The 134,993-nt window shown below is 39.3% G+C and overlaps 1 protein-coding gene across 2 annotated transcripts; it reads right to left on the minus strand.

Annotated features, from left to right (window-relative positions):
• Nucleotides 1–59,567: 59,567 nt before the first annotated feature.
• On the minus strand, nt 59,568–118,292 carry SLAIN1 (SLAIN motif family member 1). Of its 2 annotated transcripts, XM_084877122.1 has the most exons (8): nt 117,535–118,292; nt 103,085–103,224; nt 80,711–80,860; nt 79,575–79,724; nt 76,842–77,183; nt 67,735–67,890; nt 64,451–64,733; nt 59,568–60,651 (listed from the first exon to the last, which is right to left on the minus strand). In XM_084877122.1, the coding sequence occupies exons 1-8, from the start codon at nt 118,155–118,157 to the stop codon at nt 60,576–60,578; spliced, it is 1,920 nt and encodes a 639-aa protein (XP_084733248.1). In that variant the 5' UTR covers nt 118,158–118,292; the 3' UTR covers nt 59,568–60,575. The 2 variants fall into 2 exon arrangements, with proteins under 2 accessions (XP_084733248.1, XP_084733249.1); XM_084877123.1 differs by lacking the exon at nt 80,711–80,860.
• Nucleotides 118,293–134,993: the final 16,701 nt, after the last annotated feature.

The following is a 134,993-nucleotide window of genomic DNA, read 5'->3' on the forward strand; positions in this document are numbered from 1 at the left end:
TTAAATAAATACAAACAAATAGAGCAAGATTATAATAAAAAACCAACAGTATAGTGATCCCTGAGCTTAATATACATAAGATAAAAAGTCATAATTGACAAATCACAAACATAAGGCATACATATGATTTGAAATAACATGCTGCAAAAAAAGAGAAATATCTGACACATGTTTGGTTTTTCTTTTCTATTTTGTTTTCTCCTTAAAGAACATTCACATGGCTTGCTTAGTCATGTGATTTTCTGTCTTGAGATATCTGGCTGAATACATCATAATGTTGTAATGTATGTTGTGTCTCTCAAAGCAATGTTTTCCCAAAATTCAATCCCTGTTTAAACAAAAGTGACATTCTCTCTCCATATTAAAATTAAGATAGAAAGAAATAGCTATGTTGGCCACTAGCATTTTCCATTTTTCTATAAATAAGGGAATTTATCAAGATGTGATCCTTCTTTAAAAAATTCACAATATTCAAAGGAACTCTAATTTACATTAGATCACAGTAAAAGAACACGTGGTTGATTTGATTACCTTAGTAGATGGAAAAGTAATAATCAACCAGTCCTGTTCTACTCCACTCACTTCATACATGTAATGAATGGGGACTCACAGCAAAAGATTATTAATTCCTTGGCTCACAAAATCTGCCAGAAACCTTTTCTGCTATGAAATACTGGGGGAAAAATAGGGAATTTTGAATGACATTGGCTTTTCTCCATCCTTTAACAGTATTTCTGACAGCAATTTTCAATAAAGTTTTCAATAAAATTACCAAGTAATATTATTCTATTTGATCCCTAGAAATAGAATCCAATCTGATTTAGATATATGTGTTAATACTTAAAGAAATCATAAGTTTATTATGGAAAGTATTAAGAGTTCAACTATTAAATATAAAAGAATATATTCATAAAAACATAAACCTATTTCTCAAAAATATAAGTATACATTTCAACAAACCCCAGTGGATGTGTTTATATAAAAGACTGAATGTGTGTTATAAAAATAACATGATATAGACTATGCCTAAAGTTGTTTAGTCTTAAACTCTCAGAATCACAAATAAAAACCTCTAGTAGTCTAGCAACATAGTCTTGAAGAAAGAAAAAGAGGAAGCAAGCCAATTTAGGAACTGATTAAGTATTCAGCAGAGCATTTTCTGTGGCTCTGTCAAAAGGCTCTGTCAATGCATTTAACTATTCAGACAAAAGGTTGTTGAAGCCACACAAAGGATTTTCCCAATTCAAATGCTGCAGATGAAATGATGTTCACACAGAAGCACAGCAGATCTTCAAAGCTTAATAAAGGTCACATCTATTTGTTTCATGACTTTAACTTGCAAGTGGAGTCAGAAACTGAAATAAAACAACTATGAAGAAATTTCTTTAGGGAAGGAATTCCTATTTTTACTTTACATATTTACTTCAAAGTGCACATTCAGGAAAAGGGCAAGTGCTGGGTCAGACACAAAGAAAAGATGTGAGCAGGTTATTTCACCCCAATGTAAGAATAGCACCCATTTCTATCAGGCTTTAAAGAGCCTCATTATGTGACAAGTGGGCAAACACTTGTGTTACGACATTTTTAGTTTAGCATAACGGTCTGAAATTTTACATTTAAAGCAGCCAATTATTCAAATTTGGATAAGGCCTAAAAAATAAACAAAATGACTTCATGTATTTAATAGTTCTTTCGTGGGGCAATGGGTACAGTAGCTTAACTCAGTATTAACTCAACAAGAGAGAGGGGGAAGCAGCAAGTCAGATTACCTCCACTAGATGGGTGTGAATTCTGTAATCTTCTTCCTGTTAAGATTCTGTGCTCATCCTGTAGTTGAATCATATAAAATTCCAATCAGAAAGACCTTGGTAACATTTAAGAGAGAATTTCTCAAACTATGTTCCACAGACTCCTAGCTCCACACAAGGTAGCAAGGAAAAGAGTGAAGTAAGAGGGAAGCTATAACAGCAGGACCCCAGGCTGGCCTCTGGAGAACCAGGACAGTTCTTTTTTAAAAACCACTTTATTGAGATATAATTGACATATAAAAAACTGGACATATTTAAAGTATACAACCTGATGAGTTTGGAGATCAGTAAACACCATGAAACCATCACCACAATCAAGGCCATAAACTTATCCATGACTTCCAACAGTTTCCTTCTACCCTTTTATTTATTTGTTTCATTTTTTATTTTTAAAATTATTTTATTGACTGATTTTAAAAAAGAAAGAGAGCTAGAGAGAGATTTGTTGTTCCACTTATTTCACTTATTCATTGATTGATTCCAGTATGTGTCCTGGCCAGGGATCGAACCTGCACCTTCATGTATCAGGACAACACTCTAGTTGAGCTACTCTGCCAGGGCGTATTTGTTTAATTTTTTAAAAAATTATTGTATTAAGATCATTTAACATAAGGTTTACTCTCTCATGTACACAATACAGTATTGTTGACTAAAGACCAGTTCTACTCCACTTATTCAGAAAGTTGGTACCTTCTCATAGACACCTTCACATTCCTCCTCCCATTAATTTTTGGTAGCTGCCATGCTGTTCTCTGATTCTATGAGTTTGACAGATTTAGAGTCCTCATTAAAGTGGGATCTGACAATATTTGTCCTTCTACCTGGCTATTTCACTTAACAAAAAGGTCCATCCTTTTGTTACAAATAGCAGAATTTTCTTCTTTTTAAAGGCTGAATAATATTCATGAATGTATTACATTTTATTTATCCATTTATCCTTTTGATGGACATTTAGGTTGTGGCTATTGTAAAATTCTGCAGAGAACTTGAGAGGCATACAATATCTCTTTGAGATCTTAATTTCAAATACTTTGAATATATACCCACAAGTAGAATTGGTGGATCAAATGTTAATTCTATTTTTAACCTTCTGAGGAATCTCCATACTGTTCCAATAGTGACTGTACTAATTTAACTTACTTTCATACCAACAATGTACAGGAGTTTACTTTGTTTCACATCATGACCAATATCCTATATAATAAAGAGGTAATATGCAAATTGACCATCACTCCAACAACAAGATGGCCACCCTCATGTGGTCAGAGATGGCCACCCCCATGTGGACACAAGATGGCTGCCACAAGATGGCCAGTAGAGGAGGGCAGTTGTGGCCAGTTAGGGGTGACCAGGCCAGCAAAGGAGGGTAGTTGGGGGCAATCAGGCCTACAGGGGAAAGCAGTTAAGAGTGACCAGGCCAGCAGAGGAGGGTAATTGGGGGTGACCAGGCCTGCAGGGGAGGGCAGTTAGGAGCAATTGGGCTGGCAGTGGAGCAGTTAGTCATTGATCAGGCTGGCAGGGGAGTGGTTACGGGGTGATGAGGCTGGCGGTCAGAAGCAGTTAGGGGCAATCAGGCAGGCAGACAGGTGAGTGGTTGGGAGCCAAAAGTTCTGGATTGTGAGAGGGATGTCTAACTGCCCATTTAGGGCCAATCCCAGGGTGCAGGATGGGCTAGGGATACCTCCCCGTTGTGCACAAATTTCATGCACCAGGCCTCTAGTATATATATTAAATATCTATTCTAAAAGATGTGAGGTGATATCTCATGGTTTTTATTTGCATTTCTCTGGTAATTAGTGATGCTGTGCACCATTTCACATACCCTTTGGACATTTGCATGTCTTCTTGGAAAAACAGCTATTCAATTCCTCTGCCTACATTTAAATCAGATTGTGTTTTTGCTCTTGAATTGAATACATGTTTTTATATATTTTGGAATTTAACTCCCTATCAGATACATGATTTATAAATATTTTCTTCCATTTCATAGATTGCCTTTTAATTTTTTTGATGGTTTTCTTTGCTATGCAGAAACTTTTTAGTTTGACTTAGTCTATTTGTTTTTTGCTTGTTTATTTTTAAAAGACTATGCTTTTCCATATATATTTTTATATATTTTAAAAACAAACTCAATATATATATAATTGAGTTCAGAAAGGAAGGGAGAGGGAGAGAGAGATAGAAACATCAATGATAAGAGAGAATTGCTGATCGCTGTCTCCTATACTTACCCCCACTGGGGATAGAGGCTGCAACCCAGGCATGTAAATACCCTGACCAGGACTCAAACCATGACCTCCTGGTTCATAGGTTGACACTCAACCACTAAGCCATGCTGGCTGAGCTAGTCTACTTGTTAATATTTGCTTTGTTGCCTTCACTGTGGTGTCAAATTAAAAAATCATCACCAAGATCTATATCAAAGAACTTTCTTCCTGTTTTCTTCTAGAAATTTTATGGTTTCACATTTTACTTTCAAGTGTTTAATCCACTTTGAGTTGTTTTTGTGAATGGTATAAGATAGAGGTCCAGGTTCATTCTTTTACATGTGGCTATCCAGTTTTCCCACTACCATTTATTAGAGAAACTATCCTTTTCCATTTTATATTTTTTGCTCCTTTGTTGTAAATCTGTTGACCATATAGGCCTGGTTTTATTCCTGGGCTTTCTATTTTGTCCCATTGGTCTATGTGTCTAGTTTTCATACTGTTTTTATTACCTTTGTTTTATAATATATTTTGAAATCAGGAAATGAAATGCCTTCACCTTTGTTCTTCATTCTCAAGATTGCTTTGGCTATTTGGACTCTTTGTGGTTTCATACAAATTATAGGATCATTTTTTCTACTTCTGTGGAAAATACAATTGGAATTTTAGTAGGTATTACATTGAATCTGTAGATTACTTTGTATTGTATAGACACTTTAACAATATTAATTTTTTTCAATCTATGAGCACGGAATGTTTTGCCATTTATTTGTATCTTCAATTTCTTTCAACAATGTCTTATAGTTTTCAGTGCACAGAACTTATACCTTCTTGATGTAATTTATTACTAGGTATTTTATCCTTTTTTATACAATTGTAAATGGGATTTTTTTTCTTAATTTATCTTTCTCATAGTTTATTTTTTATTAATGTATTGAAATGCAACTGATTTTTATATAGTAATTTTATATCCTGCAATTTTACTAAATTTACTTATTACTTCTGACAGGTATTTGGAGGAGGCTTTAGGGTTTTCTATAGATAACATCATGTCATCTGAAAATAGTGGCAGTTTTCTTCTCCCTTTCCAATTTGAATGCACTATTTTTCCTTGCCTCATTGCTGTGGTTAACATTTTCTATAATATGTTGAATAAAAGTGGTGAATAAGCATCTTTGCCTTCTTCCTATTTTTAGAAAAGCTTTCAGCTTTTTACCTTTGAGTATGGTAGATGTGGGCTTGTCATATGTTGCTTTTCTCATGTTGAAGGGTGTTCTTCCTAAACCCAGTTTATTAAAAGTTTTTATTGTGAATGGGTGTTGAATTTTGTCAAATCTTTTTAAAATATATTCAGGTAATTATATGATTTTTATTCTTCATTTTGTTGACATGGGTTTGACTTATGGGTATTGCACTATCCTTGGATTCCTAAAATAAATCTTGCTTAATCGTGGTGTATGATCCCTTTTATGTATTATTTAATTCAGTTTGCTAATATTTATTGATGTTATTTATGTCTATGTTCAGGGATATTAGCCTGTAACTTTCTTTTCTTATAGTGTCCTTGTCTGATTAAAGCTACGAAGCACATATTTGGTTCACAGTCTGGCTGGTGGCAGGCAGGTGTATAATGCCCATTATTTGGAAGAAAAATAAAGAAGAAGATTTCATTCAGACTGGATCACTCTTACAAATAGGTTTTAGAGCAGTAAATTCACTGTTTACTAGAGGGATGGAATTTCTGGACCCCAAATCCCTAAATAAGATAAAATTTTAAATGAAATAATAATTAATAGGAATCAAAGTTATTTGCACAAAGGAGAGCTTAGTTCCAAAATTAAATGACTTTTTAGTATGAATCTAATATTTCAATAGTTAAAACATTAATCCAACAAGCATTTTTTCTTCAAATACTTTTTCTTTATAAGTAGAATAGCAATAGATGGCTACAAAATAGAGTGGAAAGATTCTTATAGAATTTAAGCCTGATGCAACAGCATATATTGTTGAACACAATAGGAGTTTGTAATGCCCAAAAGAGATTATCTCTTGTAAATTATTATCAGGACTGAAGTATCATAATTTTTACCAGTGACTCCTCAATTTAAGCTAATATTCTGTCTATGAAACTATATGTTGGCCTGTGGCTACACAGAAATATTTAGTCCACTTATTTTTAGAGTTATCATTTATCAAATATTGTCAGATCAGACAGGCTGTATAGGTTTCAGCTTTTAGTATACCTCACAGGAAACATAAATACGGAGCCATTTCCAGAATTCAGACTTAAAATTAAAATTATGCTAAACAAACTCTCAAATTTGGGAGGTTTCAGCTAATTATGCAACAAGAGTTTTTCTTACATTTGCACATGACAAACATCAGAAACAATTGTTCTATATTGTTAAAAACATCATTTTCTATCTTTTGGCACATTTAATTAAATTATCAAGGAGTATAAGTATAGCTAGAGCAAAGGCTCTTTTGAATTAAAAAAACTGCCACTTGCTTATGCATGTTCATTTGTACATCTTCACCTGATTCCTTTAAATATTTTATTTCTCTTTACCCACTTCCCCAAAGCAATGAGAGTTGGCTAGGTGACATTTTACTTTCAATAAAAAGAGAGTGGGCTTGCCACACATCTCCCCTTGTTTTCATTTGTGAGATGTGCTTGCTTAATAAAGTGGACATGCTAGGAAAGATGACATGTTCAAATTGTGTGGCAATTTGGCCAAATCTGAACTGCAGGGGGAAGATGTAAAAAGGTAGATGAATGAATAAACTGAATGGGCAATTTGGGGTGAGTACTGTGAAGACACCGCCTGCTAAACATGGAAACTTACAGAAATATTGCTCATGCGTAGAATGAAGAAGGGTAACTGTGGAGTAGAATTAAGAATTGTAGATGAGTCCACCGGATAGAGATGGTTAACAGAGGGAATACACTGGAGTTACCAAAGTGAGGACAACTGTCTTGTTAGCACTTAATTAGGATGATAGGTATATCCCTGGTACCCTATCAGCCCTCTTTTTTACTTTTAAATTGTAAGAGTTGGGTTATTAGGCATGGCCTCTTTAATTACCTTTATATTCACTTGTCCAATAAAACTGATAACAGTCATAGTGTCCTTCAGACTCAAAACATTAACTCTACCAGCAGTGCAAATGAGTAAGAAGGAGAGGACCCTGTTCACCTCTAATGGGGCTTTTCAACCAGCCCTCTCATCAGCTCTACAGCCTGCTTATTGCTGTGAGCCCTGAAGATCGGTAACAATTACATGAATACTGGAAGGGAGACTTTACTTTTTGCCTCTTGTGTCCATTTGAATGCCCAATCTCACCCAGTACAATGTGTAAACTTCTCAAGAGACATTTAGAAAAAAAAAATGCCTGGCTAGACCTGGATTTAGTATTTAACATTTACCTTACTCCATAATATATTACTTAAATTAAAGTTACCAGTTCCTTTGGCAATCAGCATGAAGAACTGGTAACTTGTGGGGCTTCACTAATTGCCACATAGTTCTGGAATCCAAGAACCAGAAGGAATCCTATTGCATAATCTAATTTAAAGTTCATTCCATAAGTACTATCCTCCTCAATCATATAAAATAGAAGTTGATTTGTGCTAAAAAAAAAAAATGAATATAGAAATTGGTAAATAAATAAGTATTTCATTTATTTTTATCAGCATTAGTGTTTATAATGTAGCCTGGACTTGATTATAAGTCAGTTAGAATAATATAAGCACCAAGCTCCTTATGAGATGCTGTAGGAAATTAAAATGAAGACATAATCCATGACCTCAAGAACTTTATTGTGGAGTAATACAGGCAGAGCAAATATAGGTACACCCTTTGTAAAAAGAACTGGCCATCCTCAGTGCTGAAGTCTTGATCTGGTAAACTAGTTTATCCTAAAGTGTTTAATCCCATGGCCAGGTAGGTGGTTAGATTCAGTGGTTAGATTTGGCCAACCCTATTAACTGATGCCTTAGTTGGATTATCTTTCCTGTTAGTCCCTCTTTATGAACCCTGCCCCACCCTACAGCTATGCCGGACTCAGAAGGGTTCTTAAAATAAAAAAAGATGCCTTGGATATGAGAAATTCAGGCCGAGGGATCAGAAAGGAGCTAAGACAGCAGAGGTTTTTCTTCCTGTTTTTTTCTCCAGTGAAAATGAATAAGCAGTACCTGTCACACACACCATAAAATATTTTATTAATTGATCTCTCAATCTTCTATTTTTATTTCACACTCTCCTAATTCTAAAAACCTTAGGAATTTCTCCTACTTGCAGTGTTTTAGTCACTTTCATAAATTTCTTTTAAACTTTAAAGTCTTTCATACAACTGTAAATGTATAACAACACATTTGATAGCATAAAAAAATAAAGTTCCAGCTTCTGTGTGCCACATAATAATATTTACAGTTATAATTATAATTGATTAATACATTGAGTTAGGTCATGTTTTGGTAAAGTCCAAGGAAGTGCCAATCTGGAAATTTATTCAGTTAGGCTTCTGTCTATAATCGTAAGGGGGAAATTCATTTTATTTGATCAAATAAGGTGAATAACTTATATTAAACACTATGCGAAGATACTGGATAAGCCTATGCCTGGTTGGAAATTTAAGACTTCAGTTTAAATAAAGTGTTAGTGCATCATTAAAATTAAATATTTTAGTAATTTTTCCATGTCTGGGTCTATAAAATATGTCACTAAAAGGATCTTTACAATTCTTAGCCATCCTATCTGATATCTATATAGTGGCTATAAACCTTAATGGTAATGACTATAAATAACATAATTAACATTTATTTTGGATATAATGTAATACTCAGGAATACTCTTACCCTACATATAAGAAATATAATCATAACTCTGGGTATTATGCTAAAAGTTCTCAGTTCTCACATTTTGGCACCTCTGATTTGGCACCAAAGGAGCCTAGGATTCTTTTCAAATCCTAGGTTCCTTTGGGCTGTGATACCTCACTTGGAACTAAGGGAGTACTGAGGCCAGTACCCATCTGTTCTCAGGACAATTGTAGTAGTCAAGGTCCCAGCAAGAAATAGAAGTCACTCCTCAGATTATTCAAACGAAGAGACTTTAATAAGGGGAATAATTACAGTGGTGAGCACGGGGTTAAGGGAAACAACAAGGGATGTTAAGACACTGAGATATTAGCAACAAAAGGAAGTTATTACTATCATATTGGTTAAAAGAAACAAGGGGAGGAAATAACATTATCAGAACATAATGAAGACTGAAGCAACAAGGGAGGATCCACCAGATAAGAGCTGTATTTTAGCTATTACTAAAGACAGGCCACCAAAGGGAAGAAATGGAGATGAAATATGCCAACTATCTCTCCTCCAACCCTTTCATCTTCTGCTAGTGTTTCCCATTGGCTGAACCCAACAAGAACCTAGAAAAGCAGCAGTTCCCTTTCGAGGCACAAAACAGGACAGAAGAGAGAATAGATTACAGGACAGAAAAGAGAATAGATTATAGGGAGAGAAAACAGAGAACTGGTATAACCACCAAAAACCTAGCAGAACCCAAGAGAAAGCAAAAAACTGTGGAAAGTCTCCCAGCCTCTTTTCCACACTTTTAGAAACTTCACCGTACATTATTAAGAAAACTATTATATAATCCCGCCGAAACCGGTTTGGCTCAATGGATAGAGCATCGGTCTGCGGACTGAGGGGTCCCAGGTTCAATTCCAGTCAAGGGCATGTACATTGGTTGCGGGCACATCCCCGGTGGGGTGTGTGTGGGAGGCAGCTGGTCAATGTATCTCTCTCATTAATGTTTCCAGCTCAAAAATCAATAAAAATATATATTTAAAAAAAGAAAACTATAATCCCTACAGTTTTCACTAGAAAATTCATGGAGCTAACTTAAATGGCTCTGGCTTGTACAGGAGAAAATAGCCACAAGCTGTGGGCAGAGAATACTTGCAGATGTTGACCAGAACTGTGAGAACAGAGACAGTGATCAACTACACTGAGTGGCTGGCCAGATTATTATGATCTCTGAATGCATAATAATATGGCAACTCAATGTATATCCTATGTAATATAAAAGGCTAATATGCAAATTGTCCCCTCAAACAGGAGTTTGACCAGCAGGCAGGCCAGCCAACCATCCACATTCCCTCCCCCTGGCCAGGCTGGCCTGACCCCACCTATGCATGAATTCATCCACTAGGGCATATATATACTGAGTGGCCAGATTATTATGTGTTCAGAGATCATAATAATCTGGCCACTCAGTGTATAATCCATTGGTGGCTGAACTTAGTGACCAGGCTCCTTGGAAACACTCATCAATCAAGGACCTGGATGAAGATACCTGCCACCATACTTCGGGAACTTACTGGAACTCAGAAGAACAATTCTATGTCTTTCTCTGCTTCGAAACACCTCCATAAAATGAACCATTGGCATTTCAAACTCAAGATGTACCAAAAACAAACTCATAATTTCCCCCTCTTCCTAAACTCTCCCATGTCATTCTCCACTTAAGCCCACTACCAAACTTATACACACATACCACCACCCAAAAACCTGTTCATCTTTCTGTATTCCTTATTTCTAATGATGGACTTTATAATACTGTAGTGTAAGAAATGTATTTTTTCCTCATCATCTTTGCTTCCTATCCCCTAAATATAGAACCCAGCACCTCTAAGAGATAACATGGCCTTACATGAGCACCCAACAAGAGTAAGCACCAAGCATTGTGCTTTGCTCACTCCATTGTCCTGAAAATTTTTTATTCTTTCCACTTAAAATGTTCCCTTACAATCTCTTCTGAGTCTCATTCATTAGTGTTATATCCATTAGTGCAAGGCCCTGTCCCACTGGCATGTACCGTTCCTTAAGCTTAAGTATACAATTTTACCTATATGTTCCCAAAAATTCTAGTTTATTACTTCTTAGTTGGGATTCAGGAATCTGTAGTTTAACAACTCCACCAGGTGATTCTCATCATGAGAGAAGTTTGGGAAACACTGCTGTATAGGAAACCCTACCCTTTGAAATGTATATCTCCATCTTGCCTTAGGACAATTTGTGTTGATAAAAAGTAAGGGGTCCTGAGACAAAGAGAACTTGGTTTCTTCAGCCAGGCTCCTCTGCCTCCCCCAGTATGCCTTTCAGAATTATGTTTCATCTCTGGACTCTTATTTAATCTACCAGTACACACAGCTCTTCTCCATATTATAGAATTCTTCTAGATGCTGGATTAAGGCCCACTGGCATTAAATGTTGCCCAACATCCAGCAGTTCTAGTCTCCACTTAACTTTCCAACTTTATTCTGCATAGCTTTCCTGTATTTTAATATTCCATCCAAACTTATTTATAGTTTACTTCTTACCTATACTTTGTATTGCTGCTTCTAAGACATTTTTTTCTATAATGAGTAATTTACCATTTTTATACAGTATATTCAAATAATTCTTTTTTATTATTCAAATCATTCATTACCTTGTTCAAATGCCACTTCCTTTTCAAAAATTTCCCTATTATCTTCCATTTTTAAGAAGTTATAAAGTCACTGGCACATAGTAAACCATAGGTAAGTGTCTCCTATCATCTACCACCTTCTCTTATTTGATAAGTCAAAGGACATTATATGTTACTCTTGTGGGATTCATTACTTTCTAGCTTTTATTATGGTTACTTATATTTTTTAAGTTCAATTTTTTCATCCGGATGTTAGGTTGGCCCTGAAATATTTATTTAAAAGATTATCCTTTACTCATTATATGGCAGTGTAACCTGTATCATAAATCAGGTGACCATATACAGGTAGGTTTTTCTGAACTCTATACCCAGTTCCATTGGTTCTGTAACACATTCTGTTACTTACCTTTAGAAAGTAAGATTATTTGAATCTGAGAAAACTTAAAATGCTTTTCTCTTAAACAGTACAAATAAGAAAAACATATGTGTATTTCCTCCCTTCCCCATAACTGTGAAGTCTATATTCCTCAATAAATTAGTGAAATCTGTGTTCAGGTATATTTAATTAAAGATTGGCATAGAAGCACCACTGTTAAAAATAGTCTTAGACTCGAAAGCTGATCTGGTTTTTCTTGGTCAGAGTGATATTGACATAGTACATCAACTTGTTTCTTTTTATTTTAATGAAGATTGTACATGAGTGTACACGAATTCATGCACCAGTGGGGTCCTGTGCTTCGCTAGCACAGCCAGGTTTGGTGAGCCTAAGAGGAGTGGTAAAGGATTAAGAAAAGACAGACAAGAAAAGAAAGCTGGGTCTGAGTAGGACACTGTCCTCTCTGATGGAGAGCTAAGGACAGCGCCACAGACTATAAGCCGAGTCTTTATTTTATAGCCAGTTTCCACAAGGCAAAGTAAGGGTATGGTCAAGATGTTTATAATATGCTTGTGGGTTTCAAACCTACTTGCTGCATCTTGTATCACTTGTATGAGCTTGTATCAATCAGCCACATGGGACCACAAATTTGGACCATAGGTTCAAGCTTACAACTATAGCCTTTAGCTATTGATATAATTGTGCTGGGACTTTCACATGGCTTTGCCACAAGAGGATTGTGCCCTCTCATTAGTCCCAGGCTTGAACCTGTCCAAACTCTGTAGCCGCTCTCCACTGGGTCCCTTAACCTGGCCTGCAGGATCGGGCTGAAACCAGCTCTCTGACATCCCATGAGGGGTCCTGAATTGCAAGAGGGCACAGGCCAAACTGAGGGACCCCGCTGGTGCACAATCAGGGCTGGGAAGGGACACAGGAGGTTGGCCAGCCAGTAAGGGACCATAGGAAGGCTCCAGAGCGGGTCTGGCCCATCTCGCTCAGTCCCGATCTGCCGGACCCCAGCAGCAAGCTAACCTACCAGTCAGAGCATCTGCTCCCTAGTAGTCAGTGCACATCATAGCGATCAGTTGATTTGCCTTAGCATATCATTAGAATACTATGCTTTGATTGGTTGAATGGCCAGATGACCAGACACATAGCATATTAGGCTTTTATTATATAGGATAGCCAATAAGCTAGAAACAATATAAATGTCTAGTAATAGATTCATTCATTTCTTTTTAATATTGATTTTTTTACAGAGAGGAATGGAGAGGGAGAGAATTAGAAACATCAATGAGAGAAAAACATCAATCAGCTGCCTCCTGCACAACCCCTACTGAGGATGTGCCCACAACCAAGGTACATGCACTTGACCAGAATCGAACCTGAGACCCTTCAGTCCACAGGCCGACACTCTATCCACTGAGCCAAACTGGTTAGGGCAGGTTCATTCATTTTGACAGGAACCTAGCAATTCATCCACACATAATTCTGAAGCACAGCCCTTCTAAAATTTCCAAGTTAAAGTACATTTAAGAGTGTCTTTTGTCTTATTTTAAAATATGAAAGGTATAATCTATACAAAGTTACCATTTAAATCAAACAAATGAGTTTACTCTCACACTTCCCTCTGGTATTGCATTGATATGAGACCTTTCTTTGGGTCAGTTGTTCTCAACCTGGGTCGCCCATTGGCACCACCTCTGGAACATTAAAAAAAAAAAAAAAAATACCTGGGCCAAAACCGGTCTGGCTCAGTGGTAGAGTGTTGGTCTGCGGACTGAAGGGTCCCAGGTTTGATTCCAGTCAAGGGCGCGTACATTGGTTGCAGGCACGTCCCCAGTAGGGGGTGTGCAGGAGGAGGCTGGTAGGTGTTTCTCTCTCATCGACGTTTCTAGCTCTCTATCTCTCTCCCGTCCTCTCTGTAAAAAATCAATAAAATATATTAAAAAAAAAAATACCTGGGTCCCACACCCACATATTCTGACCCCATTGTGCTGAGTACAGTCTAGGCTAGTGGTCGGCAAACTCATTAGTCAACAGAGCCAAATGTCAATAGAACAATGATTTAAATTTCTTTTGAGAGCCAAAAACCAACTTCTGCGCATAGACCACGAAGTTTCAATCGCACTGTACATGCACGCCCGCACATGATATTTTGTGGAAGAGCCACACTCAAGGGGCCAAAGAGCCGCATGTGGCTCGTGAGCTGCAATTTGCTGACCACTGTTCTAGGCAAAGGAATTTTAAAAACTCCTTCCACCTGCAAGTGATTCTAGTGTGCAGCCAAGCTTAAGAACTCTTGTTGTAGGCTCATCTCTATCTTCTACAGGTGGCATGATCAATTAGGGGGATGCATGGGATTGTTGTGACAATCAAATAAGATCACACATATAAAGTTTGCTAATTCAGCTCTGCCAATGTGGCTCAGAGGTTGAGCATCAATCTATGAACCAGGAGATCACAGTTCAATTCCAGGTCAGGGCATATGTCCAGTGTAGGGTGTGCATGAGGTGGCTGATCAATGATTCTCTCTCATCACTGATGTTTCTATCTCTCACTCCCTCTCCCTCCCTCTTTGGATTAATAAAATATATTTTAAAAAATAAAATTGGCCCTAACCTGTTTGGCTCAGTGGATAGAGCATCACCCTGTGGACTGACGGGTCCCAGGTTCAATTCCAGTCAAGGGCATGTACCTTGGTTGTGGACACATCCCCATAGGGGGTGTGCAGAAGGCAGCTGATCGGTGTTTCTCTCTCATCGATGTTTCTAATTTTCTATCCCTCTCCCTTCTTCTGTGTAAAAAATCAATAAAATATATTTTAAAAATAAAATAAAATAAAATTGACTGACTTAGTGAGTAGCACATGATAGTTACTCAACATAAATTTTACCTATGCCCCTACTTACTTCCAGTTTCCCCTCTAAAACTACCAGTCTGTCTGGGAGAGGCCATATTCTTTTTAGATGACGGTCTCATTATCAAATTATACTTAGGCAGAAAATCAACTACTAAAAACAAAAATCCTTTAGGAGTAAAAGGAAGAGTAACAGCAAAAATGAGAAGAGGCTTGTTCATAGAGACAATGGTACTTATCAAAACTTGGGTTTACCTAATACAGACTCCTAACAGTTTCATGTCAGTTTCTTCAAGGAAGCCAAAAGTGTGATACATAGAGATTCTTCCCTGGTAGTCAGCTTTTTCCCAAAGATTCTATCATCACATACTCAACATTGGCCATTAAGAGGCATTTTTGAACAGTCAGTAAGAAGCACCAGAAAACTCTTCTATAATCTTTTCTACCTGCCTGCTAAAGTCACCTTTCATCCATCAAGACCCAAGGCAAATCCCACATCTTCTAAGAAACCTTTCTAGATCTTCTGCAGCAGAATTATTCTCCATCTTTCCCTTGTAACCCTTTGCTTATGAACAGAGTATGAGTTATTATTAGAGATGTTTATATATGACAGTCTGACAGACCATGATCCTAGAAGGCAGGGACCAGAATTGGTCACCTTTGTAACATCCACCATGGCTGGTAACAGTGCCTGTCACATACCAAGTGCTAGATAACTGTGCAGTTTGAGTGTGATGATCTGTATGCCACATAAGGTTCTTCTGTGATGTGATATTTGCATTCCTAAAAATGATTGTGCTATGCAATATCTTCCTATAGAAACCATATGGCACATGAGAAACTATGAGATTAGTTTACCATATTCATTAGTGGCATACCAAAACAATAGTGCAGTTTTACACATGTTAAGTGGTTAAGAAATGTTATAATAAATATTGCACTGTACTTGAAAAAGACCTGAAGAGTGCTGGCAAAAGTAAAATCTGAAAGAACTGCAGCTTGTGAGTCATTGTGAAGTGGTAGAAGCAGGATTTTCTGAAATCAAAGGGAAAGTTGTAAAGGCAGCTGCGGATGGGACTGACTCATAATGTGTCCAGATAGACTGTAGACGTTTGATGTATGCAGGATTGAGTTTTATGCATCTCCATGCTGCTAGTGCCAGCCGAGTGTAATTCTCTGTGTTTACCTGTTGTTTCTGAGGACACAAATCCTTTCTTAATATATCAATCGCATGGGGGCACATTCACATTTTCAAAATGTGTAGGAAAAGACCTAATTTATAATATTACATATACAGTGTAAAATATTATTGATTTATATTTGAAAATGGGCAAAAAAAAAAAACCCTCTACATAAAGATGCATTTTTAATGCTTCCAAAGAATGCTCATGTATGAGGTTATGAGCTGAAAACATAGATTATGATCTTCTTTTAGGATGTTATGTAGGCAAATCAAGTAAGCTTAATATGCTTGTCTACATTTTCTAAAATTGGAATAACATGACATCTCCTTACCGGACAGGTGCAGTGTGATGACTGGGAAACGTTCCACAGACAGTGAAGATGAAAGTCATTCTGATAAACTCTAAGGTAAGAGCTTTTATAAACTTCATAACAAAATTCTCTCTCCCTCTCTCTCTCTCTCTCTCTCTCTCTCTCTCTCTCTCTTTTAAAACAATGTCGCTCTTCTTTTTAAAAAATATATTTTGTTGATTTTTTTACAGAGAGGAAGGGAGAGAGATAGAGTTAGAAACATTGATGAGAGAGAAACATCAATCAGCTGCCTCCTACACATCCCCCACTGGGGATGTGCCTGCAACCCAGGTTCATGCCCTTGACTGGAATTGAACACAGGACCCTTCAGTCCGCAGGCCTACGCTCTATCCACTGAACCAAACTGGTTAGGGCACAAAGTTCTCTTTTTTTGCATATCAAAGAATGAGCTTTGCCAACAGATAGGATCTGTACTTTCTAGAAGAAGTTCAGTAGTTGACTGACAGTCAACATTTCTACGTAAGATACACAGGTCCTGTGATGCACTGTTTAAAGCTGGTCCTTCAGGGTCAGTGTCTCTTATGTTACCTATATTGGCTTTAAGTGACCTGAAGCAGTTTGTTTCTCTAGTAGAAAAAAATAATTTACAGATTTGGACTATAGTTTACTATTAAATTTGCCTTTTAAGACCAATGTCAAAGATGCAATTTTTAAAATTTATTTTTATCTATTTATTTATTATTATTTTTTTTACAATACTGAGGAAATGAACTGATGCTCCTCAAAAATGACTTAAGGCAAGAAGGCATTATAAAGGCTCTTCTATAATCAGAATAGAATAAAGTAGAGACCACATGAATGCCACATGAAACCATCTAGTCATTTCCTGAGATACTGGTCTAGATTCCTAAGTAATAAAACAGGAAATAACTGTAGTTTTTTGTTTATTTGCTAGGATAAGGATATTCGTGTAATAAAATTTGTATATGTATTTATCATCTATCAGGAGGTTATTTTCTATTGAAAGATATGAAGATTTTAACTTTTCTGCATTCTACTCCTTAAAAATGGAATGTTCCCTTTGCTGTCTATTCATTCCATATACACTCTTTACTTCCTAAACAAAGTCGGAAATTTTATATTGGTTCTTAAAATCTTATATTGATATACCTTTCAGAAGTTATTAATTTTGGTACTTTAAACTATTACCTAGAATCAATATGTTTGCACTCTAGTATTCATAAGACTCCTTACTGATTCTATAGAGAGCTTATCATTAATAGCAAATATATAATATTCAATAGTGTTTTATTACCAGAGGCACAGTGCACAACATTTGTGCACTGGGGGTTGGGGTTCCCTCAGCCCAGCCTGCACCCTCTGGCAGTCCAGGTCATCTCCGGAGGGGTCCTTCATACTGTCTCAGAGGCGGGAGAGGCTCCTGCCACTGTGCTCACCAGCTGTGGGCCCGGCTTCTGGCTGAGCTGTGCTCCCCCTGTGGGAGGGCACTGACCACCGGGGGGCAGGTCCTGCTTTTAGAATCTGCTCCCTGGTAGTCAGTGCATATCATAGCAACTGGTTGTTCCACCATTCAGTTGATTAGCATATTAACCTTTTACTATATAAGACTGTACTTAACCTGCTCAATAGTCCCATGTGTTGGATAATTATTCCTATTTTACAGATGAAGTAACTGAGGCACAAAGTAGCTAAATAACTTGTTCAAGGCCCCAAAATTAGAAGTGTTACAAGGAATCTAGCTCCAAAATTTATATATTAAACTACTCTGCTATATTGCCTCCATATCCTATCAATAAAAGCCTAATATGCTAAGTGTCTGGGCATCCAGTCTGTCGTTCAACTAATCAAAGTGTTATATGCTAATGATATGCTAAGGCTGCACTACTGCTCGCTATGATGTGCACTGACCACCAGGGGGCAAATGCTCTGACTGGTAGGTAAGCTTGCTGCTGGAGTTCAGCCAATTGGGACTGAGTGAGATGGGCCAAACACGCCCTGGAGCCCTCCAGTGGTCCCTCCCCACTGGCCAACCTCCTCCATTCCTCCCCAGCCCTGATTGTGTACCAGCGGGGTCCCTCAGCCTGGCCTGCACTCTCTTGCAATCCAGGACCCCTCATGGGATGTCAGAGAGCCAGCTTTGGCCTGATCCCGCAGGCCAGGCTGAGGGACCCCACTGGTGCACTAATTTCATGCACCAGGCCTCTAGTACTATATTATAATGTACTAGAGGCCCAATACATGAATTCGTGCATGGAGGGGGGTCCCTCAGCCCAGACTGCACCCTCTCCAATCAGGACCCCTCTTGGGGGATGTCCAACTACTGGTTTAGGCCCTGTGGAATAGAGCCTAAACCAGCAGTCAGATATCCTTCATGCAATCTGAAACCACTGGCTCCTAACTCCACCTGCCTGCCTGCCTGATTGCCCCTAACCACTCTGCCTGTCTTCCTAATCACCCCTAACCACTGCCTGCCTGCCTGCTTGATCATCCCTAATCACCTTTACCTGCCTGCCTGATCGCCCCTAACCCCTCTGCCTGCTGGCCTGATCATCCCTAACTGCCCTCTCCTGCCAGCCTGATCGTCCCTAACTGCCTCTGCCTCAGCCCCTGCCACCATGGCTTTGTCTGGAAGGAGGAACAGATGACCTGAAGATGTCTGGTAGACCCAGTCTAATTAGTGTATTACCCTTTTATTAGTATAGAAATCTTATTTACCTTATTTTTAAAAAGAAGTTTAGCCCTAGACAGTTTGGCTCAGTGCATAGAGCATTGGCCTGAGAACTGAAAGGTCCCAAGTTGTATTCTGGTCAAGGGCCCATGCCTGGGTTGTGGGCTCGATCCCCAGTGGGGGACTTGCAGGAGGCAGCCAATCCATGATTCTCTCTCATCCTGGATGTTTCTATCTCTCTTTCCCTGTTCCTCCCTCATTGGAATCAATAGAAATGTATTTTAAAAAGAAGAAGTTTATAAAGTTCTTTGTTGCCAATTTGAGATCTCAAACATGGTTTCAAATCATCTCAAATTGCTTTTGTGTCAAAACTGACTTACCCTCACTCCTTCTTGCGTAGAAACTTAAATACCCTCATCCCTTCTCATTTTACGGCTCTTGTTTTCTCTGCATTTAGTTGATTTTGGTGATTAAAGAGAATTGTTCATCTGCAACAAAAGCAAAGACATTCCTGCCGATAGCAAAAAATGACAACTGAAACAGCATTTAAAGTACATCTTGAATAAATGTTCAAAAGCATGGCCTTAAGGCAATTTCCTGTTTTACTGGAAATTCTACTTTGCTGGTGTCTGATAAAATTGTATGAACAGTGGAAGCTTAACTCTCCAAGGCATGTTCTATGAAGCATTTGACAGCTTATCTGATGAAACCCACCCTACGACCAGTTCCGGGAGATCATGTGCCCCTCATGAAGTAAGCCTAGTCTGAATGGCTCTTAGAGCCTTGGGACTGATGTTATTAGTTCCTCAATGAACTGATTAGTGTTTTTGTTGACTTATTTCCTAGCAACTGTACACATGCTTAACACACCAAACATTTTCTATCTTGTATAAACAATCCACTGTTGAAAATGACTTGTTTGTGTGTGGAAATCTTATTAGAGCTTTTTAATATTTTGAGCCAGTCAGGTGATTCAATAAATCTAGACAAAATTAAATCATTACTTATATGAGATTGGATGAAGTATCAGTTCAAGCCCACAATTAAATGTTCCACTTTTGTAAACTATTGCAAAATAAAAAATCATTGTTAAATGGAGTGCCAAGTGGATGACCCCAGTAAAACTTGCTCTAAAATACTATCATTGCACAAGTTGATAATGCATTAACATTAATAACTCTTAAAATTCAAGTACAATTTCTTAAGGTTTTCTACCCAAGACCCAATGATATATGCCTATTCTGAGCTTCACTGAAGTGAGAATAAACAAGTAATTTTTTCTCTCAAAGAAGGGAGTTTAGGCAACTACCTAGGGGAGTTTGGCCCCGATGACTTGCAGCTCCCCTAGGGGCCACCATTTTGAAATGGCAAAGGTCAACCCCTTCCTTTAAATTAGCCAATCATGAAAGAGTCTGAGCGAAAGCTCTTCCAATCAAGAGTGAGGGAAAGATCACATGCATAAGGAATAAAAGCTCTAGCGGGACACTCCCTCAGGGTATATGCTGCCAGACTGTGTTGCTATGTATCCTTCTGCAGGAGTAAAGATATTTGCCTTGCTTAGCTGGCTCTTGAGTATGCTTTGTGTTTTACCAAAATAAGGGAAAACATGGAAATTTTGGCTGTACTTACTATACAAATGCTGTAGAAAATGTTACTTCTCACATCACACAGTTTTCTCATTTTGAGAAAACCCAAGGAATAGTACCCTGAGGTCTTAGAATTGTTCTGCTTTTGAATCACTGGTTACTTTTTGCCTAATGAACAATGTGAAGAATGTAATTGTTCTTTCTCTTCTGGACAATATAAAACCAAAGTTGCATACCACCATTGGAACATGCCCCAGAGATTCTGATGAGCATTTTACACACTGACCATCTCATCTATTCTTGAGATATTTTCCTCTTTTACTTATTTGACCATGAATGGTATCTATCTTCAGGGTGTGTGTTTCTGAGACACCTGAAATTTTGTAAGAGCATGTCAGGGTCTAAATATATGTTAAGATTAAGCACCTCAGTTGTTCAAATGACAAGGTGATTTTTGTCATAATATGACAAGGATGAAGATGAGAATGAAGACAGTTATTAATAATCATGAAAATCTGAGAAATTTAATGACATAGAAAACTTTATTTGTTGGCTTTGTATCACTAAGGAAATAATTTAACTTCACTGAGCCTCCATTTCTTTTTTTTTAATGAGAAAGATAATATTCCATACAGTTGTTATGAATATTTGATGAGATAATTCACTTATTTATTCAACCAGTACAATTGCTACTATACACTATATGGTGTGTATATATATATATATATATATATATATATATATATATATATCATATATGCATATACATAACAAACTGTTCTGCATGCCAGAACAGAACAGAAAATAAGATAGATAAGGTTCCTTCCCTTCAGAAGTATATATTCTCCCAACAGGAAGCAGAAAATAAATACATAAACTAATAAGCAAACAAAATAATTTCAGGTGGTAGAAAACGCTATGATAGAGAAGTTGGTAATACAAGTCTTCTTGAGAAGGTGGCATCGAGCTCAGATCTCAGACCTACCATTAATTTTATATAACAGAGAGAGAAGCATTTCAAAGTAGTTCAGGCAAAGGCATCAGCAAATTCAAAGGCTGTGAGATGGAAATCACAATTGTTCCCATCAAAGAACAGAAGGAAGGTCTCCATTCTGAGCATGGTGAGTGAGGACAGAAGAGTTGAAAAAGAAAGAGAATATAAATGGCACTTTCTCTGTGCTTGGCATTTCTTCTTAGATGGTAAAAATCAATTACTGTGAGGCAACATTTTTAAGCAAAGACTGAAAAACAGAGATCGCTTAAAGTCATTTGCCATTTTGGGGTGAAAAAAAAATACTCCATTTAGTTCTTCCATGAGCCAAGACATAAAGAAAGCTAAGGGATCAAGTGGGGCAACGTTAGCTCCTTAAAGAGACAGTCAGGGTTTGTTCCCTGAGCATGGGTGTAAAACAGGAACTGTGTAAAGGTGCCTACAGGTGTCACAGTATACATCCAGAGTCCACACAAAGTCCCGACTCTTGGTGAAGACACAAAACTAGGACTGAGGGCTAAGATGAGTTTGTCCTCAGCCCCACTTCTTCAATAACCAATTCTCTAGCCAACGAAGCTCCATTTTTCCCTTCTGGTAAAGGTAATTAAAGAGAATCATAACACAGCCTCTGCTTTTCAGATGCTTGATAACTATTAAGACAGGACTTGCACACAGGGGGGGAAATGAAAAATTACTACAATGCAATAGGAATGATGACTACTTTCTGCAAAAGGTGAATGATAGTTTGCAGTGTTTGCCAAGTTTTACTAACATGCTAACTTTGAGGTATACAGGGAAAAGTCTGTACTAAATAATCCTTTGAAAAGCAATAGCTATTTATTACAAATTAACACAATTGTAACGGAGCTTTGGGAGAGCATGAAGACTTTTGATTATTTTAAACCATTTAAACTATAGCTAGCATCTTGAATAGCTTCAAATTCTCAAGTGGCTTTTCTTTTGTTAAATGAGAAAAGTCTAGTAGTCAAACCTGTGTAGCTGCACTATTTATCAGAGGCATTCAGAATTAGGTCAACGTCTTTTTTTTTCAGCCTCAACAGGGTGGGCTTTACCAATGATGAATATGCTCTGTGTTAGAAAACTTCTGATCTCAACCCAGAGAAACAAAGCAACGATTAAAATGTCACTGCTCATATACATTTCTGCTTCAGGCTACAGAAGCTTGTGTCTTCCCTAGAGCCCTGGAACTTCACTGTAGAGAGCACTCCCACCCCTATTCCCTCAACAGTGTCTAAGGGGCCAGAGCAAGCATTTGTTGCTGGTCTTTAGTAGCGTCTGATGCCCTGCCACTGAGGGCTTTTCACCAGCCACTACAACTCATAATCTCATTAGAAAATATGGCAGAATTCCCCTCAAATTCCTAGGAGTAGATACAGATGTGGAAGGAAAAGACAGAATTCCCCTCAAATTCCTAGGAGTAGATACAGATGTGGAAGGAAGGAGGTTAATTATTTCTCACTGTAGAGAAAATTTAGCAAAGTTACAGAGACAGGACAAAAGACAAGATCCAACAGGCCTGTTTCCTGATGTGGTTTCTGGGTGACTATGTGTGCTTTAATAAGATAAGAACCATCTGGAATTTGTTGGACAGTTGACTTTGGGATTTTGGTCTTATTTCTCCGTTGTTACTGTTGTTGTTGTTGTTGTTGTTGTTGTTTTAATTTATTTTATGTAGAAAAGTAACAGCTAGAATGGTCCTTGAGATTTCTCTTTTAACATTCTCCTCTAAAATCTCAGAACTTTCACATGAGGCCATAAAGTTGATTTATCATGGGGTTCTGAAAACAGGCAAGCCTTTGTTGATTGGCATTCTGTAGAGAGTTAGAATTTGCTTTGGTTATTTAAAGCTACTAATATTACCTCAAAAAGAAGGCCAAATCTAGACTTAAAACTTCATGTAATCCAGTGATTCTCTTCAAACAACAAATACATTCATTTGGCTTTTTTACAGGGTGTGGCAAAAGTAGGTATATAGTTGTGAGTATGCAGAACACAGAGTATACTCTTGTATTATTATTTCTTAATTATTTTATTATTTTTAATATGAACAACTGTAAACCTACTTTTGCCCTACCCTGTACACAATGTTGAGAAGCTAACACCTGCAGGTTTATGTTTATAAAAGGCTGTAACTTTTTAAAATTTCAAAGTATTTTCTTTAGTTATAATTTGTTGTGAAGATAAAAATTAAGTGCGTTGTTTTTTTTTTTTAAACACAAAATTTACTTTGTAAAGATGAGTCTTCCTAGCAGGACTTTGAAATCCTGAGACACAGCATGAGCCACTTGGGATTTTCCATGCTACTCAACCTGATAGGAGCTTCAAGATCTAGTAATGTGGGTGAGTTTCCACCGTTTATGTGACAGATACTTCTTTTCAAAGCATAGATGAAAAATGAAATGCAGGTAGACAAGGCTTCAGAGTTCTTAGTTTCTCCCATCCCAATCTGATCCCTAGCCAAGAACTTCAACACTGGCACTGAGTCCATATTTCTCCAACTGCATATTTCCTGCATTTAAAAACAACTCAGAAGGAAAAAAAAAAACTCACAGCAATTGCACATCAACTTACATCATTTGGTTTTAAGTAGCCTTCTCAAGTAAGCTCAAAATCTCCCCTACAGACTAAACCAAAGCTCACTGCACAAACTTGGGCAAGATTCAAAATATAAATCACAAGTGCTTGTCAAATTCATATTAGCACTTGACAGATCCCCAGAAGCTCATGCACAGAAAACCTGTCCCGTTTCAAGAGGCAGAAAAAGCCCTACTCCTGTCAGTGTGTAGGTTCCATTGCCTTCTGCACCTCTCATCAGTCCTAACCAAGGCCTGTCTCCTGCCTCTTCAAAGCACGGTGGCTGAGTGTAACAAACTTAGGCAAAAACAAAGACTGTAACCTTGTTCCAGGGACATCTTGGAGAACATCTTATTTCTACAGATTTATCGACCTCCACGAAACAACAAGCAAAAGAGTAGCCCCACTCACAACTCTCTCACGGGAGCAATTGCTTCCTCAAGGGCTCTATCTAGGATTCCGCTGTCTGAAATATCACATTTGTCACCAGGCAGAGAAGTCTTCTACCTCCTGAAATATAACTGTGAAGTGACAGTGGTAGGTCAGAGAAAACATCTCAGAGTCAGGAAGGAGGAGTCTCAGGGCTAAGTGACACTCTAGTAAATCAGGAAGAAGGGTAGGAACTCAGCATCTCTACAAGTTGTTAACTACTCAAATCCCCCATCTAGAAAGATACTATGCAAAAAGAAAAAAAGTGGTGGGGAAGGGAAAGGAGATTGAAAGAGATCACAGAATTAAGATCCACAGGCGTTTCCACAGAAGTCTTTTATCATGTTTAATCACCATCTGCTGAATGAAAACCGGAATGAGTTCTCCCTGCATTCAACCATATGAAGCAAGAACAGCTAGAGAAGGGTCCAGAAGTCACCTGGTGGGAAATTCCTAGGAAAAATTACCTGACAAAAATTATCTTGGGTTGAACCATCTTTTTAAGAATTTTTTAAAATCTAATTTTCTTCCTGAAATCTACAGGTATTATTTGTAGGATAAGAAAATAAAAGGAAGTAGAAATCAGGAAGAAAAAAAATAGAGAGAGAGAAATGTACAGAAGAATTAAGATAAATGAGAAAGAGAGATATTCTTTAAAAAGAAAACACTAAGAAAAGAGTTCGCTACACAATTACTGTTAACTCACACTTGGATGAAGCTGAAGTTGACATTTTTAATTAAACTATTTTTATTTCTTCAGGTTAAAAAAATCTAAGGACACTTCAGTCTTTCTTTTTGGCATGAGCTTCAGCACAAATGACACAGTTATATCACTGGACTTTTCTGTAACTCTTTAGAGAAGAAAGCTAAGTGAATATGCCACTAGTCCCTTTGCTTATGTTAATCCAGTAAATAAATCTTAGCAGCAATTTATTGATATAGTCAACCTTATTCCTAATTTATGAAAAGAAACCAAAACTCAAGAAGCTGACTGAGTGAAGGTCACACAGCTGGAAGAGCAAAGATTTGAACTCAGACTGTGTGGTCATGGAAATTGTGTACACTTTCTTTACCCCCTACTTTTCATGAATCTAAACACCTGTATCTCAAGAACCCACTTCCTGTGTTTTATAAACTCAAGTTTCATGCAACCTAACAAAGACATTACTCTTGCAACCACAGCTATTTTAATCTTAACACTAGTATGTTGCTAAGCACAAAAATATTGTGTATGTATGCTTGTTTTTTTCATTCAAAATTGCTAACAACAACAATTTGTTCATTTCAATTCCACCACTATACTTGAGTTGCTCTTGTCAAGGTGACCAGTGGTTCCATATTGCCATATCCAGTTGTCAAGACAGTCCTCACTTCACTTGGTATAGTTGACAGTATTTGACAGTTAATTATTTCCTCCCTTTTGAAAGTCTATTCACTTGATTTTCAGAGCATTAAACTTCCAGTTTTCTTTCTGCCTCAGCTAATGATTCTCTGTAGTCTCCTTTATAAGCAATTTCTCCTCTTCTGCTCTCTCTTCTATCTATGTCAACTCCCTCATTGATTTCATCCAGTTTCCACTTCAAATACCCTCTAGATATCCCAGTAGTAGACTCTCCAATAAGCTCCAGATTTACATTTTGAATTGCTATTATATCAAATAGTTTTCTAATAGGCAGCTCAGACTCCACATATTCAAAACAAAACCCTTGTTTTCCCCTCAAATCATGATCTACTATCAATACTTCTAATTTTAGTAAATGTAAGCTCCATTTATCCAGCTGATCTGGCTAAAAATTTAATAGTCAGTTTTAGTCACCACCCCTCTGCCTCTTTCCTCCCACCCCCCCATTCCTCCCCCTCCGCTTAAACACTATATCAAATGCAAAAATGCAATAATAATACTTTTGGGTCAACCTTAAAGTATTTTTTATAAGCCCTAATCGGTTTGGCTCAGTGGCTAGAGCATCAGCCTGAGGACTGAAGGATCCCAGGTTTGATTTCAGGTCAAGGGCATGTACCTTGGTTGCCTGCACATCCCCAGTAGGAAGTGTGCATGAGGCAGCTGATTGATGCTTCTCTCTCATCAATGTTTCTAACTCTCTATCCCTCTCCCTTCCTCTCTATAAAAGATTAACAAAATCTATTTTTTAAAAATATTTTTATAATCCAAAAATTTCCCTAGAATCTAATGTATTTTTCCAGTTCCAGATACCATCATCTCTCACGTATACAACTACAACAATTCCCACATCCCCCCTCAGCTTCCTCTCTTACATTTTTAAAGTCTATTTCTAACATACACAGAATAAAATCCAGCTTCTTGCCTGCAAGTTCTCCCATGATCTTGTTCTGCCTACTTCTATAATCTAATCCCCAGTTCTCCCTCCCTCATCCTTTGCACTAACATTCCCCACTCCCATTCCTGTTGCCCCTCATCTTCACAAATTCATTTCTACTCCAAGGCCTTTGCATTTATTATTCCCTTTGCAAAGAATGCTCTTCCACTACATCTTATGCTTTATCCTAATTTTAATGGCCTTTTCTCTAAAATGTTATCTCCTTAAAGAAATCTCTCCTATCCACCCAAACCAAAGATAGCTTCCTCCATCTTTTCCCTGCAGTGCCTGTTTCATTTGATTTTACTGGATGCATTCTTAACATATTCCATATTGTTTTGTTTATTATCTATTTCCCATTAGGATACCAATTCCATATGGACAAAGACTTCACTGCACTTGTTCTCTGTGGTATTTACAGTGCATGGAACAATGCCTAATAAATATTAGGTCCTCTTTTTTGTCAAGTGAAAAAATGAATCAATAACTTAGAGTAAACAAAAGAAAATTGGGAGTGATAACACTGCAAAGGTAGGCTAGGATCAAATGACTGTGGGCCTTGAAGGTACAAGAAGTAGTTTATATTCTACTCTAAATGCAATAGAAAACCTTCATAAGATCTCAAGGAGAGAAAAGATATCATCCAATTAATATTTTAAAAGATGACTAACTTCTCTGTAGAGAATGAGATACACGATTTTATGAAATTTCTTAAAAAATCTGTGCATAAATAAGATTTTGACACATTGAATAATATTCTTAAGACATTATAATGATCCTCAATTTTATCAAATAAGGAATTCATGATTGGTGCTCTCCCTCCAGGAAGCATGTCCATGCCATTTCCTTCCTTCTCTCCTTCCTCAGCAGGTATGTATCTCCTAAAATCCAAGGGACCCCATCAGACTTATAACCAAGGGAGTAATAGTCAGTGGCAGCTAATCCTGGGCCCAGCCCCTGAACCTGTCTCCAAGGCCCCCTTCTCTGACTTCCTAGTGAGTCAAAGAGGCCCAGCCTAATCTCTTCAATGGTTTCTTCTAAGCCCTTCCTTGTTTCACTGTCCTAAGTATGTTTTTGCTGAAGTCAATAAATTCTTGCTTGCTTTTCTATAGTGTGTCTCTTGATTAAGACAAGAAGAAGAAAGAAGGAGAAGGAGAAGGAGAAGGAGAAGGAGAAGGAGAAGGAGAAGGAGAAGGAGAAGGAGAAGGAGAAGGAGGAGAAGGAGAAGGAGAAGGAGAAGGAGAAGGAGAAGGAGAAGGAGAAGGAGAAGGAGAAGGAGAAGGAGAAGGAGAAGGAGAAGGAGAAGGAGAAGGAGAAGGAGAAGGAGGAGAAGGAGAAGGAGAAGAAGGAGAAGGAGAAGAAGGAGGAGAAGGAAAAGTAGAGGAAGAAGAACCCATGGTCAATGACTGCTATTTTATGTAACAGACTTTCCTCTTAAAGTAGGGGTGGGGGGGGGGAAGGAAAAACAATTATAGCTCTGTACTGAGTAGATTCACAAGAAAAAAAAAATATTAATATAGAGGAAGAAGAGTTATCTCTTATTTTTATCCCCTGCAAATATCTATGGACCTAGATAATTTTTATTGTCTATATGAACAAGAAGAAAACAAATTACCTCACTGTCAAACTTATTAAAGTTATTTTTACCTCAAACAGGTGGAAAATAATATAAAAATATAGAAGCAAATCTAGTGTGAAAGGACCAAAACAGAAAACTAGAAACCAAGAAAGTTACCTCCACAAGCTGGACTCATTTATGTTTATTTTTCCTCATCCGAACAATAGAACTTCCCTCAGAATAACAATAAAGGCATGAAGCCAATTAAAAATTCAAAACAAACATTGAAGTACACAGAAGAAATATAACCCATGACATATTCTTGCTCTGCTTTATGGCAATGGGGAGACATATTTTGTGATGTCCCACAATCTTGAAAGTGGTTTAAACAGAAATGGCAACATTCCATGCCTTTTTATGTAGCTCCTTTCTTATCTCCAACAGCTGTGCAATAAAAGGAGCCATTATTCCAAAGGTAATTCTCAAGATTGGGAAACTGAGGCAAAAAGCATGCCTTAGTAGCATGGGAAACCCAGCCAGTTAATAATGAAAAAAGGCCTCAACCTCCAGGCCCTGGCCTTCCCTTGCACAATTCACATTTCCTTTAAAAATGTTTATATGTAGAAGATGGATTCAATTAAGATAATGGAAGAAACCAACTCAAACCTCATGAGTCTTGCAGAAATGTGAAACAGATGAGAAGTTCATTTACAGTCAGTTGTATGTCGAGAAAAAGGAAGAGTAGCACTCCCCACACATACACATACAGGAAAAGGATAGTTGGTTTGAGGAAGATTTCCTAATTAATGACTAACAAACCCAAATAATAGGTGACATATCCCTCTGTGAGGGGAAAAAAGGAGTTGAGCAAGTGTGAGTGGTATGTGCGTCTATGACAATGACAATGTTTCTGCACAGAAACAAAGTGAAGCAGAGAATGGAGAATACAATTTTAAATAAAGAGGAAAATGAAAATATGGGTTCTTAAAAAGTATTTTCTCCTCTTCTTAACTGAATAACAATCTCAAAGTTAAATGTTATATTGGCTGTAAGCTCCTTGAAGACAGGCAACTATGTCTTACTCCCTTTTTATCTCAAATATCATGAAACTTATGAATGTTAAATAATAATAATTGAAAAGAAAAAACAGGGAAGGAGGAAGAAGTAAAGAAAAGCAGTCAGTGTCATTTCCAGAGGCCTTATCACTATCTTGCAATGAGAAGTTATCAAGTAAATATAGACCCACCAAATATGAGGGCTTTCTGCATTTAAATACTTGACCTAAATTGCTAAATCAAAACCACTCTTTGTAGTGACAGTCATTGTCTAAATCAAAACAAATATTTTAAAGTATACATTCCAAGTGCAGCTTTGCAAATTGGCACAGGATCACAATTCTTTTCAGATCTCATCTAAATTGTGGTCTGAGCATGAACACCTACGTGAGGTAGGATGTGGAAAAATTGGCCCCATTCTACTGAGTCCTGTGAAACTTCCCCTGGTCCCTACTTTTCCTGGCCTGACCTTGGCTCCTCCTTTTCCTGGCCTTACCTCTCCACCATTTCTAAACAAGGGAGCTGTCCCCATCAACTGTGCAAGCATTTCACTCATTCCCAGGATGCCTTATACTAGTATACTGCTAAGAAAATTACCAGAAGGAATTATAGATCTGTATAAGAAAATGTCCCCTTTCACTGGGCCTGCAAATGTACCCAAATGAACGCCCTCAAGCTGTTTGTGTTGCTTAAACAGGATTTGGCTGTAACCCACCAGGTGGTAGAATTACTCTGGCTTCTGCTTTTAAATAATTTGGTAAAGCTAGAATAAAAGTTCTGTCCAATGTAGCATGACTTGTGCCAGGAGAGACAGGACTGATCAAAAGACTCAAAAATCTGATTCAGCAGGTGAGCCTGGCAGGTACTGCAAATCCAGGCAGGTATTGCTCAAGCTACACAGCCAGTTAACTTATGAGAAAGAAAGACACCTGAAATGAGTTATATGAAAACAAGGGAATAGAGTAATCTGGGCTGACATACTCAAGCAGGGATTTCCAGCTAAAGGGACTGGTTTAAATAAATGCGTTTATCTCTAACACCCACTAAGCCCCAAAATTTAGGGGGAAAAAGGATAAAAATAATACCAATTAATAAGAACAAAAAAGAACTGTAGATGAGATGATATGTCAACAACATTTTAGAAGATGGAAATTCCAAGTATTAGCTCCAACTGACTCAATGGAGTCCAAAAAGCAGAGTCCCATCTGCCTAAGTCAGTTCCCACCTCAAGCTCCAGCCAACCAGGTTGGGATGTGGGAGGGGGCTGGTAAAACCGGACTCATTTAAAGAAACAGGTGGAATTCCAAATCCATTCCTGACTCTTTTAGCTGGATGACTCTTCCCTCCAACTCAAACATGAGGTAGGAGGTTTATTCTCTGGTGAAGTTGGACCTAAAAGGCTCTCCTGGGGCAAGAGTGAAGCACCTCATTGAAAACAAGGATTGTATTACATTTTGCACGTTGAATGTTTTAATATTCTGCTGTGTGAGTGAACAAATGTTCCCAGGTCTGGGGCTGCAACCTGAGGAGGTGGGAGGAGAATAATTTATAGGGACCAGTCAATATAAATTATCATACGTGCAGAAGGCTCTGTCTTCCTGGGAATCTTACAATAAAATAATCACAACTCATATTTCTTGGTCAATTATTAAATAAAATGAGGGGGGAATGAAACAACCAAAACTTTTCATGCAATTTTTAAATAAACACTTCATAATATAGAATTCGAACATATACTAAAGTAAAAAGAATAGTGTAATGAACCCATTATCCACATTTAACAATTATGAAGTTAAGCAATTACTAACTTATGGCCTATTGTGTTTCACATTTACTATCTTCCCTTCCTGGCATTTGCTTTTGTCCCTCATTATGTTAAAGCAAGTCTCACTCATCATGCCATTTCTTCCACAAAGAGGACAGCGTGTTTCTCCAAAAAAGTACATGTTTTAAAATTTCACAGATTTAGAACTAGCATCTAGGTCTCTACACATTTATCATCAAAGAAATTGTTCATTGGTTGAATTTTCTAAACTCATTTCTTTTCAATTAAAAAAAAATAAGAAGGTGAATCCTAGAGTCAGATATCATGGTGTTAGAAAGCCATGTAGAGATATCCCCTAAATACTCTTAATTAACCAATACAGTATCTTATGGTCAAATGTTTAAGTGACCTCCTTGAGGTGAGTTGTTAGTTGGAGATAAAGTCCAGATTAAGCATGTCAAACTCATGGCCCACAGGCCACATGTCTCATTTATTTGGCTTGTGGTAGCCTTTGAGTTTGATATGCTTGGTCTAGACTGTCTGAAATCCCAGGCCTATCTGGAATCCATGAGCTTCAATTTAGGGACTGTGGAGCTTAGTAAAATCTGCTACCTACTATGCTGACTTGGCATTGTGTGAAATTACATAAGTGGGGACTATGATTCCTTTCATGGTTTGAGTTAGGATGGGCCAGAAGAGAAGTTAATTCAAGACTTACAAGGTGGAAGAAGAGCAGCAGCCTACACAGGGAAGATCCGGTGAAGTCAGGCGCTGTTGCAACTCATGTCATGCACATTGTCACAGACTCACTGGTCACCTTATTGGGACAGGGCAATATCCAAGCCTCAGTTCTTACAGCAACTCCAAGATCTCCTTCTTCAGTTCTCCATGGCAAAGTGCAGCAGCTCTTCTGCAGTCACCCTTATCATAAAGTAGGAAGCTTAGAAGCAAAGACCAATGTAAGTTCCAAGAGAAGACAGATACAAGTTCTGGGTCTCCTCATGGTCTACACTTCATCTTTGACCTCCCACCTTCATGCCATTTTTCCCTTTCTAACCTCATCCAGGTGACTTGGGCCCTGCTTTAGCCACTGGGTCAACATACTTCTAAACCAACTCCCATAACTGCACAAAGTCAAATTCTTATAATAAATTCCTTTTATTAATCAATGTGGTTCTGGTTGAATCCAACTACACTAAAATCCATTAGTAATGTATGGTTTAGACACATTTGAAAATTGTTATTGGCTACCATGTTTTATCACAATAGTGTCTTTTGATATAGTACATTTCTCAAAATCATAAAAGAAAATGTCTCTGAAATATATATATGTATATTTGTAAAAATATGTAGGTATTTTTCAGAGGAAGTTTTTGGGGCTTCTTGTTAACTTAATTTGTGAACAGTTTAATTAAATGGAAGCTAGAAAAACTAGAATTATAAGACTGTTCAGTTGAGTTTCCTATTTTTCTACAAAGACATGGCAGATCATTACTTCAAAATTAATGTAAAGGCTTTCTAGGTGGTATATATGAAATGTGAGGCCTGGTTGAGGGGATGTACCTAAAAATATCATGAAGATGAAATACTTCTTGGAAGATGAATAAGTGATAGAAGAAGTAGTGGCAAAACTCCTAGTCTAGACCAACCAAGTCATTGCCTCATTTATTTATTCAATCATTTGCCCACAAATATTTATTGAAAACATACTACTGTTCTCTGAATATAAAGTAGTAAACAAGACAAAGGAAATTTCTTCCTGCATGAAACTTATTCTTGTTGGAATGTGGACATGAATGAATAAATAAGTGAATAACAAATAAACAATCAAATGAAATGAGGTAAGTAGTATAAATAACATAAATATGAAGAGTAATAAGTGCTATGAAAACAATAAACTAGAGTCATGGCAGAAGAGAGAGAGAGAGAGTGGACTTTGAGGGGTATCTATTTTAGTGGGTGGTCAGAGAAGTCTTCTCTAAGGAGCTGACGTCTGTACTAAGACATGGGTGGTAAGACTGAGCCAGTCACACCAATGTCTTGCGGAAAAGCATATGTCCAGGAAGAGGAATCAGTAACTGCAAAGGTCTTGAGCTAGAAATGAACACGGAAGGTCAATATGCCCAAAGCATGGAGAAGGCAAAGAGTGTGAAGAGGCAGGTCCGGCCAGGCTGTGCAGAGCCGTAAGCGCCCTAATGATTACTATGAGAAACTATGAGAGATTTTAATCAGAAAAGAAATATAATCTGATTTATGGGCTGAAGCATCTGTCTGGCTAGAGAAACAAGAGCTGAAGGAGTAAGACCAGGTACAAAATCAGCCACGTTCTTGAAGGCATTTTCCATGATGTGATGAATCTTGACAGCAATTAGAAAGGACTAGATTCCAGAAGATAGTTAGTTTCCCTCAAAGTTATTCAAACAAAAAAACAAGGTAACAACCTCTGGGCATCCTATAACAACTGGGGTGGCTACGGGGCTAGCCCCACTGTCATATAACATCACGTAGCAATCAGGAACCAGTGCTGAGTTTCATTGAACTGTGGCCAGTGTACGTGGGCATTTCCTATTTGGAAACTGAGGATGCTGGTGAAAGCCTGTGAGTGGCATTGCAAGGTCATCAGTCCACTGTGTAGGAGGCACTGCTGGGGGAATGTTTAGTCTCTGATCTCTGTATGATAGGAGGGTTCAGACCTCCAAAGAGCTCCTCTGTCCTGAAGGGGGTTGAGAAATCTCTGAAGAACTCACATATGGAACTGAGCTTGCAGGTAAGATGCTTTATCATTTGATAAATTCCTTAGTTGTGACTGCTTTATCTCATAAGTAGCGTGTTTTGCTATCCTATCTGTTTCAAATGTTTGATGCTCAAGGTTTACTGCTTAGGAAGGCTTCAGACAAAACCCCTTTGGTTTTCCTTGCAAGTCTTTGTGGAGCCTCACAATGAGCTGTCAGAGGAAGGGGAGTGAGGGCACATCTGGAGAATGTGAGTCTAACCTAGCCATGGGATTAGGTCATTCTGGAATGGAGCAGCCCAAAGCACAATGTCTGAGAGCAAGTAGAAACGCAGTTGTACTCCATTCAGGCTGTTTAACTGCTAAGGTTTCTGAGCTGGTGGGTTAAGTAGGGCACTGTTTCAGATCCCCAAGTGGTGGGAATGAGGAGACAGAGGAAATCTAGGTAGACAGGGACCATGGGGGGTGGAGGGAAGTAAAACCTGAATCCAACTGGTCCAAGTTACTAAGGTGGGGAATGAAGGTCATGAGACATGAATTTTAAAATGTATGAACATTGCCAAGACAGGAAGCTTGCAGATAACCAATCACAAGGTAGCAAGGCATAAAAAACAAGCTGAAAGATGTTCCCAAGGCAAAATTTAGGAACTAACAGGGATACATACACAAAAGCCATTTCTCTCTCTCTCTCTCTCTTTATCTCTCTCTCTCCTCTCTCCCTCTCTCTCTCTCTCTCTCTCTCTCTCTCTCTCTCTCTCTCTCTCTCTCTCTCTCTCTCTCTCCCTCTCTCTCCCTACATACAATGGGTTTCTGTGGGGGAGCACATCCCTGTGTCCATGTGGCTTATGGCCATGTGGGCCTCTACACATGAACTATTAGACTTTAATGATCTTGGATACTAAACTACTCCCAACTGTAACATGGAAAGGAAGCTCTGGACACTGACCTGCTCCTGAAACCCCAGTTGCACCTTTCCCAGGATTGGCTTCTCCCAATAAACCATTTTTGTGGGTGGTTCCACTAATCATTTCAGTCTGAAACTTCATTCTTCAATTTCATGGGACAACTAACTCAGACTCAACATCCCCCATTTTGGTTTCAGAATCATGGTTCTAGAAGAAAGCTCTGAGTAAGGCGGGGGAGAAAACTACACAATCAGAACAGGGTATTTTCAGGTATAAGGGCAGGTAGATGTTAAAAACTTATCACAACCCACCCTGACTAGAGTGGCTCTGTGTTTAGAGAGTCGGCCTGCACACCAAAGGGTCATCAGTTCTATTTCCAGTCAAAGGCACATACTTGGGTTGCAGGTTGGATCCAGGCCCCGGTCAGAGAATTGGAGGTTTCAGGAGATAACCAACTCATGTGTCTCTCTCACAGTGCTGTTTATTTTCCCTCTTCCCTCCCTGACTCCCTTCTACTCCATCTAAAAGCAATGACAAATGTCCTTGGTGAGGATTATACAACAACAAAAGTTTTCACCACCCTAGCTGACTGACTACCACAACCCTAGCTGACTATATTGTGGTTAGAACTTTATCCCAAAGGGACAACAGAGGGCAAATCTAGATGCCAGGTAGACCAAATCCTAGAGTTACTCCAGAAACCACCTGCTGGTGGGGTTGAGGCTAAGCTGGTCTGGATTGACTAAGGCACCAAGCAAGACTGAGTTTACAGTTTAAATGTTGCAGTTTCTTCAGCTGAGTAAAATTAGAGGCAGCAAGCCTCAGAGCCACAGATAGTTATGGAAAGTGTCTGTGTGTGTATATATATATGTGTGTGTGTGTGTGTGTGTGTGTGTGTGTGTGTGTGTGTGTATATATATATATATATATATATATATAAATTGATTTTTTACAGAGAGGAAAGGAGAGGGAGAGAAACATCAATCTGCTGCCTCTTGCACACCCCCTCTGGGGATGTGCCCGCAACCAAGGTACAGTACATGCCCTTGACCGGAATTGAACCTGGGACCTTTTAGTCCGCAGGCTGACGCTCTATCCACTGAGTCAAACCGATCGGGTGAAAGTGCCTGTTTTTTAAAAAATAAATCATTATTGATTGGTTTTAGAGAGAGGAAGGGGGAGAGAGAGCAATTTGTTGTCTCACTTATTTATGCATTCATTGGTTGATTGTTGTATGTGCCCTGACTAGGAATTGAACCTGTAACCTTGTCATATCAGGATGGCACTATAACCAACTGAGCAGAAGTATCCTGTTTTTATTTGTTATTGCGTATTTTTCTTTAGTTTTTATCTGCTAACTCTTCTGCCTGCTCATTATGACCTATTTACACAGAATATGCTGATAAGATGCAGAATTTTAGGTAATGAGGTATTAAGCACTAAAGAGGTGATTTATGATTGTTGAGCTGAGATAGTGGGCTCTATCCACTTCTAGGCAGAACAGTGATTAAATATCAATTTGTATTTAAAGCAAAATATTTGGGAGGGGGCAATAAGGAAATAAGGACACATATGTAATACCATAATCAATAAAGAAAAATATTTTTAAAATAAATTTTAAAAATAATAATAAAAATAAATAAATAAAGTAAAATATTTTGCTTCAAAACTTATATTGTCTACTTCTATTGTACTTCATGGCTGAAGTCAGAGGGTAGCAAACTTCTCCTGTAAAAGGCCACATGGGAGACAGTTTGGTCTTTGTGGGCCATGCGGTCTCTGTCACAGCTTGACTCGGCTATAGAAAGTATGTAAACAAACGAGCATGGCTATGTTCCCATTAAAACTTTATTTACAAAATCAGGTTATGGCCCAGATTTGATCCATGGGCTGTTTATCTTGACCCCTGGTCTATATCAGCACACTCCAAACTTTCTGGTCACGTATCTTATGTATGCATACAAACATTACACACAAACACACACGTATACACTTACATGTATTATGTCTGATGTAAATAATGTATGTAATAGAGCATGTGTATATTTATTACAACGTGTACAAAAATAGTTTTTAAAAGCTGAGATGAAACTATAAATGAAAGTTCTCAATGGGTGAGTCTGTGTACACATTGGGGGACATGCACCCCCCCTGTGGAAACCTTTTTGTTAACATAATAAAAGCCTGTGAGTGAACGTGTCTGTGCTCATGGATGCTCCCATTTGCACTATAATCCACTTCATGGTCCAAATGTTGAATAGTAAAATAAAAATCGCCTTGAAGTCCAGTACAAACCTAGATTTAATTCCACCTCCTCCGTTTACTAGACCTGTGACCTTGGGGAAGTAAATCTCTCTAAGCTTGATTTTCTACTCTAGAAAATTAACATAATCATATATATCCACATGTTTGACAAGTGAATTTAAACTTATTTTTAAATGCTCAATGAAATGCTTGGGAAACCGGAAGAGCTCAAAAAATAAGTCTTTCCACCAAAATCAAAGGCAAGTCTAACTGAAGTATTATACCGGTAGCCATGAGCAACAGTAGGACTTTCTGATCCTCTTCCTGCAAATTGTCTCTCTTCTCCTTTCCCAGTCACTGCCCACCAGGCACCTGACCCCATCCCTTACACAGATGCCACATAGCAGAGCTTTCACTATTGGGCTCTGAGGTTCCACTCTTCATTTCTGCCTCTTTGGCTGACTCAGGGCACCACAGAGATGATTTCCTGCATCATAATTTGCTACCTAGTAAATGAAGAGATTGACTGTTGTCTTTAATTTCTCTGTATCTTTAGAATCATCTGGCTGAGGGAGGTAGCTGGCCTACAGTGGAACCCACTTTCACTTGAACACCACTCACCTGCCTAACGAAGCTGTAAAACCTGTATTATAACATCCAGAGTGTTTTATTTATCCTTTGGAAACAATCAAGCCATTGGCTGCGAGTCAAAGATACTTATCAGGAATTAGGATGGTAACGGTCAGAAAGATCTGTGCAGACCAAACAAAGCAAACAGTGTACTCTGTTCTCTGACTCTCCATGTTAATCACTAACCCGTGATATAAATAATGAAATCTGATAGGACAGGGCTATTTTCTTTTTTTTCTCTTGCCTAGAGAGAATGACTAACTTGGACCCAATATACATAGATCTTTAGTTTTCCTGAATCACCTTAAGGCAACTTTAACTACATCTTTCACACACGGAGAACCCTCAAAATGATGACTTATGGACAGAAACCATGAGAACCCTCGGGGATTCTGTGGCAGGCACTGAGAGAAAACACGCTAAGGCTCTGTCACCGTCAGAAGTATTGACTACAAGTTCCTTTCAATAAAATCCAAAGGAGGAACACATTGTCATTGTTCTCCACGTTTCTCTAGCCGGTAATGAGATGAGCCAAACACAATCCAGACTAACCTATGTTGGCAGGACTTCCCAGGTCATCTTTCCTGAAACAAAGCCCTCTGGCTCCGCATTGAACAGGACAGGCCATTGTGATGAGGCAGAGTGGTGCTGGTAATGTGATCTGAATCAGATTCCCAGGACCCCAGCGAGGGACAGGAGGGAATCCGTGTGAACCTGCTTTGAGCTGCTCAGAAGAACTGAAAGTTTTGTTATTGATATTTTCAGCTGCCTTTGTATTCCTCGCACTTGGCTGGATGTGCTGGATTGGTACAGGAAGATCAAAGACCTTCCTTCCCTTCAGAGTACCCATTTGGGAGGAAATAAAAACCTCCTAGTAGCCAAAGACTCCTATTGGTTTGCATTCCCACTCCCCCTGCAGCCTCTCCTTCCCATGGGGAGTTCACAGAGGCCACAGCATCGGGGAGGCACTATTTAATGAAGTGGGGCATCTGTTCAAAAGGCTGATAAACTGAGGCTTTTGATAATAGTTCTTCTCTGAGGCTAATTTTTAAAGGTTTACATCAATATGTCTCCTTAATTGTATTTTTACATTTCACAACTACTAAAAAGAACAAAATATCAGTGAATCCATCACAAAAAAAATAATAATAATAATAAATTTTAACATTTTACCACGTTGGCTTCAGAATTGTGTTTTTAAAAATATGATATGATAGTTTCAGCTACAACCTCCATCTCCCATCTCCCATCTCCTTCTCCTTCCATCTCTTAGAAATTCAATATCCTGATTTAGGGATTTATCCTTCCTTGCAAGTATTTTCAAGCTTTGTTATGAATTATACAATTTATCATTTTGTTTCAATATTACCATTTATAAAATGCTATCATTTTGTCACTTGCTTTCTTCATTCAAAATTGTTTTTTCATTATATATTTGTTATATCACACTGTTCCATGCTTTTTTCCCCATATTTCTACTGATGCTCTTCTATATTATTTCCTATTTTCACTGCTATAAAAATACCTCAGTGAATGTTCTTATACTTAGAGCTTTTCATTCTTCATACATATACTAGAGGCCTGGTGCACAAATTCCTGCATGGATGGGGTCCCTCGGCCTGGCCGGTGAGCAGGGCTGATCAGGACCATCTCACCCAGTCCCTATTGGGGCAATCGGGGTCCACCAGCCGGCTAGAGGGAGGGACCATAGGAGGTTGGCTGCCTAGGAGAAGGGACCGTGGAAAGTTGGCCCACCATAGGAGGTTGGCTGTGGGAGTGTAATGACCACCAGGGGACAGCTCCTGAGTTAAGCATCTGCCCTCTGATGGTAAGTGTATGTCATAGCAACTGGTCAACCAGTCGTTCAGTCATTTGGTTATAATGGTTGCTTAGGCTTTCATATATATAGATATGCCTTGCTCTTCACATATTTATCAGTCTTCTCCTTTTTTGGAATAGTGATAAAAAAAACGAAGTAAAAAAATAAATTTAAAGGAGAAATGTTCAGTTCGCCCCTCATCCTAATGTTCATGTATTCATCTATAACAAAAACTTTCCGTGCTTCCCAAACACTTATCTGAATTAAGAAAAACTTAGTCAATTTGTTTTCATCAACTTCAGTATCACCTGTAATGGCAGCAAAGCAACTTAGTATTCATCTATTAACTTTCTAAGGTTTTTTTGTTCGTTTGTTTTTCCTAAGAGTTTGCTATTACACTACCAACGGGAGAATGTCTGCATTCACATGAGAGAAACTATCCAATTTCCAGAATATGGCTCATTTCTGGGTTTCAGTAATAAGAGACTTTTTCCAAGGGATCTTCAAACTGTGGTTTAAAATGCTTGATTCTGAGGTCCCTAACTATGGGAACTTATGCCAGTCTATGTTCCTCTCCTGGCAGATCCTGAATTGCTCTCCTTCAAACGTAGACCATAGCTCCAGCAAACTGGTATGTTGGGTTTTTTCCACCAGTGTGTTACTCCTCCTCTCCTCCATGATATTGCTCCCCCTCTCCGCATTCTACTCAGGATCAGGTCAAGTTCTCATGGTCCAGAGCATGAGTCCTCTCTGCTCTTCCAGTACCCCCCTTCTAAGTTGACACCTCCTCCTTGCCCCAAGCATCTAGCAGGTCTCTTGTGCTTCCTAGAGGTCATGGCACCAGAATAAAGGATGCTAAGCTGAAGATGTGTTGCCTGTTCCTCCCAGAACCAAGGCATTCGGCTGTGTTTGCAACCCATACCTCCCAAAACCTTGTCAGACACTTGACATGTCCATCATCAGCTCATTTTTCATTCCCCACAATTTCTTGTTCTCATCTCACCTTATGTTGGACATTTCTCCCATCCATACACATTTAATTCCCTGACCCCTGCCATTCTGGCTTCTTCCTACCTATAAGACCTTGTCTACCAACTTGTCTATCAATTACTTTGTCTATGAGTTCAAGATCAACAACAGCATCCACAGTTATTCTGATTCTGTTTATACAAAGTGTTTTATGTCCCTACTAGGCACCATGCCATGTCTAGGATAAGAGCATAGTCCTTGTCTTAAAGAGGGTACAGTCTATTTAGAAAGACTAGCGAGTCAACATGGACCTACAATGCCAGATGATGAGTGGCTACAGGACACACCAGCTATGTATCAGACTTCCCGGAATTGGTTTCAGGGGACTCCTGAAGCAGGGTATGAAGACAAGGAAAGGGCTGTGGGAGCATCAGGAGAAAGCAGGTCAACTGCAAAACCTCTCTAAATGGCACATTGGTAAATAAAAAAAATATGAAATTCACATAGGTAGCTATGCTCAATGCACTTTAGGCCCTTTAAAAATGTGGAAATACAATCTGGTTAACTCAACCCCTCCCTGCAGGCCAAAGGAAAACAAAGGGCAGCGAATTCATTCCATATCGAACTACAACATTTGGGCACTCTTGCCCATTTCCTATTGATTGAATTACAGGGTGATATTAAATCAGACCATGACTTTAAGGTGAGATTGTAGTGGGTCCAGAGCAAGGTGAGGAGGATTCAAAATAGTACAGTCCCTTATATACTCATAATTAGATTTAAGCTTCAAAAGACCTAATAGTCTACGAATATACCATTAAGCATGTCCAGGCAGGCCTCCCCTCTCACACTGGTGAAGAGCATGGTATCAGTTCACAAAAGTGATACCACAGGAAACCCTAGTTAGCACAGGTAGCAAGGAGGTGGTGGTCAGTGAGGAAATTAAGAGAGTGACTTTACAGTGAAACAAATGTTTAGGAACCAAATGTTAATATCTGGGCCCATGGCATTTGACTTTACATGGACCTGTGGGAGAAGTAGGCCTGCAATGGACAGAGAGGACAAAAAAGAAAAGTAAAGGGAAAAGAAAATAGGGTGAACAAAATGCAAGAGGAGAGAAAGAAGGAAGGGATAAAAGAATAATTCCACAGATTCTTCTGGAGCAGACAGAAAAATCAATCGTAGCTCTTTTGGTTTTGACAAGAATGATTCACAATTATAAAGCAGAAACACCTTTTGCCTTTCTTAGTACACAATAAATAATTCATTTACCAGAATACCTACTCACTGGAAAACAGCACCTTTAAGTTAAGGCTATAAAGCATATCTAGAACCAATGCTGCCCTCCTGTGGATGATTACGATATTGTTAATTGACCTCTGATCATTTGAAGATTATACATTTGTGGATCTATCTCATATGCACCTATAATTTAGTTCATACCAATTTATTAAGAAATAATTACTTTTTATAAATATATTTGACTGATTTTTTTTCTATAAAGATAATTATTTTTAGATTACTCATTAAAATTAAATTTGTCCCTTAAGACCTTGTTTTTAAATCATGGATCATGAAATCCATTTTGTGAAATTCATTTTGGGAGACATGATCAGCTTTTTTTTTTTTAAGTTATAAAAAAGAACAGAAAATAATAAACAGAAAATATTAGAAAGGATTTCGCAGATTCTTAGCAAGACCCTTTCAAACTAAGAAATGGTCACTGGGAAGTATAAGTATAAAAAAGCTATCTCACAGGAATAAAGTGATAATTGCATGTCTTAACTAGGGAAGGTCATTTGACCTTTTTCTCACTAGTATCTCACTTGAGCTTCTGGCATGTGATGGTTAATTTGACTATCCACATAATGGACCAATGTGATAGGCAGAATTCTGAGGTGCCTCCCCCCAAGATTATTGCCTTTTAATGCACATACTATGTATGCTTCCCTCTTGAGTGCACTCAGAACACCAGTATAACATGGAGTATCCACTCCCCAGGTGCCTTCTGAGCTCATCAAAAGGAAGTGTAGCCAGGTGAGCCAAATCCAATGAAGGCAGCCCTTAAAAGCATCTGGGCCTCTCTGGAAAGAGAAATGAGGCATAAGGAGAAAGCCGCATCACAAAGTAGGACTTTTAGGAACTGAGATAGTCCCCAAACTGACAGTCTGTAGAATGGGGGCTCCAGTCCTACAACTGTAAGGAAGTGAATTCAGCCAGCAGCATGGATGTGCACAGAAGACCCCAAGTGTGAAAAAGGAAGGCTGACCACGGGATGTCTTGATTTCTGCCTTGAGAAACCCAGAGCAGAGAACCTGGGCTTCTGACCTAACAAATGGTGGGATAATAAACTTGTGTTGTTCTGAGCCCCTAAGCTTGTAGCAACTTGTTATGCAGCAATTGAAAACTAATGCAGGGAATGTTCCACAATCTGATTTTACATTTTACAATTAATTGTGAAGCAAAGAGCAGCATAACTTTATCCTTTGGCTTCAAAAAAAACGTCAGGAGTTTCTACAGAGTTTGGTTATGAATTTTCAGGCTGCTTATCACATGTCCTTAGTTCTTGACAATTGTTGAGTTCTTCATGAGAATAGTCAGATTGTCTTGCAAATTATAGCTTGTTATTAGAAGGTATGAAGAACAATGACATGCAAAATACAGAGATATGATCAAGTTCAGATTTAACTGCAGGATCTAAATGTATAAAATTTGTATTATAAGAAAAATGTTGACTCTAATCAGAAAACTTCAATGTTATTTGAGTTTCATTATAAAAAGGAAAAAAAAAAGGCAGGATTTTACAATCTCTCATATATGTTTTATTATATGTGTAATGAAAATAACAAACCGGGATGTGTAATCTTTAAAAGTCTTAAATGTGCAAGCTTACACTTTTCAAAATTAGCCAAACACCTGGAAACACAAAAATATAAATTTATCAATAAGTCCCTATGTATTATTTTTAAAAATAAAACTAACAAAGCTGTTGAAGTATTTTTAGCCATTCTACAAGTATTAGAAAGCTTCAAATTTATTGTATTTATAAGTATATTATGTAATAAAAGGACAAGCAGCCAGCAAAATAAAGTTCTTCTACTATATGTACATGATTTTTCATGCTAAATAAGCTAATATGTAAAAAACCACATCTCCTTATTTTATTTTATTTTATTTTATTTCATTTTATTTATTTTACTTATTTATTTTACCTTTTGGCCACCGTCACCCAATTCTCCAACCTCCCACTCCCAGTTTCTGGCAACCACCAATCTGTTCTCTGTATCTCTATGTAGAGCTTGCTTATTTTGTTTGTTTTTTGTTTAGATCAACTGAGAGAGAGGTAGATACAATTGTGGTGGGCAGATAGACAGCCTTGAACAGAGCAAGGGGGTAGGCCAGGTAGAGAAGGTCACCAGGGTGGAAAGCAAAGGACAATTATAGGGTAGGACCTTGCCCCGAGGGCGACTTTTCTTCCCCTGGTATATTGCTGGTCATGCAGTTTGGACTCTCTTTTTTCAAATATATTTATTATTGTTGATAGTATTATAGATATCTCCTATTCCCCCTACCCATCTCCCTCCCAACCCACCCTCTGTCTTTTTCTCCCTAGAGATAACATCTAGGCCTCAGTGATATTTCAGCTTCAGGCCCAGAAAAGCAGCTAAACCACACCAGCCAAGGCTGATTCAGTACCAGCTGCATTGAATGATGACCCCCTGCCCTTGCACTGACTAATCAATTAGTGGATACCCCAACCCTGGAAGGACACACCTGGAAAGCTGATAAATATCCTATTAAAATCTTCCCCTGAAACCACCCCTAAATTCTCCACCCTTAAAACCCTTAGGACAGAGGACACAGTTTACTCTCCCTCCTGGGAGCTTGTCCCTGCCTTTCCCTTCCCACTCCCTATCCCTATCCCCCCACTTCGAAGCTCCAAGGGCAGGCCCTTCCTTTGTCTCTATAACTTCTTTCCTAACCCCATTTCTTCTGTAAATTACTTATTCTACTTCTGTGATTTCCAAATAAATGCTCCATTATAGTTTGAGTCTGGCTTTCTTTCCTAGACAGAACTCTTAGTACCCAGGTTGCTGAACCTGGGTCTAGTCTGACCCCACCAGTCTAACACCTGGTGCCATTCACACTACAATCAGAAATAGCCCAGAAGTATTTAAAAATTTATTTTAAGCTGTTAATAAGAGTGTCTTTTGAAATCACACTGATAGCCTTTAGCATCTAAAGAAAGTATAATTGTGACAGTATATTAAAAGCCAGTAAAATTTGCTAATTTTATTAAAAGAGAATCACAAAATATCTTTGTTCCCTATTTTATTCAGAGATTGCAACTATTACATCGAAGTTTCTTTGGATGACATAGGATACAGCAGAACATATGGACTTGATATAGGATGCAATTAGGGTTTTTTTCATTGAAAAGTAAAATATTTGGATAACAAAATAGACATCTTTGGTGATATTTTCAACATTTTAAATGAATAAAATTTCAGATTACAAAAGAAAACATCTAATATATCCAGTGGTTCCTAAGGACTTTATTCTGTCAACCAAGACTTACAAAATAATTGCCTAAGTTACTACACTCCTCCACATTATTGCAACATACTTATGAGAATATTATTAGTGAAGACAAGATGACCAAACTATAAGGAGAAAATGTTATACTCATTTCTCAATCTCAAACTTTTAATCATTGCTTTCCAGAAATCTGAAAATAGAGTAATATTAAGATAAAAAATTCATTTTACTTTTTAAAATCTGAAATCAATTATTGAACTGAATTTTCCCAAAGATGAGACTAAACCATTGCAGCTTACTTTTTTTAATCCTTCTGTCTTCTTCCTGATTTCTATTTCCTTTTATTTTCTGATATACAAATAATACCTGTTGATTTTAAGGGGAAAAGGAGATATTTTTAATTCTTAAAGATATGATTCAAACCAAAAATAATAGTGTCAGATAATTTTTCCTAGGTTATTTATTTGCACTGTAACTAGTATATAATCATTATATAATATAGTAAGTTTATCATCATTTAAAGTTAATAAAGATGAAGTTTTATTGCTAAATTCAAAAAAGACTATTACCAACTATATTTTTAAAAGAAACACACTATACTATCAATGCCTGAGTAATAAAGACTAAAACACGCTTAGTATGAATCGATTTGAATGGCTTTTTGAACAGTCAGTACTTATCATTACATCAAAGATTTCCTAATTTAATCTTATATTGGCTAATTTATGCTTGTTTTTTTTATTGACGTATACTTGATATGTAACATCAAATCAGTTTTCAGCAAACAACATAATGATTTGATATATGAATATATTGTGAAATAATCTCCATAATAAAACTAGTTAACATCCATCATCACTAATGTTTTTTTGTGATGAGTTTTAAAATCTACTCTCTTAGCAGCATTCAGATATGCATTATAATATTAACAATAGCCATCATACTGTTAATTACATCCCTATGACATTTTTAATAACTGGAAGTTAAGTTTGTATCTTTCGACCCCTTTTACTCATTCCACGCCCAGCTCAACCCCCAGCCCCACCTCTGGCAACCATCAATCTATATTTTATCTATGAACTCAGTTTTTCATTTGTTACTAGAGACCCAATACACAAAATTCATGCAAGAGTAGGCCTTCCTTCCCCTGACTACTGGCACCAGCTTCCCTCTGGCACCCAGTATCTGGGCATCCCCGCCAGTCGCTGGTAGGTACCTGGGATCCAAGCTTCCCTCACAGCCCTGGCTTTGTCCAGAAGAATTTTCGGCAGGATGTCTGGTCTAATTAGCACATTATGCTTTTATTAGTATAGACTAGTGGCTTGGTGCACAAAATTCATGCACAGCAGTGGAGGAGTGTCCCTCAGCCCAGCCTGCACATTCTCCAATCTGGGACCCCTCAGGGGATGTCCCTCTCACAATCTGGGACTGCTGGCTCCTAACCACTCACCTGCCTGCTGGCCTGCTTGCCCCCAACTGTTTTTTCCCTCCACTACCCCTCACCCCCTGCACCAACCTATTCATCTCCAACTGCCCCTCCTGCCAGCCTGATCACCCCAACTGCCCCCCCCCCCAGCCTGATCACCCACAACTGCTCTCCCCTCTTGACCCCTAACCACCTCTACCTCAGCCCTGCCACCCTGGCTTTGTCCAGAAGAACATCCAGAAGGTCTCCTGGAAGGTCTCCCAGTCTAATTAGCATATTACTCTTTTATTAGTATAGATAGAAGCCTGGTGCGTGGATGGGGGCCAGCTGGTTTGCCCTGAAGAGTGTCCTAGATCTGGGTAGGAGTTCCCTTGGGGAGCAGGGCAGCCTGAGTGAGGGGCCTATGATGGTTTGCAGGCCAGCCACTCCCCCATTGGGGAGGGGGTCCCCACTGGAGATAGTGCCAGCCTGGGCAAGGAGCTGGGGCAGTTTGCAGGCCAACCATATCCCCATAGGGTGAGGGTCCCTGCTGGGGAGGAGTGGGGGGACATGGCCAGCCTGGGTGAGGGAGGGGCTATTTTCAGGCCCCTCCCTCAAAGGCCTGCCTGGGTGACCAAAGCCTCCCGCTTGCTCTGGCCTGCTCTGTGGCTGCCACTCACAGGCCCCTTCTTCAGCAGCTGACCCAGGCAGGTGGGAAGCTTGGCCCAAGCCTCCCACCTGCTCTGGCTGGCTTAATGGCCATGCCATATTTGTCCCGCTAATTTGCATATTTCCTTCATTGGCTGTGGGTGTTGTAGGGTGACGACCAATTACCATATTGCTTATTACTCTTTTATTATATAGGACTAGAAATCCAAAGTATAAAAATTCATGCAAGAATATGCCTTCTTTCCCCTGGCTGCCAGCACCGGCTTTCCTCCAGCACCTGGGACCTGGGCTGCCCCCTCCGCCACCTGGGACCCAGACTGCTTCCCTCCTTACCGCCCGGCCCGAGGGAACTCAGGACTCAAGCTGGCTTCCTTCAGGCCACTCACAGGCACCTGGGGAGCAGGATGGCTTCCCTTGCAGCACCAGCTTCATCTAGAAGGAAGTCCAGAATGACATCCGGTCTATTAGCATATCACACTTTTATTATTATAGACTACAGGCCTGATGCATGAAAATTTGTGCCAGAGGAGGCCTTTCTTCCCCCAGATGCCAGCACCAGCTTCCCTCTGGCACCTGGGACCCCAGCTACCCTCCTTCGACCACCAGCAGGCACCCAGGGCCCAGGCTGGCTTCCCTCTGGCCACCGCTTCATCAGGAAGGACATCCAGAATAATGTCCAGAAGACATCCTGTCTAATTTGCATATTACCTGTTGGAAGCTACCCATTGTCTTCACTATCAGAAAAGTGTAAACAAGGAACACAGAAGACTCATGAACCTTGAACTCTGCCAAGGCTCAGAGCTATGCATCGATTATATACTCGAGACAATGGTGGCTCAAGCAATTTCCTGACCAAATAGTCTCAAAGTAAATCTTTATTAATATTTACTGACCTTTAAGATAGTTTGTCTGTTATTGGAATTGCCTGCCTATGGGCTATATGTGTATCCAAAACTGAATAAAAGTTGACAATGCCTGGGCACCAGTGAAGTCCTTCCTCTTGCATTGTACTCTACGCCTGGAACCCAAATACCAAATTATTATGTCTTGTCTTACCTCATCATTTGTCTGTGGCCCTTCTCCAGATCCCAAACCCTAACCACACAAGACATGGCCTCTCACAATTACCCTTTTATTATTATAGATTGTTATGTTTGTTAGTTTGTTTTCAGTTTCCACATACTGGTATAAGGAAGAGCATATGATATTTGTCTTTTTCTGACTTAGTTCACTTAGTGTAATGCCCTCAAGGTCCATGTTGTTGCAAACAGCAAGATTTCATTATTTTTTTGTTACTGAATAAAATCCAATTATCTATACCTCTCTATATACATATATATCCCATTTTCCATATCCATTCATCAATTGATGAACACTTCGGTTATTTCTATATCTTGGCTATTTAAAATAGATCTGTAAAGAATATAGGTATGCATATTTTTTAATGAATGCTTTCATTTTCTTCAGATGAATACACTGAAGTTGAACTACTGGATTATATTGTAGTTCTATTTTTAATTTCTTGAAAAACTTCTCTACTGCTTTCCATAGTGGTTGCATCAATTTACATTCCCACCTGCACAAGGGTTACCTTTTTTCTACATTCTTTCCAGCACTTGTTATTTATTGTCTTTTTTAAAAAATCTTTATTGTTCAGATTATTACAGATGTTCCTCTCCCCCCCCCCCCACCCAACTCCCCTCCACCTGGTTCCCACCCCACTCCATGCCTTCCCCCCACCACTGATATCATCCATAGATGTAAGCTCTTTGACCAATCACTTCCTTCACCCCCCCTAATTCCCTTCCCCCTGAGAATTGTCAGTCTGCACCCTTTCCATGCCCCTGATTCTATTACATTCACAGGTATGTTCAGTTCACCAGGTTTTTTATTCATTTGATTTTTAGGTTCATTTGTTGATAGATATGTATTTGTTTTCACTTTGTTGTTCACAATTTTTTATCTTTACCTTTTTCTTCTTCTTCCTCTTCTTAGTGAATACCCTTCAGCATTTCATATAATCATGGTTTGGTGGTGATGAATTCATTTAGCTTTTTCTTGTCTGTATAGCTCTTTATCTGATCTTCATTTCTAAATGATAGTTTTGCTGGGTAGAGTAATCTTGGTTGTAAGTTCTTGCTATTCATCACTTTGAATATTTCTTGGCACGCTCGTCTGGCCTGCATAGTTTCTATTGAGAAATCATCTGACAATCATATGGGTGCTCCCTTATAGGTAACTAACTGTTTTTCTTTCTTTGTCTTTTGCTCTTGGAATTTTAATTATGATGTGTCTTGATGTGGTCCTCTTTGGATTCCTCTTGTTTGGGGTTCTCTGTGCTTTCTGTACTCCTAAGTCTATTTCTTTCACCAGGTGGGGAGAAGTTTTCAGTATTATTTCTTCAAATAGGTTTTCAGTATCTTGCTCTCTCTCTTCTGGCATCCCCATAATTCTGATGTTGGTACCCTTGAAGTTGTCCCAGAAGCTCTTTACATTATCTTCATATTTTGGGGTTCTTTTTTCTTTTTGCTTTTCCGGTTGAGTGTGGTTTTTTTTTGTTTGTTTGTTTTTTTTGTTTTTGTTTTTTTTGCTTCTTTGTATTTCAAATCTTTGGCTTGACTCTTGCATTCCTCTAGTCTGCTGTTAGATCTCTGTATAACATTTTTTATTTCAGTCAGTGTATGCTTAATTTCTACTTGGTCCTTTTTCATATCCTCAAGGGTTTCACTAAATTTATTGGCTTTTTCTAGAAAATTCTTGAAAAACCTTATAATCATGGTTTTGAACTCTATATCCAGTCTTTTATTTTCCTCCATTTCTTTCACTTGTGACATGTTTCTTTATTTCCACATTTTGGCTGCTTCCCTGGGTTGATAGAGTGGCTTTGTGTGCTAGGTGTCCGATAGGGCCCAGTGGCTCAGCCTCCTCAGTTACCTGAGCTGGACACTCTTGGTGCACCCCTTTATGAACTGTGTGCACAGTCTTGTTGTAGTTAAGCCTTGATTGTTGTTGGTGTCACTGGGAGGAATTGACCTCCAGGTCAACTGGCTGTGAGGATCAGCTGTGTCTACGCAAGGAGAATTTCTGTGCTGGAGATACCCTTATGAGATAAGACTTTCAAAAGTCTCTGTGCTAAGGTTGGCTGGGTGGAGTCTCAGGGAGGAGCAGACAGCATTGGTTTCCCATCCTCCCTGCCCTAATAGGCTTTGTGTCTCAGTGTCCCATGGTAATCACAGCAAGCACTCTGAGAGAAAGCCACCCTCGAGTTCCGCCCACTGCCAGTCAGTCCAGTTTCTCTCCGAATGAGTCTGGGTCCCCAGAGTCTTACCTGGAACTGGAGTTCAGTGCAGTTGGGAGCTTTTGTCTCCCTCCTGCTTAAGAAAGCCAACTACGCACTCAGTTGCCAGTCCTCTCCACATACGTATCTCAATACTTCTGCCTTCTGCAGCTTTTCTGAGTCTCAGTGTGCTTTTCTCTTTCCTTCTATTTGTAGAATTTCCCTCAGCCAGCCTTTTTGTGGTTCTGGATGTGGTTTTGTCTTTTAGTTGCAGTTTTGAAATTGTTGTACGAGGCAGCAGTTTAGGTGTTTACCTATGCCGCCATCTTGGTTTCTCCTAATCATTGACTTTTGACAGTTGTATTATAATGTGTCTTGGAGAAAATCTTTTTGCACTGAAATAATGTGTTTTATTAGCTTTGTATGTAAAGTTTAATTCCAAGGTTTCAGAAGGTCTCAGCTTTATATTTAAGAAAACTCTCTGCCCCCTTCTCCTTCTTTTCTCCTTTTGGTATTTTCATTATTATTCTGTTGGCTTTCCTAATGGAGTCTGATAACTCTTGTGGTTTCTTCACTTTAAAAAAAATCTTAATTCTTTCTCCTTGTCCACCTGAGTCACTTTTATATTTCTATCTTCCAGCTCATTTATTATCTCTTCTTCCTGATTCGCTCCATTTCCAATACTTTCTAATGCATTTTTCATCCCATTCATTAAATTCTTTAACTCCAGAATTTCTGTTTGGTTCTTCCTTATAATCTCAGTCTTTTTAGTAAAGTACTTTTTCTGTTCTTTCACTTTATTCCTGAGTTCATTGAATTGTCTTTCTGAGTTTCTTTTAGCTTACTGAATTTCTTTATATGGGTATTTTGAATTCTCTGTCAGTTAGATTGTAACATTTCATGTCTTTGAGTTCTGTTGCTGAAGATTTGTCCTTTTCTCTTTGAGGTATTTGGTACCCTGGTTTTTCATAGCGTTTGATGAAATGTGCTCTGCCATCACATTTAAAGCAGCAAACACCATTCTCATTTAGGGATGGTTTTGTATGATTCTAACATTTCATCAGGTTGGCAATTAGAAACTTTATTTTACTTTCCAGAAGGTGGCACTATAGAACAAGTTTTGGCTTGACAGGCTGAGAAAGTTGGGAGTGTGTGTGTTGGCATTAAAAAAAAAGAAAAGAAAACAAAAACAAAACAAAACAAAAAAAAACCTGGCAGCAGAGGGAGGTGTGTGAGCTTAGCACCTGAAGTTTAGGGTGGGCCCACAACTCAGTAGAGGAATTCTCAAGTGGAAGGAGTTCTAGAGGTTAGTTGGTAGATCTCTTATTGAAATTTCAGGGCAGGTGGCAGGAAGCATAGTCCTCAGTTTTCTTTGTCTGCCTTCTTCCCTTCCCTTTCCCTCCCACTAGTCAGGAAGGTCCCTACTCAGGAAGAGGAAAGAATTGCCCCCACCCCAGGTGCAGCCAGCACAGGCTGGTATATTTCCACTCACCACTTGCACTTTCCACCTCCTCTATTAGAGCTTGCTACAGCTATAGGCTGGCCACAGCTCCCTCGGCTCTGTAATTTCCTCCAAGACCCAATCAACCCACTTTTTGGATGCCCAAATGGATGGATCTCTTAGGTATTCTGGTGTGCTGTGCAGAGGCACTTTTAAAAATTATTATGGGTGTTTGATTATTTAAAAATTCAAGAAAAGAGGAAAAAAGGAAGAGACTTTTAAAAAGGAATATCTCATGACACCATGATGCTGGCATCACTAACAGTCTGTTTTAAAGTCTGTTGTGATTGATATGAGTATAGCCACCCCAGCTTCTTTTTGATTTCCATTTGCCTAGAATATCTTTTTCTAATCCTTTACTTTCAATATGTGTGTATCATCTGAAGTGAGTCTCTCTCATAGGCATCATATAGATGGATATTGTTGTTTTTAACCAACCTACTCTGTCTTTTGATTGGAGCATTTAGTTAATTTACATATAAAGTAAATCTTGGTAGCTATGTACTTATTGTCATTTTGTTCATTCTTTTCTGGCTCTTTTGTACTTTATCTCTTGTTTTTCTTTTTTTCTTGATCTCTTTGTGATTTGATGACATATTTTTTTGTGGTATGCTTAGATTGCTTTCTCTTCATCTTTTGCGTAGTTACTTATAGGTTTTTGTTTTGTGGTTATAATGATGCTTATATATAATAACACTAGAGGCCCAGTGCACAAAATTCGAGCACTGGGGAGGGTGTCCCTCAAACCATTCTGCACCCTCTCCAATCTAGTACCCTTTGGACATCCCTCTCATAATCTAGGACTGCTGGCTCCTAACCACTCGCCTACCTGCCTGATTGCCCTCTAACTGCTCCCTTGCCCACCTGATTGACACCTAACTGCTCCTCTGATGGCCTGATTGCCACCAACTACCTTCCCCTGCTGGCCAGATCACCCCCAAGGCTTTTATTGGTATAGATATGACCCTTCATAGAAAATTTTACTAACCCTGTTTCACAATAAGGGCTTGATAATTGAATCATTGGGACCAGACACCAAGATTTCCTTCCTTTGAATATTGGAGGGAATAATTATCTTGTCTTTAAGTTGCCTTGAAATGAAAATGAGATAATGACTTTGAAAAGTATAAAAGCACCATATAAAGACAACTGTCTTTTTCATGTATATGAAAAGATAATAAAGTGGTAAAATGAGAAACACTTCTTTTTATTCTTCCCCTTCCATCCTTTGCAGCCTTTATTTAAACTTTGAAATTTATAAAAATTTCACTCCAATTTTCATTTATTTAGAAAAAAATATTTTCAATTTTCATTTCTTACATTCAATATTATTTTGTATTGGTTTCAGGTTTTATATTAGTTACAGAATAGTGGTTAGACAATCATATACTTTAGAAAGTATTCCCCGATATTTCCAATACCCACCTGGCATCATACCATCATTACAACACTACTGACCATATTCCCTATTTAAGTGACAATGGGTTTACAGGTTCCTTCCAATCTTTCTTTTGTGCTGTTCACCCTTCCTTTTCTTTCTCACTTCTTCCCTCATTTTCCTTTGATAGTATGTCATTGGCATCAAAGCTCAATGAAGGCACTGGGACATGCTTAATCCATTTTACAGACCAGGAAACTGAGGCCAATTCCAGTTGGTTGTGGAACTCAACTCAGCACATAGGGAGCCCTCAGAGCCATGCTCTCTGCCCTTCCAAGGGACAGGTGCCTGGCAAACAGAACAAACCTTCCCATCAGGCTCCCGAGCCTCTTTCTCAAGCACCTCTTCATTGTGGACACTCCACATTCTTTCCTCTCCCTGGTCTCCTGCCCCCATTCTTTACTGCCCCTCTTTCTCTGGAGCAGGTGGAAGGCTTCGCACTCACCACCTAGGCATGATCTGCCATGGGGCAGGGCAGTGCAGGTTTGCTTTTGGGTCAAGGCGGGAGCACAAGTCGCTGCCTCTGAAGTGTGAAGGCCACCTGGGCAAGGCCGGTTAGCACTGGGAGCCTCTCTGAATCAAGTCAGTCAATGCGGTACCTTGCAGTGTGGCACCCCTCCACTGAGGTGGCACCACCCCTCAACCCCTGCCTCAGGGCTGTGGGTCCTTGCCCCTCTGCCTGGCATCTTTCTATGTCCCTTGATCCCTGGCCAGGCCCACTCACTTCGTGGGGCCACTGCAGAACCTCTCTCTCTGCAGGCGAGGCAGATCCCTGCCAGCTGGTCCCCTGTCCCAGCCCGAGCCCTCTCAGGTGCACTTCAACTCGCCAGGTTCTTGCCTTTCATCTATGGCATTGGTGACAGCACAATCCTAATAAGCCTGGTACCCAGAAGGGCACAGGGTCAGTTCTTTGCCCAGAATGTTAGAGGTTGCAGTAGCATTTGCAGAAATTGCCCAGAGCCTGCTGGCGAAGGCAGCGCCTGTGTGGGGTGTTCTCATGGAGGGATGGCAAGGCGCTGCTCTGGGCCCTTGGAAAGCCTGCCTCCTGGCCAGCCACTTTGCTAAAGCTGTGGCACTCGCCTTGGAGCCACCCCTCAGGTAGCCCGGCAGTGGGGCCTCACGCCTCTTCTTCCACATTCGGCTTTTATTCATCCCTCTCTCCTGCAGTGCTTGGGCTCCAGGCCAGAAATAAAAGAACCAAGATCAAGAAGGACAAAGCCCAAAGGAAGTGAGTCTTTTTTTTTTTTTTTTTGTCTTTTTTTAAAATATATTTTTATTGATTTTTTACAGAGAGGAAGAGAGAGGGATAGAAACATTAATGAGAGAGAAACATCGATGAGAGAGAATCACCTATCAGCTGCCTCTTGCACACCCCCCACTGGGGATGTGCCCGCAAACAATATACATGCCCTTCACCGGAATCGAACCCGGGACCTTTCAGTCCGCAGGCCGATGCTCTATCCACTGAGCCAAACCGGTTTCGGCAGGAAGTGAGTCTTGAGCCCCCCCCTTGACATCCCATTCTCTGTATTTTCTCCCACACTTCCTCTCTGTGTCACATCTTGAACGGGCATTCTGTGGCCTAGCCACATGACCTCCAGGTGGGCTGGTAAAGTTGGTGTCCACAAAACTGTGAATCTGTGGCCAGAGGCCCTGTCTGGATCTCAGCAACCCCATGCCTGCGATGTTCCCAGGGCCCCATGGGCGTGGCTAGGCAGCCTGCTGCCCCTCCCAGGGCCTGTAATAGACCCAACCCCACAGGTGGCATCTGGTGCTGCCCACCCAGCTTCCCCTGGCCCAGATGGACCCTGACCCCAGGGGCAGGCCATTGTGCTGCCCTCCCCACCTGCCATCTTTGATGGGTTAATTTGAATACTTGCTCTGATTGGCTGGTGGGCATAGTAGACTGGAGGTTAATTTACATGTTTCTCTTTTATTAGTGTAGATACTTATAGTAGTTTATTGTAAGTTGATAACAACTTAGGTTTGAATAATTATTAAAGCTCTACAATTTTAATCCCCTCCAACATTTTATAGTTTTAGCTGCCATTTCACAGCTGTTTTTATATTACGAAAATTACATTTGATATGAAATGTTTATTTTCTTTACTGTACACACCAATAGCTTTATTTCATATAAATATACTAATGGCCCAGTGCTCATTGAAAAGAAATTAAGAAGAAGAAATCTTTTAATATTGCTATTCACCCTTTCTCTATAATAGAAATGTCAAATTCATGATTTACAATGACAGATCGAAACACTTGCGTGCGATTGGTGCCAGTAAGAGTTTTATATGTATCACACATGCGAGAGTCAACTTAGCCTTTTATATATGTAGAATAAACTTGCTTGATTAGACCTGTTTTCTGATTTAGCTAAACTTTTCCAGCCCAGGAAGCACCCCAACTTCTCTTTCAGGTAATTGTTAGCAACAAAGCAGTAAATATCAACACGAATCAGATTATTATTGTAGATCACACAGGGAGAACAAATGGTAAAATATTTAACATATTTAACTGCAGCAGTGTTTGACTATATTCTGTGCAGTGAGAAAACCAGAAGTCGTTTTCAAGGTTCACCATTTCTTACTTCTTTTCAGTCAGGTCAAGTTTCTAAGCTTTCTAAATCTCTGTTTTCCAGCTAATGAAAAGAAAATAGGATTCCACCAAATCTCCTATCTACCTACCGCAGGACTTCTGTGAGGATCAAATGAGATAAGGCATGGGAAAATGCTTCACAGACATTTGATTAAAGTGTAAAATGTTTCCACCTGTGTTCCTGAAATTCCAAGGAGGTTAGTTGCTAGGGAGAGGGAGCCAGGCATTGCTATGTCATTACCCGGAATCCACAGTGACCATTTCTGGGCTGGGCTGGGCTATGGGCTGCATTTTGTACCATGGGGTCTCTGCAGCATCAGCCGTGATTTGGTGGACTGTTGCTCTGGGGTGGTGGCAGGGCCTGTATAGCACTTGGGGGAAGCCCAGTGTTGCTTTTTAAGCACCAGGTCTTCAGTGCCTTTTTTCTGAGTGCATCATGGCAGCTCCTGAATTGGGTGGGGCAGGGTTTCGGGGAATCACCAGGGCCTAGCAAACAGCAGTGGCTGCCAGTCAGCCATCTCTGTGTCTTTACGTTTCTGCATCCCCGTGTCCCATGCCCCAGCACAGTAAACGATTCCTGTGAGCACCTCTGAGAGAAAGCCACCCACATTTTCCAACCCAATGACAGACAGTCCAGTTTTTCCCCATAGAACTTTGGATCCCCAGAGTCTTGCTGGAAACTGGAGTTCAGAGCAGTTGGGAGCTTGATTCTCCCTTCCAATTGGAAAAACAAGCCCACCCAGTCACCAGCCCAATTCGCACACCTCCATACCTCTGCTTTTCTGCATCTCTGCACCTCCTGCCCAGACTCAATGTGCTTTTTTCTTTCCTTCTAGTTGAAGAACTTCTACTCAGCCAGCTTTACCATGGTTCTGGGTGATAGTTGTTTTGTCTTTTAGTTGTACTTTTGGTGTGGTGGTGAGAGGCAGCATGTACAGGTGTATACCTTATGTAGCCATCTTGGTTTTCTATGTTGGGAGTATTTTTTTGTTTTTTTAATATATTTTATTGATTTTTTACAGACAGGAAGGGAGAGGGATAGAGAGCTAGAAACATTGATGAGAAACATCGACCAGCTGTCTCCTGCATACGCCCTACAGGGGATGTGCCCAGAACCGATGTACATGCCCTTGACCAGAATCGAACCTGGGACCTTCAGTTCACAGGCCAACACTCTATACACTGAGCCAAACCAGTTTCAGCATAAGTTGGGAGTGTTTTGATTACTGATTCAAATTCTTTAGTAGTTATTAACTTGTTCAGATTTTGTTTCTTCCTCATTCAGACTTGGAAAATTGTATGGTTCTAGGAATTTATGTTTCAGGGGTTGTCCAATTTGTTGGTATGTTATTGTTCATAGTATATTCTTATAATCCTTTGTCTTTCTGTGGTTTCTGCTATCATTCCTTTTTAAAATTCATGGTTGAAAGTATTTGTTGTCCCCTTTTATCTCCAGTGAACCCCTCCACCCCATATTCGCCTCACCCTCAGACCCGGTTGTCTGTGTCTATGGGTTATGCATATAAGTTATTTGGTTAAGCCAAAACCGGTTTGGCTCAGTGGATAGAGCATCAGCCTGTGGACTGAAAGGTCCCGGGTTCGATTCCGGTCAAGGGCACGTACCTTGGTTGTGGGCACATCCTGGGGGGGAGGGGGGTGTGTGCAAGAGGCAGCTGGTCGATGTTTCTCTCTCATCGATGTTTCTAACTCTCTATCCCTCTCAATTCCTCTCTGTGTAAAATCAATAAAATATATATTTTTTAAAAATTTATTTGGTTAATCTCTTCCTGTCATCCCTCACTGCCCCCCTTCCCTCTTAGATTCACCTGTCTATTCCATGTCTCTGGACCTGTTTTGTTCATCACTATATTCATTAGATTCCATGTATACTGTAAGTGAGATCATGTGATACTTATCTTTCTCTAACTGGCTTATTCCGCTTAACATCTGCTATCATTTCATTTCTGATTTTATGTGGGCCCTCTTTTTTTTCTTGAAAAATCTGGATAAAGTTTTATCAATTTTGGTTATCTTATCAAAGAACCAGCTCTTGGTTCCATTGATTTTTTTCTATTGTTGGGTTGTTGCTTTTTAGACTCTATTTGTTCTGATCTTTATTATTTCCTTCTTTCTATCACTTTAGACTTTATTTTTATAGTTCCCTTAAGCATTAGATTATTCACTAGGTATTTTTCTTGTTTCTAGAAGAAGGCCTATATTGCTTCAAATTTCACCTAGAGGGCTGGTTTAGTAGGTCTGGGAGGGCTTGAAGATCTGCATTTCTAATAAATTCCCAGGAGAGGCTGATGCTGCTGATGTGGGGATCACACTCTGAGAACCACTACCCTAAGGCATGGTTGTATGAAACACTTTAAATTCTCTCCTATGCACCTAGAAATTAACTACCAACCTAGGGAGAATTGTGAAAATAGGTAAAAGAGGCCATGAAAGCTTCAGGACTCACTCTGTCTCTTTGGCTCCAAGACTTTGTTCAGGTGTCAACTCCTTAATGAGAGCTACCCCAATGACCCCACTTGTCATTGTAATCTGTCCCTATCTCCATCTTCCCAACTCCTCTTGCTTTGATCTCCTTTTCTCTCTCTCCCATAGCACTTAGGACCGAACATACTGTGATTTACTTGTTCATGGTTTACTGTTTCTCCCCCCTCCCCCCCAAATTAGACTGTAAAGTCTAAAATGCAGGGATTTTTGTTTTTTATTCCAAGGGCTGAACAGACTTTTTTTTTTTTTTTTTAATATAGTTTAGTTTCCTCAGCAGAATATAAACCCACTTAAAAAAATATACTAACTTAACTACACTTGTTCATAGGAAGAGAGCATAGTGGGAAAAACAGACTTTTCAGATCAGGAACACCTAGGTTCAGAAGTTAGCTTCACTATTTCCTGGCTGATTTGTACACAAGGTTCATGTCACATTTCTAGGGCTCAGTGTCTGTCTTTACTTTTAAACTTGTGATAACATTGATGATTGTTAGAATTAGACCAATGTATACAAAATATCTAGCGAAGTCTAGTCACTAAAGAAGTGCATATTGCATACCACTTCTCCTCTAGCTCACATTTCACTTAAAGTACAAACTACTTTAAAGCCAGTCTGTTAATTTTAGATAGAATCCTATCTAAAGGCACATTTTTTTAAAATAAAAATCTCCAAGGACTTTAGGCAGGACTCTATTCTTATACATTAAAACGTTTGCATAATCTTTCTATAACTGTTCCTTCAGATGAAAAGTCTTCCAACAATATTAAAAATAATGTGGAATAATGATAATATTTTGCTGATACTGAGAAAGTATTTCAAGTTCAATTCCCACAAAGTATTAAAATCTCCCCTGATCATGTTCAGCCATAAATGTGTTTCTGGACAACAGGCTACTTGAGTTTCCTAGTAGCCCTTCTAAATGGGACTAACAATAAACCTTACAAGTATTTTAGAGAAAGAAATAATTTTTATAAATGTGGATATCCTATCTACCTGCTTTAGCTATAAATGTCCTGCATGAGAAGGTAGCAACAATGACCACATTCACGACTATGATGAGATACATATATGGTAGTCATACATTTATGCTGCACATTCATACATGACCTGATATTGCTGAAATAGTCTTTATTTCTGAACATTCCAAAACAGCAGTGTACACAGTAACAAATATTAAGTCATATACCATAAGAAAAGCATTCATTAGTGCAAATGGGTTTTGTAAAAGGTCTATCAAAAAGATTTATTTGCTTTAAAATGCATTCATTTCCAGAAGCATTGTTAATAAAACATTACAGTTTCATCCTCTGTAATAAAGTATTGAAAATTGGTGGTGGTATAGTAGCAAACATTGCCGGTATTAAGTGCAATGAGCTTGTGATGCCTTTATAAATATGAAACCCATGTGTGACAATAAATTAACAATGAAAAAGACAAGACCATTTAACTTGCTGTCTGGCTACCTCCTTGCAATGCTTCAGATTACACAGTGCTCATTCAACACAAAATTATGTCTCTGAAATTGTTTGGTGGATTTTTGCTGATATATCCTCAGAGTTAAAAAAATAGTACCTTACCACAAAAATATTTTTATGGCACAAAATTTAAGTTGTTCCATAGTGGTTCACGTAGGTGTAAAAAGAAATAGGCACAAAAAATAAAATTCCTGTAAACTATAAAAAAGTAAATTTCAAAGGATACATTGATCGAACATATTTGTAAATATGTAATGTATTAAAACACAGAACATGTAATGGGAAGATGTTTAGAACACGTAAGTAAATTGAACAAGTTATTTTAAAAACTCATATGCAAAGAAAGAGTTAATGATACACCTCAATTCTCTCAAAAAGGTACGTAGCAGTTCTACAAAAACTTTCTAGATCTAAGTGTCGCAATACTGCAACCATGGATTTGAGAATGCTGCAGTATCTCAGGCAAATATTTAAGTGCAATAATTAGTCTCTGGTGATTGGTTCATTGAAAAACAATGCAGTAAGTATGTTAAGATGCAAAAGGGAAAGAATATCCTGACATCCACTGTTACCCAGCCAGCTAGGTAATACAACCCTCATTTCCACTTCTTCCCCAATTCTTCAAGGGCACATAAAACTGCGTCAGTAGCAACCATCTCTCCAGTTTCCGTCCCTCAGAGTGCTGAGTGAAGACAGAGGCTTTGGAGGCTGAAGGAAGCTATAAAGGTAAAAAAAAAAAAAAAAAAAAAAAAAAAAAAAAAAAAGGAAACAGAGTGTTAATAATCCTACGGGTCAATTAGCTTCCTTTCATCTGCTCTTCCAATAGTGACTACCTGTCAGCCCTTCCCCAAGTGAGCCTTGTGTTCCACACTGTGGAGCTTTGCAACATGCACATCTGCTAGGGACCCAGTGATCACCACTGTGCTACGTACTCTGTGTGGGCATGAGTGAAAACTGATCCATACCCTTAATGTATAAAACATACTTTAATCAGAAATAAAAAGGTAAACTCAATAGAAAAATGGCCCCAAAACAGTTACTTAATTGACTAAAACAGCAAATTAACAAAATTTTAAAAGTATGTTTTTATTGATTTTTAAAAAAATATATATTTTATTGACTTTTTACAGAGAAGAAGGAAGAGGGTTAGAGAGTTAGAAACATCAATCAGCTGTCTCTTGTACACTCCTCACTGGGGATGTGCCCACAACCAAGGTACATGCCCTTGACTGGAATCGAACCTGGGACCTTTCAATCTTCAGGTCGATGCTCTATCCACTGAGGCAAACCAGATGGGGCTTTTATGACTTTTTATAGAGGGAGAGGGAGAAAGAATCATAGATGGAGTACCTCCCATATGCACCCCAATCAGGGACCCACAATCTGGGAATCAAACCCAAGACCTTTTGGTGCATGAAATAACATTAAACCCAAGAGAGCCACATTGGCCAGAGCAAAACATGAAGAAATTTTAAACCTTATGGATAATCAAACATTTGCCTATTATGTAGATTGGCAAAGAATTCCCAGTGTTTTCCAGTTTTGGAAAACAGACCCTCACAAATAATCTGGTAGTGACATCCTTTCCAGGAGGTTAGGTTAGAGACAAACGGATGGTCCTATTTATCTAGACAGTATGTGTCAAATAACCTATGTACGTTCTACTCAGCCATAAGCACAACATAGCTCTGCACTTACTGGGGGAGAATATTTAACAAATATACACCAAAGTTATTTCTATCTGGGTAGTAGGATTCTAAATCAGCCTTTATTTTCTGTGTTTTTCAATAGTTTCTGAATTTGTTTCTGACCTGAGCACCTATTACTTCTAATCAGAAAATAAAAAAGCAAAACTATTTATACATACCAGTGCATAAAGAAAAATTACTTGTTTCCACATCCCTTTCAACCTCCTTCTTATATTCTTATAAGAGTTGTCTAGCCCTAACCAGTTTGGCTCAGTGGGTAGAGCTTCGGCCTGCAGACTCAAGGGTCCCAGGTTCAATTCCGGTGAAGGGCATGTACCTTGGTTGTGGGCACATCTCCAGTGGGGAATGTGCAGAGGCAGCTGATTTATGTTTTTCTCTCATCAATGTTTCTAGCTGTTTATCCCTTTCCCTTCCTCTCTGTAAAAAAATCAATAAAATAAAAAAATTTTAAAAAGAGTTGTCTACATTTACTGCCTCCATTGTTTCATTCCAAGCTCTCTTCAACCCACTTTTATAGAATTTAAAAAAAATATATATTTTATTGATTTTTTACAGAGAGGAAGAGAGAGGGATAGAGCGTTAGAAACATCGATGAGAGAATCATCGACCAGCTGCCTCTTGCACGCCCCCTACTGAGGATGTGCCCGCAACCAAGGTACATGCCCTTGACCGGAATCGAACCCCGGACCCTTCAGTCCGCAGGCCAACGCTCTATCTAGTGAGCCAAACCCGTTCGGCTATAGAATTTTTTTAACCGTAAAACATTCTAGGACAGTGGTTCTCAAACTTTCTAATGCCATGGCCCTTTAATACAGTTCCTCATGTTGTGGGTTCATGTTGTGGTTTCTATAGCAGCGGTTCTCAACCTGTGGGTCAAGACCCGCTAGCAGGTTGAGAACCGCTAGCAAGGGCAGCTAAGACCATCGGAAAACACAGATATTTACATTACAATTCATAACAGTAGCAAAATTACAGTTATGAAGTAGCAACAAAAATAATTTTATGGTAGGGGGTCACCACAACGTGAGGAATGTATTAAAGGGTCTCGGCATTAGAAAGTTTGAGCACCACTGATCTAGGATATCTAAGTTCAAGAAGGGTACCTCATGACTATGAGCTCATCTAAAATGTGTCCTGCAAGTAATCTAGAATTGTGGAGTGGGAACTTACACAAGCTAACAAAATCCACTAATTATCACTAAGATATTTTTTAAACCATGCATCTGATGGAAGGTATATATGTGCAAATGCATGTATGCCTTACACATTTGAGCTCATTTTGATATAAAAATGGATTCATAAAACATTTGCAATCCTTTTCTGTGCTGGACACAACCGCTTGGCATTAAGGACATATATTGTAGTAGTGAAGCAAAGATCAACTACTCCCTTTCAGGAAGCCTGCATTCTAGTGAGGAGAGTCAGACCACATTATAAACTAACTAGTGACCTGGTGCGCAAAATTCATGCACATTAAAAGGGGATTAATTAGAGGAAATAATTTAATATTGCTATTTGCCCTTTTTCTATTATAGAAATGTAAGAAAATTAGTAAAATGTATATATGAAAACCTTCCTTCTGTCAGAATCTGGGGCTCACTATGGAACCCAGAGTCAAGTCCCTGCCCACCCACACGCACCTCAAAATCGAGTGAGACCCAGATATGACTGGTCCCACACATTGGGCTAGACCCAGACCTAGCCAGAGCCAGTCCCACCCTTGTCAAGCCCTGCTGGGCAGGGGGTGCAGCCTCAGGTCCCCTGGCCCAGTGCTGGGGCAGGGGGCATGACATGAGGTCCCCTGTCAAGCCCTGCCAGGCAGGGGGTGCAGTCTGAGGTCCCCCAGCCTGGTGCCAAGGTGGGAAACGTGGCCTGAAGTTCCCTGTCAAGCTCCACCTGGTGGGGGAGTGGCCTGAGGTTCCCTAACCCCGTGGTTGGCAAACTGTGGTTCTTGAGCCACATGCAGCTCTTTGGCCCCTTGAGTGTGGCTCTTCCACAAAATACCACAGCCTGGGCGAGTCTATTTTGAAGAAGTGGCGTTAGAAGAAGTTTAAGTTTAAAAAATTTGGCTCTCAAAAGAAATTTCAATTGTACTGTTGATATTTGGCTCTGTTGACTAATGAGTTTGCCCATTACTGCCCTAGCCCAGTACCAGGACGGAAAGCACACCTTAAGATCCCCTGTCAAGTCCTACCTGGTGGGGGACACGGCTTGAGGTCCCCCCGGCCTGGCACTGGGGTGGGGGAACAGCCTGAGGTCTCCTAGTCCAACACCAGGACGGGAAGTGCACCTTAAGGTCCCCTGTCAAGTCTCATGGGGGTAGAGTGGGGGGCGGGGGAAGGGCCTAGCCTCAGGTCCCTGCTGATTGCTCCTTAAGGCTCCTTATGGGAACTTGGCCTCAGCTGTGGGTGCAGCAATTTTGTGACAGAATGATGGTCAATTAGCATATTTCCTCTTTATTAGATAGGATAAGTGGAATAAGAGAAGAAGGGAGAGGGAGGAGGCCCTGCAAATAACTTGGGGGAAGGAAAATGCCAAGAGTTCTGGAGGTAGAATTTTCCTGATAAATTAAAGCAAACAGGGCATCAGGTTGAAGTGTTGAGGGAGGAAGGAAGATGAGATCAGAGAGAGGAAGATCTGACCACACAGGGACACCCACACCTATTACTTCCCAGAGGAAGAGGGACACAAGTCAGGCCAAAGAGGTAGCCTGACTTCTGAGACTACGGAAAAGGCAAGGTGCCAGGAGCAGCTGCTAATTTAAAGCTGCAAACGAAGTAACATAGATCAGGGAACAAAGACTCTTACCTTCTGACAGGCTGTGCAATTTTGCTTCGAGGCAGGTTACTCCCATTTATTGCCAGTGAAGGTCTTGGAAGTGCACTGCGGCCCATTATCCCAGAAGTGGTAGCTTTGTTTGGTGTGGGGATTCCCGTGTTGGAATATAATTGTAAGCCATTGGATAAAGGCGTGTTACTGCTGCCTTGAACAGTTGGGCTCACGTAGGCTGTGGCTTTAAGAGGCTGTCGGACAGACACAGGGAAATGACCCACGCTGTGGATTCTGTGTTGAAGCTGTCCTGGTGAAGGAACTAGAAGAGAAAATGATGTTCATATGAGACAAAATTTATATCACTATCCAACTTAAGAAATGTTATATTTTTAAAAAGCCTATATTGTCTGAAAGATATGTGTATTTATAAAATGGAACTTTTAATATATGTCCATATAAAATGGAATTTTTAATATATTATATATAATTGTATTGCATTATACAATGTTGTCAATTGCCAGAAGAATCGGTTAGTACTGGAAAATTCAATTGTTGATTTTTTAGAGAAACATCGCTTTGTTGTTCCACTTATTTATCCATTCATTGGTTGATTCTTGTATGTGCCCTGACCAAAGATCAAGCCTGGAACTAAGCTACCCAGCTGGGGCTAGAAAACTCCTAATTCTTAATAAGAAAGTATTCTATTCTATCAATCAGCAACATTTTTGAGCACCTAACTGTATTATATTACTACTAGAGGCCTGGTGCACAAAATCTGTGCATGGGTAGGGTACCTAGGCCTGGCCGGTGATGGAGGCCAATCGGGACCTTCTGGCTGCTAGCCAGGGCCTCCCTTCCCCGGCTGTCAGCTGGGACCTCCCTTCCTTCCTCACTGCCCCCTGGTGGTCAGTGCATGTCACAGCGAGTGATATATCATAACTCCCATTCTCCTAGTCGAACTCCCAAGAGGACATTTTGCATATTAGCCTTTTACATATATAAATTAATATATTATTATATTCTAAGAATAACCTCCTTTTCTTTAACAATTTTGAGTTCTCACAGGAAAATTTCTTCCTTGCTTGAAAGACATTAGAATTTCTTGATAGTTACTTTGAGGATTTCATGAAAATACAAGGGACAATTTAGTTGTTATTATAGAAAGGAAGACAGAGGTGATGTCAGTAAGTATAAAGTTCAGCTTATTACAGATAGACTTTCTAAACAGTTTTCATCATGACATTTAAGGTTTGTGGGGAGAATAAATGAGTTACTCTACATGAAGCCTTACAAGGCACCTGGCATGTCGTAACCACTCAGCGAGTGCTAGCTATTATTAGCTTGATAAGGACAGCAAAATCTATAAAATGAAAAACCTCTCAGAGCAAGACTCTTAAAAGCTTCACTAATGTATTGGCCCAATAGTACATATCATTTCACATTAAGAAACTGAACTGTTTGGCAGAAATTTTTAAATTTTATAATTCTTTTCTCCAAGGGAAAACTGAAGCACAAACTTAACAGAAATCTATGCACCCAACTCAGCCTGTTGGCCAACTTCTCCAGCGTTTGCTGCCTCATACTTACATTCAGTTAATCAGGGACATACCCTATTTTCTAAAACATTTTAGCTGATTTTGAACTTTAGCATAGAATATACAATAAATATCTTTTTGAAATAAAAATAGGAGGAAGGCAAAAAGAAAATGTCTGTAAGTTTTATTTAATACTAGAGGCCCAGTGCATGAAATTCATGCATGGGGAGAGAAGGGGATCTCTCAGCCCGACCTGCACCCTCTTGAAATACAGGACCCCTCAGGGCATGTCCGACTGCCAGTTTAGGCCTGATCCCTCCTAAATTGGCAGTTGGACATCCCTCTTACAATCCAGGACTGCTGGCTCCTAGCTGCTCGCCTGCCTGCCTGCCTGCCTGCCTGCCTGATTGCCCCTAACCACTCTGCCTGCCTGTCTGATCGCCCCTAACCATTTGCTTGTCTGCCTGATTGCCCCTAACCACCTCTGCCTCGGCCCCTATGGCTTCGCCGGAAGGACATTCGAAATGAAGTCCGGAAGGTCGTTTAGCTGTCCAGTCTAATTAGCATATTATGCTTTTATTATTATAGATCTTTTGAAAATATTTTCTTAAATTAGTTTTTCTCAAGTATATAGTAAGTGAATTCTATATCCAGGAATGCTGATGTATGTGTATAGTAGTCAAATTCAACAAAAAATAAGGTCTATGTAAAATTCTGCTATAGTTTTATTCCCATCAAGTTTTTGGGACACAGTAATCTTTTGTTGGTTGACAAATCATCTCCAGGCCTCCAGGTTTGGGCATATCAATAAGACTACTGAGTCTGCTTCCCAGGGGTCAGACTTAATTCCAATGACCTATATAGACCACATGAGCAGGAATGGGAGTGTGGGCACCTAAAACCATCACATCCCCACAAAATTAAAAATATGAACACCAGACTGAACATTCATTACTCTGTTCCTTAATAAAACATAAAATGATAGACTGTATGATAAGATGAAATGAAGTAGACAAATAATAAAACTTCAATTGGGAGAGGGAAGCTGTGAGGTAGTGAAAAACAACACCAAAGTAACAGCTAGATATAATGGTATGCTTTCTTCAGAGTGAAGGTATCAAGTAGACAGAAAGAGACAGATCGATAAAGAAAACAGATTTTGGGTGATAAGTACATCATTTAGTATAAAATTAATCACCATTTAGTACTTCTGCTGCTATCCTTGGATATGAAGGATTACATATAATTTACTATGTACCGTATTTTTCGGACCATAAGAGGCACCGGACCATAAGACGCACCAGTTTTTAGAGAAGGGAAATGAAGAAAAAAAGATTCTGAAACAAATAGTGTCCTAAAATATTTTATGTGCATTAAAACCCAACATCACAATCATAAACACATGTAATCAACCCTGTAAAGTAAACAGCAGCATTTAGAACCATTTTAGAGCCGGGCAAGCACACAGAGACCACACAGAGCCGGGCAAGTAAAAAAACTTTTTTTTTACAGTATATGTGTAGGCTATATTTGGACCATAAGACGCAGGGACTTTTCCCCCCCACTTCTGGGGGGGAAAAAGTGCGTCTTATGGTCCAAAAAATACGGTAATTGGTATCATAGGCACTGATAAAAATACTACTTAATTTTAATGGTGGGGGGGGAAAGTTACAAGACAAGGAGAAAACTGTTTCTGAGAGGAAAAACAAATGGAAGAGTAAGGCATTTGCTTAACGGTGTTACGACTAACTAAAAATTACAAAAGTTAAGAATTGATATACTTACTACAAGACTGTATTCTTGAAAGCCCATTTCCAGCTCCGTGCAAGCTTGAGTCAAAGCTCTGACTATTTCTCACGGTGACTGGAGAACTCACATTGCTACTAACACCCGTTGTGCTTGGCATCCGAGCTAGATTAGGCATACTTCTTCGGAGCTTGTCTAGAAGAGAAAAAATTTTACCGAGTTAAAAATCACAAACGTAATGCCCACTAAATATTAGTTTTCATATAAATCATATTTTGTTAAAAAATAAAGTTATTATGTTCATTATGAGTTATAAAAAGCTAATGGAATTAACCTTCTGTATAGGAATACACACTCAACGTCTCCAGAAAGGTTGTACCAAATAGACTGCTAAAAGAACATGAGTTCTATAAAAAGTAGGGATTAGTCAAGCCCTGGATGGTTTGGCTCAGTGGATACAGTGTTGGCCTGCAGACTCCTGGAGCATCTGGGGTTCGATTCCAGTCACATGCTGAGGATGCTGACTTGATTCCCAGTGGGGAGTGTGCAGGAGGCAGCTGATCAATGATTCTCTCTCATCATTGATGTTTCTGTCTCCCCTTCTCTCTTCCTCTCTAAAATCAATTTTTAAAAAAGTTGGGATTATTCAATTATATATTTATTCACATACATTAATTGAATAAAACTGTATTAAAGTGAGGTTAGAAAATCTTATAGCCATTTAGCTTTAAAAACATACTAAAATTTTTTAAAAAATATATTTCACTGATTTTTTACGGAGAGGAAGGGAGAGGGATAGAGAGTTACAAACATCGATGAGAGAGAAACATCAACCAGCTGCCTCCTGCACACCCCTTACCAGGGATGTGTCCACAACCAAGGTACATGCCCTTGACCGGAATAGAACCAGGACCCCTCAGTCCGCAGGCTGACACTCTTATCCACTGAGCCAAACTGATTTTGGCAATACTAGAAAATGTTAATGAAAACCTAGAAGAGTGAAAACCAGCACTGGATCCTTTGCTAGCATATCAAAATAGAAATTACTAAAATAGAAACTTGAGATGTTCTGAGAAATCCACTGGTCACATCAACATGACCATATAGCTTTTAAAAAGTTTTAATTATCAGGAGTATGCCACCAAACCTTTGGAGGCTTTAAAAAGAACATGCTTCCATTTCTTTCTCCTTAGTATGTACAGCTATTACTACTTAGGGGGAGCAGAGTCAGGCACAGCTCTCAGTGTTGCTGAGAAGTTTCAAGACTGCAACTCTACAAGTTAGTTTTCTCTTTAATAATACCTCCTGCCCCCCCCCCAAAAAAAAAAAACACTAAAATACATATATCAGGTCACTTGAGCTTAGAAAAGAAAGGATACACTATATAATAAAAGCATAATGTGAAAATCGACTGAATGGTGGGCAGGGCCGGCAAGCAGGTGGCACCAGGCCAGCCAAGGCATGTGCCAGCGAGCAGAGGAAGGGAATGGTGATTGGAGGTGGGGGAGGGCTGTGTCCAGTGGGAGGGGGGAGAGGCAATGGGGAGGGCCAGCACCATCCCCGATCGGCCTGTCCTGTTGCCTCCTGCAGAGGGAGGCCAGACTGTGACTTAGGCCCGCTGCCCAGTAGGACATCCCCTAAGGACTCCCAGATTGTGAGAGGATGCAGGCTGGGCTGAGGGAATCTCCTTCTCCTGCCCCCCCAACCCCCCCACATGAATTTTTGTGCACGGGGCCTTTAGTTTTTAAATGCTAAGCCAAAACTCATTAAGAACAAAACTGGATTCATTTCTTTCTGCTTCACACAGGGCCTTTCCACATAACTTAGATCTGTTGATTGTATGCCCTCTCTGGAAAGTCACTTAATCCAGAAATCTGGAGAATCTCCTAAAATTTACCTCCCTTCTTCACCCTTGATTCCAAGTCCTCAAAAATCTGCCTCATAAATATTTAATGAATCTTCATTACTACCGTGTTTCCCTGAATACAAGACAACCTCCAAAAATAAGACCTAGCGCATGGAAAGATAAGACATCCCCTGAAAATAAGACCTAGCGCAACTTTGGGAGAAAAAATTAATATAAGACACTGTCTTATTTTTTGGGAAACAAGGTATTACCTGGTTTGGACCTCATCACCGTTTTTTTGTTGTTGTTGTTGTTTTTTAATCCTCACTGGAAGATATGGTTTTTGAACATATTAACGACTAGCATGAAAAAGTGAGTATCAATACAAGATTAAATTACTTTAACTAAGCAGCAGAGAGTTACAGGAAAATAATTATGTTTTTATTTAGAAAATGAGTTGAGTTTCATGTTTATTAATTTTCCAAGTCTTTACTATAAAAGTTTTGATATGTGTGTGTGTGTGTGTGTGTGTGTGTGTGTGTATACAGTTGTAAAGTAGTATCAAAAACATCTGTATGTTTTTCATCTAGACATACTACTTTTCATTTTGCCACATTTACTAGTAACTCTTCTCGATATATTATGTATATACTAGTGGCCTGGTGCACAAAATTCATGCATGGAGTGGGGTGGTCCTCAGCCTGGTCTGCACCCTCTCCAATCTGGGACCCCTCGAAGGATGTCCTACTGGTGATTTACAGGGATTGGGCCTAAACTGGCAGTCAGACATCCCTCTCACAATCCGGGACTACTGGCTCCTAACCGCTCACCTGCCTGCCTTCCTGATTGCCCCTAACCACTCTACCTGCTAGCCTGCTCACCCCCAATTGTCCCCCCCGCCTGCTGGCCTGCTTGCTACTAACTGCTCACCCTGCTGGCCTGCTCACCCCTACCTTCCCTTTCCACTGACCTGCTCACCACCAACTGCCCCCGTGCTGGCCTGCTCACTCCAAACTGCTCCCCTCCCCCCATGTTGTCCTGATCACCTCCAACTGACCCCCACTGATGGCCTGCTCACCCCCAACTGGCCTCCCTGCTGGTCTGCTTATCCCCAATGGCCCCTACGGTCCCATCCTGGCCTGATTACCCCCTGGCGACCAAGATCCCAGCCTCTCCTTTTTTTCTTTTTCTTTTTTTTTTCAGCATTTCCCTGAACAGAGGCCAGGGTTGGATGGAAGGAAGCAAGTATCTAGGATATATTTATCTTCTATAATTGAAACTTTGTAGCCTTGAGAGGAGGCCAGGGATGGCCAGGGCAGGCAGGAAGCTTGGCTTCCTAAATCACCAGGGGCAACCCAAGACTCCTGCTTGCTCTAGCTGTGGCCACTGCCATCTTTGTTGGGATTTATTTATCTTCTATAATTGAAACTTTGTAGCCTTGAGTGGAGGCCAGGGCCGGCCAAGGTGGGTGGGAAGCTTGGCTTCCTCCATTGCCGGGGCAACCCAAGCCTCCTGATTGCTCCAGTTCCATGGTGGCTGCTATCTTGGTTGGGTTAATTTGCATTCTAGCTCCTGATTGGCTGGTGCGTGTGGCTTGGCATACCAGAGTACTGGTTAATTTGCATGTTTCTTTTATTAGTGTAGATTGTTTGCTAGTGTTAAGCAACATAAAAGCTGCATACCTCCTGACACTTTAACACTAAATGTCCTCTTCTTTTCATATGACACTGTGGCTTTCATTAAGCACATAGTATACATTGTGTTCCTGATATGGCTTTAATAAATGAGTCACTATGACATTGTTTAGCTATCAATGTTTATTTTAAATTTGAAATCTGGAGGTACTCAGGTAATTTGAAATCTAGGTAAGACCTAATAAGAAAGTTCTATAGAATCACAATACTGTCATGACATGTAAAAAATTGATAATCTATACTAATAAAAGAGTAATATGCTAATTAGACCAGGAGACCTTCCGAAGACCTTCTGAAGATCCTTCTGGACAAAGTCGGGCTTGGCCAGCCTGCAAACCACCCACAAATAGTCCTCAGCTCCTCACTCATGCTGGCCACACCGCCCAGCAAAGGACCCTCACTCCAATTGGGATATAGCCAGCCTGCAAACTGCCCTAGGCCCCTCACCCAGGCTGGCCCTCAAGTGGACCCCCACCCTGATCTGGGACCCTCTTCAGGGCAGACCAGCCAGCCATCACCATGCACCAGGCCTCTATCTATACTAATAAAAGGAAAATCTATTAATTAGACCAGGAGACCTTCCAGAGGTCCTTCCAAAGCCATGGTGGCAGGGCCAATGCAGAAGTGGTTAGGGGTGATCAGGCCAGGAGGGGAGGGCAGTTGGGGGTGATCAGGCTGGTGGGGGGGGCAGTTGAGGATGAGCTAGCCGGCAGGCAGTGTGGTTAGGGGTGATCAAGCAGGCAGGCAGGCAAGCAGTTAGGAGTCAGTGGTCCCAGGTTGTGAGAGGGATGTCCCCCGAGGGGTCCCAGATTAGAGAGGGTGCAGGCTGGCCTGAGGAACATCCCGCCACCCTATGCACAAGTTTTGTGTACCAGGCACTAGTAGCTTATAATAATCCATACACAACAATTTCCAGGTCTCTCAAGAATGTCTTCCATAATCTTTTCTTCCTAAACCAGTGGTCAGCAAACTCATTAGTCAACAGAATGGCAAACTGAAGCTTGCAAGCCGAGTTGCCAACCACTGTCCTAAACCACACAATCCAATCAAGGCTCACACATTAGACTTGTTCCTTATGCCTGTTGGCTCTGTTAATACAGATGTATCAATCTTTAAAACCTATCTTTACTTACTTAAGTATCAAGTCAGTTTCACAAAGACTTAAATCTGAAATACTCTTAAAAATAAAGGATGTCAAGTGTAAATATTTAAAACATTACTCTTTTGGAATTAAGCTGTGATCTCCAAGTTGTCTGGTACCATCTGGAAATGAAGGTACCTTTTCCTGTCAAACAATGTGGAGTATATTAGTGGCCATGTTTACTTTTATTACTGACGGATGGGGACCATTTGCCTGCACACATCAAAGCCCAATAAAATATGAACAAGAGATGCAGCCAAGAAAATAAGAATTTGCACTGGCCGGGTAGCTCAGTTGGTTAGAGCATTGTCTCCATATGCCAAAGCTGCAGGTTCAATCCCTGGTAAGGAGACTTAGAAGAATCAACCGCTTCATATCTGGTATTGAGATCCCTCCTACTTTGATCTTCTTTCTCAGGATTGCTGCAGCTATTCAGGGTCATTTTTTTTATTCCAGATGAATTTTTGGAGAGTTAATTCTAGGTATGTGAAATATGCCATTGGTATTTCAAAGGGGATTGCATTGAATCTATAGATTGCTTTGGGTAGTATGGACATTTTAATGATGTTGATTCTACCAATCCAGGAACACGGTATGTTCTTCCATCTATTTATGTCTTCTTCTATCTCTTTTCTCAATGTCCTGTAGTTTTCCGAGTATAGGTCTTTTATCTCCTTAGTTAAGTTTATTCCTAGGTATCTTAATTTTTTTGGTGCAATGGTAAATAGGGTTTTTTAAATCTCTCTTTCTGTAAGTTCACTATTGGTGTATAAAAATGCCATAGATTTCTTGGCATTAAATTTGTATCCTGCTACATTGCTGAATTCATTGCTTAAATCTAATAATTTTTTATGGAGTCTTTAGGGTTTTCTATATACTGTATCATGTTATCTGCAAATATTAAAAAACTGTGGTACATCTATACAACGGAATACTATGCTGCTGTAAAAAAGAAGAAATTCTTACCATTTGCAATATCATGGATGGAACTGGAGAGCATTATGCTAAGTGAAATAAGCCAGTCAGAGAAAGATAAATATCACGTGATCTCATTTGTGGAATGTAATGAACAACATAAACTTATGAACAAAAGCAGATTTAGAGACAGAGAAGCATTGATCAGACCATCAAACCTCAGAGGGAAGGTAGGGAAGGGTGGGGGAAAAGAGGAGAGATCAACCCTTATGCATGCATGTAAACCTAACCAATGGACATAGACATCAGGGGGGTTAGGGCATGAATGGGGATGGGAAGGCAATGGGGGGATAAAGACACATATGTAATACCTTAATCCAGTGGTTGGCAAACTTTGGCTCATGAGCTGCAGTTTGCAGCTCTGTTGAATAATGAGTTTGCCAACCACTGGAATAGGGGCTTAATCACAAGGAACAACAATAGCCTGTAATTATTGGAATCTAGAGTCTAGGTCAGTTGTCGGCAAACTCATTAGTCAACAGATTGGCAAACTGCAGCTTGAGAGCCACAGTTTGCCAAACACTGCCTTAATCAATAATAATAATAAAATAAGAATCAGCCGAAGCCGGTTTGGCTCAGTGGTAGGGCATCAGTCTGCGGACTGAAAGGTCCCAGGTCCGATTCCAGTCAAGGGCATGTACATTGGTTGCGGGCACATCCCCGGTAGGGGGTGTGCAAGAGGCAGCTGGTCGATGTTTCTCTCTCATCAACGTTTCTAGCTCTCTATCTCCCTTCCTCTCTGTAAAAAAATCAATAAAAATATATTTAAAAATAAAAAATAAGAATCAACTGATGAATATGCAAATAAGTAAAACAAATCAATGTTTCTCTCTCTCTCTCTCTCTCTCTCTCTCTCTCTCCATCTCCCCCACTTCTCTTCCCTCCTCAAATCATTTTTTTAAAAAGAAGTAAGGTTATTTTAAGGAGATGGTGCCATGCCCGGAGTCACAGTAGCCTATACTCAAAGACCTGGCTCCCGATGGCTTTCAGGAAACAGGGAAAACTATTAGTCATGGTGACTAATGGAGTTTGGGTCATGGTTTCCACTGACTGGCTGGCACTAGGGTATGGATAGTTGATCATTGCAACTGGTCCTGATGTCAGCCATGGCACTGCTCCATCTGGTATCACAAGGATGCAGTCAGGGGGGAGGGGAGGGGGCAGATGGACATGTGGGAGCTAAAACAGAACTAGATGTTATCTCTAGTTTGACCAGAACTCTGTCCTTGTAGTCAACAGACCAGAGGCTTTGTTTCTAGGACTACTGGATGCTGAGGGCTTAACGACTAAGCGGGGGGGGGGGGGGGGGGGGGGGGGGGGCGGGCGCAAGTCTGGGCACTAGGTGAGGCCAGTTTGAGTCAAAAGGAAAAAAAAATCAAAATAAGGAGCAGATAAAATAAATAAATAAATAAAGGTTCTTGTGTGGTTATACTTTAATATTCAAGGAATCAAAAATAATGTTCTATCTTCACAAGAAACCAGCAATTTATCCTCAATGACTAAGATGCAGCAGGAAGCTGGAGGGACAGACCAAGGCAAGATTTCACATGAGTTTTCTCATAGGAAAGGAGCAGCAAGACTCGCCACTCTGCAATAGACTAAAGAACCAGATAAAGAAAAGATTCGATTACCACCAAACGGTCAATGGGGTCCAGGGAGATCCTCCAGCTAAGAATGATTATGTCAGCATGCTACCAATAACCCCTGCTACGTCCTACAAATTCTGCAAGATTTAGTCATGTTTCCTATCTGGTAAATTACTCTAAAAAGGCATATTTCATTCTATGATCCCTAGAAATATTCCAACAACCTTTAAGAGCCATCTCTTTTGAACCTAGACCATGTAGGTGCTTATAGAAGCAATAAATGTAAGTAACACATTTCTGGCTTATTTTTTTATTATTTTTTTAATGCATCAGTGATTTAACAATTATTTTCTCCTATCTATTTTATTTTGGTATTTTAGAAAAATATTGGATGGGTGAGTTTCAAAGTTACCATTCTCATTTCACAATTGTGTTCCAATAATAGTCCCTGGTAACTCAGGAAGGTTCTGATACTGGATCCCATCTTCCTTTGTAGGAAACCATGCAGCTACCACAGCCGGACGCGGAGCTGTGATATGGCTCCACTTTCCTAGCAGGAGTCACACAGCACAGGTTCGGGGAAACCTAATCCTGCTCATAATGGGGTTTAACGTAAGTCAAAACCCCTTTTCCCAGGTGAGACAATGATCCTATTTGGCAGTACTAATCAAGATACAGAGCCAGCATCTGCTTGACAACTAGGATATGATGTTCACAGACACTTGACAAAAAAAAAAAAAAAAAAATCTTCAGAGAAACAATGCCAGGTGCCCTCCCCCTCAACTGTGAAATAAGGCTATGACTTTCATTAAGCATATGGCATATACTGCCTTTCTGATATTATGAGCTTTTATAAACTAGCCACTATGACACTCTTTAGCTGCCACTGTTTTCTTTTAAATCTGAAGGTACAAAAACAGCGAAATTAGGACTAATATTTTCCAATTATCTCTTAATTAGCATTAATGACACAAGTACACAGAAAAAAAAGGTAAGAAGTAAAAACATGGTAACAGATGACCACAAATATAATTTGTATTCGGCTTTGCAATATTATAAAATTACCTGATCAAGCACTTCTGGCTTCAACTTTGAGAAATGGTGCTTTATAATTAAATGCTATACCTGTATAAATATGGTTTGTTTCTCCATAGTACATGGACCTGCATGTGAGTGATCATTAGTACAAAAAACATGCCAGGATTAGAACATTACAGTTGTTCTCCCTATAATTTATTGAAAGTCAAGGAGTGTAACTCCTGAGAGTGGAGAAGGAAGACACATGAAGAGGCAGACAGAAAACCACCCAAGAGAATGACAACTATTCCAACCCACCTTGTTGACATTAGGGCTAATCGGCTTCCATTCCCAGGCCAGAGATCAGCCTCCATTTTCCTACTGCTACACTAGATCCCAATTCTAGATGTCAGGATCGGAGGGAAAGACATATCCAAACTTCCCCGTAACATGAAGGTGACAAGCAACAGCCTTTCCAAGCATCATCGTGCACTAACCATCCACCCCTCTGTGCTAGGAACAGGCAGGAGGAGGCTGGAGGTTGTGGAAAAGGTGAGGAAAGGTAACTCAGTGCCTCGGGCTCCATGGAGATCCACTACGAGCTCCTCAACTGGCACAACCCTGCCCATCCCACAGCTGAACTGGCAACAGCAAAAAGATGCTTCTATTTATGGCCCATTCTGTGCCAGCTACATTGCGGTGGTGTTCTTGAAGCCCTAGGTCTATAAACCTGGGACATGTAATCGGAAGCCGGTCAATTACAGATTCGAATTTAGAACAAACTGATAAGGTCTTGATAATGTACTTAATAAAGCTGGGAAATGTTTACATCGACTTTAAGACCATTTCTTCAGCCCAGCACAAACCAAAAGGGCATCATAACCTACCTCCGTTGGTCCTATTTGGTTGCTGATCTGGAGTTTGGGCTTGAGGTGAGTAACACTGTTGCTGCTGGTAACTATTGGAAGGGAAATACTGGGAACTGGGGCTCCTCCTACATTCCCGAATGCTGGAGAAAGTCTGTGAATGGGGGATTCCTCTTTGGAAAGGTGAGCATCTTGGAAGACGGGGCTGAGGTGGTGGCAAATGGTCAAATTCTTCCTCATCCTCTAAACTCAATCGGTCATATTCTTGGTCACTACATGTCCCTTTCTTTCCTGAACTCAACGACACACTGGAACTGTGTCTTGACACGGATGCTGACGTGGAAGCATAATCTTGCCTGAGACCTAAAAGAATAATAAGAAATAGTATTATCATTGGAGATACTTCAATCTAGCAAAAATTAAGTTCAAATATTAGAGGAAATTTTGTGCCAAATGATTCAGAGACCCATTATCTTGTTCTTAGTTTATTAAAATACTAGAGGCCCAATGCATGAAATTTGTGCACAGGGATGAGGGAATCCCTTAGTCCGGCCTGAGCCCTCTTGCAATCCAAGACCCCCTAGGGAGAAGTCTGACTGCTGGTTTAGGCCTGACTGGATAGGAGCCAGGGATCTTGCAATCCAGGATCCCTGGCTCCTATATGCCTGCCTGCTAGCTCCTTACCACTTGGCATTCTGCTCCTTAGTGCTGCCACGGAGGCGGGAGAGGCTCCTGCCACCAGCACTGCACTCACCAGCTGTGAGCCCAACTTCTGGCTGAGTGGTGCTCTAACTGTGGGAGCGCACTGACCACCAGGGGGCAGCTCCTGCATTGAGCATCTGCCCCCTGAAGGTCAGTGTGCATCATAGTGACCAGTCATTCTCATCATTCTGCCATTAACAGTCACTGGGCTTTTATTATATAGATTAGACTATTCTGTTTTGGAAAAAGATTGCCACAATTCAGTGAAAATTAAATACAGTACCTACTGCTATAATTTATCAATCAATGCCTGTCAATTTCCCCAAATGATCCTTTCTGAACTCCAGAGATACTTAGAAAGGCTGCTTGGGAAATAGTATTTCATCATCCTTATAAACTGTTTGCTATGAGTTAGGCAATTAATCAAATCTCTGCCCAAACAGGAACTCCTCCTGCTCCCCACCCCAACTCTCAAATCAGCAAAACCTGTGGTATTTTCTAACAAGGTCGCCTCTCATTCGTACTTTTTCAAAGCATAGTGACATTCAATATCACAATGGTTTGGGGTCATCCTAAATGATAGCTATCTAAAAATAGTTAACTTTCTTAACTTCTAAAAACTGACATCTAAATTTTTTAGCCATATAGACAAAGAAAGAGTTAGTATTAGTTTACTGTTACTAAATAATGACCAAAAAAATCACTTTTCCCTCAAAATGTACTTTATTAAATCCGGCATAAGCATTATCATGTTTCCCATAGTAGCCTTCACTGATTCTGAAACCAGGAAACTGTTACACTTAAATGATAGTTGGCTGTTTCTACTTATGTTGACCTGAAAAGGTAACTGCAAAACAAGCCTAGCCAGGTTCTGTGATCTACATTGTACTGTGCCTTTTTCTGCCATAAATATCCTCGAAGTGTTCACTCCCAGATTATTTATTGTAACTTTATTGCAGAATCAGGGATAAATTGTCCCATTCCCAATGATCTCCTCTTCCATATTATTTATTCTGAAAAGTATACCAAATGCATTTAACTGATTTTTTTATTGATAACTATAGACTCACATGAAGTTCTATAGAAATAAGACAGGGTTCTCTTGCCACTTTGTCCAGTTCTCTCAATGGTAACATTTTGCAAAATTATAGAATAACATGATAACCAGAACACTGGCAGTGACACAAACCCATCTTCGGTGTTTCTGGTTCTACTCATGCATGCTTATAAGTGTTGGTATTAAGTTTTCTACAATTACCACCTGTAGGATCAAGTGCCTACCACCAGTGTCAAAATACTGAACAAACTGTTCCAAAATCCCCCAGAAACCCCTTGTGTTGCCCTTTTATAACTACATCCACCTTCCTCCTGAGATCCTACACCATACCCCTAACCTGAGTGACCACTAAACTGCTCACTTCTAAGATTTTGTCATTCTAAAATGTTATATAAATGGAACTGTTATACAGTATACAACCTCTTGGAATGATCATTTTTTCCACTGAGTGTAATTCCCTGGAGATTGACCCATGGTGGTGCATGAATCGATGGTTCATTCATTTTTATTGGTGAGTAGTGCTCCAGGACATGCAGGTACCACTGTCTGATTAACCATCCCCCTACTGAGACGTCTGAGTTCATTCCAGGTGTTGGCTTTTACAAACAGCTCCTGCGAATGTTCTGTACAGGTTTCTGTGTGAACACAAATTCCCACTGCTCTGTGGTAAATGCCCAGAGTGAAACATGCTGGGCCTTGTGGAAATCATGGTTTGGTTCTAAAGAAGCTGTCAAACTGTTTCCACAGTGGCCATCCCAGCAATGGTCTTTGTGTCAGTGCATTTTGGTCAGAACATGTCCTAACACCTTATGATGCTCATGAGAATGTGAGAAGCATGAACTGCTCCATTTACAAAGTAGGACAGTATGAGAGAAAGGACCTAAGTGTTTGCCCGCTACCTGGGAAGCAATACCTGAAAACTCCCCATGCCCTCACAGTTCAAGGAGAAGCCCCTAGTTTAAAATGTGTTCTGGTCTAAAAAAAAACACACGTACTTTCTTCTTGCAGACGAGCCATGATCTGCACGTCAGTGAGGTCCTGCAGCTTGTACCCCATGGAGATGGAGTCGTCCTCCAGTTCTGAAGTGCTCAGCTCGCTGTCTATGGACGACTGGGGGCTGAGAGGGGAGCCCCTGGAGGTGAAACCTAAAAACAAAGGATGTAGGTTTATCATTTAGACTAAAGAACTGATATCTATTCATGCTTTATAATTCACGTTATCAACAATCGCCAGTTTCTGCCCTGTTTACATGTCACCCAAAAGCGACCAGGAAGAGAGATTTCCTGTTGTGTGTGTTTTTTTATTATCACAGTAAGAAAGGAAATCATCAATGCTAAAATCTGAATCCCATTAGATAAGCATAAATCTGAATGCATTGTATAAGTACATATCCATGTTCACTTTAATTAATAATCAGATATGCTTGACTCGGTAGTAATTATTCTGTATTTTAAAATTAACAGTTAACCCAGTCCATTTTTTAAACAGTTACAAACAATAGTGTTACAAGTAAGAAAAAATATCACATATAAAAAGCACACATCCATACACAGAAACATCTACGAAACCTGTGAAATTGAGTGTAGAGCAGTCAGGAGACTGGTAGTCACTCCTGAGAGTGAAAAAGCAATGGCTCGAGACAAGAGAACAGGAAGATAGGACCCAAAGGGAGGAAGCTGCAGGAATGCAATCTTCATCTCATAAAGAGCAACTATGTCTATTTTCTATGTAGCTCTGGCTGCATAAAAAGCTACAATAAAAAGCTAAAAAAAATTTAAAAGAACAAGATATAAATCCTTATATTCTTGAATCTTAATAAAAAGTACTGAATTGTTTGACATTTCATTTGAAAAGCACACTAGGCACTTGGAAACACATTAACTATATCCATATACTGTTGACAATGAGGGCAGACCGACTGCTGACCACACACAACGGAGAGCAGATTAATGGTGTTAAAGTACAAATTAACGTTAGCCTTTTTCATATCCAAAGAAAGTGTGCAACAAAACTTTTCATGTGATAAGATTACCCTCAAGCTTTCCAACGAAAGATGGGATATTTAAGCTGAGTTTATTATAGTAACTAAGAACAAGAAAGCAAGCAGCTAGTCGAGAAGTTGAAGGATTACCTGTTCTTTCAGGTGTTAGTATTGCTTTATTTGAGGATTTAGAGAAGCTGGGAGTATTAATGCCATTGCTATAAGGGCTGAGTCTTGCAACAGGACTATAAGGAAAAGCCAGGGAGACATTTGAAGAGAAGAGACTCCGCCATCGGCTGGCTGTCACAGAAGCAGAAAAAAATACAGCAGCAGTTAGCAATACAAAGCAGAATGTGGCTTGTCAGAGGAAGGAAGGGAAGAGGTTAAAAAAAAAATAAAAATGAAAAGACAAAAGAGCAACTTTTTATTAGAATAAGTTAACTGACTTCTATTTATCTAAGGGAGAATACCTTTAAATAAAAAGCAATTTGTGAATGAGGGTCACATTTATACCTCCTTTGAGAAGAAGTAAATCAGCCTCACCTTCGTAAAGCCAACATGCCCACATAACAAGAAAAATGTGTTTTGAAAAACTCAAAGATACTTACCATCTTTACAAACTGTAGGAAATGTTCTTAATATTAACCATACACAGTCTTATGTTCTTCCTAAAGTTAATTTGTCAACCCATTTAATATCAGAAAATGTTACATTTTTTATAAAAACTTATTAAACTATGGAAGAAACTTGAAGTGACTCTTGTGTTTCTAAATGGCCTTCATCCATATAAGACTTACGCAAAAGTGATACAAAAATCACAGAAGGGTACATATGGCAAAATTTAATGACTGCTAGTTTTCATGGCAAGTATGGAGACTAATTGGTAATCTATTGGATTTTTCCTTTTTATAAAAAAATTCCCCATATTTCCATATTGAACATATACTATTCCTATATCTAAAGGTAGAATTATACACATCATTAATACTACAAAATAGGGACAAAAAGGATTTTATCTGCAATGGTTAGATTATCTAATGCTTACATTATCTCACCTGGCTAGTTAGTGTGTTTCCCTCCACCAAAATCACCAAGCCCTTGTGATTTCTAAGTGCTTGGGATCATGAAACATACCCCAAACTGTACAAATTTGAATAAGTCACATGAAACATCACTTCTTCTCCCTTCAAGGAATACAAATGACTGCACTAGTCAAAATCCAATTTCCTAAAAAGCAACCATTTAGACATGTACACAAGCAGGATGAGAAAAGTAAATTAAAAAATATAAATTTGGTTAAACTTCACCTTTAGGCAATGAAGAGGTTTATATTTGCTGGAAATTTGACAAAACTTGAAAAACATATAAAAAAGAACTGCTCTGAAATGTGTTCCCCAAATCACTTTTAATAAGCAATGCTAATGAGTAAATAGCAAGTATTTAAAAATGGGAAGGAGGGTGGAAAGATAGAAACCACGGGAGTTAGTTTGTCAAGAAAATAATCAGCTCCAAAATTGGGGTCTTTGCAATTAAGACCCTTGCAAAACATCACCCAGGTTATATTTTAAAAGAGAGAAATGTTTCCTTTTATTTCAGCAGTTCAGCAAGCACTGTTGAGATTTAAATACCATCCTTTTACAACAACTACCTTTTCCTCACGTAGGTGAAAGAACTAGGCAAGCAAGCGTCTACATTCACTGTGATTATGCTTTCAGAATTCGTTAAGTTTCATGGAGGGGACACTACCTGAAGCCTCGTTCCTAACTGACACCAATCATGTCACGTATCCAACACGTAATTAACGGTGCTTAAGCGGCCCTTCTTAAGCTGAGCCAGAGCAGAGATATGCAGAGTGGGCACTCTCAGCTCCTTACCTTCTGGGTATGTAAATGTGATTCCAAAATACACTGAAAAATAGGGGTTAATATGCAACACACACTTGGTAGCTGTTCTCACAGCTTCAATCTCCATTACTCGAAGTTTCTCATTAAAAATTCCATGTGGAAAGAAATCAATCGTTCTTTGTGACTGCTAACTTGCTGAACAGATAATGTTATTTTATACCAGTCTGGTCACTCGCCAAGCAAATTACAGTGACCGTGTGTTGTCACCCACAGATGCAGACAACATCGCATCCCAAGAAAACAGCATTCATCGCTCTGCACAGTGACCACTGTGACCAGCCTCCCAGCACAATGGCGCAGTGATTGTGACTATGATGACAGCAAGAGCCCAACCAACCACACAATTAGCATCTATTGCAAGAGTGAACGCTGTGCATTGTCCTTTGGCGTGGAGGCTTTTAAGAAGAGGGAGGAGCATTATTGTGGAGGCAAGCTAAGAAAGCAACCATGCTACATTAGTGCCCAAGGTTGCGGTGGAGGAGTAGAGAAGGAAGTGGAAACTGGCACATCCTACTTATTCTTCTCTGGGTAGCTGAAGAACTGTAACAGGAAGCATCTTTATGGAAAATAAAACAAAAAGAACTTTTCATAGGGCAATTTTGTTTTCCAATAAGTTTTTTATATAAGAACATTAAAATTTTTGAGAGGTCCAATGATGATCAAAATTATCCTAAGAAAGATTTTACTAAAGGAGAGAATGGGTGATAAACTTCTGAACAGCAGGATTTTCCTATCCTCCTACACCAAAGATCTAGCTATGGGTAAAGGGCTTCTCATACTTGGAGGGGGCATGACTATGTATTTTTCATTTACTTGAAACCCCTGGAACAGAGTTGGGCCCAAACATAAGGATATAAATTTCATATCACTCTTGGCAAGGCTTTCTTTCCCAAATGCCCGAGGTTAAACTGCCTCTCAGAACACTGCTTTCTCTACGGTTGCACTGTAACTTCCTGAAGACTCTCGCCACCTCTCACCAGGTTACTGCAACCTGCTCCTCAATGAAGTCTCTGCCACAGCACTGCCCTCACCAAGACTGTCTGAACATCACTACCAAAGCTGTGCTGGCCATATATTATTTTTTAATTCTTAATCTTTACTGAAGTATTACAGATGTCCCCCTTTCCCTCCCTCATTGCCCCATCCATCCGGCTCCCTTCCCACCCCAGGCCTACGCCACATTACTGTCTGTGGCCATGGGTTATGCAGATAAGTTCTTTGGTTAATCTCTTCCGGCCCTCCCTCCTCCTTTCCCTCTGAGATTTGTCAGTCTCATTCATGCTTCCATGTCTCTGGATTTATTTTGTTCATTATTTTATTTTGTTCATTAGATCCCACATAAAAGTGAGATCATATGTGATTCTTGTCTTCCTCTGCCTGGCTTATTTCACTTAGCATTAATACTCTCCTGGTCCACCCTGCTGTCTCAAAGGGTAAGAGATCCTTCTTTTGTACAGCTGCCTAGTATTCTATTGTATAAATGTACATATCTTTTGTATCCACTCACCTACTGAGGGGCACTTGGATTCTTTCCAGATCTCCACTATTGTAAATAACACTGCTATGAACATAGGGGTGCGTATATTCTTTCAGACCATTGTTTCGTTTTCTATTCTTTTAACTCTTACTTTCTTCCATTAAGTACTACAGTGGCTTTTCATCAAACACAAGATGTGGAAGGTACTGCAGATCATCTCACTGGCACTCTAATCTACTGCCATGTATTCCATGTCCACTTTTACAGTGTTTCTGAAACTTCCTTATTAAGAATTATACTCATAGAGGCATAACCTGTGGACACAGACAATAGAGTAGTGAAGGCCTGAGGTGGGAAGGAGGGGCAGGCTAGAAAAGGTCAATGGCAGGAAAAGGGGACATACGCAATACTTTCAACAATAAATATTTAAAATAAATTCAAAAGATGTAAAAAATATATATACTCATATAGTTTAAGCTTTCTAACTTTGTCTCTCTTGCCTAATTAGCATTTCCTATTAAGATAAATGTTGTAAATCATTAAGGTGTGCAATTGTCAAGATTTTGAACACATCTAACATTTATTGATTATATACTGTGTGCCAGACATTGTGTCTGTTAGATACTGAACTAGCTGTTTCTAACTATGAGAAAAGTGAAAACAACTGACTCCAGAATATGTTAGAATGTTGCTTTATTTTTTAACTCTTTTATCAAAAGGTCAGTACTACATCAACCTAAGATTTTCACTCAATCAGTTATTTTTCCTTGTATTTGTATTATATACTGCTTTCTTACGTTTGATTTTGATTACCTGCAGGGACTACACAACAAAAACTTAGAATATTTACTGTGAATATTTATTGTATTCACTACAAGTCTAGGCAAAGATGATCAAGACATGTTAGGAAAGTCATTGCTTCTTAAAACATTGTGTGTGTGTGGCCAAAAGAACAATTTTCAGTGTGGAGAATTAAAGAAATTTAGATTCTTTCTTACACGAATCATGTCACCTGGCCTTTGTGATTTTTCATCACTTGATAGTATCATCACTGATGCATTTATCAAATCCATTTTGGAAGGTGCTACTTTGCTTAATGATATACAAAAATAACTACATAGATATGTTATTTATTTTTCAGGCCAGGCAACTTTGAAAGTGAATAGACAATAAATTAATAGACCATTAGACACTTTTAGCAAATGTATTCTGTAAAGGGGCAGCTAGTAAATATTTCAGGTTTGCTGGCCACATGATCTCTGGTGCAACTACTCAACTCTGCCACCACAGCAACCGCAGACAATCCAGAAATGAAGGAACCTGGCTATGCTCCAGTAAAACTTTAGTTATACAGAATTAGAGCTGAATTTCGTAAAAAGTATGGGCCATAAAATATTCTTTTGATTTTGTTTTCAACCACTTAATAATGTGAAAGGGGCCATGAAAGAATAGGCAGAAGGCCAGTTATAGCTATAGTTTGCCAACCCTTGGACTAACAAACAGACCAATTTTATGACATTCACTCTGAAACATGCACAGGACTAGAATTTTAGTGCAAGAGTGTATGTCAGGTGTCTAGACATTACAATGACTGTCGATAGCATACTTCTTTACTGCAATTTTTCATAACATTCTTATAATAAAAGACCAAGAAGAGACCCTAGATTGAAAATGCAGATAACCAGAGCTCCACTCTCCATCCTGCCACATACTGATTCGAAAAGTTGGAACTTGACAAGGTAGGAACTTATTGTTGAAGTGTTCTCATAAAAAAAAAAAAAAAAAAAAAAAAAAAAAAAAAGAAAAAAAAAGAAAAGAAAAGAAAAGAAAAAAAGGTGTTTGTCACCGGATAATAAGCAAGCCTATGGTTAATATTAAGACAAGTTTGCAGCATGCATTCTCAAACTATAAAGCAGTTTTTAAAAACTACTTAAAAGTTACAGCAAGTTGTAGCAAAAATCCTATATAATAAAACCCCTAATATGCAAATCAACTGGGTGCTATGACACGCACTGACCACCAGGGGACAGGTGCTCAATGCAGGAGCTGCCCCTGGTGGTCAGTGCGCTCCCACAGCTGGAGTGCGGCTAAGCCAGAAGCCAGGCTCACAGCTGGCAAGCTCAGTGGAGGTGGCAGGAGCCTCTCTGTCTCTGCAGCAGCACTAAGGACCCCTTAAGGGTCCCAGACTGCAAGAGGGTGCAGGCCCAGCTGAGGGATATCACCCACTCCCAAAGTGAATGAATATTATGTGTCAGGCCTCTAGTATTCTATAAATACTGAGGTAAAATGTTCTAGAAGCTAGGAGGGAAAAAGAGTACAGACATTTTCCACACTTTCACGTCTAATTCTTAGGTAGCTTAACCTGTCCTCTCAAAATGAAATGGGCATGCTTTTTCTATTATATCTTTTTTCCAATTATAGTTGACCTGTAATATTAGTTTCAGGTGTACATTATAGTTAGACATTTATATAATTTACAAAGTGAGTCCCCCAATAAGTCTGCTACCCACCTGGCACCATACATAGTTATTACAATATTATTGACTATATTCCCTATGTGTTTTTTACATACCCAGGACCATCTTTATAATGGGCAATTTGTACTTCTTAATCCCTTCACCTTTTTCACCCAGCCTCTCAACCCCTCCCATCTGGCAACCATCAGTTTGTTCTCTGTATCTGAGTCTGTTTTTGTTTTATTTATTTTATTCTTTAGATTATACATATAAGTGAAATCATATGGTTTTGCCTCTTTATGACTTATTTCACTTAGCATGATACCTACTAGGTCCATCCATGTGGTCACAAATGTTAAGATTTCATTCTCTTTATGGCTGGGTAATATTCCATTATACATATGTACCACATGTCTATTGATGGGCACTTAGGTTGCTTACACATCTTGCCTATTGTAAATAAAGTTGCAATGAACATAGGAGTACATATATCTTATCTAGACTTAGTCTTTCCTCAGATGTTACCAACTCAGTGGAAAACTAAAAAAAACCTTAATTTTCAACAATTAATCAAATTAGGTCAACTGTTCTCACTTATTTATCTCAGAGGAAACAAATGTCCCAAATGCCACATTTTTCAGAAATAAGGTTTCTTCAAAACCACAGACCAAGTTCATACCGCTGCCTCTTTACCAGCGTCCCGGAAAGAAAGGGAAAAGGAAGCAAGAAGAAAGTAACAAACCTTCTGTTTTTATTTTCCCTTTGTACAACAGGTGGGCAGCCCTCAATTCTAATTCAAACAAGTAGAGGAATTTAACTACCAGTACATGGCCCTTTACTGACACTCGTGACAGAGTGCTCTGAAGTCAGTGAAGAATTGGAGACATCAACTCTTTTAATACTTTTTCTTCTCCCTTATACAGGCAGGAAGTTTCGTGCAGACACAGCATTTTAACCTAAACCCACAAGCCAGCAGGGCCGGAAGACTTGAATCTTCACAACTCGCCTTCTAGTATAAACCTCCTAGGTGGTCATATTACATCTTTACATATCTAGATCCTACAGAAATTTCTGGCCCATAGATGCACTCAGATGTTTGGGCTAAGCTTCAACAAAGGCAAAGATAGTATATTACTGGTTCACTTCTATAAACTCTGCAGACTGAGGGACAAAGTCTCTGGAGAGGCTAAACGTTTACTTTAAGTAAGCATGACTGACTTGGCTCCAAACTGAGCAAGCCCTCAGTCATAGCAACATATGGCTTGCAGCTTATCTGATCCACTATTTTTATGGGATAAACTTGAGTAGCATTTATTTCCCCGTGACCTGATAAATAAGCATATGGGATCTAGGAAGTCCAATTATTTAGAAACAGGTGTTCATAGTCTCTCCCAAGCATACACAAAGTAAAGAGGGTTTAACTATTATGTATTTGCCAGTGTATTCATATAAGCAGAAGTAAATGATGCTCCTAATTGGTATACTTAGGGAGTATTTAATTAGGGTAAGTTAGTCATAACCCCCAAGTCTCTCAGTCTTCAAATTACAGCTAGAAAAATCTATTGGATTAATTTGAATATTTTCCCACAATTTTAGCTCATTCATCATATGATGTCCAATGTAATGATTTAAAATTAGTAACTATGATATATATCCATATATAGCCCAAAACAATGTAGATACTCAATATTTTAATTTCCAATTTCATTAAAAACTATAATACTCAATATTTCAATTTCCAATTTCATTAAAAACTATGATAATTTACAAAAATATGACTTCGTACCACCTTTAAGATATATCTAGTAAAAGAGTTCATAATTAAATAATACCTAGAATTAATCAAGAAAATCACTTTTAGCCGAAACCAGTTTGGCTCAGTGGTGTCGGTCTGTGGACTGAAAGGTCCCAAGGTTCGATTCCAGTCAAGGGCATGTACCTGGGTTGCGGGCACATCCCCAGTAGGGGGTGTGCAAGAGGCAGCTGTCGATGTTTCTGGCTCATCAACGTTTCTAGCTCTCTCTCTCCCTTCCTCTCTGTAAAAAAAATCAATAAAATATATTTTTTTTAAAAGAAAGTCACTTTTAACATTAGGATGAAGTTTTAAAATATATTAAGTTTGAGAGTAACTAAGGGATTATATACCTACAATGACTGGCAGATAAATGTTTAGTAAATGTGTGGTCAATGAGAGTTACAAAATTTCACCACAAAAAGCATTGCTTAATAGCACTTAGTCCCTAGGAATCAGAGTTTTAGAAGAGTTCTTAATCTGTATTTAATAGGTCAAGTGTTTCCTAGGTCTTAAGAGTTAAAACAATCTCATTGGTTAAAGTATGGAGTCATCATAATTAAAGCATCAAATATCTTCTGCTCAAATCTTAACCAAGACCTCATGTCAAATGTTCGTCTCTCACTGCCACTACTGGATCCTTCTGTGAGCCTTCTCCAACCAGGACACAGTCTAAGAGAAAAGCCGAAAAGTGAGGGTTGGAAAGAGGAAACTCTATGGCTGTCAACTATTTCCACTTAATTGCTGGTCAAAACGAAGAGGAGCGTTAAGCACACACGGACCAAATACAGTGGTATCCAGGACCAGAGTGATCTCTACAGCTTCACAGATCACCAGACTTCCCACCTGCAGTTAAAAAAGGGGATTTTTTTAAAATTTAACTTTAGTAGTAATTATACTTCAAAGGCATGTTTAAAATTCCCTTTTATAGAGGCCATTTTCTCCTTAGGCCTGACTGCTCTGGCTTAAATTTAAGGACAGTGAAAATAGCCATAGAGTGTGACAAGAGGGTCTGTATGAAAGTAGTAACTTAACCTGCAAAGAACAAGAGAAAAGAGTGTCCTAATAATCTGTTGAGGATGTGATGCTGTCATGCAGATTCTAGACCGCTGCTTCCAACTGGCCTACAGCCACCATACAGGCTGCCACAGCCAGCTAAAAATGCATCCAAGTTCTATCATGCCATACTGAAGTAAGTTAAGAAAGATGCTACAGAATCTAATTCTATGAAGGAACAGGCTAGATTATCTTCTGTCTCAAAGTAGTGGGTCACCCCCACCCCTCAAAACTAAGGATAGACTAGATAACCAATCAGAGTCTCCTGACCTTGACTGTACAGTATAGAAGGAAACCCAAGCCCAGTAGGCTATTGGGATGCACTAGAAATTCCTGAATAGAAGAGCAATATAAATGAAATTTGGACAATCCTTTATATTCAGCACTTCCTGGGCTAACTACTCTCCTTTTAGTGAGGGACACAACATGTGTGGCTTATATCCCAGGGACAGAAAAGGTCTCTGATTCACTAATCTTGGGAGGTGGTGGAATGTAAACCCACTTTCCAATAGTTTTATCTTAGAATTGGGAGTTGATTATATAATTAGTGTTTATAGGAGTAACTTTAAGTAGACAAACCAACACCACCTTGTTGGTAGCCAACTCCCCACAGTGAAAAGGTTAGACATTTAGGACACACACACTCTCTCTCTTATCTGCCACTTCCATCTCCAGATATGACAGTTCTAGTTTTACATTGTCGAGGTTTACTGCATTTTCATCCCATTCTATAGTTGTGATTAGGACAGCTGTAAAGTGATCATTAGATGGTAAACCACATAAATGTGGCTATTCAGTGTTTTGATGTAGTAAGTACCATTCACTGAGGAACTAAATATTGTAAAGAACCAAGGGAAAGAAATGCAACTGTCTGGCACTAGATCCTAACCACCAGGTGAAGTACATGACAAGCCTACAGCTTCAACTCTTTCCTTAGTTCCTCTTTACTGGCTTCTCCTGGGTCAGCTTGGTGGCCACTGTTCTCTAGATCTCATTTTTTTTCCTTGTACTTTTTCATCACAGTAGGATGCACAAAGTAAAAATTTCTAAATCTTTGCAGGATCAAAATCCCATTCCATTTGCTTCACAATTTAGGATGTATCTGGGTGCAAAATTATAGTTTGAAAATAACTTCCCTTCAAACTAAAGAAAATATTCATTTTTTGTCTAGCATCTAATACTGCTTATGAAATGTCTGGGGTCTGTTACCACTGTAGATAACCTATTTATTTCTATGAACATTTTTAGGATTTTCTCTTTAACTTTTAGAAAATCTGAAGTTCAACCAGGATATCTAGGTGCAGATATTTTTTCACCTATCCTAATTCATACTAAGAACTTGCCTTTCTTCAGCTCAAGGAGTTTTTCTTTTGTTATTTATTGGTGCTTTCTTCCTCTCAACTATCTGTTTCTGCATCTAAAACTATTTAAAAATTAGAAGGTTTTTTTTTTTTGTTTTTTTTTTGTTTGTTGGTTTTTTTTGTCTTTCTTTTTGGGAATCCCTTTGACTAATTAAGGCGAACAGCTTGGTTTTAGCCCTGTTTATTCTTTTTTTTTAGTATTTCCAATAAATTAAAAATGTCTTAAAGGTGATTTGACTGCTTATTTTCCCAGAAATATGTTGTCTTAAAAGTATATTACTGTCTTAAATACGAGCACGTGAATTCCTCTCTGCTCCTAAGGTACTCATTTCCTACCAAGTCAGTTGCTCTGCTCATTTTTTCTTGCTGTTAGTTTTCCCAAAAACAAGTAAGACTTGATTACTGATTCATATTTATGAATAAAGATTAAATTAATCCTAGGTGTAACTAGTATGATTTTCTCCTGCACCAATAGAGGCATTACCCCAATGGGCCTCTAATTTAATAGAGCAAACTGAAAACAGGCACAATGTAAAGGATGGGTTACTTCATAGTAAATTTTCCACATGGTGCTGGACATGCAACAGCAGAAATGGCTGAAATCCTCACAACACAAGGTAAAGAGGTCTTTATCCTAGTGGTGGGCTGCTTAGGGAGTCCATCTGCTACTCCTCCCAGCCCCTGCTCAATGCAATGTGCACACCTGACATTAGCTCGAGCTCTGCGTCTCAGTGAGCAGTAGAAATCCCACACTCAGATTGTTCTACCTTTTTAAAAAAACAGGTATCTTGTTTCATCCTGAAGACTAGACATCCCCACCACTTTCAATCACCATCTGCAGCAAATGCTAGCAACTCCTACTGCCAGAAAATCCTGTTCCTGATCCAACATTCCTTATCTAAAAATGCTATAAAACCAGAAACCACAATCATACAGCATGTATGATACACACACATACTTATGAAATGCAAATACAACTATAAATCCAAATTTCAAAAGACATACTTTTACTTATACACACACACACACACACACACACACACACACACACATCCTGTTCCTTGAATTACAATCTTGCAGCTATAACAATGGAAAAAAATTAAACTCACAAATAGAAACTGACAACTGAAAACTCAAACACACGAAACTTGATACTATATAAAAGTTTAAAGCTCTATGTATTATAAGTAAATGAGAATATCAAAGCTTTATGTTTTCAAAGTTAATTAAGTATCATGAAGAGTTGGGCCACATTTTCAACTACCACTTCTCATATAAGTCATGTAAGAAATTCAGAATATTAATGAGAAAACCAGAATATTAATGAAAGCATTTCCAAGTTTACATAAAGAATCCCCCTTAAAAAGTGCTAAAGTCTAACTTTACTCACATTCCAAAAGATTCCTAAAATCATTATTTCAGTCCCCATATCTTTCCAGATTTCAAAAAAGGCTCAGCCATGCAGACTGTACCCTATAGCTTTCTTATCCAGAATTATATCATTTTCTTGCTTAAAACTATTCAGAGGCCTCCCAACCATCTTAAGGCACAATCCAGAATCCTTAACTGCCTCAAAATCCTGCACACTTACTTCTCTAGTTTCATTTAGAGCCACCCAGTTCATGTTTTCTCCCTCTTCACCTCCCTCCATTAAACTCCCATCACAATGGTCTGCCAGTTCTTCTCACATCGTGGGTCTCATCCCACCTCAGGGCCTTTGCACATGCTGTTCCTGTGCTCTGGGCTGTTCTGCTCCCCGCCCCTCCTATAGAGGTACCTGCCTATCTCTTTCTTGATGATTCCTCAACATATCATATCCTTGGGAAAGCATTTCCTGGCCACAGCACTCGGACTCAGGTCCATTAGCGTCATCATGCTTGTTTTAAAGGTAAGGAAGAAAAAGAACAAGAGCAGCTATATTTAGAATGCTTCTTGTACTAGACTGCATGCTCCAAACACCAGCCAATGAATTTGTCTTGCTATTGTATCCTAGTATCTAGCATTATGCTTCACCATCAAGTACTCAATATATTTATTTTATGATTTAGCATTTACATCATCTCTCCGATCAAGGCCTGGTGTTTCAAATAAGGAGAGTCTACAAATTATTGCATAAACTAATTCTATTTTGTAGAGGTCACAAATAACAGACATGAACAGCAACCAAAATAAATTGGAGGCAATTTTAATCAATTATCAAAGTAGTAGGAAAATAGTAAACAAATTATTTGGGAGAATCTCTATTGTTTATTTCTTCCTTATTGAGGTAGATAACAAAATAGCATGTCAATTACATATTCATTATAACAACATTTATCCTCACTGTCATAAGTCATTGCTTTGTTGTTTCTTTTAAAGATTTGAGAAGAGAGAGGGAGAGAGAGAAAAAAATCGGTGTCAGAGCCAAACATCAATTACCTGCCTCCTACACATTCCTACTGGGGATTGAGCCTGCAAACCAGGCATGTGTCCTAGCCAAGAATCAAATCAGCAACCTTTTGGTGCACAGGACAATGCCCAACCAACTGAGCCACACCAGCCAGGGTGAGTTATTGCTTATTTTAATAAACACATTCCTAATCATGACAGAAAGTCAAAATAAAGACTACATAGAAACACATGAGGTAGAAACTGCAAATTTCATGAGAGCACAATCTCAATTATTTGTTACAATCTGTACTAAATAACATTACCAATAGTGAAGCAAAAGCATCGGGGCTATTCTGAACATAAAAACAAAAGAAAATATGTGACAGAAGCTCATAGGCATGAAACATGACTTCTATTTCCAGCACATGTGATTAATAGCAAATGTCAAGAGACCCTGTCTCTACACAAAAATTTCACTATGGTTCCAGATTACTTTTCCAATGAGAAAGGGAATCCTTTACAAAGCTTACCTAAAATGAACTGTAGAGACCAACTTTCAATTTTGTGCTCCAAATGTGGCAGAGTACCTCAAGACTGGAAACATGAACTGATGGAGATAACATCTTGGGCCACGCAAGGAGAGACTGGACAGGTTCCAGGAGACAGACACTTAACAAGCTTCTTAATGTCTCAGTTCAATCTGTGTGGCTTTTACAAATGAAAAGGTCACCTTCAGGGCACTGGATGAGCCAACCACTTTCTACTTCATTGGCTAAATTTAGAGATAAATACTCCATCATAACAACTGAGACAAGAATGGAGCAGGTATCATGAAGATTTAAGAAAAACTCAATAAAGAAGTAATATCCATTCACACTTGCTTAGCATAATCCCAGAGGAGATGAGAGACAGTCATAGGGAAACATGACCCAAGACAGTAATTGTGTAGGGCTACACTATTTGTGAAAACTATACCCACACTCCTCAAATGTGACCTGTCCCGATTCAATAGTTATGGACATTCAAGTATCTTAAGGCAAGATAAGCTTTTATTAACTGGCCCAAATTAACTGAACCACATATTGGGTGTTTCAAATTACTTAGATAAGCTTTTTGATCATTACCTGGTTATTTAACATCCCAGCCTCATGACCTGGACTTAGCTCAGACTCTAGATTAGTCTCATTCCAATGTAGGGTATCATGTGAGCTAACACTATCCATGAAAGTTCTGTGAGTGTTTGTTATTTATATTCTAAAGGGGTAGGGGAAATGGGGAAGAATATAGAAAAGCATGTCAGAAATGGAATACACATCAACCTAAGAAGAAACAGAAGAATAAAAGAAATAGACTAACATGGTTGTGTCTTGAATTTTTTACTATTCTTTACACTTATTAAAACTTTTCAATTTGACATTTCTAACTCTAACTAATATTTTTATTTATAATTAAAGAAAACAGACATCCCCAAGGAAAAAGTACTATTAGTTTTCTATAAAGTATAAATAGCTGAACGAAGAGGGTTCCCTGTATTTTTGGGTTCATTTTCTGACTAAATAACTGCATACACATATAAAGCACTTCACACTTTTTCAAAGTAATTTCACATTCAACATTTCCTGAAATCTTACTAAATAGCTCTGTGAAACCTATTCAATGTCCCCACTTACTTAGCAAAACACTAGAAACAAGTGGCATGCTCATAGTCATACAGTTCAATTAGGGATGAGGCATTACCAGCACTAAGTCTAACTACTAGGTCAAAACTCTCCACCATAATTAGCATTCAACACCCACAATGTGATAGGAACTATTCCAGGCACTGGGGGAGGGGGAGGGGGAAGCGATGAACAAAGCAGACTCAAATCTCCACCCTCAGACTAGCATTTTAATGAGCACCACTATGTGATTTTTCTTCTTGGCCTGGCTACTCAGATTCCATTTATAACACCAACTGTTTAATTACTTTCTTTGTTCATCTAAGGAACTTAAATATGGTCAAATTAATAAACCACAAAAACCAAACATTCGGAACTTAAAACTTGTTTGAAAGGTTATTAAGCATTGGCAGTTCAGAATGAAATTGAGGAGTAGGCCCCTATCCTCAGTTGCTTCCAAACAGAAAATAACCAATGTTAGAACAATTTCCAAGGAGAAGAAAACAACTAAAATTTTGAGTTTTGTCTAATATTGCACATTCAAATAGGGGTTCAGTGTTGTTATTGTTTTGTTTGTTTTTTGGGGGGAGAAAATATCATTCTAAGCTTTCTTAATTTTATACCAATAGACTGACTGCACATTTAGAAGTACCAAAAGATTTAACTTTATAAATTATAAAATTTTCACATTAAAAAACAACAGTTTGGAAAAGGGAAAGTAAGAATATATATACTTTCCACCAAAAATAATTATCCCATTGTGACTTATACACACACACACACACACACACACACACACAGTTAACCAATTGGCAAAATTGGAGCTGTGAAGACAAACTTCACTTAGCAATATCTTAAAACAATAATAATACCCTTGTTATCATCCTATAAAATTATATATTACAAAACATGACTTACTTTCCCTCATTTTGTTCAGAAAAATAAACTTTCAAAAGATCAGGATCTTAATAAGCTTGTTCTCACAACTTCAAGACAAAACCTGAACACTTCCATACACTCTCCTGTAACAGATCCACATTCACAGCAATGTCAGATAGAGTAAGGCTATCTAAGGTCTTCCAAATAAAAAATGTAGGTAGCAAAAGGAGAGCTAGAGGTCCTTCAAGAAGTTACCATTAGCAATGAGACAATCAGAGATAACCTTGGGAGAAATTCTGCCTAATTTATCTACAGAAACTGAGCTTGACAAACCCTTACAACAATGTGTTCCCGGAGATACTTCCTTCGTAAGCAGGAAAGACAGATAATTTGCAGTCAAGAAAACAGCAGAGGCTAAGTTCTAGAGTACAGGGGGTAATAAGAAAAGAATGGGATGGGATGTAAGACCAAGGAACCGGAGCGTATATAAGGTCCACCCACTAGATACACCATGGCTCCTCCTAGCCCTGGCCTCTCTACACATGTTCTACAGGGAATTAACCTTTAACTTATGAGTACTTTTCTCCCCTCAAAAAATCTGGGTCAAGAACTATAACCCAATATCTAAAATATTTGCTAAGAAGCAGCATCTTATCTGAAATCCCAGGCTAACATTAAAAAAGACTTACACATCCCTTGGTAAAAGAGTGTGTATAGAGAGAGACAGAGCCCAGCCGGAGTGGCCCAACCAGTTGAGCATCATCCTTGGCACCAGGAGGTTGCCCATTCAATTTACCGTCAGGACATATGCTTGGGTTGCAGGTTCGATCCCCAGTTGGGGCATGTAGAGAAGGTAATCAATCAATGCTCCTCTCTCACATCTATGTTTCTCTCCCTCCTTCTCTCTCTCCCTCTCTAAGCATGTCCTCAAGTGAAGATTTAAAGGAGAAAAAAAAAAGAGACAGACAGACTTAAAGGATGACTTTACCCTTTCTTCAAATCTAATCCCTAATTTCTCCTTGTCACGGCAGTGGATAGTCTTACAAGTCTTTAAAATCATGGGAATGTATGCAACCACAGATCATTATGCAACAAAATGCAGTAAAATAAGTAAAAACTGATTATTTAAAATTAAACATGCTGGTGAGTGGGAAAACAATGCCACGAGCTGATACTTCAAGTGACACCAGACTTTCTTCTGGAAGAAGGAGAGGGCTAGTAAGGAAAGTGGGCAAAGCCTCCACCCCATCTTAAAATATTCAAAACCCAAACTGAAATTGTAACAGTAGTCATTGTGACATTGGGTTCAGAAAGAAATAAAAATTCATTTATTTTAGCAACAGCCTATAGGATAGGTCAGGTTCCCTTCTACCTGGTGTGACCCTGTCCTTGAGCAATTCATACTCAAATGAAGAGTCCTAGTCTCAAAGGAAATGCTCAATAATATTTGTTCCCTCAAAATGCTGATTGTTCGGAGAGAAATTAAGCCTAAATAAAGAAAATGCTTTATTAGAGAGTTACTTGAAACTTCTAAAATACAGAATGTTCACATTATTTCAATTAAATATTTATACTAATTATTAATGAAATTTAAGTAAACTATAATTTGTGATATGTTAATTAGCTATCATTGACAAAGGACCCCCTTAATGGAAAGCCAGTGAGAATTCTTCAATATGAAGGACTAAATATGATTTCTTATCTATTCTCTTACAAACCCACACTAGAATGGCAACTAAACTAAAAGTCTTCTAAACCCAGATGAAAGACAATAGGAGAGGAGGCCCCATCAGACTGAGTCATTTCATTCAGAAGTGAGAAAACAGATGAACATCAGGTAAAGGACTTCCGTCTCAAAACTCACCGCTCTGAGGGGATAAGCCAACAAGGACCTAGGAAGGTTCTGGAATTGAAGGTACCAAGTACCTCAAAGGGTAGGGATTCTAGGATGAAACCAACATAGGACAACTGTTTCAAAGTCTATAGCAAAGTACTGTAACCCTTGGGCTCCCGCCCCTGCTTTCCTGAAAAATGGATTTTATTACTTAAACTGAAACAGAAAGCTGCTAGGTTTAAGATACGTTACACAAATAACAGTACCTTACAGAAAAACAGGAGGAGTAAGTGTAAAGTCAGTACACACCAGAAGGTAAAAAATATTGAGAGCACAGGGACTTAACATCAGTTTTGATCACTGCTATATCCCCACTACCTACAATGGTCTCTGACACACAGAAGATACTTAATAAGCAGCAAAGAGTGCAGAAGAGGGTTTTTTGTTTTTGTTTTTTAAATCTCCAGGAAAGTAGGAGGGGGAAAAATCAAGGGAAAAAACACACACACACAGAGCCAAAACCAGTTTGGCTCAGTGGATAGAGCATCAGCCTATGGACTGAGAGGTCCCAGGTTTGATTCCAGTCAAGGACATGTACCTTGGTTGCGGGCACATACCCGGTGGGGGGTATGCAGGAGGCAGCTGATCCATGTTTCTCTCTCATTGATGTTTCTAACTCTCTATCCCTCTCCTTTCCTCTCTGTAAAAAATCAATTTTATATGTATATATAAATTTGAAAATATATATTAGAGAGAGAGAGAGAGAGAAAGAGAAATAAAAAAAAATGGGAACAGGAATCCAGGAGATTTGAGATCTGATAACGGAGTATCTGGAACAAAAGGACAGAGAAAACTGGAGGGGAGGGGAGAATTATAAAGAAGTGATGCTTAAAATTGTCAAACTTAAGTTTCCAGGTTGAATTACACACTGACTATCCAGTACAAAAATGAAATTCCAAAATACCAGGAAGAAAATATTCTAAAATATCATACCTGGGGTATTTTAAATAGAAAGGTCACAAGAATCAGAAACTAGAAAAGAACAGGACTTCAGAAGCAAACCTGAAGCTAAAATATAATGGGATAATGCCTTCTAAACTCTGTTGAAAAGGGTTTCTATACTGAGAAATCACAGAATTCCATACCGAGTCCAAAAACCGATCAAGTGTAAGAGTGAGGGTACAACCAAGGCACTTCCAGACATGAGTTTCTCCCATGGATCCTCTATTCTCTCCCATTTCCCCAAAAAGAAACAGGAGAATATATTTTACTAAAATGGAATGTAAAGAAGAGGAATTCTCTCCAGCAAGGAGACAGGTGATACAGCACTGAGAGGGAAGAAGGAAGGCCCCCGTGACAGCTGTGCAGAGGGCCTGAGAGCCAGTTCAGTCTGGAGTAAGAGAGCACAGGACACTACCAGGAGGGATAGTTTAAAAAAAAAAAAAAAAAAAAGACAACTTGGCTATATATGTCCAACTGTACAAAGGATGGCTCATTTGGAGAGTCTGAGGATAAATTAATGACAAAGACCAAAAAAATCAAGTAAGTGTCCTTTTACAATTAACTCTAGGGAAAACAGAAACACAATGATAAAATACTGTGTGGCTTAGATGTGACTATTTCTGTCATAATCAATTGATGCATCCTAAAATTAGTAAAACTGTCCTGTGCTCTCTTACTCCAGACTGAACTGGCTCTCTGGCCCTCTGCACAGCTGTCACGGGGGCCTTCCTTCTTCCCTCTCAGTGCTGTAATCACCTGTCTCCTTGCTGGAGAGAATGCCTTTTCCTTATATTCTATTTTAGTAAAATATATTCTCCTGTTGCTTTTTGGGGGAGTGGGAGGATATGTGTTAGAAGCCACCCACTGCCTTCACTAGCAGAGAGGTGTGGACAAGGAACCCGGAAGGCTGGTCAACCTTGAAGCTCTGAAAGGTCAGAGCCAACCACCTACTGTTCAGTTGAGACAATGGTAGCTAAAGCAACTTCTACCTTGTTTTGTGTAAATCCCTGCTGATTGGCTATTATTGAATTGCTTGGTTAAAGGCTATGATGTATCCCATAGTCTTAATAAAAAAGGGATAGCAAGGCCAGAGCAGGGGGGAGTCCTTCCCCTTGAGTTGGGCTCCCGCCTGGCATCCAATTATTTCCAAATTAATATTTTCTAGTCTCTCATTTGCATGCGGCCTCCTCCAAAGCCCGAACCCTGAACCTAAACCCTGAACCACTCAGGTGGTAAAGGGGTTCACTACAGATACATTAAAAAAAATAAAAATAAAAATAAAAAAATTAAACCCTCACCACCCAAAGTAAAAAGCCAATGGATAATATTTAAAATTTACAATTCAAACAATAGCCATATAGGCATGGAATTTATAAATAGAGGCAAACAACCAAGTAAAAACAAATAGCTTTTTTTTAACCCTGTTAGATTTTTAAAATACATATATTTTATTGATTGTTTTACAAAGAGGAAAGGAAAGGGATAGAGTTAGAAACATCAATCAGCTGCCTTCTGCAGACCCCCTACTGGGGATGTGCCTGCAACCAAGGTACATGCCCTTGAACAGAATGAAACCTGTGACCTTTCAGTCCACAGGCCCAAGCTCTACCCACTGAGCCAAACCGGTTAGGGCCCTAACTGGAACAATTTTTTTCCTCATTGCATTTCAGAGAAAGAGTGGAAGGGAGGGAAAAAGAGAGGAAGAGAGGGAGGAGGAGAGAGGAAGGTAGAGGGAGAGAGGGAGAGAGGGAGAGAGAGGAAGAGAGAGGGAGAGAGAGGGGTAGAGAGAGAGAGAGGAAGAGAGAGGGAGACACACACACACACACACACACACACACACACACACACATCAACTGGTTGCCTCCCACACCCACCCCAACTAATACTTGCAACCCAGGAAAGGCAGGCATTGATCAGGCATTGAACCTTCAATCCTTCAGTGCACAGGCTTATGCTCTAACCAGGGAGCTACACTGGCCAGGGCCAAACAGCTTTTGTTAATTATATCTAGGTAATAAAATGGGAATGAGAGGATGGGGTAGGGATATGCTATTTTTCTTAAAGTACCCATAAGACTAATATTTCTAAACTACAGATATAATGCTTTATAAAATATGAATTTCAAAAATAGAAAATCAACCAATGATTACCTGGTCTACAGGGTTACTTATCTCATATTGGGATTATGGATCTTTGGAACAAAAGCATTTAATCTAACAGCAAAAGAGGATTTACAAATTTAGCAAGACTAATTTTGGTTTTGAAATGCTAGTTCTCTGCTTAATCTCTATTACATAAAATTTAAATAAAAAACACCATGAATAAAACTCCAGCTTTCAATTCATTTCCCCATGACCTCACAATTCTGCTTTAGCCCCTAGTCAATGAGTGGAAAATCAGATAATCAGGCACTTAGTCTAAATTCTCAAAAGCCCCCAGCAATCAGGATTATTTACATCAAACTTAACAAAAGCCTTTCCCCTATTGAAAAAAAAAAAAAAAAAAAAAAAGGGGGGGGGGGAGGGAGGGAGAGAGAGAGAGAGAGAGAGAGAGAGAGAGAGAGAGCGCGCGCGAGCGCGAGAGAGCGCAGTATGTCAATGTACCCTATATGCAAATAGTCTAAAGGGCCCAAATCCAAGCTGCTGTTTTTGTAATAACCACCAGCTAAGAATGGTTTTAACACTTTTTAATGTTTAAAAAATAAAAATATTACTTTGTGACACATGAAAAAAATAACCACATGAAATTCAAATCTCAATATCGGAAGGTAAAGACTTATTGAAACACAGCAATGTTCATTAATGTCTGCATCTATGGCTGCTTTCTAGTAGTGATGGCAGGGGTGGTGGGGCCACAAAGCCTAACCTATTACTGTCCGGTCCCTTTCAGAAAAGCCTGTGACCCCTGAGCTAAAGAACTCTAGTCCCAAATTTTATTTTAAATAAAGTTAAGACACATTCATGTATTTAAAAAATGTACATCTAAAAAGTCCTTGAATCAAGGATAAAGAAACGTAGAGATGAGCTAAATAACCTTGAAAGGGAAAAAATCCAGAGGAACTAAATGGTTGCTTAGGGTCATGAAGGTAAAAGGGAACAGAATCAAGATTAGATTAGAGTCTTTCGACTCAGAGAAGTGCTCTCTTAGATAAGCATCTGTTGCCAAAGTTTTAACCCCAATACTCCTTGGTTCCTATTCTACTCTTCAACTTTCTATTACTCAGTAACTTATTTCACTTTAGTTAAAATGTTAATAAAACATGCTTTTAAAATTTGATCTTCCCCAAATACTTAAACATATAGAAACTTACTTATGACTGTGCCAAAAAACCAAACAAAAAACACAGTTGAGAATAGTGGTTAAGGACAGTCTTTGTCTTTGCAGATGCCCAGGCTCTTATCTCTGACCCCAGAGCATCACTCTGGCCTCATAATCCCCCAAATTTCTCTCAACTTCAGTTTTCTCACCTCTAAAAGTGAGGATAGTACCCACTTTTAGTGGGGTGGGACTGAGTAAAATAAAGGATATGAAAAACTTAATGTTCTATCACAGAATTAAGAGCTCAAGAAATGTTGTCTATATTACGTTGTTGTCTTATCACATCCAAATATTTTCATAATCATTCATTATCCCTGAAGAGCTTCTCAGGCACGTTCTCAAACTGCAGTGCCCATAAGAGCCACACTTGTGAGCTTGTTGATGCCGATTCCCTTGGCCCTACTCCCAGTTACACTGATGGTTTAATCTGGAAGAGGCGGGAATCTGCACTTTCTTTTTTTAAAATTGATTTCAGAGATGAAGGGAGAAGGAAAGAGAACTAGAAAACACCAATGATGAGAGAAGATCATTGACTGGCAGTCTTGCACACTCCGCACTGGGGATCAAGCTGGCAACCTGAGTATGTGCCCTGACCAGGAATTGAACTGTGATCTCCTGGTTCATAGGTGGATGCTCACCCACTGAGCCAAGCTGATCAGGCAGAAATGTGCATTTTCAAACTTAAGTTGACAATTGGAGGCAGGAAGTCCATGGGATAGAAATAGTGTTCCTAGATACTGAATCAGATACTGAGAAGTTAAGAGACAATCAAAAGCCTAAATAATCACAGCTTTAATTAAGTAGTCTACTTAATCAAAGGTACTGAGTACTACTCATTTTTTTTGCAATTTTTCTTTTTTACAACAGTCCTAATTTTTTTTTCAATTTAAACTTGTGTTGGGAACTAAGTTAACTAATGTTATACATAATATAAGATTATTTTATAATTTATGAAGGTTAGGACTTCCAGTTATACAACCAACTAAACAGTTAAGGAACTCAAAGTAGCCAGTACTCACGTCCAATGGATCTTCAGTTTTCTACTTTGGAATTCAGCCACACAACCTTGTTACCATTTCCAGAGAATTTAAAACTGACCCGTTTTACTTATAGTATATTTGAAAACAGAAAGAAAAAAAATGTATTCCTACTGTACAATACAAACTGACACAAGCTAAAAATCTGGCTAAAAATAAGCAAGAAACTATGTTCTATATTAATAACTAAATATGTTTTATATTAATAACTAAATATGTTCTATATTAAGAACCCCTGATGTGTAATACATGTGAGGTACAGTGCATGCAACAGCCACACCTCAGGGCAAGATTTTTCCATTTAAGAATCTATTCCAACAAAAAAACAGAGTTGACAATGGTGAGAGTCTGAGAATGTAAAGGTACCGGCTTGCAATTACCTTGCTCCAGTCTATGGCACAGGGAGCGCCTTGCTGCTTCCATCTCCGGAGTCGGATTATCTAGGACATGTCTACACCACTGCAAAGGGCTCAGGGATTTTTCTGATGATGAGAATGTCTTTGAAGACCCAACGTATAACCTTGAAAAGAGAAATCTACATTATAGGTATTATATAAGTATGTAGAGATTATCTGTCTTCTAGAGAAAATCACACACATTTATTAACAATTTCTATCAAAACAGAATTCACATTTGATTAGTTTAAATACCAAAATTACTTTTATTTATTTATTTATTTATTTTTAAATATATTTTATTGATTTTGTACAGAGAGGAAGGGAGAGAGATAGAGAGTTAGAAACATCGATGAGAGAGAGTCATCGATCAGCTGCCTCTTGCACACCCCCTACTGGGGATATTTCCACAACCAAGGTACATGCCCTGGACTGGAATCGAACCTGGGACCTTTCAGTCCCCAAGCCGACGCTCTATCCATTGAGCCAAACCGGTCTGGGCCCAAAATTACTTTTTAACAAACATCCCCAAATAGAATGGGGATGCAGCTTGGTGGGAAGGACTCCAAAAACTATGAAAATATATCTCAAAGTTAGAGATTTGAGGCTTTTGTTATTGAACTAACCTTGAAGAGATACCAAGATGATCTGACTACCTCACTTTTCCAGAAAGAAACATTTTCATCTCTTTCTTGGCAATAGAATCTTACATGAACTTGAACTAATGTATGTAAGCATGACATAGTAAACAAAGCAAATCTTATGTGCTTTTTACAAGTGAATGTCAGTTGTTTATTTATGCTCTCAACTTTCAAATAATCAGATATTTCTCCAGTCAAAGTCTATTCTAAATTTGGTAAGTGCTTCTTTCTTATTGAAGCCAAACAAACAGCTTTCAAATGTATGTTTTAGGAAGAGTTCACTTCCAGCATCTATACCATCCTATATAACAAAAGGCTAATATGCAAATTGACCAAATAGCAGAATGATGGATTGCTATGACACATGCTGACCACCAGGAGGCAGACGCTCAATGCAGAAGCTTCCCCCTGGTGGTCAGTGCGCTCCCACAGAGGGAGCACTGCCCGGGCTCATGGCAGCGATGGCAGGAGCCTCTCTGCCTCTGTGGCAGCACTAAGAATGTGTGACTTAGACCTGCTCCCCATGGGACATCCCCCGAGGGCTCTCAGACTGTGAGAGGGCACAGGCTGGGCTGAGGGATCCCCCCTCGTGAATTTTGTGCACTGGGCCTCGAGTTACTTAATAATGGGTAGGACTCAAAATAACAAGGAGGCACTATAAGTTAAAAGATTTCCTCTCATTGATATACTGTGCTAAGATAAATTTTAGAATTTCAGTCATAAGGTTAAATAAAAAGGTTTATCTTGAGGATTAACCAATAGTTAACTAAAAAAAGAAAATTATAATCACTGACTAATAATTGACCTTATTTTACAAAGCTGCATTCTAATTACAAATCTCATTAAAGTAATATTCCTTCAAAGTTACCATAATTCTAATGACTGCACTTTCTTGAAACACTTCATTATTCACTCTTTTACTATTTATAGTCAGGACTCCCACCTACTAGAGTAATTTATCAGTTATCCATGATGGTTGGGGGATATACTGTGCATTGGTAAATTATTCTTTTAAGTCAGGGATGGGCAAACTTTTTCTGTAAAAGGCCAGCTAGTAAGCATTTAGGTTTTGTAGGCCAGGCTTTGTCACAATCACTCGATTCTATATATTGCAGTCCAAAAACATCATAGATGATATGCAGATGAATAAGTTCCTATAAACTTTACCTAAAATAACAGTTTTATATACATTAAAAGCTGATTTTCAGATGTCATGAAATAGGATTCTTTTTATTTTTTTCAACCATTTAGTAAAGTAACAAGCAAGTGCTGGCAAGGATGTGGAGAAAAAGAGAACCGGAATGTAGGTTAATGTAGCCATTGCAGAAAACAGCATGGATTTTCCTCAAAAAATTATAATATGGAACTGCCTTTTTACCCAACAATCCCACTTCTGATTATATGTCCTAAGAATCCCGAAATACCAGTCAGAAAGAATATATGCACCTTATGTTCATAGCAGCATTATTTACAATGGCTAAGATCTGGAAAGTGCTCAAGTGCCCATCAGTGACTTAGTGGTTGAGTGTTGATCAATGAACCAGGAGGTAATGGTTTGATTACCAATAGAACACATGCCTGGGTTTCAGGCTCCATCCCCAGTAGGAGGTGAGTAGGAGACAGCTGATCAATAATTCTCTCTCTTCATTGATTTTCTATCCTTCTCCCTCTCCATCCTCTCTGAAATCAATAAAAACATATTTTAAAATACATATTTTAAAAATAGGTGGTACATTTACACAATGGACCAACTATGCTGCTATAAAAAAGAAGAAACTCTTACCCTTTAAGACAACCTGGATGGACCTGGAGATTATGCTAAGCGAAATAAGCCATCCAGAGAAAGGCAAATACCATCTGATCTCACTAATATATGGAATCTATCTAACAAACAAAATAAACTGATGAACAACAGAGAATCAGAGGCATGGATACATAGAACAGACTGACAAATGTCAGAGGGGAGGAGGGTAAGGGAGACTGGATTAAGAAATGTGAAGGGATTAGCTGAAGAACACATATGCATAGCCCATGGACACAGACAATAGTGTGGTGAGGTTCAAAGGAGGCAGTATAAAAAAATAATAATGTAAAAACTTAGCTGACCCGCCATATAAACCAGGCAGCAGGCCCAATGTACCAGTAGGATACAATCTAACTCCTATTGCAAATGAGGATTCTAAAATATCTGCTTTAATCGATTTAATAGTAATCCTAATATATCATTATTCCCTGAGAATGTGGACAACCTGCCTTCATCAAGAGTATATTGATTAGTTAAAAATTTCTATTCCTGGGCCCCACCTCCGTCTACTGGGACAAGACCATCGCCTACTTATGTAACTCCATCCTATTCACCCTCCCCTGCTAAAGGACTCCTGAGCTGTCCAGTACTAGGTAACTCTCTAGATCCCCAAGAAAAGGTTAGTCTAGGCCCGTGGTTGGCAAACTGCAGCTCGCGAGCCACATGGGGCTTGGATGAGTCTATTGTGAAGAAGTGGCATTAGAAGTTGTTTAAGTTTAAAAAATCTGGCTCACAAATAAAATTTCAAACGTTGTACTGTTGATATTTGGCTCTGTTAACTATTAAGTTTGCCGACCACTGGTCTAGGCCAGTTGTTCTCAATCTTTGGTGCGTTGAAATCTCTTAGAGGGCTTGTTGAAACAAACATTACTAACACCTGATTGCAGGCAAGTCTAACCTACCATATTCAGTAGGTTTTGGGATGGGGTTTAAGAACTTGAAATGTCTAACCACTTCCCAGGAGATCCTGATACTGCTGTTTGGAGACACACTGAGGATGGGTGCACTGGGCTAAGCCAATCACAGTAACCCCATTATTCCTGTTTGCCCAGTGACTGGTTTAGGCACAAGCCATAGACACCATCTTACCCAATAAAAACTAAGGGGAAATATTCTGATGGGTATGTGGGTAATATTCTCCTCATTTTCAAATGGGTCACAAAAAAACCAATTATGTGCTGCCTACAATATTTACACTTTAAACATAAACATGTTGGCTAAAAGGATGGAAAATTACAAAAACCTACCCACAAAGTCCAGACCCAGAAGTTTTCACCACTGAATTCTATCAAATACATAAGAATATCAATTCTTCACAAACTCTACCAAAAAAAAAAAAAAAAAAAAAGAAAGAAAAAGAAACACATCCTAACATATCCTATGATGTCAGTGTTACTGATACTGAAACCAGAGAAGCAAAAATTCTAAATAGTTTAGCAAATTGAGTTCAACCATATATAAAAGGCATACTTCATTATTACCAAGTAGGGTTTATCCCAGGAATGAAAGGTTGGCTTCCCCGTCAAACATAAATGTAACTTATCATATGCACTAAAATAGAAAAACCATATAATGATCTCAAAGACTAAAGCATAATGCATCCATTCCTGATAAAAGCTCTCAGCAAGTTAGGAATAAAGGAAACATCCTTGATCGCATTAAACACGTGTACAAATACAGCATCTGTAATGAAGTACCATGAATGCTTTTCCCCTAATTTTAGAGCAAGACGAGGGCTGGAGGTTCTAGCTAGTGCAATCAGACCATAAATAAAAACAGCTACTCTGGAAAGGAAGAAGTAAAACTGTCTATTCACAGATGACATGAAAAAAAAAATTATATATATATATATTGTATATGCTGAGGAATCTATTATACATAAAAGACACTAGAACTAATAAGGGAATTTTCTAGCAAGTTTGTAGGATACCAGATCAATGTATAAAAGTTAACTGTGTTTCTATATAATAGTAGCAACAATCAGTATTTTTGAAATTTCACTTTCCACCTAGACTACCATAAAACACACACACACACACACACACACACAGAATGCATAAGGATAAATCTGACAAAGGATGACAAGACCTATACACTGAAAGCTACAAAATACTCTTGAGATAAATTAAAGATATAAATAAACGGGGAGACAATAGTTATGGGTCAGGCCCTGAAAGATGTAGCTCCGTTGGTTAGGCATTGGCCCATGCACCAAAAGGTTGTTGGATCGATTCCTGGCTAGGACACATGCCTGGGTTTTGGGCTCAAACCTCAGTGGGGCTTGTACAAGAGGCAACCTATGAATGTTTCATTTTCACATCTATTTCTCTTTCTCTCTCCTCCTCCTCCTCCTCCTCCTCCTCCTCCTCCTCCTCCTCCTCCTCCTCCTCCTCCTCCTCCTCTCTTTTCCTCACCACTTCCTCTATCCCTCCTTTTTTCCCTCTCTCTCTCCCTCCCTCCCTCCCTCCCTCTCCCACTAAATATTAATAAAATATTTATGGGTCAGAAGATTAAATATTAAGATGTCAATTATTCTTAAATTGAGCTATCTATTTAACACAAAATCCCAATCAAAATTTCAAAAGGCTTTTTGCATAAATGTAACAGCTGACCCTACATTTCACATGGAATTGCAAAGATCCAAGAATAGTCAAAATAACCTTTAGAAATAAAATAACAAAGTTAGACAGCTATTGCTGACTGAGACTCATTACAAAGCTAAAGTAATGAAGACAATTTCAACATGGCATGAAGAGAAATAGATCAATAGGCAAAAAGAGATGGTCCAGAAACAGAGCTACACATAGATGGATTACCGATTCTTGGCAAATTACAAAGACAATTCAATGCAGAAAAGATCATCTTTTGAACAAATGGAGCTGGAACATGGATATCCATATGCAAAAATAAACTTTGATCCATACTTCCCACAATATTCAAAGTTAACACAAAACAGATGACAGACAAAAATGTAAAACCTGAAACTACAACATTTTTAGAAGAAATCACAGGCGAAAGTCTTTGTAGCCTGGGTTGGCAAATATTTAATCTTAGATATAATTTCTTATACTGAAAGCATAATCCTTAAAAGAAAAAATTACCAATTAAACTTCAAACTTAAAACTTTTGCTCTTTGAAAAGACACCATTAAAAAAACAAATGATGAACCACAGAGTGAAAGAAAATATTTGCAAATCATATATCTGGTTTAAAAAACTTGTATGTAGACTATATATAAGAAACCCAATTTTTAAAAATGGACAGAAGATTTGAGCAAACATTTCACCAAAGAAAATGTATGGATGGCAAACAGCAAACAGAAAATATGCTTGTCATTAGGGAAATGCAAACTAGAACAACAATGAGCTACTACATCAGATGGCTAAAATTAATAAGACCAGTCACAGAAATGTGGAGCAACTGAAACTGACACACTGCTGGTAGAAATGCAAAATGGCACAACCACTTTGGAAAAGATTATAGCAGCTTCTTAAAAAAGTAAACATTTTTTACTCTCCATTTCAGCCATTCAAAAGTCACTAAGTATTTAGCATATAAAGGCATGAATGCATGTGTCCATAACAAAGACTTGCTTGTAATAGCCAAAAACTGAAAACAACCCAACTATTCATTAAAAGATGAATAGATACCCTAGCCGGTTTGGCTCAGGGGATAGAGAGTCAGCCTGAGTACTGAAGGGTCCCAGGTTAGATTCTGGTCAAGGGCACCTGCCCGGGTTGTGGGCTTGACCCTCAGTAGGGCGCGTGCAGGAGACAGCCAATCAATGATTCCCCCTCATCACTGATGTTTCTATTTCTCTCTCCCGCTCCCTTCTCTGAAATCAATAAAAATATATTAAAAAAAAAAAAAAGATGACTAGATAAACTGTTATGTCCATACAACTGAATAGCTCTCACAATGAAAGGAATGAATTATATATGTTGATTCAAGGAACAACACAGATGCATTTAAAAATAATTATTTTGATTGTAAAAAGCCAAACAAACACAAATAAATGAAAGAAAGAGTACATGCTATATGATTGCATGCCTCTAACTGTATAGGCAATGCAAACCGATCCAGACAGAAAGATCACTGGTTGCCTGGGCTGGAGAAGCAAGCAGCATCAGGAGAGAGAGAAGACAAAGGCCACAAAGACAGTTGGTATGGGGACAGAGCCACTTTCTTGATTGTGGTGACAGTTCATGGGTGGACCACATATCGAAACCTATCAAATAGCACATGCTGTTTACATTCAACCTTAATAAAGTTTTTTAAAATAAAAGTCATGAGATAGGAATTGTCCCTCAATATTCTTGAGACTCAAGTAGCCATCTCCCACACAGGTCAATCAGAAAGAAGCAGGTGCCACAGCCCTGACATAAATGAGCCACTAAATTAGTCAAGTGAGAAACTTCCTTATCTTTAGGCTTTAAGTGAATAAAAAACGTCCTCACTGTTCAATAAAAATACAAGTCACCGTCACTGTCTGAGCCTTTGCTTCTTCTCAAATCCTTCTCAGCTGCCATGTGAAGCTACTCTCTGAAGCACTTCCTGCCCATTACCTCTAGGTTCACGAGGGGCAAAAGCTCTCATCTTCTGCCACTAGGAAGCTTCCACCCACCAGCGTGCCCCAGGGCTTCAGATCCTCACACCATTTTTTTTTTTTTTTTTTGATAGAGGTTTTTCGTTAATTTTTGGGGGGAGGTGTCGGTTTGTTCTTTTTCTTTTTTGCTTGTAGGGGAACTCCACAGGAAGGTTTCCTCCATCTCTCAGAGCCTATGTAATCTAGTTCTTTCGTTTGACCACACAGCCACACAGCAAATTCAAAAGCAATGCTCACTTTCCACAGGCACATCTGATTACTATGTTACTCACTCTGTCATATTTATTTATGGGGGTTTCTGTTGTTCATACTCTATTTCCATCCATGCTATTTGTCTAACCCCCACCATGAAGTTCCTAGAACACAGATCATGTGACTGAAAGCTGGGAATTCAGTTGCAAGTCTGCATAGGGAACAACTGGAACCCAAGAGTCCCGACTCTACCCCAGAACAGCCAGTCCCAGCACCACTTCTCCGTCACAACCTAAGACCAGAGGCTTACGACAGGGATAGCCGAGCTGGAGAAGCTCTGACTTCAGGCACATCAAATGTAGTTTGAGGAGGGATGAAGAACCTTACTGAAGCAGAGTAAGTGATGGTCTATGGGTTAGAACCCTTTCCATCCCTGGAACTGACTGCCTTCCTTATTAACTTCCAGGAGTATGAAAAGTTTATGTCTCAAAAGACAGAAAAGCCCATGAGAAGACTCAAAGATACTGAAACTTGAACTGCTATCCACCCAATCACTTAATAAAGTATACCAGTCCAAAAACTCCACCCCTGCAGAATTTTAGATCAATTCCAATACATCCTTTGGATATGAACAGAATACCAATGATACCAGATATTTGGAATATCCCTTTTAAATGAAACCCTGAGACTAAAAGTGGAGGGGGGTGAAAAGAACTGAGGAGAAATACGCTTTGATTGGTTGAACAGACATAGCATATTAGGCTTTTATTATATACGATCATCTGAGAGAATATGTTACATTCATAAAACAAAAACAGGATATTAAAAATATATAATTTCTTCATTCTTAGAAAATGAAACTATTATATTCAGTAAGTCAGTTTGGAAAAGTAAGTTGAAGAAGTCTCCCAGAAGCAAAACAAAGACACAGATTTACAATGTAGATACAATTAAATGGCTGCACCAGGTAGACCTAGACCTGATTGCAAGTTCTAAAGCACATGCGAACACACACATACACAGACACAAGACACACACAGTAGGTTATGGGGGGGGAAAAAGCAGAAAATTTCTGAGGGCTAAAGGTAGGCCATTGAGTTACAGTGAAAGTACTACAAATGTCCAGTACAATAAATGAGTAAAGAGGCCCATACAAGGTACAATGTGATATTGTAGAATACTAGGGATAAAAAAAAAAGCTGGGGGGGGGGGAAAGGGTCAGGAAGGATTATATATCCAAACCACAGTGCACTTCAGTATCTAGAAAGTAATAAAAATTAGAACAAAATGGAACAATGCCTTCAAACATGAGGGGAAAATGACTGACTTTTAGTCTTTTATACCCAGCCCAATTATGAATATTGTATGAGAAAATAAAGACATTTTCAAAATATGCAGTTTTTCAAAGTGTACTTCTCATACATGTGCCCTTTCTCAAAAAGCTAATGGAGGCTGTGCCCCACCTGTAAGAATAAATTAAATAGGAAGACAAATAATTTAAGAAATAAGAGATCCTATTCAGGAATGAAACCTAAGGAATTCGCATGACAATAATACTGGGCATCCAGCCTAAGAAGCAAACAGTAAAGATTGGAGCAATGGGCTTAAGAGTTCCAGAAGAAATGGCACTACAAAATACATTTTTAAAAAATACATTTTTATTTATTTCAGAGAGGAAGGGAGAGGGAGAGAGAGATAGAAATATCGAAGTGGTGAAAGAATCATTGATCAGCTGCCTCCTGCACACCCCCTACTGGAGATCGCCTGCAACCTGGGCATGTGCCCTTGACTGGAATCAAACCTGGGACCTTTCAGTCCATAGGCCAACATTCTATCCACTGAGCTAAAAACCGCCTACATTTTTAAAGACAGGTTTAAAAGATTAACAAATGTGTTTGGGCTTACTGAGCAATTTAATGGCTCCAGTAGTATTTGGATAAATAATAATAATAGGTTAAAGAAAGTGAAGGAGGAAAAAAGAGAGACCATTATTAACTCTTCGAGGAACAAAGGGATGCGAGACAATAAATGTAAGATACAATTAACGGGGTTCAGCTAATAAGAGTTATAATAATACAGGCATTATAGTGATTTAATACAAAAATTATAGAAAACATGAGAAGGGAAAGGAGATATGGTGGTTTAGGGATGAGGGGGAGAGTGCTCCTTCCAAAACAAGTCGACAGATGCCTAAGTTCCTGTTGTATAAAGACCTGAGAGGAACAAAAGAAACAGGTAGAAGAGTACAAAGTGTTGCCTAATGTGGAGGCCTCGAAGGCAGGAATGAATAGAGGATGCTGCTTTCTGTAATGAGCCTTGCTGAGGTGAGTCCTGAACTATGTACATCCTATTTATTGTATTACTTTGATAAAACTCTGGAAGCTCTATGTAAATATATGGCATTAAAACAAGTGATTATTTTCAGAGTTAGTCTCCAACCAATGTAGCCCAGATAGCCTCAAGCCTACTCTTTCTACAGCTGGGACTACAGCTGAATTTAATAAAGAAGAAAAATGGCAGTTAGATCCTACAGCTACAAACTCCTTGAGTACAATATATCTCTAAAATTGGGTAAACAAAGAAAAACCTGAATTTCTCCTAACTGGTCTAATCTTCTAAAAAGTCATTAAAAAAATTGCCTCATTCATGGTCATTGCGATTCCAGCTACATTTACAATGCCCTATTTTGCCATCATTAACACAACATACCTCCCTAGTTGAAACTACTCTTTCAATTTCTATTGTTTAATTGATAGTATAATTGAGTCTGGCAAGAATATTTGAAATGTCCCACTCTGATTTTCTTGAACTTTACTTCAATAACTTCCAAAAGCACATGGCTAGAAAATGAACTTTGTCATATACTATCTTCTTTTCCATATATGACCCTAGACTTAATTCATGTGCTAACTCTAGGAAGTCAGAAGTAACACAAAGCCCATTATAATGCTTCAAATAAAGTATTATTACTGCCCAGAAAAAAAAAATCTCTATTATTCTGAAGTAAATTTTTTGGTTCTAAAGTCATCTTTCTCCAGATAATACAAAAGCAAATGTTAAAGCAATTATCTATCTATCTACCTATATCAATCTATAGCTGTATCTGTATATTCTCTCTCTCTCTCTCTCTCTCTCTCTCTCTCTCTCTCTCTCTCTGTCACACACACACACACACACACACACACACACCTACCTGTCTCTAAAAAAATAAATGTAGCAATTTTCTAAGTAATTTTAAGAGAATTCAATCACAAGTTTTAAGGAAAGCTAAAACATCAATAAGCAAAATCAATCAATCCCTAGTCAAATTAAACAGTGTTTAATGAACAAACACCTGGCTAGGGTCAAACTGATCAGCCATTGCAAAAGAAAGGTACTACCACACTAAGCTATACAAGGATATATGACATCTAAATTTTAGTTACTCAACTGTCCTATAGCAGACTCTCTCCTCTCCATCCACAGTTAAGTCTAAACTTCTATTTCAGTGTCTCCTTGAAGTATTTTGAAGTTACTCATTTTAAAGACACATCAGCACATATTTCAGTCAACTCCTTTTGGCTCCTAGAAAACACTGCTGTTTTCAATTACCATTGTCAGAAAGTGAAGCACCCTCTGGTCTTTCCACTGAAAATCAATTATGGGGAGAAAAAAATAGTTTAGGTGGTCTAATTTAGCTGTGCCATATGTACAGTACAAGGCATTCAACAGCTTTGATGGAAAATTGGCAAGGATTTTAGCCAGCTGTCTGAGGTCTTGGTGCTACACTTGGAAGATGAATATTCATTCATTAATTTTTCTTTACTCTGTACACATAACCTTTTTTCCTTCTAGAATTATGAACTTTCCTCCTGTCCCTTCCAGTTGGACAAGGTTAAAATCCCTGCCACATCCCTTTACACAATATTCTGCTAATTACCACTCCTCTAAAATAACGGCCTTGTTTTATGCAATACATAAAACACTGTATGTATTAGCTGGCATGTTTTTATCTTGGCATTTTCTGAATACAGACTTATCTTCCCGGTTGAGGTGTACAAGAACTGACTTTTCCCAGTGTTTACTCTTGCTTTCTCACCTGTTTTCACCAAGTTCATTTTGCTTTCAAACAGTACAATTTGGGGGGTTTTCTAACTCTGACCACAATGCACAAATACATTTACTATTTCAACCCAGGTCACACACATGTAAAACTAAAATAAGTTTACTCAAGACAAGTTTGTATTGTAAGATAGAATACACTCTGATTTTATATTCTACAGCACTTCATTAAAAAAAAAAAATGCTGACAATCCACTACACTGACTTTATAGCCCACTAATGGGTCACATCAAAGCTGAGGGAAATTCTCAATGGTATAAACACTTCTGAATCTGTGAAAACAATCTGGATTTTGGTCTTAATTATTTTGGTACATAACTGCAAGAGCTTACATAAGTCATTTCATTTAAGAACTTCAGTTCCTTAACAGTGAAATAAGGGAGCCGACACACTATGGTATGGGACTATAATAACTGGACTTAAGAATTAAGGTTCTGGAACCACAGTCAACTTTAATTTTCTGAGACATTTCATTCTAGCAGCACTGTGCTAAGATAACTAGGTGATGTTATGGTGAAATTAAATATTTTAAATTTGACTGAGATAAGTATTTGAAGAAATAAGCCAACTGTTTTGTTTTGAAACTTTTCATCAAAATGAAAAGCAAAACACATCATTCTTCTTAAATTAAAATTGTGTTGCTTTGTTATAGATAGAAAATATGGATAGGTTAAATAACTGTTTGGAAAAGAGACCACAAAACAGGGAAATAGTTTGCAGTGATGTTGGAATTTTAGAGAGCTTTGCAAGCATTAACAAATGGGTTAAACCCTGGTGACTATTTATTCATCAAAAGGCACAAATATTACAATACAAAAATATCTCAGTGCATAAAATGCTGTGATAGAAAGTTTCCTGTAAATCAGGTGACCTTAAAAAAAAATGTTTACATCCATCCCAATAAGATTAATGATCCCTCCCTGTTTTTCCACCTGGGATTCTATTCCTAGGGTTGTTTTGAAGAAGATACAGTATTTATAGAGTACTCTGCCATTTGTCTGTAAAAACATTTGTAGTGTCAAGGCAAGATTTACCTACTCACCTATATGATTGAGGAGTAAATTAGTAGAACCTACTACAATTTAAATTCACTCCAAACCATCTAAAGTGCTGATACCTACTTAGGTGGATTCACCTGATTATTTTGTCAAGTTATTTCAATGCTATTTTGATTGAAAAATAAACTACAAAAGGAAAGTCTAGATATCAAATACTACCAATAGTTGGATAATAACTAATGATGATAGAAATCCATTCAAAAGAGGAAATATTAAAAGCATATTAGCTATGTATACACTATCATCAATCTAACATACTTATAAAATAGTAATAGCATCATAATTTTTAAAATGCTAATATTTGAAGGCACATAATTAATCCCCATCAAAAAATGCAAACAAGTTCATTTCCATGACTTAAGTACATATCTCCAGAAAAGATCAAATGGGGACTAAACCCAAAATAATGAGAGTGGTATAAGGTCTTATAGTTAGTGATAACCTAAGAACCACCAACAGAGCATTTTCCAGTACCATATTCAGGCTGAAACTGAGTTACAATACACTTGGGTTCCACAAAAATAAAGGTGCAGCTTCTAAAAAGAATGGCTTGAAGTTTCAGAAAGTAGTAAGTTGTCTTGATCTTTACAACTTGAGTTACCACCAAAGAATAAAGTACTGACAAGGAGGATGAATGCCTTACATATGAATGTGCTCCATGCATTTTGGTTCTCAGAGGCAAACCAATTACTAGTGAGTGCACTTTACAGAAGAGTTAAGGGAAAAGGAACAGCGCCGTTCCCAAAAGGAAACCAGTAAGGTTCTCCATTTCCAAGCCCCTCCCGTGCAATCATGCAATAGGAAGACAAAGGAAGCAAGGACAGCCCAACTTGCCAAAGCAGGAAGGGTCCTACACTTTAAAAACCACGATACAAGAGGGATGGCAGCTCTTCATGTCATTGCTGTGTGGAGGAGAGTGCTGTTCACTTTCCCTGGAATGAGCCTAAGTTCCACCCTATCTGAAGCTTCTACTCACCTGACCACATCCCCACCTCTAGTGATGGAAGAAAGGACATTATTACTCCATGAGTAAGTTGCATGAAAAATAAACAATAAAAAGAATTAGAATCCCTCCAAAGTGCCTCGCTGATGGGAAGCAGAAAGAGCTAACAAGATTTCAACCGAAAAATAAGTTCTGCCAGCCTCACATTTTTTGATAACTTCAAGTTTCTGACAAATAAAAAAATACGTTCCTCGAATCTCACTTTCCTTCAATCAACAGTTTAATTTCAAAAATTAAAGAAAGTTCCTTGGTTGCTAGGCAATAAAGTGTCCTCAAGCTGCCCACTCCATCCCTTAAAAAGCCTCCAATTTTTTTTTTTTTTACAACATTATGGATAGGAAAACTACCTTAAACACACACACACACACACACACACACACACACACACACACACACACAAAGTCAGCCTCTGAAATGAGAAGCTATCAATGAAAATGCAGGGGATGGACAGAAGGCAGCACAACATAGAGGGAAGGAACCCTCTCTAAGGAGAGCTCCAAAGCTAAGCAGCCTGGTCTGCCACGGGAGGGGGGACCACACGCGAACCCCATCCAGCCTTGGCGTGGGAAGAAAGAACAGAAACAGTGACAGGCTGATGCCAACCCCTACCCATCCCCCGCCACTACAAAAAAAAAAAAAAAAAAAAAAAAAAAAAAAAAAAACCTGGGAAAAGGAGCAATGCCGAGTAACAAAAGGACAAAACAGCATGGGTTTTTCAATGAACGCAAAAGGGGGAGCTTGAGACCCCAAAAATCAGCAGAGCAGCAGCAGAATGCAAGGAGATGGGAGGGACCAGTTCATCCCCTTCTGCAGGGCGGGAGCTGCTGGATGGAAGCAAGGTTTCCGCCCTCCAGTTAAGCCTCCTTTCCGCGCCCAACTTGGCACCTGCCAGGCCACCAAGTCCGGGGGCCCCGGCGAGCCCGCCCGCCCGCCCCTCTCCCCCAGCCCACGCCCTCCCCGCCCTCCGGGGCCTCGGCGGCCAGGGGACCAGGGTCCCGGGCGGGGAGCGGGGAGCGGAGCGCGGCAGTACCAGGTGCAGTCGTCCTCGGCGCGCCAGGCTGCCAGGCTCTCCAGGTCCAGCGGCTCCACCTCGTCCAGCGGCGTGGGGGGCGGGGAGGGCGGCGCAGGGGGCACCCCCGGCGGCGGCCCCGCGCCCCCCGGCTCCGGCCCGCCGCCGCCCGCGCCGCCGAAGAAGCCCGCGGCCGGCTTGAAGTAGACGAAGGGCGCGTCGGGGGGCTGCGCCAGGCTGCAGAGCAGGGAGGGCGCGGGGCTGGGCAGGCAGAAGGTCCCCGGGAAAGCGGGGCTGCTGCCGCCGCTCCCGCCGCTCCCACTGCCAGCGGAGCCCAGCGCCAGCCCGAGCCCCAGGGCCCCCGGGGCGGCGGCGGCGGCCGGGGGGCTCCGGGGGCCCAGCGGGCTGCAGGCCCCGGCGGGGGGCGGCGCGGCGGGCTGCGGCGGCGGCGGCGGCAGCAGCAGCAGGTGCGGGGCGGCGGCCGCGCTGGCCGCCCGGCTCCGCAGCTGCTCGTTCTGCTTCTCCAGCTTGCGCACCAGCTCCTGCAGCTTCTTCACCTCCAGCTCGGCGTTCACCACCGGCCCGGAGGAGCCCGCGCCGGAGCCGCCCCCCGCCGAGGCGCATGTCACCTGCTCCGCCATCATCTCGGGCCCCGCGAGCGCCGCGGCTCAGGCGGGCTGCGCGCACCGTCCTGCCGGCCCCTCCGGCCGCGGCGAGGCTACGGCTCCTTCCCGGCTTCCCCGGCCGGCGGGGCCGAGCGCGCTGGGGCTGCGGCTGGGGCGGAGCGGGATGCTCGCATCAGCACCGGGCCCCGGGCTCGGGCCGAGGCAGCCGCCGCCGCCGAGCTGCTCTGCACATGCTCAGAGCGGCCCTCCGGTCCCCTGGGCGCCCGCGCGGCTCCGGGTTTTAGTTGCGGCCCCGGGGTGGGGCGGGGCGCGGGCGCCGGTGGGCGGGGCCTGGGGGTGGAGGAGCGGCCGGGGGTGCGAGGCTTCCGAGGGGCGGGGCCTCTGCACCGCCCAGGCTACCTAATCCCAGGTGCCTGATTGGACCCGGACGGAACTTTCCCGCCAGAGGCACTTCCTCCCGCCCCGGGGAGGAGTGCTCGGGGCGAGCCTCCCGGAGCCGGGGGAATCCGCTGCTGCAGGTGCAAGCCCTGGGAGGCTGCACCTCGAGCCCTCCCTCAGGTTTGTTAACCTTCCAAAAACACTGTTGGCTTAGCGACATTGGCTGCTAGCCACTAGCTAAGGAAACCCATAGGAAATCAAAAGGCAAGGGCCTGTTACCCTAAGCACCGAAAAGTAAATTCAGGGAACAAGAAAGGCTTTGAAACGATGCTGTCAATCCACTAAATCAGTGTTTCCCAAACTTCTCTCATGATGAGAATCACCTGGTGGAGTTGTTAACTAGTGCTCTAAGCATACAATTTTATCTATATGTTCCCAAAAATTCTAGTTTAGCACTTCTTAGTTGGGATTCAGGAATCTGAATTTTAACAACTCCACCAGGTGATTCTCATCATGAGAGAAGTTTGGGAAACACTGCACTAAATGGGTGATACAGGAGCAAAATGGTGGGAGAGGGGAGGCCAAAGAGAAAGAAGAAATCCCCCTCACTGAGAGAGGGAAAGTGACCAATTGCTAAAGAAACAAATGTTCACTTCAGTTTATTCAAGAATAGTCTAATTTGAACTATTTTATTGCCACCAACGTTTGCCCCAATAAAACGATCGTTTCTCATACCATATGTATTAATTAAACAAAACAGCACCCACTCTGCGCCTGACACCTGGGTAAGACTTGGCCGTGCAAGCAGTGACTAAAACAGATGAAAGTCATGACGCCAGACACATGAGTAAAATTGTGTAGTAGCTCCACCTGTTACATAATTTACAAGCTATTAAGGTCAGGTTTGCGGGGGGACAAAAAAACAGAAACCCTCAGAACTCTACCCCTAACTCACCTGTTTCTTACATCTTGTGGAAACACATCTGCAAACCTGCTTTAAGACGAGGAAGGAGAGGCTTTAAAGCAGAAGAATTGAATCCAGTGTTCTTCAATCACTGTTGACTTAGCATTTTAAATGTCTAACACAATCAGATAGAAGTCATAGATTTCATTCTGAGAAAAGTGCACACAACTAGTTCTCATCCTCTGATACCTTGGGAAGGGCTGACTCGGGGGACTTGACACACCAATCTTTGTGACAATGAATCGCATGGCTCTGGACACACAAACACATTGTATCAGTTGGTCGTAGAGGTGTCTCTGTGTCTACCTGCTCAGAAACACTCGTGCCTTCTCGGTTGTCAAACTGTATCTCTAGCTTCTGTGTGAAGTGGGTGCTCTGTACTTAACCTGCTTAGTGAGAGCTTCAGTAAATTAGATAAGCATGTGTGCATAATTACCCAGAACCTTCCTTCCAGCTGGCTAGCCCACCACCAAACCACCTGTATCACCCATCACCTTTCCAAGTTTCGGTTTATCTTCTGGATTCTCTGGTTATTACTAAAACCTGGAGAAGTGGAATAAGACTACTGAAAAGTCCTAACTAAAAGAATCTATTGAAGGATTTTTTTCCGCATGCTCAGTGGCAGATGCGGGTAGCAGTATCCCTGCAACACAAAGAAAGGGAGAGGATAGACACAATGAGAACAAAGAGCTGCTGAGTTCCACATTAGAAAAGAAGTTGGGAATAGGCGCAGGCTAGTGAAGACAACAAGAACTAACATGTAAAGAAAAGCAGTCGCTGTAGTGCGAAATGTATACACCATAGAGGAGAGGGGTAAACAGCCGGTTCCTCCCCCATTTGTCCCATATGGTCTATAGAATGCATCCAAGCAACCAGTAGTCGAGCTTTAGAATGGTGTTTTCTAAGTAGCACTTATTGTAAAAGTCTTTGTTTCTTAAAAAGAACGCATCTATTGAAATTTAGACCTAAAAGAGAGAGAAAACATTCTGGCCTAAATTTCTATTCTGCAAATAGAACTGTGCCCTGTTCCTGTTTTAAAAGTGTGAAAAAGATTTGTGTCTAGAGAAATGTTAAATTGTTTCTTTCCTTCCTCTTTTACCCCTTCTGTGAATTGCACATGTATACACACCAGAGACACGAAAAATGCATACTGGTTTTAAGTTGGTATCCCAGTTGGTATCCCAGGATGCCAGTCTCTTTAACACGTACATAATTAAAAGAGGTTGATGGTGTCAAGGTTTTAATTAAGCAGACTTGATTTTTTTTTATTTTGATGCAAATTTGTAGGCTTTGTGTTTTGAAGGAAATTTCACACATAGCTGCTCAATTTTAATTTTTTTCATCTTAAATGAAATACACAAGGTGGTTTCAGAGGTTTTCAGAGAAGATATGAAAAATATTTACATGTCTCATTGAAAACTTCGTGCTTTACAGATATGTTTGAAGCACCATAAGCTGATGAGAAACATCCATATACCACTTGTTCTTCTAAGAGAGAAAGTAAACTTATTTTGATTTGTAGTTTTCACATACATCTGTAATGATCTATGGCCATCCAATTGTTGCAGCCACAGAATTGCAAAACAGCCTAGTTTCTTCTTGAATTTATAAATTGAATTCTCCAAGGAAACCTAGGAACAGCTGATTATTATCCCAGTTTTACAGATGACCTAACAAGGTTAGGTTACTTGCCCAAGTTAAACCATGAAAATGACAGTTCTCAGCAGTTTCTAGTGGTCCAACCACTCCTTTTCTTATACCGTTGTCTTAGAGTACCATTCCTCTCAGAGTAAGTACCATGTTTGAAATGTACATTTTCAATCAGTGCAGTGGACATACCTTAATATGAGCATCACGTTCATTCAAGTTGATAGATCCAATTACTGCAAGAGAAAGTCACCGAATGTGTTAAACTGAGATCAAAGGTCCCTGACTGTTTTCATGTGGATTCAGCCCAGGCTACAGTGTTTGATTTTTTTTTTTTTTTTTTTTTTTTTTTTTTTGCATCTTAATGCACATTCCTGTTTATCCACACATAATAGACTTGACTACTGTGACATCCCACTGCCATTGTGCAGTGCCTAGCACAGTGGTTAGCACATAGCAAAGAAACATTGAAATAAGTTTTTAAAGAATAGATGTGTACATAGATAACTCTCCAAGTTCTAGTTGAAATTTAGACAAGAGCCTAATGATTTCCATAACACATGAGGATCTAAGGGCTTTCTACAGACCTCATAATAATTAATTATTTTTCATCTCACCCAGTTATAAGGTAGAAAAACACATGCATCGAATGAATGCATTTTCATGTAAGGCAATAATGCAGAGAGAAAACGAAAGAAAACATGCCAGAATTTGTATAAATACAGGCATTCCTCATTTTGTGTGCTTTGCTTTATTACACTCCTCAGATGTTGCTTTGTTTTTTTGTGTTTTTTTAAATTGAAAGCAAGGTTATGTTTGGCTTCATTGTCGTGGCCTGGAACTGAATATGCAAACGATATCTCTGGATAAGGCTCTAGTCCTCCTCTGTTCTGACCCCACCCAACCCTCCTACTCTACTACCCATGTAATTACATCCTATAAAGTCACATGCAGTAGTAGTTATCATAACAATAATAGTAATAATACCAATTCTGTTTATTTGGCAAGCTATACTTGTCGGAGCCCTTTTATCATAAACAGTTATTACATGTCTATCACATTCAAGTCACAATGCTAGATGGTATTTTAAGAGTGAGTAAAACAGTGTCTCTGACACCAAGATCTTATCTGGTTGTAGAAAAAGCATATGAGAAACTATAGTACAAGACCTAGTGTGATAAGTATCATGATGAAAACAGGGAACAGAAGGACAGCGGTCAGAGGGGAGGGCGGTTGGAGGAAAACCCCCTTAGAGCGCGCAGTAGGGTGATTGCCAGAGGGGTCAAAGAGGAGATTAAACAGTGGCAGAAAGAGACCTGACTTTGGGTGGTGAGTGCATGATGAAGTATATAGATGATGTGTTATGGAATTGTACACTTGAAAAGTTGTATGATTTTATTAACCTATGTCACACCAATAAATTCAATGTTTTGAAAAAGATAATTAAAAAAAGAAAATACAAGTCAGTGGCATCAGGAATGCCCAAGAAGGAACAATTAATTTGGGGAAGACTTCATGTAGAAAGCACACGTTATTTCATCCAGATCTCTTTATCCTGCTGTGAGCCTTTGGGGCAAGTGTGGTAGTCACCAAAGCACCCAGTTCTAATTCCTAGCTAGTATTATTTACTCTCTGGTCAGATCGCTTTGTTTTTATCTACCACTACTCCCATTGAAATGAAACTTTTATAATTTATCTTTATAGTAGCTACTGGTGCTTAGTAAATGCCAGCAACTATTCTGAGCCTATTACCTGTATTAACTCATTTAATCATCACACAACCCTTTGAGGTAGTTTCTATTGTTATCCTTACTTTATAAATGAAGAAATTAAGGCAAAGAGAGGTCAAACAATCTGCCCAAAGTTACCCAGGCAGAGCCAGGATTTGAAGCCAGGCAGCCTGGACTCAGAGTTCAAGATCATAAATCGCAATATCTCTTTTCTGGTCTTAAGCAGCATCTGTTCTTAGTGATTTATCAATAAAAGCTATTAATTGATGCAAAATCAATAGTCAGGAATGCCTGGAACAAAGTCTGATTCATTAGCAAGCAAATATTATTGAAACTTTAAAAGTCGCCAAGCACAGATTAGAAAACAGTAGGTTTCCAAGATCAACAAAGTTGCCAGGACTGGAACAACAATACAATGGCCATTCATTCAATACTTATTTCTGCTCAGATGACGAAAGAGCATAAACCATTACATTACTTCTTTGTTTTGCATTTCTAGCCATTTGAATTCTTCAAAGGCCAGTAACCTCTCTCACAGCTTATGTCGGGCCTGAACAGATTCCAAATTGGTTTTGGAGGTATTTTAAAATTTAAAAATGTAATTAAATACATTCTAAAACATTTTCAAAATGTGAAACATTTTTTACCCAACACAGATAGATATTTTTGAACAAGCATGTAAGATTACTTAAACCTGGAAGAATAACCTCATACTTAAAAGTATCTTTATTTTTTTTAAAATTTACTTAAAGAGAAAGTAAATCTGGTATGACTTGAGTCATTTAAACTGCCATCACACTTAGGGTCTACTCTAGATCTTTTGAAAGTATTTGGATTTAGAATAATCTATTTTCTTGTTTTCCCCCAAATGTTTTACCATAAATGCCAATGTGGTAGGTACAGTTTTCTTTCTTCAATTCAAAGAGTTTTCTTTGATCATTTCCAGAGCTTTTGTAAAACTCCCTTGCAAAAAAAAAAAATAAAAAAAAATAAATAAAAAAAAATGCAATCACCTGGAGTGTTTACAAACCAAAGTCAGAAGTCATTTGAAAGACTGTGCAACAAGACAGTGCAAGGAGCCTTCCTATGACAATGGATCCTTCAGTTCTCCTTCATGGGGACCAGCGCAGCTGCAAGGCTGTGAGTGCTGAGATCTCAACTAATGGCACTGGAAGGCCACATACGTATAGAGTATAGTGCAGCATTCTCACGGGCAAGTCATCATATCTAGAAGTTATAAGCCAGCCTCAGAGAAGTTGCTGCAAGTTTATTCAAAACAAATTGTCAGTGAATACCTCACCACAGTCTGTACACATAATTAATTTTCAGAAAAGAATGATAATTATATTGTAAAGGAGTGATCTATGTTTTCAACTGCAATATCTTGTTCTTGATCCTTCGCAGAAACAATGATTATAATTGTGTCACCAAAGGATTTGTCATAATGATTACAGATAGGTTCTTATTTCCTATCTTTGGGGATATTTTTCTTGTTTGTTTTCCAAAAGGAAGATATGTGTGAACTAGCAGAAAATACTTTTATTAAAGATATGGTTGCTTTCACCAAAACAGAATGCAAAAAGCTTCAAAGATTAATGAACTCTGGTATCTAAAGAACTGTCAAATGGGTAGGATAGAGGATCAACTACTGGGATAGTTTTCCAGCTTTCTAACCAACTTAAAGACTGTTTTCAGATTCGGAGCTTTATCTGATTGTATTTGTAATCATTTGTTATTAGTCTGTGGAAAACAGTGTCTGAAAGCTCCCAGATGATACTAATAAACTGGCTGGAAAAACAAAAGCAACAAAACGTGATTTTAAAAGATCAGGCTCATTCGATGATTAGTCCAAGAGATTGCAGATGCATCTCCAAAAATAAAAAATCTAAAATTATCTTGTAGAAGACAGAAATCCAGGCAATATCAATCAATAAAATGAATAAATAAATGAAATAATTAAAAACAAAAACACGACAACCTACTGAATGGAAGATATCCTTTAATTATACTACTAATAAGAGATTAATAGCTAAAATTTATAAAACACATATAACTCAACAACAAAAAACCCAAACAACCCAATTAAAAAATGGACAGAGTACCCGCCCAGCTGGCGGATATACTTATACAAATATATTATATTACCTGCCCAGCATATATATATATATATGTATATAAAAAATATATATATAAATATATATATATATTTATATATATATTTTTTAAATATATTTTATTGATTTTTTTACAGAGAGGAAGAGAGAGGGATAGAGAGTTAGAAACATCAATGAGAGAGAATCATTGATCAGCTGCCTCTTGCACACCCCCCACTGGGGATGTGCCCGCAACCAAGGTACATGCCCTTGACCGGAATCAAACCTGGGACCCTTCAGTCCACAGGCTGACGCTCTATCCAGCTAGGACTGAGCTAGCTGGATAGAGCCAAACCGGTTTCAGCCCAGCTTGTATATATTTTCATCATCTTTTATTACTGTGGAAATCTAACTGGGAAATGAGATGGTGGCATTCCATCATCACGAAGGTGCAGTGCTCAGGTGGATAAACAGGAAGACAGTCAGAGCGGGCTTGGGAGACGGTCATCCTTTCTCAGGTTCCTTGGCTCAGGGAGGCTCCATCTCTCTGCTTCCCTAATTGCCAGGGTAAGAACAAAGAGTCTGGCCAACTGTGTACTAGCTTATAAAGCCCCTGCCTAAAACTGGCACAAAATCTTTCTACTCATTTCATTGACCAAAGCAAGTCATTGACTACACATAATTTCAAGGCAACATATGACCAAAAGAATAAGAAATATTTAGTGTAGGCACTGCCTACTAAATATACCTCTATGTGAATTATTTCTGCTTCTATTATATATAAAGGGTAAGATTTACCTTAAAGATTTTAGCTGAGCCCTAGCTGGTTTGGCTCAGTGAATAAAACGTTTTGCTCAGTGGATAGAGCTTTGGCCTGCTGACTGAAATGTCCTGGGTTCCATTCCGGTCAAGGGCACATGCCCTCGTTTTTGGGCTTGATCCCCTGTAGGGGGCGTGCAGAAGGCAACCAATCAATGATTCTCATCATTGATGTTACTATCTCTCTCTCCCTCTCCCTTCCTCTCTGAAATTCTTTTGTGGTTGTTTGGCTGTAATTTTATTGTTGGATCATTTATAATTTAGAAAATACAATTTTACTTGTTTGTATATATTTTCATCATCTTTTACTACATAAATCTGATTCATTAATAATTGATGAGACATCCTTTGTGCCCTAGTACACAGTTAATATTTGAAAATGTTGCATGTGTGCATGAATAGTATGTACCTATTCTATTTGTTAGGTGTAGGATATATGCACACATATAATTTATATACATAAAAATACATAACACTTATCTGAACTTATGATATTTATGAAAATATACATGATTGAAATCATATTGCTTATTTATGTTATTCAAATCTTGATCATCCAAGTTTAGAGTTTATTCAGTTTACTGAGTTTTAGAAATTATCTTTTTTTGCATAACTTTCCATTTCTTTGGAATGATATGAGTTCTTTTTGTATCACCTTGATAACTCTATATACATACTAATCTTAAAGGCTTTTTAAGTTGGCACATTTATTTTCATTTTGTCTAGATTGATTTCATTTCCCAATATTTTATATTACTTGCTATCTTTCTTAGTGTTAATTTTCTTTGTACGTTTTGGAATTTTGGTTTGTAGATCACTTGAGTTGGTACAACTTTTCTTTCTCTCCCTCTCCCTCCTCTCTATTTAGAAATTTTGTGGTTGCCTCAGTCCAGACTCAAAGACCCATAGTCAAAAACCATTTCTTTTCTTGATGCTCAGTGTTCTTGTCCCACCACCATCATAGGGATGGCTTAAAGTCAAATAATAAGTCAACTAGATTTGGTCATGAAGGCCAAGTGTCCTGGCTTCTGCCTTGGCTCTTGGATTCCTACAAGCTTTAGCTCCAGGACAGCACCTTTTTCTGCCGCCATTCCCAGGATGGAAGAGAGGCAGGTGGATGGTGGGGAGTGACTTGCCAACCCATCCAACTTGTCCATGGCCTGGGGAAATGGAATCCCCCTGTCTCTGCCACACTGGTACTGAGAATGGCTGTCCTGTAGCTTCCATCTCATTTTGTCCCCATTAAGCAGAGTTTTTCTTCCATTGTTATATGGTTGGATGTGGAGTCTGTGGTGACTCAATGTGTGAAATTCAAATGCCATTTTGGTAAGAAGTCTACACTTTTTTATTATCTACCTTTAAAACCCCCCAAACTAAACAGGACATCACACCCCCACTCCACAGGAGATGGCTGACTGTGTGCTACCTGTCTCTGCAGGTTACAGCTCCAGTTCCAGCAGCTCCTAGTGCACCCTACTCAGTACACCATTCATCTGCAAGCCCAGCCCTGTCAGAGAATGAAAGAAAGTTCTACATGTTTTTAAACTCTCTTAGATAAAAACTAAAAGGCACATTACATAAAGCATGTTCTCATAGAAATGAAAACTAGGGAGTGTCACTTTCACCCAGGTACAGTGATATGACCTCTGGGACCAGTCTGATGGAGTCTACTGGGTGTGGCAGCAGCTCACCTCTCAGCACCATCTCTTAGAATGTGTGGCCTCAGTAACTCTTGTTCCCACATACTGGTCATCAGCTGACAAAAAAATGAGGCATTGGCTTACCAAACGCACACAACACTGTTTAATATGAGTTGTAATGGATTTTGAAATCTACAATAAATGATACTCTTAAAATAAACATCTCAGAATCACACTTGAGATGTTTTTCTCCCCCTCTTTTTGGCAAAGAGTGGAATGGAGAAGAGAAGGGAGATTTACATTTGGATTTGTTTTAAATTTTAAAAGCTGTCCTTTTTAATTTACCATCTGTTACTGCAGGGCTCCCAAGTAGTTGTGGTAAGCGTTCAGGGATACCAGACAGAAGCATGGTATAATCGGGTATGGCTCGACCCCTCCTGTGCCTTTCTCGTGGAGGGAGACCAACTCATTGTGAGTCTTGTCACATCACTAGAGAGTTTCTCTGTAAATAAGCCCTCTGGTTAATGCACAGCAGAAATGAGGAGTAGCTATAGACATTCTTGTGACTCGTTTGAATTACCAGGTGCTCATTCTGAGCAGAAAATTGTACAGTCCTCCTCAGATGGACTTCCACACATACAGAACTTCAGAGCTTTCATACAGATGTTAAATAACACTAAGTAAATATGTTTAAGCCATACATTTCGTATTTGCTTAAAAAAAAGAATAATCCATACTGCCAGTTTTAGAGACCGGCCCTTTCCTAGAGAACTTTTGAATTGAAAAAATTACTAAAAATATACTGTTGATACTGATGCTCATTGGTTATTTTGAGACTGTGATGTGTACACTGTGGCATAAAGCAAATAAGAGGTTTGCTTCAGGAAGAACTGGTAATAATGGCATGGAAGAAAAAAAGATAGGTTAATGAATTTAATCTTATTATAATCCTGACTTGAATTGACTGGAATATCAGTGAGAACTCATTTACACTTTTAGTAAGAAAAAATAATTCTTTCATATACATTGGAATGGCCTAGAGACATTGACCAGCACAATAGCAACGATTTACCCTAGTGACTAGGTTTTGGGTTTTAAATACCATTTTTCATAAAAAGGGTCAAGGGGTGTTGAAAAAAAAAGGTGCTGATTGCAGGTCTAAGGTAGGAAGGAAATGTACTAGGCAAGCCTGGAACTTTTTATCAAAGCTGGAAGGAGCATGTCAAAAAGACTTGGGGCCAAGACTGGTTTGGCTCAATGGATAGAGCATCGGCTTGGGGACTGAGAGGTCCCGGGTTCGATTCCGGTTGGGGGCATGTACCTTGGTTGCGGGCATATCCCCAGTAGGGTGTGCAAGAGGCAGCTGATCGATGACTCTCTCTCATCGATGTTTTAACTCTCTATCTCTCTCCCTACCTCTCTGTACAAAATCAATAAAAATATATATTTTTTAAAAAAAAAAAAACAAAAAGACTTGGGAACCAATGACAATGAGAAGTAAGTTTCCACTGTCCAAACATTATACTTCTTAAGTGTCAAGAACAATAACTTCCATGGATTGGAACACATAAAATATGTTGAAATGATTTAGTTCAAAATAGATTTAAATACTTAAATAAATTGCTAACCACAAAATGAAAGGCAGTATGTGCTTCCGATAAAAGCACCCACGATCATTTGCATAAACTTTGCACACACACACCACCACACCATCACCACCCAACTGAATCTGATTGAGTCTCACAATGTGGAAATACAAAGGCCAAGAAACATGTATAAAACAAAACAACATACACAATGGAATACTACTCAGCCATGAAAATGAAGGAAATCTTACCTTCTGTGACAGCAAGAATAGACCTGAAGGTTATTATGTTAAGTGAAATAAGCCAATGAGAGAAAGAGAAATATCATATGATCTCAGTTACATGTGGACTCTAATGAACACAACAAACTGACAAAGTAGAAACAGAGGCATGGATACATGGAACAGACTGCTAGAGGGAAGGGTGGGGGGTTGGGGGGGACTGGATGAGAGAAAGTGAAATAATTAAGAAAAAAATATATACATATATATTTATAATACAGAGACACAGACAAAAATGTGGTGGTAGCCAGAGGGAAAACGGGGTGGGGATAGGTGGAGGTGAGCAAAGGGCGGGCGGGGGTGGGGAATGGGTGGTGGGAATTGGGAGATAGAGGGACTTTGCTTTGGGCAATGGACACATGATCCAGTATGCAGATGATGTTTTGTTGAGACCTGTATGGTTTTGTGAACCAATGTCACCCCCAAAATTTCAAAAAAATTTTTTTAAAAAAATTAATCCAGCATCATAAAAACCACAAGTTAAGTAGGAGTTAGCAGTGTGTCACAGAAATTTTAAAAGTTAATGAAATCCTGAATTATCTAAATAAGAGAATGGCATGTGAGGCTAAGTCTGTTGCTGTGTTCTGTTCTGTAAGATCATTCTGCCATTTGTTGTACTCATTTAAAAACCCCATAGTTAGTGAAAGAGACTCCAGTGTGCTGGTTTCCAGCTCTAGTATTGACTCTGATAAACTGGCTATATTACAGAACTGTTCAGGGACCCAGATCCTGTAAGTTGAGGGCATCGGGCCAGCATCATTCTCAAATGGCCACACAGATTTCAAATCCTTTGTTCACCAGGAAAGACATATTAACAATGAATGGATGGTCTCATCACAATGTCTTTGTATAAACAAAGAGACGTTTTACAGGAGATCCTGAGCTACCACCCACTGATAAGCTATCACGGGGGATGGGTCAGGAACCCTGAGACTTTAACCTGCTCCCACAATCCACTTCTTCATTTTCCTTTAGAAACAGAAACCTCAACCTGTGTGAGCAGACACGGGATTAGGATCAACATTTCACAACCTCCCTTCCGGTTAGGTGTGGCCACTGGAATATGTGTATCAGGAGAGGGGGCAGCTTCATCGCATCCTTTCTTTCTCTCTCTCCTCAGGCAGGGGCACAGTTATGGAGCTGGTGGACCAGCTTTGATCATGAGATTCTAGGAGGTGGCAGCACAACTTCATGAGCAGAGAGACTACTTCTGCTTTGCTATGGCAAAAAAGAAAAATAATGTCTGTTTGAGCCACTGTATTTTAGCAGTTCTTTGTCCTAGCCACTTGGTGTGTCCTAACTTATTTGGAAACTGGTGCTAGAACTACTGTACTATCATACATTAACTGAAAATACATGGCATTGGCTAATTGCCTGTGAATATGGAATATATATTTATATATGTATATAAAGCCAGTGTCTGTGATGACCAAGATGACCAAATGACCAGTCACCATGAGGTGCATTGAACACCTCTAGGCCCTTCCCCTGCAACCCACAGGCTCCGATGGCAGCATGGTGGGCTGCGGTGGGCGGGGCAGTGAGCGCAGTGGGCAGTGGCAGGTGGGCAGGGCTGCAAGGGGGGGGCGGCAGGCAGGTGGGCGGGGCGGCAGGCAGGTGGGCGGGGTGGTGAGCACGGTGGGCAGGTTGGTGGGGCTACAAGCGCAGCGGGTGAGTGAGTGGGGCTTTAAGCTGCGGCAGGCTACCATGCTCGATTTCTCAAGCTGGGCCTCTAATAAGAAATAAATTCTGAAGGCTGGAAATCTGATGATTCTTATGCCATGGCAAAATATTTGGCAAAGTTCTCTCACCTTTGCTATGGAACCCATCATTCAGAACATTAGCTACATGTTAGCTGCTTCTTACTTTATTTAACAAGATACCTTGAGAGCGCTGAAAGCCCTAAATTAGCCAGTTAGCAAACATAAATGTTTAAACATTGTAGGTCTACTCTGTCAGGACCTGTAATCTAAATGGACTGAGAGGCTAGTGATAGAGGGCTTAACCAAGACAAAAAAAAAAAAAAAAAAAAAAAAAAGCAATTGTAACTCTATGGCAAAGAGCAAGGGAAGAACAAGCAATAGCATTTTCTCAGAAATTGTAGAAGGGTCTTCCATTAAATGTTCTTCCTCAGAAAACAGGAATCAAGACAATTGGACAATTGCGAAGGCCATTTGGTTATTTATATCATCACTCGAGGGCCAGACACAATTATCAACTTAAAAATTAGCCTGCTGTATTTGTTCAAACATTTAATTAACTCACCCCTTATGCCTTGGCAGGGCCAGACCAAATGATTCTGCAGACCTTATATGGCCCGCAGGCCCGACGTTCCTCATCCCTGATTTAATTGAAGGAGAGAGGAACCAGCCCAGCACAGAAGCCAGTAAATAGGGGAATCAGCAGACAGAAGTATGACCACCCAAGGACTTTGCTAAGGTCGCTTTCACATAGAACAAACTAGACTGGAAGTCTTTAGTAAGACTGTTTCAAGCATTTGTAATACAGTTGACTTTATCTGTTACATTCTGCATTCCATCCTTGGATCCCCTGCCCCTGACCATCTAAATGAGATCCTTAAAATTTGCATATATCAAGGTTCCCTCTTTGTACTGTAACGTTTGATGAGTTTTGACAAATGCAAAGTGTTATCTACTCACCATTATGGTACCATACAGAATAGTTCAATAGTACTAAAAAAAAAAATCCCCTATGCTTAACTCTCCATCTCTCTGAGCCCTCAACAATCACTTGTCTGCTTGAATGTGTAGGTTTTGCCTTTCCAGCATGTCATATAAGTGGAATAATACATATAGAGCCCCTTTTCAGATTGACTTTATTCATTTAACATCATACATTTAAGAAGTATCCATGTTTCCACAGATTTGATAGGTCATACTTTTTTAATGCTGGATATTACTCCATTACATGAATATACCACTGTTTGTTGAGACATTTGTTTATTGAGGGACATCTTGGTTTCTTACTGTTTTGATGATTATAGACAAAACTGATATAAGCATTCAGCTTTTCATATGGGCATGTTTTCTAATTCATTGGGAGCAAAATGGCTGAATCCTATGGTCAGACTATGTTTACGTTTGTTAGAAACTGTCAAACTGTCTTCCAAAGTGGCTGTACCCTCTTGCATTCCCATCAGCGATGCAGCAGAGTTCCTGTTTTTCTGAATCCCGGCCTGCTTGGTATTCTCTGTTTTTTAGTTTTCAGTCATGTTAATAAACATAATGTAGTTATCTCATTGTTATGTACAAATGATGTTGGGCATCTTTCACATGCTTATTTACCATTTATAAATCCTTGGTTTGTGTCCTCAATATATTTTGCCCATTTTTACATTTTTTGTTTTCTTATTGTTTAGTGTTAAATTATTCATATATGGGGGACAAGTTCTTTATAAAATTTGTGTTTTGCAAATATTTTCTCACAGTATGTGGCTACCTTTTCATTCTGTTAACATTGTCTTTCACAGAGCACAGTTTTTTTAATTTTAATAAAGTTGAAATTTTTTTTTTTATAGATTGTGTTTTTATGTTGTATCTACAAATTTATTTACCAGGCTCAAGGCCATATTAATTTTCTTCTGTTTTCTTCTAGAAATTTATAGTTGTATATTATACATTTAAATCTACAATCCATCTTGAGATAATTGTTAATTTTTTAAAAGATGGATGTAAGATCTGTGTCTACTTTCTTTTCTTTTCCTTTTCTTTCTTTCTTCCTTCCTTTCTTTCTTTCTTTCTTTCTTTTTTTCTTTTCTTTTCTTTTTTTGCATACGGGTGTCATATTGTTCTAGCACAATTTTTGCATGTGTTGAAGACTATATTTTCTCCATTGAACTGCCTTTGTACTTCTCATAATCAGTAGACTGTATAATGTAAACTGTTCATGAAATTAAAAATTTTCAATGGCATTTTAATGACACAAATATAAAAGGTATAAATTCTACTAGATGCCAACATTCATCTGATGATGTAGATTTTTAGTGATCTATTATGAAAGAAATTGCCTTGACCTGTCTGTTGCCTGCTTTTCCAACTTCATCTCTCCATGTTCACCAATTCCAGCCCCGCAGTCTTTCTATTCCTAAACCACACCAAAGTTGCAGTTGCCTTCAATCCAGTTTGCCTTTGTGGGCTAGTAGGGCTCTTGAAACTCATGAACTTTCCTTTTCTTTTTGGAAAAAAATGTAAAATTCACAAATTGTAACTATCAAAAAAGTTACACCAAGATCTGAGTGTTCCTTTCCACCAGATACATTGGTCATATTGCAACAAGAGACAATGTAAAGTTTATAAAATTCCTGGGAAAAGTTTCTCCTCCATCTGAAATGATGCTGCCTAATCCTCTAATGTTTCTATTTGGAAAACAGAAAGGGACTTAATTCTTAATGCCTTAAAAGAGGTGAGGAAACCATACAGCCCACTGATTCCACTCCAGATTGGGGCTGGTTCAGACCCAGCCTTGAGGCAGTCAGCAGAGCATGCCTGGGGGCTCCTGCAACCAAGTGGGTGACTTTAGTCTGAAGTCCAGGAGGAAGCAGCCGTTTGGTGTAACCCACCCAGCAGAGAGGTGAAAGCTATCTGAGTGATAACTGAATATTATCTTGCATGAGGAATAGAGAATAGAGGCTTCTTTCACTGGTCTCTGTCTCCTGGTATCTTTTGACTTCCATCTCATTTTTTTTTAAAGAAGCAAGAACAAGTTAAGCTCAGAAAATGGTCTGGTATTGACCATTATTGTTTACCACATTATTTTTTAAACTCCCCCTCACCTAACCACTGTAATTTATTTTCTTCACGGGTCTTCGTACTTTGAGAAATTGTTGTGTTGGTTTTCTGCCTTTCAAATTCCTCCTCCACTCTCTCTTTAGAATATAAATTCCATGAGGGCAGGAGCCTTGGCATTGATCTGCATTAAGATCTGGAATATTGATTCTAAATGAAGAGTTTTAAATTACTGAATAATAGAATAGATGGATGAATGAATGATGGTAGACTATAAACCAGGCTTTTTAAAACACAGAGCCTAGCACAATTGGGCATTTCAATGTATTAATGAGAAGAATATATCAAAGAGAATAAAGAGGCAAAGAAGTAAAACATCTTTCTCACATGGCATTTATAACACAATAATGATGTTGAGTTTCTTCTCATAGTACAAAACTGAAACCATTACCTAATTCATGCACTTGAACATTTCAGAATATCTCTCAGAAACCATACTCTCAAATGGTAGGGCAAAGACACAGTAAATAAAATTCAGAATGGTGTCCAATTTTGCATTGTGATAAAGTTAACATGCAATTCTGAATTACATACAAAACACCAGGCAGCTCTTAGGTACCTAGCAAGAGAGACCATCTAAGCATGGGGTACCTTAGAAAGCCAACAATCTAAGCCTTGCATTTGGAACAGCAGGGAATTAGCCCATCAAGGAAATGGCCTACCCACATTAATGCAGATATTTATGGGTGCCTCTGGGAATTATTGAGTAATATGGAATAGGTGAAACTCTAAAAGCCATTTATTTACATTGTACCAAAATAACCAGTACATTCAGTAATGCCAAAGACTTTTCATTGTCAGTTTGCCATGTTGTAGACCAAACAGTCCCTTGTTTTGGTAGAGCTCTGAATCAGGAAAATGTGCCAAACCCTCAGGGTTTTCTGTTGTAGGAAACAACTCGGTGAGTGAAC

The sequence above is a fragment of the Pipistrellus hanaki genome (genome assembly GCF_964339955.1).
Source record: "Pipistrellus hanaki genome assembly, chromosome: 3".
Lineage (NCBI taxonomy): Eukaryota > Metazoa > Chordata > Mammalia > Chiroptera > Vespertilionidae > Pipistrellus > Pipistrellus hanaki.

Excerpts from the sequence above, each read along its gene's own strand:
- SLAIN1 (XM_084877122.1), bottom strand. The coding sequence starts at position 118,157 with ATGATGGCGGAGCAGGTGACATGCGCCTCGGCGGGGGGCGGCTCCGGC. Across the intron at positions 79,725-80,710 it reads ACTAACACCTGAAAGAACAG|GTTTCACCTCCAGGGGCTCC; the intron begins GTAATCCTTCAA and ends CTTTGTTTTTAG. Across the intron at positions 77,184-79,574 it reads GGCTCGTCTGCAAGAAGAAA|GTCTCAGGCAAGATTATGCT; the intron begins GTACGTGTGTTT and ends TTATTCTTTTAG.